The sequence below is a fragment of the Malania oleifera genome, chromosome 13 (assembly GCF_029873635.1).
Source record: "Malania oleifera isolate guangnan ecotype guangnan chromosome 13, ASM2987363v1, whole genome shotgun sequence".
Lineage (NCBI taxonomy): Eukaryota > Viridiplantae > Streptophyta > Magnoliopsida > Santalales > Ximeniaceae > Malania > Malania oleifera.
This window is the reverse complement of record NC_080429.1, coordinates 8514659-8645719: the sequence shown is the minus strand read 5'-3', so window position 1 is coordinate 8645719 and position 131061 is coordinate 8514659. Positions and strand designations below refer to the sequence as shown.

The 131061-nt window shown below is 36.0% G+C and overlaps 4 protein-coding genes across 5 annotated transcripts in view; 3 read left to right on the top strand and 1 right to left on the bottom strand.

The window, feature by feature from the left end:
• Positions 1 to 25759: 25759 nt before the first annotated feature.
• Positions 25760 to 54723, bottom strand: LOC131146810 (uncharacterized). Of its 2 annotated transcripts, XM_058096604.1 has the most exons (5): positions 40356 to 40544; positions 28034 to 28124; positions 26547 to 26620; positions 26323 to 26449; positions 25760 to 26252 (listed from the first exon to the last, which is right to left on the bottom strand). In XM_058096604.1, exons 1-5 carry the CDS (start codon positions 40484 to 40486, stop codon positions 25947 to 25949), a joined length of 729 nt encoding a protein of 242 aa, XP_057952587.1. In that variant the 5' UTR covers positions 40487 to 40544; the 3' UTR covers positions 25760 to 25946. The 2 variants fall into 2 exon arrangements, with proteins under 2 accessions (XP_057952587.1, XP_057952588.1); XM_058096605.1 differs by lacking the exons at positions 28034 to 28124; positions 40356 to 40544 and adding an exon at positions 54185 to 54723.
• A 16849-nt stretch (positions 54724 to 71572) lies between these two features.
• On the top strand, positions 71573 to 74861 carry LOC131146809 (probable receptor-like protein kinase At5g24010). The gene has a single exon (XM_058096603.1). It carries the CDS (start codon positions 72019 to 72021, stop codon positions 74506 to 74508), a length of 2490 nt encoding a protein of 829 aa, XP_057952586.1. The 5' UTR covers positions 71573 to 72018; the 3' UTR covers positions 74509 to 74861.
• An 11869-nt stretch (positions 74862 to 86730) lies between these two features.
• LOC131145671 (zinc finger BED domain-containing protein RICESLEEPER 2-like) lies at positions 86731 to 100067 on the top strand. Its single transcript, XM_058094872.1, has 8 exons — positions 86731 to 86953; positions 87062 to 88142; positions 88248 to 88664; positions 91300 to 91522; positions 91897 to 91972; positions 92417 to 92535; positions 99802 to 99939; positions 100026 to 100067. The coding sequence occupies exons 1-8, from the start codon at positions 86731 to 86733 to the stop codon at positions 100065 to 100067; spliced, it is 2319 nt and encodes a 772-aa protein (XP_057950855.1).
• Positions 100068 to 119011: 18944 nt separating this feature from the next.
• LOC131146808 (deSI-like protein At4g17486) overlaps positions 119012 to 131061 on the top strand; it is a 15016-nt gene continuing 2966 nt past the window's right edge. The window contains exons 1-2 of the mRNA XM_058096602.1: positions 119012 to 119442; positions 129544 to 129805. Coding sequence (XP_057952585.1) covers positions 119308 to 119442; positions 129544 to 129805 — 397 coding nt within the window. The 5' untranslated portion in view covers positions 119012 to 119307. The remainder of the gene's footprint in view (positions 119443 to 129543; positions 129806 to 131061) is intronic.

Sequence of the window (131061 nt, the reverse complement as noted above, 5' to 3'; positions counted from 1 at the left end):
ATACCATCGATGATGGTACCCTTGACATATTGGAGTATCCTTTTTGTTGCATTCAGGTGGGACTGGTCAGGAGTCTTCATGTATGTGCTGACAAGTCCAACTCCATAGAGTATGTCTAGTCTGATGCACATCAAATACCTTAAACTTCCAACCAAACTCTTGAAATATGTGGGGTCAACATCTCCTTCCTCATTCTTTCTCAATTCCAATACCGTTTCAACCAGAGTTGTCACAGGGTTGCATTTGTCCATCCCAAACTTTTTCAGTACTTCTTTTGCATAGTGGCTCTAGGAGATGAAGATTCCCTTCTTGCTTTGCATAACTTCTAGGCCAAGGAAATGAGCCATCTGGCCAATATCTGTCATTTCAAATTCTTTGACCATGCTCCTCTTGAAAGCAACAAACATCTCTGGATTGTTGCCAGTGAAGATCAGATCATCAATATATAAGCATGCTTCCATCTGTCTCCATCTTCATGTATAGTGTATGCTCGTAGGGACACTTCTCAAATCCATTCTTCTGGAAGTAGTCAGCAATCCTCATGTTCCACGCACAAGGTGCCTACTTCAAGTCATTGAGTGCTTTCTTCAGCTTGTACACCCTATCTTTTTTTCCCTTCTTCACATATCCAGGTGGTTGATCGATATAGATCTCTTCTTCCAGAAAACCATTCAGAAATGCTAGTTTCACATCCATTTGATAAATCTTCCATCCATTTTGTGCTAATAGTGAAATTAGTAATCTGATGGTTTCAAACCTGGCAACCGGGGCAAAGATTTCTCCATAATCAATCCCTTCTTTCTACTTATAGCCTTTGGCGACAAGTCTTACTTTGTATCTCTGAACTTCTCCTTGAACGTTCTTCTTGGTCTTGTAGACCCATTTCACACCAATAGTTTTGCGGCCCTTCGGGAGATTTGTTAACTCCCAAGTCTTGTTCTTCTCGATGGATTAAATCTCCTCATCCATCACTTTTCTCCATTTGTCTTCTTCGTTAGCTTCCTCAAAGCTAACTGGGCCGCTGGTCAATAACAAACAGTATAGAGTAACATACTCTTCTATTGATTATGTAGTTTCATACAAGTCTGCTAAATTTCGAGCTCCTCTAGGTCTCATATCTGAGATTTCACACTCAATTGGTGATGGAGCTTCATTCCTCTGTGATGAACCATGTGGAGGTTTCTGCAGCTCGGGAATTTGTGACTTGATAGCCACTTCTCTTGTCTGTATAGGTTCTTCTCCTTCAAGTGTCAATTCTACATCTTTGGAAGATTCAGCCTGATCCCATTTCTAGGATTCATTTCCTTCAAAAATAACATCCCGACTATGAATGACTTTCTTATTAATGGGATTGTAGAGTCAATATCCCTTGGTGTTGTCATCATATCCAACAAGGATACACTTCTCTCCTTTATCATCCAACTTTGTCCTTTTTGCTTCTGGGATCTTGGCGTAGGCTATGGAGCCAAACACCCTAAGATGACTCACATTGGGCTTGTGAGTACTCTAGGCTTCATGTGGTGTCTTTGTATCAAGACTTTTCGTAGGATACTGATTGAGTAGATAGACTGCACATGACATTGCTTTTGCCCAAAAACTCTTGGGCACATTCTTATCCTTTAACATGCTCCCGGTCATGTTAAGGATTGTGTGGTTCTCCTTTCTAGCTACACCATTCAACTAGGGAGTGTAGGTCAATGTCAACTGTGTTTGAATCCCTTGTTGCTTAAGGAATTCCATGAACACTTCGTCCTTGTACTCGCCTCCTTGGTCTGACCGGAGTGACTTGATGCGATAGCCACTTTGTTTCTCCACAAAAGTTTCGAGCTCTTTGAACTTTTCGAACACCTTTAACTTTCTTTTCAGGAAGTAGACCTAAGTCTTCCTGATGTAGTCATCAATGAAGGTGAGGAAGTATCGATTCTGTCCATTTGAAAATGGTCTCAATGGACCACACACGTCTGTGTGTACTAGTTGGAGCGGCATGGTAGATCTCCAATCGGCTTGCTTTCCAAAGCTGTTTATGTGTTGTTTGCTCAGAACACAGCTTTCACATATCACATTTTAGTGGTGGATGTTAGGTAAGCCTTTCACCATCTTCTTGCTTCCCAACTATTTCAAACTTTCAAAATTCAGATGTCCATACCTTAGATGTCATAGCCAGTCTTTGTCTTTGATGATAGCGCTCAAACACCTTGGCGTATCATGTTGAATGGCGAGCGGAGTCGATTCTTTTCCATTTGTACTCGAGTAACGAGCTTACCTCGAGCGTCTGTTATCATCATCTACTTATCTTTAAGGCTGATTCGGTAGCCTTTCTCCATGAGCTGTCCGAGACTAAGTATATTAGTCTTCATGGCTAGCATATAGTACACATTGGAGATAAAAGCGTGGTCTCCATCCTTCCTCTTGATTAGGAAATTTCCCCTTCCTCAAACTGGGGCTTTAGAGAGATCACCAAATGATATCTCTCCCTGAACTTTTTCATCAAGTTCATTAAACAGATTCTTTCTTCCAGTTATGTGATTGCTGGCTCCAGAGTCAAGGTACCAAATATTTTAGTCCTGGTGGGTTGAGTTATGTGCCATCAGCATCAACGATTCTCCTTCGACTTTCTCTTTTTTTTGCAAAGTTATCATTTTCATTTATTTCATGATTTTGGGGATTACCTCTGCACTCATTGTTGTAGTGTCCATACTTGTGGTAGTTGTAGCATTGAACGTTTCTCTTGTCTACGTTTGGACGGTTATTGTATCCCCTTCTCCTTCCTTGTCCTCTGCCTTGTGGGACATAGTTCTGTTGATTTCGTCCTTCTCTAATGGGACCTCTTCCGCCTCTGCCACCTCCTCTAGAGTCAAATTTTCCATAATTTCTTCCACGAGATCCTCAGCCTCATCCTCTTCCTTGCTCTGACATCCCCCCTTTGTCGTTTTTATCGGTAGTGAGGGATAACTATGTTTGGAGGCCTTGCTCCAGTGCTTTATCATCACTCCTTTTGTTAACTTTCTGCTCATGGGCTTGGAGTGAGCCCACAAGTTCTTCTACGAACATGGTTTCCAAATCTTTTGTTTCTTCAATGGTCACAGCTAAATAATCATATTTTGGATCCATAAATCACAAAATTTTCTCACAAATTCTCTCATCATTGAGAATCTCTCCATTTCTTCTCAATTGATTTGATACTACCATAACTCGTGTATAGTAGTCAGCAATAGATTCAATAGATTTCACTTTTAGAAATTCGAAATCACCTCACAATGTTTGAAGATGAATCTTCTTTACTTTGTTTGCACCTTTGTGTGCTCACTGAAGAGAGTCCCAAACTTCTTTGGATGTCTTGGTGGAGGCGATGATTTCAAACGTGGTATCATCAAGGCCTTGGTAGATTATATACTTCACCTTGCAATCCTTCTTTCAATCGGCTCGCAAGGTCGTTCTTTGAGCATCGGACATAGCTGCTTCGGCTTCTTTTGATGGGCTTTCTCTGTACCCATCTTCAATGATATTAATGACATCTTGAGCACCTAAAAAGGCTCTCATTTGAAAATAACAGTTGCCATAATTCTCTCAGGTCAACTTTGGAATGACCGCTTGGGTAGCACCGTTCGCCATTAGATTTAATATATCAAAACGGAGTGATGGGGATAGATTTTGGAAAATCTAATGCCATCAACGTGTTCAAAAGGTCGAAAAACTTTAGGAATCGATTTTGGGTTGCAAAGAATCGGTCCAAAAATCACTAAACCGGCTACAGGAAGTTCTGGATGGTTTATATTGGGCCTATTTAACTTAACGACCGTTTAACGGCGTCAATACTTACCGGTAGGGCCACGTGGCAGCTTCTACGCATGCCGCGTGTCGGCGACTAGACATGAGTCAGCAAGCCGAGTCAGGTCATGTTTGGGTCACCGGTTCAGGTTGTGCATGCGGGTCTGGAAAACGGGTTGCTGGGCCGGGTAGCTGGATGCGGGTTTCTAAGCTAGGTCTCAAATTAGGTGGTCAGGTCGGATCTCACTAGCCGGGCGAGGAAGACGTGTGCGGGGCACGTGGAGCCCGTGAAGCCAGCGGTCGGAATCCTCGTCGGTGCGTGCGGCGCGTGTGAAGAACGCTGACTTCACTAGAGGCGTGTGTGAGCGCGTGTGGAGTCTTTCGAAGTCCATTTGAGACGCGGTTTTCACCATTGGAATATTCTCGACGCAAATTTCACAATGGTAGGTGTTGACCCTATGGGTCATACCCTGTTTTGATGATAACAAACACTCAGGTATTTAATGGTTGTCAAGTTTGTGTGCAGGTTCTCATAATGGCATGCGGCAACCTGAAGAGAAATGAAGACCCTGGAGACTTTAATTTGTATTGTCAAATCAATGATTGTAATATGGGTCTGTAATAGTAACTAGGAATACGGTCTGTAATAATCTCTGCATGTCATGCATGTAAGTATGTGTAAGCTCTCAAAGTGAACGTAAAATGACCATAGGGACAGAATGGCTGGTCGACCGACGCCGGATTTTTGAGACTATCTCAAAGCGGCCTCGATAAAGACCCTTGTATGACCTTAGTCCCAACACTCATACACATATCATATAAAATATAGGAGTGTTTAAAATATGCTTAACTTGAATATTTATAAGGAATTTAAGAGAGCTCGGGCAACCGAACCCTAGATGAACAAATCACCTCGGGCGCCCGAACTGTTGAGAAGTCAACAATTTGACCAGGTTTCGGGCGACCGAACCTATTTTGTGCACTTAGTCCTCAGGCGCCCGAACCCATTGAAAATGACATTTCACCAACTCGGGCACCTAAACCTTTTAGTTCAAATATACCCCCGAGCGACCGAACACCTGTGTTCGGGCCACCAAACATTTGATCAAGCACCCGAAGTCACGAAGCTTGGCTACTGACTTTGATTCGGGCTACCGAACCTTTATCCGGGCGACCGAACTTAATTGAAAAATTTTTTAAACTGTCTGTTCGGGCGATCAAACCATAGTTCAGCCACCCGAACCTCAGCGGGTTAAAAATATTTTAACCGTAGTAAATTTGGGTTATGTTGGGTTAATTGTGTTTAAACTATTTGAAACTTTTCTAAGAATACCCAAGAGGTTCCAAACGGTTATATTTTTAACCTTGTCTATAAATATGGGTTCATTTGTGTGGATTAGCAAGAGATTAAGAAAATTCATTAGCCAAAAATCTTCTCTCTTGAAAATACCCCCTTTGCCCAAATACTCTCAAATTTCCATTCCCTTGATATATTTTAGGTTTGTGAGAGTATATTGGTTGTGCTAGTGTATAGTAGTATTGCTCATACTCCCATTGCTTTGCTTGAGTGTTTGATATTATTTTTGGGGAGTCAAGCAAAAGTTTTCCCACAGATTTTTATTTGATAAATCTAGTATTGGGAAAAACTCATTAGCTTAAGAATCTTTGCATTGTCATTGCAAAGATTCCTACATCTTGGATTTTTGTTGTACAAATATTTTTGAACAAGTAAACTATTTTCAAACTAGTATTGTGCTTATTTCATTGAGGAAAATCTTTTTGAACTAGTTTGATTATTTGATTTGTATACTTGGAATATTAATGTGCTATTGAAATTGTTTTAATTCCAAGATACTGCTTGTTGTGAACACTCTTGAGCATATTAGCGATCATATCTTATTTAGTGTAGCTTGCACAAAAATACATATCACTGAACTTACATTTACCTACATTGTTGATGTACATTTGATTGATTAAGTATACTACACGTATCTGGGTACACATCTGCTTTACATGAAAGCATAATCACTGTACCATATTCGTTGTATTTCAAATACTATTGTATTTCTAGACACGGGCCTGAAGAGGGAGACTAGCCCTTTGAAATAGTACCGGACTGGCTTAAACCCGATTAGAAAAGTTAGGTGCGACATCCTGGTAAGGCGTGTAGGTTGAGGTCAGCCCCGCTAATTGACTTGGTTAAGGTTGAGATCAGCCCTGTGGTAATTGACATGGTCGTAATCGGTGCTGCTTCACCCGTTAAGTGAGTCATTAGTGGAATCCTCGAGCTTGCGAGCTAGAGGCGGGGACGTAGGCACAGTTGGCTGAACTCCAATAACATATCGTGTGTCTATTTATATTTCCGCACTTTATATTTACCGCACATGTATGTTATAGTGTGAATGATGTGCATGATTTAAATTTCCGCATATTATCTGCACATTTGGAACTGCATAGACAGACCCTAGGTTCTGAATGTACTGCTATTGAACTAGTTAAACCTAGGATTAAATTTTAAATTCCAATTCACCCCCCCCCCCCTTCTTGGGAATACACCAAAGCTAACAGTAGGCTCAATTTTAAAGTTTGAGCAACTCCAAATCTAGGAAAAAATTGAATTTCTCCTCTGTTCGACTCAATTTGGCGAATTCCAGCATACCTGGACGCTCTGATACCACTGATGGGTGGAGGGGACACTCAGTCACTGGTTGTGACTGAAATTCAATGAGAATTAATTGCACACGAATACAAAACGTTTGATTTCAATCTGAAAAATTATATAGAGGAAAATTTTCAAAACTTCTCGCTCACACTGGTTATTCACCCTCTTAACACCACATACTACATTGCACACACACACATCTATTTATAGCTCATTTTAAATCAAAATAATCAAAGATTGTGGTTGGTTGGTGCGATAGCCATCGTCAAATTTTGCTGCCACCATCAAGTTTACTCTTCAACAGTTATGGGCTATACAATAATAAAGAGCAAGGCAATACCCCTCAAAAGAATGATAGAAGATCATTCTTTATAAAATAATGATTACAATGTGACACTTTCTTGGTCAGGGATGTCCTTCTCTCTCTTTTTGGAAAGGTGGTCAGTCATCAACCTTAATGTTATAACCAACAAAGAATTGCAATGCTTCATGACTAGTTATGGGCTTTACAACAATAAGGAGTAAGGCAATACCCCTCAAAAGAATGATTGAAGATCGTTCTTTATAAAATAATGATTAAAATGTTGCACTTTCCTTGTGAGACATCTCCCTTGTCTCTTTTTGGAAAGGTAGTCAATCATCAACCTTAATGTTTTTTTTTTTTTTATTTCTAATACTTCAAGGTTGTATTTGCGAAAATGTTTTGACACTCATTTAGATTTGTATGAGCTTGGACACAACTCAATATATATTATAATGTATTTTCTTCAAACTCGTTAAATCCAAATCTAAAACTCGAACTCTAAGCTATCAAACTCGTGATAAAGATACTCAATGATTGCGTGCAGCTTCCAAGCCCATGAAAAATTTGATGGAGGTGTTTTCATTATAGGAGTCTTTAATATTTATCCAACTTATTTTAATTACAAACTCTTAAAAGGTTACAAATGATTCTCATCAATTGTCCTCCATAGGTAAAAATTAGTTGATTAATTTGCCTTGGCAATCTTTCAAAGTTTTTATTTTAATTTCAGTTATGCTCTTTGAGTAATTTTTTTTTTAGCTTTTTAAATTCATAAACTTACTGTAACGACTTGCCTATTTTACCATTAAAAAAATATTGTTTTCCCTTCCATAATAATATCCAATATAATAACCCTGACAAATCATAGTCAACCTAGACCCATGGGTACCAGGAATATACCTAAAACACAACACGGACACCTAAGCAGCGAAAAACGTAAAAAGATATACATATCCAATCATCCAACCAACATAATACTAGAGTTTTACTACAACTATCATATACATATACATATCCCAAAATATCCAAAAATTGCCCTAGGGTCACCATCCAAAAATCTGTCAGACCCTAGTAAAATGACTTACCCTTCAGATAGGTAGAACAGTCGAATTCTAACGCTGCAGAGCTCTATCCGCTCTTCTATCTGGGGTTCATGAAATGTTTATATAGCTGGGTTGAGACACCTCTTAGTAAGAGAAATAAACTAATATTAGTGTGTGGTAACATGAGTAATTTCGTATTATACATATAATAGTACATAAATCATATTTGATAAAACTGTCTGTATCATATTTGGAAAAAACATAATTTATCATAACATGGTATAACATACTGAATTTCTATACATATAAATCATCTCATATAACTGTATATGAAAAATATCATGGATGGATAGCTAGCTAGTGTCATGTCTTACCCCCATATGACTGGGTTGTGTGGCCCGAAGGCGGGACCTAGTAATGGCTAGCCAACCACGCTAAATCAACATAAGTCTGTAAGTACGATGGGTCTGCCCCTCCTGGTATGGACACCAAAGGGACATCTGCACTACCATAAAACCACATCGACTGTCGATCTCTCACTGCCCCTTACGACAAGTGGTAGCACCATATACATGATCGTGATCATATAGCTACGATACCGAACTTCGTGAAAGCCTAAACCAAGACAACCGGGTTCTGATAACATATAGTATATTTCCAAATAATGATACATGGCTATTTCATAATAATATATGTCATGTTATTATTTTCATAAAACCTTGCATAACATATCATATAAAATTTACAGCCCTTACGCCAGCATAACATATCATAAAAACCCTCGACCCTTACGCCAGTATATCATATAAAATCTCGTCCCTTACGTCAGCATATCATATAAAATCATCGGCCCTTACGCCGACATATCATATAAAATCCTTAGTTTGAAAATCCTTGTATTATTTTAATATTTTCATGAAAATAGTAATAGCATGCTTATTTTATAAACATAATATTTCATCATCATAATTTCCATGGTAAATGTTCTCATGCGACACAAAATGGGTAATATTCAGATCGTAAAACTTGTTCTAAAATCATATTTCTAATATTATACATGAAACCCATATTTCTAATTAATAGCATAATTTCTAACATAATTTTACAATATACATATTTACCTTAAATCAAATGCTGTAAATAGTAAATACATTTTTATAAGAAACCTAACTTAGTTTATCCCCTTACCTGACTTATGAAAAAACCTACGAATTACTCCAAAATCACACCGATGTGGTCCCCAGCTCGATACCCTGAAATTGATATTTTTCCCAACAAAATTTCAGTATTATCTTACCTAACATATTAGTCTCAGTCCAGAAACATCAAAAATTTAATAAAATTAAAATTAACTAACTTACCCAAATTTTGGGATGATTCCCAAATTAGCCTAACTGACGATCTACTCCAGTAGATATGAAGAGATTCTTCCCAAGAGTAGTGTGGTAGCTTTGGATCGTCAAACTGGCGAAAACCTGAGCCAGAAAGTTAGAGAGAAGGTAGAGGGGACGAAAACCTAGAGAGAGAAAGAGGTGCATGCAAGTTTTCTGTACTGAAATTCGAATTTGGCATACTTATGCACTGGCTTTCGCTGACGAGACACGTCACTTCATCGACGAGATCAAGAAGGGAGTTCGTCAACGAACTCATACCCTTCGTCGATGAATTTCAAACCCAGAAATAGCCCTCTCGGTAATTCCTTATCGACGAGACATGTGTCCCCGTCGATGATCCCAATAAGCCACTTCTTGTGACCTCTTTTAAAAATTTCCTTTTTTTCTCTTTTATTATTTAAATACCATAATTTTTCGGGTTTCTACACTTACATTTATTATTCTTCTAATTGATATTAAGGAGAATAAATTTTATGTTGAGAAACTCTAAGAATGGCTTCTCAAGTATATAAATAACTTAAATAGTCTTGCAACGGAGGCATCTCACTCCAACATGATAAAAGGAAGCAAATTAATTGCTTGTAAACACTATTTTTTTTTTTTTTTTATGCAATTACACAAGGAGAATCATCATTTTTTTTTTTTTTTAAATCTAACTTTAAAATATTTTTAGGTCATCATATTAGGTATTAGATATATAATTTTTTTTCATTTAATTATTGCGACATATTTCATTTCCTTTTACATCTAGAATTATCATCCAAGTTGACAAGTTTCCCTCACGGTCTTTAATTTTTGAAAAATTTTATTTGTCCTTTGTATATTTTTAAAACTTTGAATCCATAACCTTCATTATTATTATTTTAATTTATACTAAATTGGATTATAAATTTCATAACATTAACTCCTAGATATCTTATCAAGTCTATTAACTTCAATTGTCATATAAAATGAGGAATGTTGAGAATTCCAATTTGACCCAAAAAAGAAAAAAAAAATTCATCCGTTGCTTATAAACACAAATTTTGTTATAATGGAATGTCAATATAAGAAAAATGTTCTTATTAAAAAATATATATTTTGACAATATGTTAGGCATGAAATTTATAGAATTTAGCATGCTGATGATTTTGTTAGCTCCAGGTTTCATTAACTTTATTTTGATGGTAACAAACTAATTTATAGAAATGTCCATGCTTTTAAGTTGTGATTCAATAAGTTTTAAATCAATAGAGTTGGAAACCTGAGAAAGCTTGAAGATATTTTATTTTTCTCTTTGTATTTATTTCTCAATTAATTGTAATTTTGTAAACTAAAACTCCATGTTTTTTTTTATTGTCTTATAGCACAAAGAAAACTTGTTTTAAACTTCCAATTTAGTGGGAAAATGTTTATATTTAAAAGGGATTTCAAATTACGTAAGAATGGGATGTCCCATGCATAATGTTGAACGATAGGTCGATCAGTTCTGAATGGAGTAACCGATCTACACGAGAGGTTGAACAATTGATCAATTCAGGTCCTAGATCGACCAATTTGAGTAAAATGTCTCAATATCTATTAACAAGTTGACCAAAGCATACATCACCCATTGAATTGTCTTAACATTTTAATGAATAAAAACAACTAGTTTGATTCCAAATATTATATATGAACTCTGAGACCAATGAAAGAATTAGAGACTTTTACCATCATATTTGCCCATCCAGCTACTCTTACTCTCTCTCAAGTCTCAAATTTTCTCATCTTCCCTCAAAGAGAAAAATACCAAAACTCTCGTGCCATGACTTTGTAGTTCTTTTTTTTTATTTTTCAAATTGATCCTTGAGTTGTTACTATACCTAAGTGTAGACACCCCAAATTGTCTCGAGTCTTACATAACAAAAACAAAAATAGAATTTTTATTATTCCATACAAAAAAAAAAACATAAATACAAAAAAAAGGAAAACAAATACATTTTACATTGGAAAATTAAAAAAATGGGAAAAAAAGAAAATGAATGGAAATGGGCCAAACCGTTTTTAATCAGCAAACTTGCAAAGAAATGAAAAAAAAAAAGTTAAAACATGTGATAAAATTCAAAAAATAAATGATAGTTTAAACTAAATTGTTGATTTATGAGATTAAAAGCTAATTGAGAAAATCATAACTAATCAAGTCAAACAAAATTTAGTTCAAATATTCCCCCAAAGACCTATAAATAGAGAAGTATTCGAAGAGAGAGATGGACAGATAGAAATTTGCATACAGCAAGTTACACACAGACACACAGAAACATTCAGAGATAAGGACAGACACAAAAATATTCATAGAGTGAGGCAAACAGAGGCATTCAAATAGGAAGATACATATTCACATAATGGGTCAATTTGAGGAGGTTATTCGAGTAGTTTTCAAACATAGCAAATTCCGATTGAAGAACTCAAAGAAAATTCAAAAGAGTTGCTATGAAAATTGTTGAGTTCAGAGACTCTAGGGTTCAGACTTTGGGATTTCAAATTGTAGAAAAGGGACTTAAAGATTGGTGGAGTTGAAGACTAGGGGTATGTGTCAACTTTAATCTTATTTTTTGTATTTAATTTGGTACTAGAAATATGTTGAAAAAGGGTCAACCCGAAAAACCAGATCCAATTGGTGGATCCGACCCATCAACTTGGGTTTATTCACCTAGTCTACTGAGCTGGGTTAAACCAACCCACTTGGTTTAAGGATCCCCAGACTCAAAACCCAAATCCAATTTGGATCTAGGTCCATCAATTTCAAAACTCAATGTCAAAGCCCAAAAGTGGATTCGACCCGCACTTTTAAGCTTGAGCCCAAGGCAAAATTTAAACCCCACAGTGGATTAAGCCCACATGTCCTATGCTTTAGCCCAACATTTGGGCTTGAACCAAAGCATTCAACCCAAAGCCCAAAACACACTTAGCCCACTAAGACCCAGTGGGTTGACTCACTAAATCACCAAAATACCCTTTTGGTGACAATTGGCACTCTGATACCAATTGTTGTAATTGATGCTCTAATACCAATTTTTGTGACCAAGTGCGTAGCGAAAAACCTCACACAAGCTCACGAAACAATCAATAGAATAAGAAAGTGAATCACTTAATAAAGAACAATACGAAAGAAGCAATCACTCAACAATGAGAATAAATGAAAGCAACAATTAAAGACACAAGCATGGTTCGGCTATTTGCCTATATCCATGCGAACAGCGGTTGTTTTTCATTATCACAATGAAGCTTACACCAAGCTTTGTGAAGCTTACATAAAGCTTACCCAAATAGGGTTACATAATATGATTAAATACTAATCCTATGCGTATAGAAGACTTCTACTATATCAAATACACTTTTGTAGTGATCCCCCGAAGGAAAATCCTCCAAAAGCTCCCAATCTACTGATCTACAATTCGAAATTCCATGATGTGTATGAGTGTAACCATCGATGGTTTCAACCAAACTGTTGACGATTTTAACCTAAGAGCAATTCCCTGCAGAATGTCCTAAAAATGTTGACGATTAGGCCAAACCGTCGACGATTTCGCTTCACAATGCTTTCCCTCGGTGCATGTGTTCCACTCAAAATATGAGTCATATACCCAACAATCTCCACCTTGGCGAATATACACTACCTAGGGGAAAATCGAAAGCATAACCCCGCTACACTTCCTGGGCTAATAGATTGGGAGCACCTCCCGTCTAACACCTGGAAACATAAGCCAAGTCTAAGCAACGCTTGAACTTGTTCGTTGTAATAGGAACTCTACCTAACTGAACACCCAGTTCCTTGAACGGTCCTTTAAACCACAATGCTACCTTGGCAGCCTCAGCCACTGCCAAGAACTCGGATCTAGTTGTAACTAGGGCAACCTGAGACTTTACCGTAGACTTCCAACAATTAGGCCTTCCCAGCACATACCCCATTGTAGGCCTTCTGTCATCTAAGTTCCTTGTGTAGTCTGCATCCACGAATCTCACAACTAACGAATCACTCTATTGCCCTCCGAAGTACCCCACTACACTGGTGCAAGAAACCTTTGACATGTCCCGAACATCTCCGTCCGTCCTTTAGTACTGAGTAGTAGACTGTTTACTTTGATTCGCCACCAGTGTACCACCCTGAGATAAGCACCATCTCCCTACGGTTATGACCACAAAGTCACTCTGAGATAATCTCAATCTCCCTGTAGCTTTATACTTCGTATATCCAACCCAATAATCCTCTTGGCTACACCCACAACCTCCATGTCAAATTCCTTTCTCAACTGAGTCTTCGACTGATTTACCTCAATCAGAACCTTCCCAGCAATTGGTGCCACTCACATAAAACAACAAAATAATTTTCAACTTGCATCCTATCTCCCTCTCTCCCTTTGGGAGCTCCACCAACCCCCATGTCCGATTCTTATACAGTAACTTCATCTCCTCTACTATGACACCGATCCACCTATCCTTCTCTTGGTCGTGCACTACCTCCTGAAATGTAATAGGATTCTTCCTGGTAGTAATAAATGTATAAGACATCAAATCATCAAATTTATACCTGGGCAGTGGCCTGATAATGCATCTAAGCCCATTGTGATCTTGCTGGTCTCCCGCACTTGAAATCCCTGCATTATAACCAATGTCATCTCTGCCCTGAGTCTGTAACTCCACCTACATCACAATCTCATTTCTGCATCACAATCTCATTTTTACTCTAGTTTATACTATGATACTACAAGTCTCCTGAGTTAGAACTCCCGCGCTTCTATCCTAAGTCTTCAACTCCACTTGCACAACATGTGCATTGCTACTGCAGCTTTTTGGCACCCGTTTCTCTTCATCTACCTGAGTACGCTGCACCATGGATTTAACACCAAAAACCATGTCTCCACGAATCACCACCCTACTTGTCATTGGATCACCCAGCTTGAACTCATCTTTCTTATATCCTACAAAAATGTACCATCCAAAAATTGCACCAAGCTTAAATCCCACCTCACTAGAAACGTGCATGGTTGAACTGACAAACTTTCTCAAACTAGAGAAGTCTACCACATGACCTTTCCAAGCCTCTCCTGTAACTCCCATCTAGTGATACCTTTGGTGATCGATTAATCGAGAAAACACGTCATACTGGCTAGCTTTACCAAGAAGTTCCTTCCAAGCCCTATATACACCATGTCATGCTCACAAAACTCCTTAAGCACTTGGGTACTCAGCTCCAATATCTGACCTGAGGAACTCTCTGCCTTAGCCACAAAGTAAAACTGGCAAACATATCCAACTTGTGCCGCATGAGATACCCCTAGACCTTTGTTGATAACTTCACAAAGTACCCATGTCCAACGCATGATGCTACCCTCACCGGTCCCCAAACATCCAAAACAATGTAGTTAAGAATACCCTCCATTTTGTGTGTGGTTGTGTTACATAAAATGATATTATCTGACTCAGAACTTTCAACTGCAACTCTACCTACAACTGTGTTACCTAGCAATGCATAAATATTCCATGCTAACATTTGTCTTTTCATCACCATCAAGAGGCCTTTGCACACCTTCATTGTCCCATTTTCAGACTTGTAACTATACCCATTACAATTCAAAGTGCCCAATAATATCACATTCTTCCATACTTCAAGTACATGTCTTACACCACATAACATCCTTACCACACCACCATACATCTTGATTCTAATATCTTCCATTCCAACAACTTTGCAGACCACATCGTTCCCCATCAAAACGAAACCAGAACTCACCCATCTGTAAGTGGTGAACCAGGCTTTGTTGGGCGTCATGTGAAAATAACATCCCGAGTCTAGGATCTAAGAATCTGTGAGGCATTCAGAACCTGATAAAATAGAAAACATCTCACAATCACTGCTCCCTAAGTCTCCTTCTTTCACTACATTAGCAAATTTTGACGAACCCTCTTAAGTTTTTGCTTTCCCCCTCTCCCACTCCGGACACTCTGATTTTATGTGCCCTATTTTCCCGCACTTAAAACAGCGAACATTCTTCCTCCTCTTAGATTGCAATTGAGTTTTATTACCACTTGATCCGCTCCAGGACTTGCCTCTTCCACAATCCTGATTACCCTTTACTACGAGCCCTTCACCATGTGAACCCTCATCACTGGTTTTCTTCCTCTGATGGAACCCTAGCAATGCACTCATGATGTCCTCCAACTCCAGGGTTTTTTTCCCCCAAGTCAATGTCATAATCAAATTCTCATCTATAGGCGACGTAGGTAGCAAATTCAACAACATCAACTCTTTGTCCTCCTCCTCGAATTTTACATCAACTCGCCTCAAATTACTAGTGATCTGATTGAATGTGTTGATGTGTTGAGTCAAGTCCAATCCCTCTGCCATCTTAAACCAATATAGTTTTTGCTTAAGATACAACTTGTTCGTCAATCACTTGGACATGTACCAACGCTCCAATTTTTGCCAAAACGCTACCAGCGATTCCTCATTAATGACATGATACAACACGTTATACCAAATATAACCTGATAATGGACACAGCTCTCACTTCCAACTCTTTTAAGCTCATGTCGTCTATGCCTTCCGACTTCTTCCTGTATAGACCCTTCACCATATCTTGTTGCACCAGCAAGTCCTTCACCCTCCTCTACCAAACTCTGAAGTTCCCCATTCCATCAAACTTACCAACATCAAACTTCGCAAAAGAAATCCCAGCCATTGCCAACCAATAGCTTTGATACCAATTATTGGTGACAATTAGCACTTTGATACCAATTGTTGGTGCACAATCGGCACTCTAATACCAATTAGTTGTGAATAATCAGCGCTCTGATACCAATTGTTATGACCAAGTGTGCAACGAAAGACCTCACACAAACCCACGAAATAATCAATGGAACAAGCAATGCAATCACTCAATGATGAACAATATGAAATAAGCAATCACTCAACAATGAGAATAAACGAAAGCAACAATCAAAGATATAAGATTTGTTGACCCTATGGGTCACACCCTTATTTTGATAATGACAAACACTCTGGTATTTAATGGTTGTCAAGTTTGTGTGCAGGTTCTTATTGGCAAGTTCATATGATGGCATGCGGCAACCTGAAGAGAAGCGAAGACCCGGCATATTTATTCTTGTATTTTTTATCATTGCGTCTGTAATAATTTCAATTTAAATGGGTCTATAATAATCTCTGCATGTCATGCTTGTAGGAAGTAAGCTCAGCAAATGATCACACACAGATCATAAAAAGACCTTTGGGATCACCCTTCGATTGACCGACGCCAGATTTTTGGGCTTTATTTAAATGCTAAAAAATGACCTTAGAAAGACCTTAAGTTCTAGCACTTAAACTTAGGAAAATTCCCATTATCACATATATTATCTAGGGCAATATTATGTTTTAAAATTGGACTTTAAATGCAAAATCATATGACTTCGGGTGACCGAACCTTGCAGTTCAAACTGCCTCAGTCGACTGAACCATGGACGGGTCAAAGTGTTGACCTGACTTTGGCAAACCGAACTATTTTGAACGCATCTTCCACAGGCGACCGACCTTTCCCAACTACTCGGCAGCCTGAACCTCAGCGTTCAAATTATGCTCAGGCGACCGAACTTTTGAGTTCGGCAAACTAAACTTCAGACCAGGCACCCGAACCATGGACTCTTTCAGGAATCGCCTCATTCATCTAACCGAGCCTATACTCAGGCACCATAACTTCAAAAAATAGCTTTTTTGTTGAGTCTGTTCAGGCGACTGAACTGTGGTTCAACCACTCGAAACTCGTGAGTTGGCCAAAATATTACCGTGGTTAATTAGGGTAAAACTGGGTTAAATGATTTAACCTCGTTTTAAAACAAATTTAATCATTACCCTTGTGTCCCAAACGGTTATTTTTTGAGTGTGCCTATATATATATATATATATATATATATATATATATATATATATATATGTTCATTTGCTCAAATTAAAGTGGGATTAGCAATTTGATTAGTGGAAAAATTCTCTGAATTTTGAGAGATCCTTTTGTTCTTTCAAGCCAAAAGTACTCTTCCATTTAGCATTCCTTTGAAAGATAATCTTGTGTGAGAGTGTCCTAGTTCATCCTACATTGATTCTACTCCCCTAAACTATCATTTGCTTAATTGATTGAATGATTTTTATTTGAGAGTTTTAGCACAAGTTTTCCCCCGGTTTAAATTGATAAATCTTTTGTGTGGGAAACTTGAAAGCTTGTGGGTCTTAGCATCTAGATTGCAAGACACCTTAGCTTATAATTTTTGTGTGTACAAAATTTTTTTTACAAATTAAGTTTTGAATATCTCTTGCACTTGAATATTGAGTAAATATTTGTTGAGATATTTTGATTTATCATGGTGCAAATCTTTGAACCCTAGGCTTTGATTGAGATGCACTTCCATATATATTTTCAAAGATTAGCTTGTTTATACACTCTTATGCTTGATTGAGTATAGACATTATCTTGAGTGTTGAGTGCACACATTTAGCACTGAGCTTATAATTCCTTTGTCATTGATGTGCATTGATTGATTCTAGTTGTTATACAAATCTGCTTGTATTAGAAGCACTTTTATTTGTACGAAAAGTTTATTGGTTGTAATTTCAGGCGTGGTTTGAGGGAGTTGTAATCCAGCCCAATTAGGATTGGTTGTAAAGGTTAGGGTCAGCCCTGTGAATTTGACCTAGGGTCTTCTCCACCCCGCAAGGAGAATTTGTAAAGGTTGAGGTCAATCTTGTGTTAATTTGACCTGGTTGTAACTAGTGTCGCTCCACCCATTGAGTGAGCATTAGTGGAATCCTCGGGCTTGCGATTTAGAGGCGGGGACGTAGGCACAGTTGGCCGAACCTTGAAAATATATCGTGTGTGCACTGTATAAATTTCCAAAATTTATATTTTCGCACATGTATGTTATATTGTGAATGGTGCACATGATTTAATTTTCGCACACTATATTTATCTGCGCATATTGGAACTACATAAACAAACCCTAGGTTTGTGTAAGGTTGTTGGATTAGTTGAACCTAAGAGGAAATTTTTAAAATTCCAATTCCCCCCCCCCTTCTTGGGAATACACCAAAGATAACAAGATTTATGTGGTTCGACAATTTTCCTACGTCCACGGGAGCAACGGCTGTTTTTCACTATCATAATAAAGCTTACACCAAGCTTTTTGAAACTGACATCAATCTTACCCCAAATATGGTCGAGGAGCAGCCGCTACCACTGGCGGTGCTTGACAGTTCTTCGCGATATGCCCAGGCTGATGGCACTAATAGCAAACAACCTTCCTCGCTCGACACTCTCCTAGGTGTCTCATCAAACATCTGGGACAAGGAGGGGGCATCTATCTGCCTTGTACTGCTCGATCTCCTCCTCCTCCCTGTCGTCATCCTCCTCTGCTATCATACCTCCTCCATGGCCCTCGACTGGACCCTACCTAAAAATCAGAAGGCACGGGCCTCTTCCTCTGGCTCTGTGCTGTTGTGCCTCTCTGTAAGCCACTCTCAATCTTTGCAGCCCTATCCACTATCTCTAAGAAGGTCTGAGCTTGGAAACTTACCACCTGCTCCTACAGGTTCTGCCTCAGGCCTTCCTTAAACTTCCTTGCCTTCCTCTCCTCATCTAACACCAAATATGGGGCGAACCGGGATAGCTCAACAAATCTCACTACGTACTGCTGCACCGTCAAAGACCGATGTGTCAGATATAGAAACTCTGATCCCTTTGCACTCCTGATCGTAGCGGAAAAATACCGCTTGAAGAAAATCTCCCTAAAGCGACTCCACGTCATCCCTATAAGGTCAAGCCTCTGCTCCTCCAATAATCTCACTGACCTCCACCAGCGTTTTGCTTCCCCGGTCAATTTAAATATGGCATATAACACCCTCTGCTCGTCTGTACATGAGAGAACTATCAGCATGTCCTCTATGTCTTGAACCCAGTTCTCTACTACCAGTGAGTCCACTCCTCCCGCAAAAGATGGGGATCGTATATGCGTGAACTGCTCGATCGTGTAGTTCCACTCCCCCAAGCTCCTGGCCATCTCAGCCATCACCTGCTGAGTGACGCTACGCAACACTGCGTCAGGGTCTCCACCACCCATACTAGAAGGTCCTACTCCATCACCTCCCGCACTTATGTTACTGTTCCCCAAATCTATCCTGCAAGGGAAGTAACTAATCTTAACATACAATTAGTACCACACAACCAATACACTGCTATAATTCATAAATTACCCTTCTACGACCATTTATCTTCACATCCTTAATCTCCATTTAAAATTTAGCCCTACACTCAGAAACAAGACCCAGCGATAGTATCCATGGTATTCCTGAAATCGTCACCCCAAGAAAAACACAGAAACAACCTCAGTACTCCTGTCTCTAGGCCGCAAGATAGAACCCTAAATTCTCACCTCATCCTCTAACAACCACTAACTCACATTTCAATCTACCCACCTCCTATTTTCCTCGAAATCCACTCCTATACTTTGGTATTGTATTCCGTTGTCTAATAAAATCTACAGAACCTAGCAACCTGGGCTCTAATACCAAACTGTGACGCCCCGATTTTCTTACCAATTTTTTTTTCAATAATAAATAAATATTCACTTGTCCTCAATAACATTCATAAGTATGACCACATCAACAACCCTATTACCATTCATATGACCCAACCCTCATTGGGTACTGGGTAAAAAGTTATTTCATTCATACAACCTAACAATGGAAGACGGTATATACATAACAGTCAAAATACGATACCCAGAGTATCAACATACATATGTATAAACATCACCACCCCATACTCAAAAACAACTTAACTCTAGGGGAATTACCCCTCCCCTATTCCAAAAACTCACCATGTATGTCAGGGTCCCAGCTCCCTATGGTCACAAAGCTCTATCACTTGACCTATCAATGTTCCCTAAAAATTTTAGATAATTTGGGTGAGACACATTTCAGTAAGAAGGAATAAATTATTTACTGTGTGTGGCCATATGAGTTCAGTTATAACACACTTTACTTTTCAAATCAACATTTCATCTGAGAAAAATATACTAATAAACATATTCTCATAATCATATAGATATACAACACAAGCTTTTATAAGCTTTAAAATCATTTCTTTATTCATTTCCAACACACATATTTACCCGCGAAATTCCTGAGAATAGGGAAGATTACCCACCCATACAGGTAGCTTCCCTCTGCCCTAACACGTTATGCTGCCAGGAATTGCCACATCTGATACCTATCAAGGCACTCACCTTACTCAGTAAGCCCTCGGGCGGAGAGTTTCACTTCGCCTCAATTATTTATTTTATAAAACACACACTCTTTCATTTATCATAATCATTTCTCATTCTAACTCATTACATATCTATATACACATAAATTCACATTTATGTACTTTACATAATATAATAGATCACATAATTCCAACTCTCAACACATTCACGATTTTCATACTGAGCATACCTTCCCAACGGCCTCAGTAGGAACCTCACAACACAATTTCTATACTGAGCATACCTCCTCAACAGCATTAGTAGGAACTTCACAACACAATTTTCATACTGAGCATACCTCCCAACGACATCAGTAGGAATCTCACAACACAATTTCCATACTGAGCAAACCTCCCCAACGGCATCAGTAGGAACTTCACCACACAATTTCCATACTGAACATACCTCTCCAACGGCATCAGTAGGAGCTTCACACACACAATCTCCCTACTGAGCATACCTCCCCAACGGCATCAATATGAACTTCACACACACAATCTCCATACTGAGCATATCTCCCCAATGGCATCAGTAGGAAAGGAATACCACCTACCCGCAATTATTATGCGGTATTGACATATCATTAATCATATATCAGTATATACGTCTCAGAATTCACGTTTTCATTTTCACATTTTAATATTTCCATATCAATATACATCATTAATCTCATATCAGTATATCTCAATTCATTTCAACATAAATGTTCTCATCATTTTCTGTGCACATTTCATCATCTCATAATAATATATATCGTATTTCACGTATTTCAATATTTCTCAAAATACCCATATCAGTAATTCACAAATTCTCATTTTTCATGCAAATCATTTCTACTCACATATAAATGTCATATTTCATTATTTTCCACTAATTATATCAATAATTCTCATTTCAATATTCTCTCAAAAATTACTCATCGTTATATTTCGCATCTTTCATCTAATATTCAGAATATATTAATTTCACACTCCAAAATATCACAATTTAATATTACTCAAATGCCACACAATTTATCTAATATTTATATCATAATAATTTTCAAACAAAATATTATATGCTCATTTTCACATATTAATTTAAACAATAATTCTAAAAATACTGGTATAATTTATTCCTCTTATCTGACTTACTGAGAGCCTTGTTAGAATCTCAAATCCTACGCCCTTGGCATCCGAAACTCAACTCCTGCAATTTGCATTTTTCCTCAAATTAATTAACTCATTTCCCCAAAATAATACCCAACTAACCTACCCTAGGCTCCATATACCCCAAATTAACATTTAAACTATTATTTAACACCCTCACTTAATTTTTTGAATCATATCTACGGGTCCCGAAATTACACCCGCAGCCTTCACTCGGGCCCTAAATTCCAAAAATCCTACTTCAACTTCAACTGCTCAATATTTTAGCATTTCTAAATTAATATTAATTAAATAATAATAAGCCACTTAATAACCCCCTTATCCCAAATTTGGGGTTATGCCTACAACGACCCCACAAGAATTCCGCTCCGGCAAACTTGTAGAGAATTATCCCTAAATTCTCATGGTGGTATCCGATCGTCGATTGGGCTTATAATTTGCAAGAAATTGAGAAAAAAGGGGAAATTAGCTTACTCCAAGAGATATGCATACACTGCTCCTACCACTAATTCGTTCCGGTAGAAATGACGGCAGCGAAGAATAGTATCAAAAAGTATCTTGTTTTATGTTATGTTTTCTAACACTCTGGGCCACGTGGTGGGTCAGGATGCTACATTACAGTGTGACTTGCATGTGTGATTCAACTTTCTTTTTTTTTTTCTTTTTTTGCCCTATAGATCATACCAATATTTTTTTTTTCCCTTAACCTTTTTTAATTTCTTTTGGCTACATTGTCCCGCAGCCTAGCTCAAGTATTCTTTCTAGTTATTAATATTAAAATTGATATTAAAAAAGTTAGAGGAAATATTCAAATTTCAAAGATCTTGGACAACTACAAGAAGGGAATTAATTATAATGGAGAAAATAAAGAAGGTAAGCACTTAATTTGTTTAAGGTCCCATTTGAAGCTTAGAAAATATTACAAAAAATGAAGGAAAATATCATGGAATCCTCATTTTCATATTTGATTATTAAGGAAAATAAGAAAGAAAATAAAAAATATACTAAATTTATAAATAAAAATTTGATCTTACACATCATTAATATTTAGCTTTTTTCTAATTTTTAGTCTTATTAAAACAAATTTTCATTTTTTATAATATTTAATAGAGAAAGAAAATATGACATTTTATATATGAATATGATGAATTGAAGATCCAACATAAATTTTAAAATAACTATATAATATTTTTTTTTTTCAAAAAAAAAAAGTGTCCTTTTTTAAAAAATAACTACAAGTTTTTCCAAAAAATAAAATAAAATAAATGCAAGTATTTTTGAAATTGTAGGAATAAAGATATGGTGTTTAAAAAGGGAAAAAAATGTCATGTATTTTTTTACAAACTAACAAATGGTCACGTGCATTGCACATGTAATAGGAAGAAGACCATAACTCCTAAGACACTTTTGTAATAGATACCTTTTAGAGAGTGAATAAGTATATCTCTAATAGGAAGGAGAGACAAAATAACTCTTAAAAGATTCTTGTAAGGAGTGAGAATAAAATTGTAAGAATAAAATCAAGATAATTTTAAGAAATATTAAAACTTTTCTAGAATAGAAGAAGAAGTGGAAGTGGATAACGAGAGGAGAAGATATTATTTTTGTATTGTTTTGTGTTACACATATAAACACTATCTCTCCGTATAAAGATAAAGACACCCTTTCATGAAAGGAAACATTTATTATGTCTCTTATGGAGAAGATAACCTTTAAAAGAAACCAATTGGAATATGTACCTTTTAGAAGGTGAATAGATATTTTTAATGAAATGAGGTAAAAATGCACTTATTGGAATAGGCGTCTTTTGAGAGCAATGATACATTTATAAGATAAGAAGGTTTGGAACTTCTCTAAAACATAGGAAAGAAGAAAGAGAGGAAATTGATTTAATGTTGTGCTCTTATATGCTAAACATATATATATTAGACTCTTTCATGAAAATAGATATTTAGAGGATATCTATTTAAATACCATTTTATCTAAAAGTTTTTGTTAAATTATGGGCTAATATTTATCATAACTGGGGTATTTCTTATGAAAGGAGATAACTCTTTTAAAACACTTACTAAAATACGTACCTTTTAGAGAGTAAACAGGTTTAAGAGCATATAACTTTCAAAAGACAACTATTACAATAAGTACCTTTTGAACAGCAAATAAAATATCTCTTATGAAAGCAAATAATTCTAAAAAGATACCTATTATAACAAATACCTTCTAGAGGATAAGAATATAATTCTAAGATTCAAATTAAGATACTTCTTAGAAGTTTTAAAATTTCTTTAAAATAAAGGATAAAGAGAGAGATGAGATGATGTTGGTGGTTTGTCGTACGTATTAAATCAATAAAAAAAGAAAAACAAAGACATCTTTTCATGAAAAGGAGACATTTTTAAGAAAGTACATTTATTATGAATTATGCATGTATATAACCCTTAGTTAATTAGAAGACATTTGGTGAGAAGTTCAGAAACTTCAGTAAACTATAGGAAGAAAGAAGAAAGAGAAAAGCCAATGTTATTATTGTACTTTTTTGTGTTAAACACATAAAGCATATTACCTTGTATAGATATAGGAACACTTAGAAAGAAAATTTTCCTAAAAGACACTATTATGATTAAAGTGTATCTTACATGTAGAAGACACAATAACAATGGGATAGCACTTTTTAGAAAATGAATGGGCATTTATGGAAGGAAATAAATCTTAAAAGACAATGTTTGAATAGATACCTCATACAATGTCCGGGTTAAATTGTAAGATTAAAATAAGGACAATTTTGAGAAGTTTTGAAACTTCATAAAATAGAGAGAAAAAAATAAGAGATGATATTATTGTTATGCTCTTATACGTTAAATGTATAAATATAATCTCTTTATATATAGATAGATACTCTTATGAAAGAAGACATGTCTTCGAAAACTATTATTAATTAGATAACATCTATAAAAATAAAAATCAAAAATCAAAAACACACCTATTGACATAGGTACATACTAAAAAGTTATAAGGCATCTCTTATAAAAAGAGAGACATCATTTGTTTATTTAGTTTTTTATATATGTTTAAGAAGACCCCTGAAAAAACAAGGTTATTCTTTTGTCTTCTTTTAAGTTATATATATAAATAAAGATAAGGTAGTGACCATATCTTTTAAAGAAAATATAACCATTTAAAAACTATAGGATAGTTTGATATCGTCTAAAATTATGAACAAAAACCAAAAACAAAACTAAAAATCATAAACCAACTTATTCAGTTAATATTTCTAGACGTCAAACAAATTAAACACCTGATTAAAGAAAATGCCCATTTTTGCTCCTAAATCAAATAACAATTAAAAATATGATTAAATAATAAATGAGCAAAATGATACAAATTAAAAACACTAATAAAAAAAATCATTATAATAATTTTACTTCATTATTATATTACAAAACCCACTTTACAAAAACAATCTTCTTGTTGAAAAATGTCAAAAATATTTCCTAAACAATTTTTATTCCTTTTAATTTTTTTCAAAAATTTATGAACATTTTTATTTTCATTACACTTTATATTCATATGACCATTTTATTTTAATTTAATTAAAAATTTCCCATAAAATGTATAATTTAATCTTAAAAAATTAATTCTAAATATTAAAATATTTTGACAAGAAAGTTGCCATAACTAAAAACTATAAAATCAAGCTTACATTTTTTCATGAACTATTGAAAAACGACAATTGAAACAGAAATCTAACAATATAAAAAATATATTTTTATAATTTGTTTCTTTGCCGTACAAAAACAAGAACAAAAAACAGGAACAATACCAAAACACCAAACAGGCACCAAAACAATTTAAGTAAAAGAAACAGTTTTAGATGTGAATTGCATGTCAAATTCACATCTTCAAAATCCAAAATTGAAATTTAAAAACAAAGGCTTTTTAAGAAACAAAATTTCTTACGTGTCATTCTCATACCTACTTGGGGATTGATTTACAAACATACTAGCTAATTTAGTCAAAGACTTGTCATTAATGTAAACTCAAGTCCCTGATATTCAATAACACTCACTTCCAAGTTTCAGGCATAAGTCAAGATGCTCAAGAAACAAAGCTTGATTAGCCAAAAGGTTCTAAAGTGCAACACAATCATCGGAGCTTCATAAGGTAAGGTTGTGTTTACGAACATGTAGTAAATTGAAGGGAAAAAGTAAATTGAATTTTTGTATATAGTAACAACAGCAAGCATCACATGATAACAGCAACCTTCCAATATGTAATTTTTTATAATTTTCTTCCGTAGTAACAGAATGGGGACTTACAATGTTATCTTTTGACAGATAAATGTTTGAGACTGCTGCTGCAAGAGATGGTGTCGGTTTGCTTCTGCTTCTTAATGCTAGGACTCTCTTCCTCCATAGCCTTTAATTTGTTCTTTATTGCAGCTATTTTTGCACTCCGACTCATTTGTCCCGAACTGCTACCAGTGAGGCCTAATCTGTTTGGCTCACCACCTGCTTTAGAACAATTTTCTGCTGTTTCCCCCAAGTATTTCTCACTAGCAAGGTGAACAACCAAGTGACGGCCACTGGCCAACTTTCCATTCATCTTCTCCTTGGCCAGTTTAGCTTCCTGCATGCTCACTTTAATGGTGGAAATCAGGAATAGCGACAGACGAAAGTATTAGATAAGAACAACTTACCTCTCTAGTGCTAAACTGGATAAAGGCAAATCCACGTGGCTCTCCGCGTTTAGGGCCACGAGTATGCCACAAGAAGTCCTCTGACACAATCTTCCCAAATGGGGAGAACATCTTAATCAAAGCAGCTCTATAAAACAAATAAAATTCGAATCAAGTAGCGAACAGTATAACTTTTCGTAAGCAGGGCTATGATATGTAAGTAAATCACCAAAAGTTTTCCTTACTCTGATATTCTCTGGTCAAGGTTACCAATGTAAAGTCTGCTTTCACATTTCTGATCGATGAGATCATTAGGGTCCTGCACTCGGTAATTATGCCCAAGTCTGAATTCTAGTAAACCATAATATTCACATGATAGATACAATGTCTAAGGAACCTACTCCTGCATTATATTTAGCTTGAATTATAATGCTGCTGCTCTAGTATAAGCTTATCAAATAACACCATTGACCAGAAAAGAGTGAAAGCTTTCCTTTGATTCAAACACACCAGTATGAAGTCTTAAAGCCTTGAATAATGCACTTATGTTCTGACTTCCTCAAACTAGTATGAGCCAAAAAAAAACAAGGGGGAACTATAAACTATGATGCCCTGAATGCTCTCAAAATGCATCTGACAGGCACATGGGTCAAGTGCAAAGTAGGGATGAACAATCAAAGAGTAACACATAAGAGAATCGTATTGCAAAAACTGGAGTAACATTTGATTTCACAAAATATCTACACCATGCAATAAGACGGAATACAATGAGAAATTTGGGAATAGAGGGAATAGCTATTCCTTGTATATTTCTTATTATTTCATCCAGCATGTAATAAGAAAAAAAAAAAACATTACCATGGTGAAATTTGCAATAGCTATTCCTTATCTATCCTTGTTATGGCTTCATAAGAAGTCAATAAGAAATAAAAAAAAAAACATTCCCATGGTGAAATTTGCAAATAGCTATTCCTTATCTATCCTTGTTATGGATTCATAAGAAGTTAATAAGAAATAAAAAAAACATTACCATGGTGAAATTTGCGAATAGCTATTCCTTATCTATCCTTGTTATGGATTCATAAGAAGTTTCACTTTATTATTGCTTTATCGTAACAATATAATTTTTTGTATAACTAATTGCAATTTGACTTGGTATAACTTACATCTATTTTTAGGAATAAGCATTCTGCAAACCAGGTGTAACCTAGGAATGATCAGATTGGGTTTCACAATCATTTTTTTTTTTCCAAAGATTATTTTCCAACAAGTTCCAAGAAGAACTCTTATAATTGGACAGCCCAGAATAATCAGCAGATAATAAGTTTAGAATAAATAATTCCCTATTAGGGCATCACTCGCTTTAGTCCATCAGTTACATACTTACATGGCATGCCTTTAGCCGTCTCCACTCAAACAAAAAGCAATCCAGTTAATGTCATTTCAGAAGCAACAAAGATATACTAGAGCAAATGTCACAAAAAGAAGCAAATTCAAGAATGGTTGGTGAATGTGCAGAACACCAGGCAGTGCAGCAGCTGCATAATGGCCATAGCCACCAGTCCTCAAGAGGCCAAACAAATTTAGCACGTCAACAAAATGCAACAGCATGTTTGGGTGAATTTAAATAGTCTAAAAATAAGAAACTAGAAAAAACCAAGAGCCTTATTGAAAGTCTAAGCAAGTTTCCCATGCATAGAGAATTAAAAGGTTTGATGATACTGCAAATTACCATGACACTTGCAAATGAACTCTGGTGATAATCGATGTTCCAACCAGCAATTGAAGATTGCTGGGGTTTAAAGCACCACAGTCGCATACACCTGCATTTAACAAATCTCTAGGGTTGTAAATGCTTTCCTCCAACACAAAAATGTATTGAAGGGAAAGAAATGTATATCAATTTCCCAGTATACCAATCAGCACTAGTTCCGGCATTATTTAGAGCATTTTCCTCTACTATATTAAGGGTTACTAAATCCTTCTTCACTACCTCATTCCAAGTTATTTTAAGTCTACCCTTATCCCTTTTCATGCCAAAAACAATAATTAACTCACTCATCCTCACTCATGCTCTAGTAGAGCATTTCAAATTTCTAAACCATCTAAGTCGCCCTTCTCTTATCTTGTCTTTGACCGGTTCTATGCCAAAACTATTGCATATATGCTCCTTTCTTAGTTTATCTTTTGATATTATACCACTCATTCATCTTAATATTCGCATTTTAACGAATTTTACTTTTTATACATATTTTTTAGTTGTCCAACATTCTGAACCATAAAACATAGTCGGTCTTATAGCGAGCTTATAAAACTTTCCTTTTAATTTTAAGGGTATTCTATAATCATAGAACACGAATGACGCACTCCTACATTTTACCCAACTTGCGTCAATTCTATGTATTACATCTTCAATTACCCCTTCTACTTGCATAATAAATCCAAGATATACAAATCTATTTAATACTAATAATTTCTTGATTATCAAGGATAATCTTCTGCCCACTACTTCTCCTTATGTTACTATAATTACATTTCATATATTCTGTCTTATTCATACTTATCCTAAAAACTTCCGACTCTAATGCAGTTCTCCAAAGTTCTAACTTAAATTCCACTCCTCACCTATTTTCATCAATCAGCACAATATCATCTACGAACGACATAGACCAAGGGATCTCATTCTGGATATTCCTAGTAAGTTCATCAACCACTAAAGTAAAAAGATAAGAACTCAAAGTAAAACCTTGATACACACCTATTGTGATTGGAAAATCTCTAGATTCCCTTCCTACAGTCCTAACACTAATCACTACTTTATCATTCATATCCTTAATGACCTCAACATATCTACCACAAACCCCCTTCTTTTTAAAGACCCACCAAAGAACTTCCCTAGGTACTCTATCATATGTTTTCTCTAGGTCAATAAAAATCATATGCAAGTCCCTCTTCTTTTCCCTAAACTTTTCCATTAATAAAAGATAAATATCTTCTGTTGTTGATCTCCCATGCATAAAACCAAATTGGTTCTCCGAAATCCTCATTTCTAGCCTTATTCTTTACTCAATTACCGTTTCCCATACTTTCATTGTATGGCTCATAATCTTAATTCCACAATAGTTATTACAATTTTGAATATCGACACTTTTTTTGCATAAAGGTATTAACGTGTTTCACCTTCATTCTTTCGGGATTTTCTTGATTTTTATAAGGTTGAAAAGATTAGTTAACCAAATATTTCCTTCATCCCCTAAACATTTCCAAACTACTTCAATTGGTGTGTTAGTTGGTCCTATGAAGTCCCACTTTTCGTTTTTTTTAATGTCATCTTAACTTCAAGGACTAGTTCAATCTTTCATTTTAGTTTTCATTAAACAACTTATCAAAGTATCTTCATCCCCTCTCTTTTATATCTTTTTCTCTAGTTAAGACATTATTATTCTCGTCCTTTATACAGTTTACATGGCCTAAATCTTTGCATTTTCTTTCTCTAACTCTAACATGCTTATAAACATCTCTTTCTAAACAACAACAAAACCAAGTCTTAAGTCCCATTAAGTGGGATCAGTTACATGAATCCTTTTCACTAATTTATGCGATCATGGACAATTTCTTTTGACAAATTCAAGGCGCTATTAAATCCTTCCTCACTATCTCATTCCAAGTTATTTTAAGTCTACCCCTACCGTTTCCGCTACCCTTCATAATAACTAATTCACTTTTTCTCATTGGCACACTGTGTAGCCTATGTTGCAAGTGCCCAAATCATATAAGTTATCCCTCTCTTATCTTATCTTCTAAAGGAACTACGCCTAACTTACCACAAATATGTTCATTTCTTAATTTATCTTTGTACGTTATATCGCTCATCCATTTAAGTATTCTCATCTCGACAACTTTTGCTTTTTGGTTATGTTGTTTCTTAGTCGCCCAACATTATGATCCATACAGCATAGCTAGTCTTACGGTCATCCTATAAAACTTCTCTTTAGTTTTAATGGTATTTTACGATCACAAACCACACTCGAAGCACTTCTCCATTCTTTAACTCTATGTATTACATTTTCTTCAATTTCTCCTTCAGCTTGCATAATAGATCCAAGGTATCGAAATCTAATAGTGCTATTAATTTCTTTATCATCAAGTTTAACTTTGTCTCTAATATTCCACCTACTATTACTGAACTTACATTACTATATATATTGTCTTATTTCTATTTATCCTAAAGTCTCTAGATTTTAAAGTTTCTCTCCATAATTTTAACTTAGATTCTACTCCACCCCTAGTTTCATCAATCAAGGCAATATCATCTGCAACCAACATACACCATGAAACCTCATTTTGGATACTCCTAATCAGTTCATCCATCACTAAAGCAAAAAGATAAAAGCTCAAAGCAAATCCTTGATGTACCCTTATTGTGATTAAAAACTTTCTAGTATCTGCACCTATAGTTCTAAAACTAGTCATTACTCCATCAAACATCACCCTTTTTTTTAAAACCACCATAGAACTTCCTTAGGTACCCTACCATATGCTTTCTCTAAGTCAATAAATACCATATGCAAGTTCCTCTTCTTTTTCCTAAACTTTTCCACTAAGCTTTATATTTAACTTCACTAATAGGAGTTTTTTTTTTTTTGTTTATTTTTTTTTTTTTTTTTTTTTTTTTTTTGCATTTTTACTTGCCTCCTTATACTTCTCAAGATTTTAGATATTTCTACAACTTTACCACATTTTCTACTAATTTCCTTTTATCTTAACGAATTTTTGGACTTCGTGATCCCACCCACCGCCAACTTTCTTTACTACCTGAGTATCTTTCTTTAGACTCACCTAAAATCTCTTTTGCTATCTCTATGATAAATTAGTCATTTCATTATAAACAGTATTTGCATCAACATTACACCCCATTATCCAATCATACTTCTAATAATTTTATCTTTGAATTTTACTATATTATCTCCCTTCAAGCTCCACCATCTAGTCCTCTTGTGTTGATTTATGTTATTTTTTATCTTCCATTTTTTAAGATGTATATCTAACATTAGGAGTTTATATTGTGTAACCAAACTTTCACAAGGGATAACTTTACAATCATTACAAGATATACGATCCCCGTTCCTTATTAAGAAGAAATCTATTTGGTCAAATTATTTTCTTAAGCTCTCCTTTCCATTTCTCTTACAAAATTTTTTATCCAAGCAATGGGCTTTTTTTATGAGCATTTTCGTTTTTGGATGCACGGGAAGCAGTAATCAAAGACAAGCAAAAACTACTTCAGGTTTATGAATGATGACGTACAGTGAGAGGTAGAGCATCCATACAACAAGCATCCAGTCATCAAATTGTCAAATATTGCAAAGAATTCACTCATATACAACTCAATTAAGCTAACATGATGCAGGACAGCATCAAGGATCTGCTGCCAAGAGAGAAATTAGAAGAAATTGAAGAGAGAAGGCAAGGGAAGGAAGAAGAGAGGAGGAGGAAGATGCACTTGTGGCGAAAAGATCACATTACTTCTCAATTCAAATTCAACAATAACCACCTCCCACATGGCATTCACACGCTATTATAAGCCAATAATACAAGAAAATACCCATTTACCCCTAAATTGCATGAGATTACAAAAAGAGACCCTAAAATACACATATAAAAACAAACCCCCAGAACACATAATCCTACAAGCAAACTAAACACACATAATAAACAACTAATTAACTGAGCACATTTAGGCTTAGGATCGAATAATCCATTGACCTATTCTTTTTTGACATAGGCCTCCAAATTGGGTCAAAATGATAATACCAGCTTCTCATCCTACATCAATTCCCTCCTTCCAAATAGTCAAGTTGGGGAATGTATTTCAAAAGAATTAGGACAAAAGGATTGTTGCTAGTAGTAATCAAAGTGATGATACAAACTCCTCAAAAATTAAAAAGAAAACAGAAACAAAGAAAGAGAATGTACAATCAAAGTGATGATACTAACACCTCTAAAATAAAAGAGAAAACAGAAACAAAGAAAAAAGAAAAAAGAATAAAATAGTAAAAAATATATATATTAAATCAAAAAATAAAAATAAAAAAAGTCAAACTTATCCAAGGAAGCCACTCTTTAATCCCTTCCCATCATAGTTCACTAAACACTTCAAAATAGATAATTCCTCTGACCCTTTTCCTCCTTAGATTTACCAACACCAAGCCTAACTTCACTTCCTCCACACGATTAGACAACACGAGTCCCAAGTGATCCAACAAATTTCGAGTTTGAATGTAATTCTCAACAAAATCTTGAACTAGATTAGGCAGAATTCCATATTTTACCTTCAGTTCCTCTTTATAAGCATCATCGACAAAAATGTTAATTCTAACTAAACCTTCTAGAGGAGGAGGCACATAAGATAAATCCCCGAGACAATCATTAAAGAATCATAAAAAATCCTTGCTGCTCTCGAATTTGATACAAAAGTAAACCCTTGTCACAATCAAATTCACTCGTACCTACACTATCGTCCTCTGAAACATTCCCCCCCCCCCCCCCCCCCCCCAATCTCTTACTATCCTTGTATGTTAATCCTCTCAACTCTTGGCTCCTCCACTATACTTAAAACACCTTTAGAATATCTCTTAAGAATTTTTTTCGTTTTGTAGCCAAATGAATCCCGATTAACTTCAAAATACTTCCTCCTTGCAAAACCCAACTACACTTCCTTACAGCAAGCGTAAACTTTCAACTCCTCAGATTATCCAAATTGATTCATTCATCTAACCACCCTTACGAACCAACAATAAAATCTTGATTTTCAACTCCACAAAGATCCCCCCAAACTCAATCCTAGAACCTTGCCTAGCATCATCCTTCTCCTGAATAGGAGATGCACCACTCTCCAGGAAATTAGTAGAAATTTTAGCAAGCCACCTATCTAATTCTGTCGCTTTTCTTTTTTGTTTTCAGAGCAATTGCTTCTCTCCTCTTGACCACCATAGATCCTGTTAGACGATGACTTGAGCGCTAAATCGCACACGTCTCCCTTCTATCCTAAGAAGAGATTAATTTCCACAACCTCACAAGTTTTCATGAAAATGCCTTTTTTTTAACTGGGAACCTCACTAAGCATTTGTGCCTGCCCTTTTGATTGGCCCGACTACGATTTATCCAGCTGAATTTTCTGCTCTCTAATCTAGCCAAATATGGAATCAAAAAAATTTCTGCTCTTAAGCCTCCTTAACCAACAAACCCATCAAAAATTTTGAAAGGCCTTTTATTGCTTTCAAAAAAGATGATCCAAGTGTCTAAACTAATCATCAAAGACCCAAGCCCAGCCAACCTGACGTTCATATTCTCATGCAAAACACCCTAACCGCCTCTAGACTAACCTCTTCCACCAGAACCTTATCCCTTAGTGACGTCGATTGATTGTGCAAAGTTGTTTGCAAGGTCTCCTCTTTCATCTTTCCCCCACACTGAACACACACCACCTTTGACACATCCTTAAGGTTTGAGCAAACTCGACCACTATGAGGCGAGCAACCACCAACTTTAGAAATCGAAAGAACTCAATTAGCATCAATTTTTTATACTATTTGACTCTAGGATCGATCCTCATTCTTCCTTTTACCATCAACTCTATCAATGTTTGACAAACAAGAGCTCACCAAAACATCGAACTCTTTCCCAAACTAAAACCACCGATCGCCTTTGGATCCTTTAGGGAAAAAGAAATAATATCTTTTGCCTCACCATCCATGCCCTAATTCCAAGAATTTCCTTGCCCTCATCACATGAATCACCATCCAATAATCAACAAAACCTACTTGAGATCTACGAACATCCTTGCTTAAATTTCTAACAAGAGATAAGAATCCTTGTGAGAACCATTTTGCCGCAGCTAAAGAAAATCGAACCCACCGATTGCATTGTCGATTCTTCTCTAGAACAAACACAGCTCCAGCCTTCCCTACTTTATCCAATCTCAGATCGAAGGATTTCCCTTAGATATGGACTAAACGAATCCCCATCATTGATAACTAATAGTATCTTGATCAAAAGAGTGAAAAGAGTGAGTTAAGGTTCTTCACAAGAGAGAGAAAATCTTCGTGCATCCTCAGACTAAACACATGATAAAGTTGAGGCTAGGAAGCATGAAGATCCTTTGAGATTCCTCCTTTCCCATTGTTATTAAGAGAAGAGATTACAACAGCAACCAATCTCGAAGATGAATGAATGATGAGAGATTCCAACAGCAGCCAAGCTCGAATATGAACGAAAAATGGGAAGCAACAAACCTGAGAGTGAGGGGGCTAAAGCTCCAAACCTTCAGGAAAGAAGAGGCTGCAAGCCTTCGACAAGTGTCCTAAGTTTTGCTAGGGCTCCTATGAATCGCTGCATGAATCAACAACAGGAGGATGGAAGGGAGGTCAAAGCTAAGATGTATGCAAATCGAGGCTAGGAGAGAGGTCGAAAGTTGAGAAAAAATGAAACAAAGGATGAGAAGCAACGAGCTTAAGAGAGAGAGAGGGCCTTGAACCTTTAGGAGAGAAAAGGTTGCGAGCCTTCAACAAGGGTCACAAAGGTCGCTAGGGCTTTAGTTTTTTATTATGCGTTTGGTTTAATTAGTATAGTACTATGGCATTGGGGGCTTGTTTGTAATATTTGTGTATTATAGGGGTATGTTTAAAATGTCATGTAGTTTTAGGGGTATATGAGCAATTTCATGAGAAGAGACTCTCTTATAAACAGTGTGTTGAAGCCATGTTGTAGGCAGTTGTTGAAGTTGAATTGAAGCCATGTTGTAGGCAGTTGTTGAAGTTGAATTGAAGTAAATGTGAGTTTCCCCCTTGCACCTCCTGTCTCCTCTTTCCTCTCTCCTCTCTTCCCTCTTCTTCTTCCCTTCTCCTCTCCTACATTTTTTCAAGGCTGCATACCCTTGATGCTACCCCTGCATCATTTGGTATCAAAGCCCAATATCAATCTCTATTCTTCCATTTAAAACCCCCAGTTTCACTTCTCTTCTCTTCATTTCTTCTTCCTATTCTTCTCCTTCTCTTCTTCTCTCCCATAATTTTCTCAAATTTCTCTTTGATTTCTAATTTCCTCCCTTTAGTTTCTTTCATTCTCCTTTAATCTATCTATCTAAAATCTGTTTCTGACTTCTTCTATTCTTTCTTCTTCTTTTTCTCTTCTCCTCCTCCTCCTCCCTTTTTCTTTCTTCTTCTTGCCTTCTTCTATCTCTATTTCTCTTCCTTCATTCTCTCTCCCTGATTCTTTCCTTGCTTGCAATTTCAGTTTTATAAAAAAACAAATAATAATAATAATAATAATAAAACAGTTATGAACTTTTTAGAAAATTCCAATTGTGTCCCTTTGATTTTGAACACCCCATTCCTACTATATTCTTGCAACACCTACCACACCACCAAAATTAGAACCCCACAAAACCCCTTCCCCTAAAATTTTGTCACCATCCAACCCCCAGAGCGCCCCCACACACGCTGGTGAAACCCTCTCCAGCCCTCGGCCTTCCAAAAACCCTAATTTCCTGTGATTTTTTCTTCACACTGCCACCATCATTGCAATCCCCACCCTATGATACCATCGCCTGAAATTTCATCACTTAGAGGAGCCCTACCAGCAGCCCACGCATGTGAGACAGTTACTAAGCTCCTCCTGTATTTGCTAGAATTGCAAGAAACAGCTGCAGCCACCATATTTTGGGTTTTCACCACAATATTTTGACCTACAACAAGACATTTTGATTGTGGACACAATAATTTGCTACAAAAAGCAATAAATTTCACTACCAGCATCAAATATCAAGTTTTATTACTGCAATTTAATAGTTTTGCAAGTGAATTTGTTTCATTTCTACGTGATACTCAAGATTAATGGTGACTTCAAGATGGTTCTTTAAAATTGAGAGTAAACTAGTGGTTTTACATGCATAGAATGAGAATTGTGGTCAAATTGTGTTAAGGACTTTTGGTATTACATAGTTGTAGTGGGTATATGTACAAAATCCAACAATATGGTGACAAATTATTGGACAAAGGAATGTCATTTATTATACTTTGGTCACAATGTCAAGCTTTTTCACACCTTTCTCGAGTGTGGAGGAAATGTTTGCAAAATCATCATTGACAAAAGATGCCCTATGAATGCCGTTTCTTGAAATGGAGTCATTCATATGGAATTTCACTTGGAACCTCACCCACAGCCCTCATGAGATATCTTGGATTGATAAGCATGTTTGTGAAAGATGTTTGGTTCCTATCCAAATGGGTGACCAGTTTGATACTGTTTGGTGTGATATCATACCATGAATATTAGCCATGTAATCCTTGGTTCTCCTTGGTTGTGGATGATTTGGGTGTGACTCAAAGGACATGAAAACACGTCTTCCACTAAAATGGTCAGATCATATCGAAGTCCACCCTACTAACCAAACAAGACAAAAAATCTATTAGAGTTACTCAACTTGAAGACACTACAAGCAAGGAAATGAATTTGTTTGAAGGCATTCAAAGTCTTTCAAACATTCATATTGTAGAGTTTGTCATCCCCAGTGAGCTCATTGATGCCAAATCTCAATTCAAGTTTATGGCGCTGCCAAAAAATCATGGTTTCTTGCATCACTCAAATGTTGGCTTTCGAGGAGTCCAAGTTTGCTTCTTATTTTCGATAATCCACCATTTCAAAATTTGAGACCAAACTTTTTCTAACTAGGGGATATTTGATGTAGGACAAGAAACAAGACCATGGATAGATCCTCGTTGGAGAATAATTCAAAAGAATTGAGATAAGGATCAGTCAATAGTTTATTGTGTGTTTAGTTTAATTAGTATAGTAGCATGTGTATTTGGGGCTTCTTTGTAAAAATTGTGTATTATAGGGGTATGTTTGTAATGCAATGTAGTTTTAGGGGTATATGTCTAATTTCATGTGAAAAACCTTTCCTATAAAAAGTGCGCCAAAGCCACATAGTAGGAAGTTGTTGAATTAGAATTTTAAGTGTAGGTGAGTTTCTCCCTTGTATGTCCTCTCTCATCTCTTCCTTCTTCTTCCCTTCTCCTCTCGTACATTCTTTCATGGCCGCAAATCCTCAATGCTGCACCTGCATCACCATCACCACAAATAGAATCATCTCCTTTATAAGAAAGGGGCCACCAATACCCTTCAATTGGGTGAGATGGCATCAACTTATAATGCCGAGTCAATGGAGAGTGAACAAGAATTTTCATACCTATCATGCTTAACCCTCCTATCAACTAACCATGGACAACCCAAAAGGATACAACAAATACTATGAGGAAATATAGCACACAGCACTGTCTCCACAATCGAACCAATCTTGAAGGTAAGCAAGCAACAGCCATGGACCTTCAAGTTGGTATTGTTCGCCCAAACAATTTTGTATGAATGGGGATGAGATTCAATTTCGAAGTTTAACTTCTTCACAGCTTCTTCAGAAACCACATTGGTACAACTATCAAGATCAACAATCAAACATGCAAAGCAGCTTTTGACAAATCACCTAAATGTGAAAGTTGCTAGTTCACCTCCAATCTTCTCTTTCTTCAACGTTGTGGGAAGAGAGCATATGTCAAAGTACAAAAAAGATCTTCAAATTGCCATCATCATCTAAGTCACTCAGGATTTTTATTTCAGCTTCAACTACTTGAATGACATCATTGTCATCATCTTCTTTTTCTGCAACAGCCATGACTTGGTTAGGATATTTGTGCAGCTCAATGCCTAAAACATTTGAGGCACTTGATTGATAGTCCCAAGAGTCTTCCAAGGGAAACTAGTTTCAACTCCTTTACCCAATTGCTCAACTTACTTCTCTCGCACAATACCATTAGTACTCTTCTCAAACCAAAGGGTCGATGTTTCTCTAGGAGGATTACGCTGCATATCCTCCTTAATCTAAGTGGCAATCTATACTGCATCCTCAACTATAATGAGACAACATGCTGCTAGCTTGGAGGCAACAGTTGGCTTTAACATTTTCCTATACAAAGCTATCATCACATCATCTTTTCATTATACTAGGAAACACGGACACTCCAAAAGGAGCAAGGTGTCAATATAAGACACATGTCCGACACCAACATGCCCGGATACAGTCTAACATGTGTCAAAAATTAATTTTGTTTCATCTTTTGGACAAAAAGAACCAAAAAGAAAAGGGTAAAACAGTAGCCAAAAAGTGATTTTAGATAAATGTGGAGGAAGATTCTCGGATGGTAAAGGAAGTTGGTGGTTGGATTAAGATGTCCAAGAAGTTGTAAGTACAAAAATGATTTGGTATAAAACATGGAAAAAAATATAGAAACATGGATAGCTTCAAAAAGCATAAAAAGGCAAGAAAAGATACCCAAAAAATAAGTCATTAGTTAAGCTAAGCATAGAGCATATAACTATTTATTAGCTAGATTAGATACAAAAGAAAGGGAAAGAGACATACTTAAACATGATATAGCTAGCGAAAGAAAGAATAAGGACTCTAGTAATGTAAAATGTATAAAAAAACAAGGATTATAGCGTCTTGGTTAAAGAAGAAGACATAAAATAAAAATGGTGAGGTTACTTTAATAAGCTATTTAATGAAAACCAAATAGAAGGCTTAAACTCAAAATCAACAAATGAGAAAAAATCTAAAATTTGAGATTAATTTGCAAAATTAGAGTTAATAAAGTTAAAATTGCATTAAAAAAAAAAAGAGGAAAATCTATAGGATCGAATGACATCCCAATTGAAGTTTGGAAATGCCTAGGTTATAACGAATTATATGGTTAACTAATTTATTAACACAATTATTAAAACTAAGAAAATGCCAGATGAATAGAAAAAAAAACACTTAAATATTTATATACAAAAATAAAGGAGATACCCAAAATTGAAATAACTATTTGGCGGGTTAAACTTATGAGTTATACAATGAAAAACTATGGGAAAGGATAATTGATTGTTACAAACAAAGGTATCAGAAAATTGATTTGGAGAGCAACTATAGAAATTATATATTTATTAAGAAGATTAATGGAAAAGTTTAGGGAAAAGAAAAAGGTTTTATCAACTTAAAGAAAGCTTATAATAGGGTACCTAGGGAAGTTCTATGGTGGGTTTTAAAGAGATAGAGAGAACATAGTAAGTATATTGATGCCATTAAAGATATATTAACTATGGCATCAAAGATATATTAACTAGCCTTAGGACTACATGTGGAGAGTCTACAAAATTTCCAATCACATATTAAGGAGATGATTTGAGCCCTCATCTTTTTGCACTAGCAATAGATGAGCTTACTAGGAGTATACAAAATGTAGTACCATGATGTATGTTGTTTACGGATGATATTATCTTGATTGATGAAACTAGGGGTGAAGTAGAATCTAAGTTAGAATTATGGAAAGAAACTTTAAAATCTAAGAGAGAATTAAGGAGAGAAACTTTAAAATCTATACTTGCAGGATGAGTAGAAATAAGACATAATACATGAAATGTAATTTCAGTAGTAAAAGGAATATTAAAAAAAAGATTAAACTTGATGGTTAAGAAATGAATAACACTACTAATTTTGATACTTTGGATCTATTATGCAAGCTAAAGGAGAAATCAAAGAAGATGTTATACATAGAAAAAAATGAAGTGATTTGGGCACGTTTTATGATCATTGAATACCCTTTGTTATAAAGAAAAAAAAAATGAACATAGAATACCTTTAAAATTAAAAGAAAATTTTTTGGGACAGCTATAAGACCAACTATGCTATACGGATCGGAATGTTGGACAACTAAGAAACAAGTTATCCTAAAAGTAAAAATTATCGAAATAAGAATGCTAAGGTAGATGAATGGTATAACATTAAAAGATCAATAAAAGAACGAACACATTTGCAGTAAGTTAGGCATAGAACCTGTCAAAGATAAGATAAGGGGAAGACAAGTTTGGGCAAGTTTTTAACAAAAATAAAGTTATGAAAAAAACAAAAAACACAAATAGTGCTTATAAATAACAATATACGAAAATAGGACTATTCGCACCTTGAAAATGTGAACAAGAGTGGGCCACACAAAATTATGGAGATATGTGTCCGCATTTTCAATTCTAGAACAAAAATGTGGGTCCCACATAGACGTCCGGACCCCATGAAAGAAAAAAAGTATGTCTGCATGCTTGAAATGCGGACAGAAAAAGGGAAAAAAAGTTGTCAACTAATCATCTGACAATCAAGCCCTGCAATAAAAGTTGTGTCGACATCAAACATGCGGACAAATAAAGGAAAAAAAAATTGGCAATTGAAAAGTGGTAATCAATGCAATATAAAATATTTTTTGATACAACTCATGCAAGGGTTGATATGACTTATGCATGAATGCTTTTAACTGCCCAATTTGATCCACCCACCCAAGATGCAAAGGAGTTGTCTTGGACGTCTTACTCCTACCACCATCCCAAAAGCCAAGTCACAACTCTTGACATTAAATTGATTATTAGCCACCTAACTACCAACCACCTAATTAATATATTATAAATAAAATTCTCTCACTTCCTCTATATAATCTGAAGCTTGCCACTCTCAAGTCACCCCAACAATTGAGTTACACAAACCCTTTATCTTCCTCCCAAATTTTCTTTCAGCCACTTTCTTATTTGAATCATTCAATTTTTTGTAAGATAATTTTTTAATTAGATGCTACTATTCATTAATTATTAGTAACATACTATATATTATATATAATTATAATATATATGTATTATATGTATTCATATTCATATTTACATCGTTATATATGAACAATTTATCATTATTGCTATATTTACATAATAATAATAATAATAATAACATTATTATTATTATTATTATACGTATACATTATTACTCACACTACTAACTCGCTAACCGCTGCTAACTATTGTTAGTAAGCACTAACCTTGTTAACCCACTAACTTGCTAACTTTCACAAACTTATTATTTCTTATTCTTATTGATGATACTAACTTGTTATCTATTACATGTGTTTGTATGTGTGAACAAATTTTGTGTGTGTGTGTGTGTGTGTATTATTATAGTGATATAATACATTATTACTATTATTATAATATACATGCATGCATGCATATATGTCCACATTATTTACTAACACTACTAACACTGCCAACCCATAACTTTCACTAACTTATTATTTTATTCTTATTCTTATTAATGATACTAACTCACTATATATTGCGTGTGTGTGTGTGTATTATTATAGTGATATAATATATTATGTTTTTGTATTATAGACATGTCTATTACATATTCACATGTCTATTAAAATGTGCACGTGTGTGTATAATATACTATTACGTTCATATTACATTTTCCGTTATAAGACTTGTTGTTGTTGTTGTTTTTATTACATACATAAGCATAACTAATTTATTGTCATTTTTTGAACTAGGTTATGACAATGACAGATAATAAAGTAAACATTTTATGTTACTTTAATGGAAAATGCCAATATGGAGTAAATGGACTAGAGTATGATCATTCACCAGCAAAAGTAATGTGAGTCTCTCAACGGATAAGATTTCAACAATTGAGTGCAAAATTACATCATTCATTATCAATAGATCCATCTCAATATATGTTGAAGATAATTGCTAGGTATCTACAATTGACACCTTCAGCAATAACTTTCATACTAGTGGAAGTTTGAGGCGATGATGATTTTGAGGCCATGATGGGTTTATTGCTACAACTGACCAAGATGACATCAATCGAGCTCTATGTAGAAGCTTTACCAATCAAGCAACCAAATTCGTTAACTCCAAACTCCCAAGCCATGGATACCAACATAGGTGATGATTTTTCTACACTTCCATACATAAGACATGCATCTACAGATGTCATGGATAGCATCCGCAGTCATTTAAATACGACTTGTGGCATGTCCGATACAGCATCGTGCATTCCCCCACGAACAAATTATTTTACACAACAAGAGGACGGATACAATTCAGGATTTCATAGTGAGCATGCTAGTCCAATCAATGTCATGAATGTTACTAATGATGATGTATTTGCCACAAATATTGACCTTAATGTAATTAAGAATATGGTTCAAAGAAAAAATGTAAAATTACACTATCAAGGGTAAAATTTCTAGAAGTGTGGAGGAATTGTGTCATGATATAAATGATGATGACTATGAAGGCCCTAATCTAGATGAAAATTATCTTGAAGGGCCACAATCCGAAGGCCCTAGTGAATCACAAATGCCCAAAGATTTCATGATGTCATCTTCTACTTTCTCACATACTGGTTCAGATGCTCTCAGTCTACAATGTCAATAGGCGCGTGAAACAAATGCAATATTGTAGGATCCATCTAAGGATTTACACAAAGGACTACAATTCACTGACAAAATGGAGTTGGAACTTTCTATTCAACAGTGGCACATAAACATCGAGAGTACACAGTTGTGGAGTCTAAATCAAATAAATGGACTATGCAATGTAAAAGGCGAGTGGAAAGCAATTGCCCATGGAGACTTCAATGCTCGAATACTCAAGATACATGGTGACTTTGAGATTACACGATATGTGGGTCCAGACACATGCATGCATCCAATGATGTCACAAGATCATGCACAATTCGTCCCATACGATGATTGCAAGGGTAATTGAACAAGTGATGCAGGAACAACTACACATCACCATCGCAGCATTAACTGTTGCGGTCAAAGAATGTTTTAATTACTGTCCTTCATATAGGAAGATGTGGTTAGGTAAACAGAAGGTTGTCGAAAATGTGTTCAGGAATTGGAAGAAGTCATACGAGTTGTTCCCAAAGTGGATGCCAATTGTCACTGATTCCAATCCAAAGTCGTGGATCCTATGGTCGTATGATGCAGTTGATACTAGATTAGCACATTTGATCATGTCTTCTGGGCTTTTTGCCCATCTATTGAGGTTTTGAACATTGTAGGCCCGTCATTACTATCAATGCAACACATTTATATGGGAAGTACAAGGGTAAAAATGGCAAATATATCAAATTTTCACCATATTGTATGATTTATCTGTTAGTAGGCAACCACCTATCGACTACAAAATATATGCTCAAACCCATCGAGTCAAATAAATATCATCATCATTGTCTTCCATTGCTCTAAATTGCCTAGCCAATCAACCAAGATTAAATCGGCAACGACGTAACATACGATGTGGACGCAAATCAATCCCAAGAAACTCAACACATAAGCTTCCCCAATCAAGGTCTATCCTACCAACTAGAGGACGTCCATCTATTGGAAGGCCAAATTGCAAATTCACATCTTGCAATGTAATCGTTGCCTCCCCAACAGGTAGATGAAACGTGTTTGTCTAGTCTCCAATGCTCAACAAATGCAGTGATAAGGTGTCAGTCTAACTAATAAAACCCCACCTCTACCATTCCATAAAAACCTGATTGTTGTAGGAGTGGAACGACACGTTGGTGTAAGGGCATTTCACATTGGAACACAGCATCTCTTCTATGACATGTAAGTGGAGATCCATCCTACGACTGCCAAACATCTGTAGACCGATGCATGCATTTGTCCATGAAGTACCCTATGATCATAAGGTCCTAAGTCCATGATTGTAATGTTCAGTTATTATGTTACATGATAATAAAAAGTATAAATAAATTATTATCATCAAAAATAATAAAAATAAGGATAAAAAGGTAGTGAAAGTTAGCGGTTTACTGAGTTAGCGATGTTAGTGATTCATAACAGTAGTCAACAACAATTAGTAATGGTAATAGTGTGAGTAAATAATGTGCACATATATGTATGTATGCATGTATATAATAACTATAATATATTATATCACTATAATAATATACACACACATATATAAATTGTTCACAAATACAAACACATGTAATATATAACAAGTTAGTATCATTAATAAGAATAAGAACAAGAATAATAGGTTAGTGAAAGTTAGCGAGTTAGTGGGCTAACAGTGTTACCCCACTAAGAACAAGAATAAGAATGGTTAGTGAAACTTAGCAAGTTAGTGGGCCAACAGCGTTAGTGCTTACTAACAATAGTTAGCAGTGGTTCGCAAGTTAGTAGTGTGAGTAATAATGTATACGTATATGTATGTATGTATGTATGTATGTACAATAATCAAGGTTGTTAGAATCAAGATTCTAAGTGGGTTCGTTGGAGGGATCTGTAGGATCGAATCGTAGAATCGGATAGAGAATCGTAAGATTCTACTTCCAATGTAAAATAAATATTAAAAATTTATATATGTGGAACTTTATGACAAGTATTAAGACTAAAAACTTCGTTAGTAACTTAGTAGGCATAAGAAGTTAAAAATACAATAAAAAATTCAAACAATAAAAGAAGAAAAATAAGAAGAGCAAGAAAAAGGAGAAGGAGAAAAACAGTGCTCACTATTAAGTCTTTTCAAGAAGCAAAAAATTTGTTTCAAAGTATACATCTACAGCTTTCCTACACCAGCTGGCTTGGCTCTTTTCTTGGCTGCTGCTGATCAAACAAGAACTCTGCGTTGAAGAGGACTGATGTGTTCTTGTCGAACACCAAAGAAGGACGAGGACTGAGGACTAGGTTTTTGTCAACCCCCAGGAACTCTGGTTGTTGAACACCAAAGAATTGTTGATCAAACAGCCAGACTGCTGCTAGCTACTGCTGATCAAACACCAGTCACCAGATGGAGGGCTCTCTGGTTGTCGAACAGGAGAGAGATTCTGGTGCAGGGTTGCTGAATTTCAATGAGGAGCAGAGGACTGAGGTGTCGAACTCCAGGGAAATTAGGTGCAGATTCTGCTGAATCTGTTCACTGATGGGAGGCTGGGAGCCATTTTGCCCCAATTTTAGAAGACTTTGGACCAAACATAAACCTTTTGGGACCTTTGGGCGGATAAAAACATGTATTGGGCCACATTATTGAAGCCCAAAAAGGAAAAAAATAATCCCAATCCAGGTAACAGAGTAGGATCTGTACAATTCTACTTACGATCCTATGATTCCGATTAATTCTTTTACGATTCTACCATGATTCTACTTGATTCCGATTTTTGTTGCGACTTGTATCTTTTGGGTGAATCTAGATCGTAGAATCGTGCGATCCTACGATCCAGATCTCGATTCTAATAACCAGGATAATTATATATAATATACAGTATGTTACTAATAATTATATCATAGTAATATCTAATTAAAAAATTACCTTAACTGGTACAAAAACTTGAATAATTTAAATAAGAAAGTGGCGAAAAGAAAATTTGGGAGAAAGATAAAGGGTTTGTGTAACTCAATTGTTGGGGTGAGTTGAGAGTGGCAAGCTTCATATTATATGGAGGAAGTGAAAGAAAATTTTATTTCTAATATATTAGGTGATTAATGGTTAAGTGGTTGATAATCAATTTAATGTCAAGAGTTGTGACTTGACTTGGGGAGAGGAGGGGAGGAGGGCGGGAGTAAGACACCCAAGACAAGCCCTTTGCATGTCTTGGGTGGGTGGATCAAATTGATCAATTAAAAGCATGCATGCATGAGTCATATCAACCCATGCATGAGTCATATCAAGAAATATAATATTGCATTGATTACCACTTTTCAATTGACAACCCTCTTCTTTTTCCTTTGTCCGCATGTCAAACATGTAGACACAACTTTTATTCAAGGCCCAATTTGTCAAATGATCAATTGAAAACCTTTTTCCCTTTTCTCTGTCTGCATGTCAAACATGTGGACACTTTTTTTATCGTGAAGCCCGGCCAACAATGTGAGACAAACAATTTTGTCCAAGAATTGAAAATGCAAACGCATTATCTCCATAATTTTGTGGGGCCCACTCTTGTCAGCATCTTCAAGGTGCGAATAACCCTATTTTGGTATATTGTTATTTATAAGCTCTATTTGTGCGTTTTTATTTTTTCATAACCTTGTTTTTGTAAAAAACTCAAGTTTGGGCACCTATGATGTAGGCCAAATAATGCACCAGTGAGGAGGAGAGTAAACTAGTGTCAATGACAATAGAAGGGATACAAGTAGACCTAAAAGAAGTTGGAATGAGATAGCAAGGTTTTAATAGCCCTTAAATTGTTAGAGGAAATTGCCCACGATTGTGTAAATTGGCGAAAGAGGATTTATGTAGCTGACCCTACTGGAACTCAAGACTTAGTTTGTTGTTTTGTTGTTGTTGTTTTTTTCAATTTTTGGACACGTATGGACATGCTCGGACACATCAAGATACCGTATACAGTGTAGACACACCCATGACATGTTTTAATGTCAAGCATCGTGCTTTACATTCTTCCTTTGACCACTTTATAAAAAATTATAAATTTTTATTTATTTTATTTTAAGGAAAAAATTTATTTAAAAAAAAAAAAACTGAGGCTTAGCATGACTTGCGACCTCCTCCTCCCCCATCCTTGCGAACGAACCTCTCTCCTAGCCTTCCAATCTTCTTAGCCAATTTATCAGCTAGGAAGAACAAATACTTCAAAATATGGGAAGTGTCTGTATCAAATACTTATCGAATACAGATACAAACACAACACTAATACGGTCGGATACCTATCTGACATGTATCCGTAATTTTTTTATGTTTTTTATCTTTCAAACATGTTTGAATACGTCGGAACATGAGCATATACGTATGAATATGTGCAGGACATGTTTTGGTTGTAAAATGCAACAAACCAAAAAATCAAAAAACAAAAAATATCACATGTAGAAGGATCGAGAAGATGAACATGAACATGAACTTCTACTTAACCATAGCTCCCGCTTGCAACCTTCTAACCTCCCTCCCAGCCTTCGAACCTCCTCCTAGCCTTTGTTGCCAAACATCACAGCCCAAAAGGAGAAGATGAACACGAACAACTTCTAAACCAGCTAACCCTAACTCTCGCGACCTTGGAACCTCCTCTCAACCCCAATGACTAGCACATGCTTGACAATTTGAGAAAAGAGCAACCTGCCCACAGCAGCAAGTCCCTCTATCCTTATCATTCTCTCTTGCTTTGCCTATCAAAAGAGATGCCAAATGAGTTGGGGAAAATATCTAGGCCTTTGATTGACCAAAATATTTGTACTGCATTTAAATACTTTGATCACTATTGACCAAAATACCCTTAACTTAGCCATATGGGCATGGACCCAAGTGTTATTTGGCCACATGGGCCTCCACAAAAGACCAACCCAATGCATGAAATTTCATGGATCTAACCCTTTGGCTCTTTAAATGCAGGAATAATTCTCTATATACATAAATATATATAAGTACTTATGTATGTATATACATGTTATTACCATACATGCATATTATTACCATTGGCAATATTTTTCACTTGAAAGGAAAAGCATGTCTGAAAATATGTCTATTTTTAATATTAATTAACTAACGTATCTTGACCATATCGTAACTCTACCTATTATGCATTTAATGTCCAAATCTTTTCACACACAGTCATACCCAAGCCCGTGTAAAGGAAGAGGGTTGCGTTAGGTAGCTGGCAACCAGCATAAAATTTGTTAGATCACTATGGCATGAACCCTTACCAAATATTTGTTGGGGCATCCCCTACAAGGGACGTGTTGCACTTGTACCACCCAAGTGTGGCGAAAAGTAGGTGAGGGTGGGCTAGGTCGTCGCCCCGAGGTGACACGCCATGTCGACAACTGAGTACGATGACAAATATGCGAGGGTTCACGCATCATTTTGGACGTGAGCGGGTAAAGAATTAGTTCGAGAGACTAGGATTAGATTAGCAACTTGGAATATAGGCAAACCTTATGGGTAAAAGCATGGAGATTGTGGACACAATGATTAGAAGAAAAATTAATATAATTTGCCTTCAAGAAACTTATTGGGTGGGGGAGAAAGTAGAAAAATTAATAAATCAAAATTTAAACTTTGGTACAATGGAAAAGAAAAACATAAGAATAGAATAGGAATTATTATAGACAAAAACTTAAAAGATTGCGTTGTAGATGTAAATAGAGTAGGGGATAGAATAATAAAAATCAAGATGATCTTAGGCCAAGAGATGATAAATATCATTGGTTCTTATGCTCCTCAAGTAGGCTTAGCAAAAAATCTTAAGAGGCGATTTTGGGAAGATATGGATAGTATTATATAAGGCATGTCAGGGACTGAAAATATTCAAAGAAGCATATCTGAATGGACACGTTGAAAAGTACAATAAAGGTTAAGAAAGGATACATGGAGGATATGGGTATGGAAATAAAAATAAGTCTGAGAAGATGATCTTAGACTAAACTATGTCATATGGTCTTATTACAATGAATACTCGCTATAAGAAGAGAGAAGAACACTTAATAACCTTTAAAAGTGGACAAAATAAAAGTCAAATAGATTTTTTCTATAAATAGGAGGGTAGATCGTTCATCATGCAAGGATTATAAAGTTATCCTAGGTGAAAGCTTAACCACAGAACATAAAGTCTTAGTGTTAGATATATGTATTAAAAAATGAAAAAGAAATGATAAGATAAACCAATGTAAGAGAACTAAGTGGTGGAACCTAAAGAAAGAAAATAAAATAAAATTTAAAGATAAAATGATCAAAGATGGTGATTGGCTTACACTTTAATCAATATCTTTAATATCTATATACAAAAAATAAAGGAGATATTCAAAATTGTAATAACTATCATGGAATTAAATTTATGAGTTATACGATGAAACTGACGGAAAGAGTAGTTGAACAAAGATCAAGGATAGAAGTGAAGGTCTCAGAAAATCAATTTGGTTTTATGCCTGGGAGATTTACTATAGAAGCTATATATCTTTTAAGAAGATTAATGGAAAAGTCTAGGGAAAAAGAAGAGGGACTTGTATATGGTATTTATCGACTTGGAGAAAGCGTATGATAGGGTACCTAGGGAAGTTTTATGGTGGGTTTTAGGAAAAAATGGTGTGTGTAATAAGTATACTGATGTCATTTAGGATATGTACGATGGATAATGAATAGTGTAAGGACTATAGATGGAGAAAGTAGAAAATTTTCAATCATAATAGGTGTACATCAAGGATCTGCTTTGAGCCCTTATCTTTTTGTTTTAGTGATGAATCAAATGACTAAGAGTATCCAAGATGAGGTTCCATGGTGTATGTTGTTTGCAGATGATATTGTATTGATTGATAAACTAAAAACGGAGTAGAGGTTAAATTAGAATTATAGAGAGAAGCTTTGGAATCTAGAAGCTTTAGGATAAGTAGAAATAAGATAAAATAACTGAAAACTTTAGTAATAATAGGAAGAATATTGGAGACAAAGTTAAACTTGATGATGAATAAATAAATAGCACTTGTAGATTTCGATACATTGGATCTATTTTGCAAGCTAAAGTAGAAACTAAAGAGGATGTAATGCATCGAGTTAAAGCAGGTTGGGTAAAATGGACAAGTGCTTTAAGTATGTTTTGTGATCGTAGAATATCCTTAAAATTAAAAGGAAAGTTTTAAAGGACGACTATAAGACCAGCTATACTATATGGATCAAAATATTAGGTGACGAAGAAACAAAATATCCAAAAAGTAAAAGTTGTCGAGATGAGAATGCTTAGAGTGATGAGAGGTAGAAAACTAAAAAATAAATTAAAAAATGAACAAATTCCCAGTAAGTTAGGTGTAGCTCCTATAGAAGAAAAGGAATGGACGACTTAGATGGTTTGGGCACTTGCAATGTGGGTCACATAGTGCCACAATGAGGAAGAGTGAGTTAGTTACTATGAGGAGTAGTAGACGGGGGATAAGAGTAGACCTAAAATAACTTGAAATGAGATGGTAAGTAAGGATTTAATAGCCTTTAATCTGACAAAATAAATGGTTCATGATCGCATAAATTAGCAAAAAAGAATTCATGTAGCCGACCCGAGCTAGTGGGGACTCAAGGTTTGGTTTGGTTTTTTTGTTGTTGTTATCCTAGTGGTATCATATCCTTGTTTTACAAAATTGTCATATCATTGTATCCATATTGTGTTGAATTTGTGTCCCTTACCAGTATCGGTGCTTCCTAGTTCAGCAGACATCTCATCCTTCACTCCTTTGCTCGATGATGACCTTGGCTTATGTCGAAGGCTCGAAGCCTCTTCTCTATCGAATGCTTGAAGCGCATTCTCTCTCAAAGGCTCAAAGCCTCTTCTTTGCTCAAATGAGTCACTCACTCTCCCTCCCTCTATTTGAAATTTTCAATTTGCTTCCTCAACCAAAAAACAAAAAAAGAATATATATACACACACATAAATATACATATATACATATATATATTAGTGGTGAATTTCATTCAGACATGCTCTCTATAAGACATATATTCTCTTGATATAAGAGGAAAAAAATGCATCTTCAAGACGAGAAGGTTAATGACATGAGTCAGTTTTATTAATCACATGGATGGTTTTATTAGTCACATGGATGTTTTCTTGTGTTAATTAGATTTATACTTGGATAAATATTTTTGTATTTTTCTTGGAAGCTTTGGATGATTTTTTGGTTTTTCATGAATAATGAATGTTTCTTGAGTTCTATAAAATGAGTGTTAATGATTATGCAATTCACAATTGCTCATGAATGATGCCTATTTCATTTCAAATCCTCATTATTTTCCATTTAAAAAGGAAAAATGCCCAAATATATACATTTTTATATTAATTAACATATCTTGAAAAAAGTGTCATTTCACTGCGTCAATATTGCATCTATCTATACTCCTGTCAATATCAGTGTTTCCTAGCCATTCTATGTCAACATGACTAACCAAATGATAGTGCACTTTGTCATTATCCTTTCCTTTTGCTTCAAATCAAAGAGTTGCAAATGAACACACTGCTGGTAATTAAGAGGTACAAATTGCTTTTGCATGGCTCGCAACATCTCGTCCCACGTAATCACACCAAATCTCCTTCTAAAGATCTCGTGTTGTTTTAATCCACCAAATTCAAGGAGTTTCCTTCAATTTGGATTCAACCAAATAAAACTTTGAAGCCTCATTCATGTCATATAATCGTAAATAGTACTCCAAAAAATACACCCAATCATCGAATTCATTGAGCCATCATCATTGGAATTCGAAACTTCTAGGTTAATTCCTTTACTCAAATTATCATTTCAGCCTTCATGCAACTCAAAAGTACGAAAAACAGCAGCTATACCACTTTCCTATTTCGTAAGAAAATCCATTGGCCTCTTACCTAAGGCTCCAACTTCGATTGGTAGCATATTCAAAGCCTTAGTAAAAGACTCCAAGATACTCTCCATGTCTTGTACCCTATGGACAATAGTTCTACTTTTACAGACAGCTCAATGTGTGTCACCATGCTGCCTTGTGTGTGTATTTACTGCAATTATATATCACCAAGGATCCTTATGACTATTTGCTAAGAATCCTTAATCTATTCGGGCAAACCACAACTTCACTCTCAGTTTCTCAAAAACAAACTTCAAGTAAAACAAACCCTCATAAACAACTTAAAAATGGCAGCAATCTGATTCTGATGTTAGCAGCACTTGTAGATCCTTCAAAATGTGTACAAAACTCAGGTAATCAATCTTTCCACCAAGTAACTTCACCAAATTGCAGGTTTTTGTAGGAAAAAATTCACATTACAATGGCTGGAAGCAATTCTTTTTCGGGTTTGGAAGTTGCAGTACAGGGAAAGAAAATTCCACATGTGCTTCACTGGCGCATGGGGTGCATGAGTCTCTAGTGACAAGTTTCCAGCAATGAAACTTCAAACGAAGGTAGATCAGGAAGTGATGATTGCAATAATGGAGGTGGTGGTGGTGTGACCAAAAAAATGCGCAAGAAACTAGGGATTTAAGGAGGGACAACGCCGAGTGGTGCGTGGGACCACACAGCTCGTCAAAAGGTGATGAAATTTCGTGGAAGGGCCTTTCAAAAGTGTCTATTTCGAATGGTACTGATGCTGTTGCAAAACAACTCTTGGGAAGTAGTGTCGAAATTTGAGGTCATGATTGTGATTTGGATGGAAGTTGCAGGTTTTTTTCCTTTCCCCGAAATCTAGGACTAGTAATTGATGTAGACAAGCATAGAAAGTCAGAAATTGAGGGAAAGATACAAAGAATTAAGAAAGAGATAAAGAATGAAGAGAGAAGAAGAAAAATAAGATAGAAGATGGAAGAAGAGAAGAAAACAGCAAAAGATTTGTAGACAGATCAGAGGAAGAAAGAGAATAAAGAGAGAAAATCAGAAATCATAGATAGAATATCATAAATCAGAGAGAGAGAGAGAGATTTATGGAAGAGGAGAAGAAATTAGAGAATATTGGCAAGAGAATATAGAAATCAGAGAAAGAGAGAAAGATATGCAAGAGAATTAGAAATAATAGAAGAAAGAATAGAAGAAAAAGAGGAACAGAGAAGAAGAAAGAGGAAAGGATGCTGCTGGGCAGCAAAGAACAGAGAACTGAAGAGAAAGGAGGGAGAAGAGAGGAGGGAGGAGGAATAATAATGATTGGAAGGAAAATGGGGGGCTGAAAATGGAAGAATGGAGATCATGACTGGGCTCTAATACCAAATGATACAGGACAGTGTCAAGGATCTGCTGTCAAGAGAGAAATTAAAAGAAATTGAAGAGAAGGGAAGGGGAAGTAGGAAAAGAAGGAAGAAGAAGATAAATTTGGGGGGAAAAGATCACACATTACTATTCAGTCAAATTCAACAATAACCACCTCCTATATGGCCTTCACACACTATTTATAAGGAAGCCAATAACACAAGTAATAACACCTATACCCCTAAACATATACGAGACTCACACACCCCAAAAATACACAAATATTGTCAACAAGCCCCCAAAGAACATAATCCTACAACAAGCAACCTAAATACACATAATAAACAACTAATTAACTAAGCACATATGGGTTCAGGACACAATAATCCATTGAACTATTATTTGACATAGGCCTCAAAATTAGGTCAAAATGATCAATCCAAAAACCTGCTTCTCATTCTACATCGAAACATTAACACATTCTTGGCTTTAATATCGTTATTCTTTTATGTAAATGTGTTCCACCAAATCAAAAAGATTTTGATTTATATGTGCAATCTAAGTCACCCAGCTGCAGAACTATGACCAGTTGATGTGTTCCATACACCACTCAGTTCCAGTTTAAGTCAATGCTGAATGGGGTTGTTATTTCATGCTGAAGACAATTTTTTTAAGCTTAGCAGTTTCATTTCCTAGGAAAGCCTTTTGAAGCTTTGCTTTTTATTCTGCATGGCATGACGCATCTATTTTAATTGGCAGAAAAGGAATTGGAGACTGCATGCTGATCATGACAAGTCTTAAGATAACATATATGATGATACTTAAATGTAGTTTGAAATGGGATAAAAATGGAATAGAATGAAAAAAATGTGATGAACTTCATTCCATTCCAAATTCCAATCCCCCCCCCCCCCACCTTGAAGGCGCATCAAACGTATAGTTAGTGGCTTACTGTTTTGTTTGATGTTCTAAATTCTAGAGAAAATAGGAAGCAAAGTAAAAATTGGTTCTAGAAGGTAAGGCTGTGCAATCACCGAAGAACCCGATTTCTTACAAAACCAAACTGCAGAAACCGAGTTCCCCAGAAAAATGAACTTCATAAACCAAATTTCCCAAAGAAAAATTTAACTTCCTAATGCCATTTTCTGCTCATCCACCCCATTTCCTTGAAGAACAATCATACACGCCTATTGAATCGAAGAACAATCAAAGAAAAACATTCAGCTTCCACCAAACAATATTTCATAGCAAATAGGAGAGAGAGAGAGAGAGAGAGAGAGAGAGAGAAGAAGAAGAAGAAGAAGAAGAAGGAGACCTTCGGTTCAGCCCTTCGATTCATACGAACACGAACTGGTTGAAGGCTCACAAGTTGACCAATTCAAGCTTTATAATGCACTGCGAACCCTCGTCCCTGCTCTCTCTTCGATTGTCCGTCACGAACACGAATCACCTGCTCACTGCTTAGCTGCTCTCTCTGATGAACACGATTCCACAAAACCCTCGGCCTTGCTCTCTCTAACGAACACGATTACACGAACATAATTAGAACAAGAATCACCTGCACCGCTTCATTAATCACGCCTGAGTAGTGAGTTTTGAACGCCCGAATCTGAAAGTTGAAACTTGAATTTTCTAAGTTTCTAACCCTAAGAAACTGAGAACCAGAAGCGACATGGGATTTGGGATTTGGGGATCGGAAGTTGGGATTTTGAATTTAGGAATTGGGAATGGCCGAACGGGATGGACAGTGGGCTGGGCTTGGGGCGTTGGACTTGGACAGTTGGACATGGACTACATGCAAGCAAATTTCGTTTTCTCCGGTCCCGAAGCGAACAAGCATTATGAAACCAAAAACCGAACCATCGAACTGAACTTATTTAAAATGGGAACCGAACCGACTGGACCGAATCGGTTTAATTCGGTCGATTTTTACACCACTCCGAGAAGGTGCTCACGGTTTGTTTCTAGTTGATTTTGCTGTATAGGCTGAACCAAGACAAAGAAGCGGGTAAAGTACTACTATCATGCCCTAACAAAAACAGATCAATACAAAGCTAATAGGTTAATGATCAAAAAATTTCAAATTTGACACCACTCGATTCTGATTCACAAGGAAAAGGCATGAAACCAAACTTTTGAATCTTATGCTTTCCCAAATTTTACCTTTCAGAAGTTTTTTTTTTTTTTCAAATTCTAAAATAAACAGCTTGAGTGTAAATTTCCTTCTTAATTTTTTAGACCTTAGGTTTAGATAACCGATCAACTCATCTTTGTTTTTATCAAAATTAGATTAAATCTATTTTTTAAAAATAAGAAACAAACAAAATCCTAAAAAATTTACAAAAAACATTGAAAGTTATAAAAATTGTTAAGTAAATAAATAACAACAACTCACAATCTCAACAACGAACAAAGTGATTTGATGTTGTAGTGGCTTTAATGGATGCTAGGAAAGAAAGAAGAGCAAAGAAGAATTTTTCTTCCCGACAACTTGGCTGAAAAATGGTAGTATGGTTGAAATTTTTTTATTCTTTTCCTTCTTTTTTTTTTCTCTCACTCTTTGTTAAAGTGAGAGGGAGAAATGAGAACCAAAACTAAAGGGGGACCAATAAGTAGATAGAATGACTAAGAAAACTTAAATAGGAATTTGAAAGAAGAAAAATCTTTCAACTTGTAATTTTTTACTCTATGAACAAAAAAAAAAAATTAGACCATATATTTGAAATCAATCACTTTAAAAAATAATAAGATTTCATTATTGCAAATATTGATTATTGAAGAAAATATCTAAATAAGACATGTGTTTATATGTTTCACTTATCCATTTTATTTCAATAATTATTTTCTTGTCATGCGAGTCTATAATGGTCATAGGCCCAAGTAGAATAGTACTATTTCATACTCTTGCAAGCATTATATCACATCACAATTTAACATGAAAACATAAAAATAAAAATTGGTTTTTTAGCTTGAAGTTTAAAACCAATTAACTATAAAATAATATGTTAGAATATATTTGTTACACAAAAATAAAATAGAATTGACCTTTATTGTTTTACTTATTTGCAATATAAGTTTTCATTCTAATGTTTCAAAAAATGAGTTAGAATTTAGACCCATAAGACTAAGAGATATACTTAACATAGATTCTAAAAAAATTATTGAATTTAAATAACATCGTTGAAAGTTTTTCTAAAAATATTCAATTCGCTAATTATTTTGTGTCAAACTTTGTGATTTTTTTAAAAAGCGTGAAATTATTTGAAATAAAAAATTAATTGAAGTAGGCATGATAGTAAAAAGGGAGAATTATTTCATCACTCCTATAGTATGGCACCTTAGAGCTTTCTATTTGACTAGTTAAAAAACCCAACGAATTGAAATTTCTCTAGTAAGAAAGTTCATTTCAAGGCAAACTGTTCATTTATGATGAAGAGAATGAGTCTCAAGATAATGATTTGGAATTCAAACCATATACTTTGTTTTTGGCTATTAGAATACCACATTGAGTTAGGTTCTATAATGGAAGATAATCTATTCTATATTAGTCAAATCTCATATCCATTTTTGCCCCCTTTCAAAACTCATACATAACACTTTAATCTATTAGTTCTATGTTTTATCTATTATATGACTCCTAAGAAACTCAGAAGCACCATTACTAATAGAAGTCACGAGTTGTCCAAAAAAATATAGTCATTGCTTATTTTGTCTATAAACATATTATTTATAGGTTTTCTTTTATAAATAATAATATATTTAAACATATTATTTTATTTTATTTTTTACCACAAGCTTACATATATATAGGTATCTTATTCTTTATTATTAGAGATATCTATACTTTCCATTTTAACACAATATTTATTTTTTATTTTTTCCATTTCTCTTATCTATATATATACCCTTATAATCTATGTGAAAAGATCAATACAGAAAAAATTTTCTCTCAATTTAACATGGTATCAGAGCCCTAGATCTTAACCTCTTTTTTCTTTTCTTTTCTTTTCTTTTCTTTTCTCCTTCGCCGCCGCCGTCAGTCTTCTTCCGCTCTGCTAGTCTCTATTGCAGCTCCGGCGTACGCTTTGCTCCAGTTTCCACTCGGCTCGTCTTCCACTTCCGCTCGGCTCGTTTGAGCCCAATCGCGGCTCGTCTCTGTTCGTGCTCTGGTTTTTTTTTGGCGGTCTAGCCATCACAATTCGGTGTTACTTGTCTTCGTTGTTGGCGTCTCTCCCTCACTCTCCGACAGCTCTCGAGTTCTCGGTTTTCCGTTTTGGCTCACCGGTTCTTAGTTTCGACGCTCTGCTCGTTTTTGCTCTCTATTTTCCGGCAGAAACTCTGCCCCTTTCTCGTCTTTTCTCAGCCTCTGGCGTTCGCTCGGGCTCGTTCATCGTTCGCTCAACCTCTCCGGCAGTCTCTCGTCAACTTTCAATCGTCATCTTCGTCGCCGGCGAAAGCAGCAGCAGCAGCAGCAGTCTCTCGTTTGTTCTCAGTTCTTGGCGTCTTCCATCTTCTCCGGCCATCCCGAAGTGCGCCGTTCATCTTCTCCGACAGTTCTCCAACGTCTCCATTTTTTTTTGGCGATCTGTCTGCTCTTTGTTTTTTTTCGAGTTGCCTTTCAGTTTCTCACCATCTCAATTCGTCTTCACATCTCTCTATTCGTTTCTCCTGCCTTCTTCGTCAGTAGTCTTTGGCTGGTGTATCTCTAGTGTTCGCATTCGGTTCAGTGTCAGTTCTCAGTCCCGGCTGGTGCATCTCCGATGCTCCCTCAGTTTTTTTTCCGTCATCTCGACTAGTTTTCTCCAGTATCACTAATGCTCTCAACAGCTTCTCCAGAGCTCTATTATCCTTTCCGGCGTTTTTCAGACTTGCATGCACGTGGTCCTCTCTCAGCTGCATCTCTGCTTTTGGCATCTTTCCACAATTCTCTCTCAGTTCTCTCACGCAGTAGTCACTGGCGTCATTGCTCCGATCATCTCCTCTAGGCATCTCAGTTCATTTTAGTCTCCGGTGACTTTTGGGTAGTCTCCGGCCAGACCTGCCTTCTCCGACCTCATCTCAATGCACCGTTCTTTCTTCGGTGTCATATCTATTCTTCGGCATACTCAGATTAAGCAATCGCTGAATTTGCTTTTCAGTTCTTACGGTGAGGTTATCAAATCGAAGGTTTATATATTTTTTTGCCGTCACGGAGATCGAATCTGGCTCAATTTGGCGGTTTGATTCATCTGAACTGATCTGACATTATGTCCAACGTCACATCTGGTTCTTCAATAGCTACAAATATTGTCACGGGTTATTCAACTTCTTTTGAAATTGCTATCCCTAGTCTCACTAGTGAACAATGTCGTCGACTCTTTGATCTTTTATCACCCTTGCACACCAACTTTGCCAATTTTGTTGGTAACCTCGCCTCTTGTCATTCTGTTTCTCTTTCTAATACTGAATGGATTGTTGATTCAGGTGCCTCCGATCACATGACTTTCAATTTGTCTTCTCTTGATAGTATTCAGCTTCTCAATCATCCATGCCCCATTAAGCTTCCCAATGGTAACATTGTTTCTATAACTCATACCGACACTATGTGGTTTTCTCCTACTTTCTCTCTTTCTAATGTTCTTTATGTGTCTTCATTTAAATTTAACTTATTATCCATTAACAAACTTACCAAGGATCTCAATTGTGTTGTTATATTTTTTCCAACCTTTTGTGTCTTTCAGGACCTATCAACGAGGAGGCTGATTGGAACGTGTGAAGTACGAGATGGACTTTACCACTATACACCTCCCTCCGCCTCAGTTTTTCACTCTCAGGTGTTTCTAACACTACTCTTTGGCACTAACGTCTTGGTCACCCTTCTATTTCATGTATTCCAAAAACCTTCAATATTGCTTCTTCTCATTTGCCTTGTGATGTTTGTGCTAGAGCGAAACACACTCGTTTACCTTTTTCTTTGAACACAAATAAGAACATATTTTGTTTTAATTGGATTTATTGTGATATATGGGGTGGTTATTCTACAACTTCACTTTCTGGTGCACATTATTTTTTAACAATCGTGGATGATTACTCGCGTGTTACATGGATCTACCTTATGCGCATGAAATCTGATACTTTCGCTTGCCTTAAGAATTTTTGCGCCATGGTTCAAAATCAGTTCAATTGCACTGTTAAGCCCGTGCGCACTGATAATGGTTGAGAATTTCTATTCACTCCACTTCAAACCTTTTTCCATGATCACGACATTTTTCATGAGCGCACATATGTGGATACATCTCAACAGAATGGTGTTGCCGTGCGTAAACATTGTCATCTTCTTAATATGATCGATGTTTACATTTTCAAGCTAATATTCCTATCTCCTTTTGGGGTGAATGCATTCTTACCTCTACTTATTTAATTAACCGCACTCCTTCGCCCAATCTCAATCATCAGTCCCCTTATGAACTTCTTTTTCAGAAACCACCGTCATATACACACCTACACGTGTTTGGATGCTTGTGCTGTCAAACCCTGAACCCGTAGGTGGGTCTCAGGTGTGAATTTAGTAACCTAACCTGTCTTTGTATCAATTTAAAACGTACATGATATAACACAAAAAGAGGGTCTGACCCCGTGGGGTGAACGGATGCCCCATATACATACACATAAAAATTCATACTCATTAAAATACGCAGCGGAATACGGTTTTTTATACATATACAATATCATACCAGAATCTATACAAGCTAGGATATACATTCCCATAATACCAAGCATACCCCAGGTGTCTACAAAACCATCCCGACAACCTGGATATCAAAACTTGTACCTAATAGGTACTAAAAGTAGCTAACGACACTCCGCTTTCAGATATTAGGATGCTAATTACGGCTACCCGAAGGACTTGAAAAACATTGTACGTACATTCGGGATAAGACACCTCTCAGTAAGGAAGAAAACAGGTTATATCAGTGTGTGGCATACAGTGTTATTTTACATACTTCATAACACTATAAAATACGATACAGTTCGAAACATTTCCATACAGTTTCATTCAGTTATATACAGTTCCAGTATTTTCACAAAACCATTCCAGTATATACGATACCCAAAACATAGGGTCAGTGTCGTCATACTAGTATGCAATTACACAAGGTCACCTAAGTCTCACAGCGATTACATTGCTACATACGCAACTACGCTGCGACGACCGAGGCCCACAATGATTACATTGCTTCATACACAACTACACAAGGTCACCTAAGTCTCACAACGATTACATGGCTACATACGCAACTATGCTACGACGACCGAGGCCCACAGTGATTACATTGCTCCATACGCAACTACACAAGGTCACCTAAGTCTCACAACGATTACATTGCTACATACGCAACTACGCTCTAACAACTGAGGCCTACAGTGATTACATTGCTTCATACGCAACTACACAAGGTCACCTAAGTCTCACAACGATTACATTGCTACATACGCAACTACGCTACGACGACTGAGGCCCACAATGATTACATTGCTCCATACGCAACTACACAAGGTCACCTAAGTCTCACAACGATTACATTGCTACATACGCAACTACGCTGTGACGACCGAGGCCTATAGTGATTACATTGCTCCATACGGTGTAGAACACGTCCATCAGTGACCAGCCGGAACATATTGGTGATATTTCACACCCTGGATATAGAGCCAGCCACTCTTACCCATGGTAATTAACCGGTACATGGCACAGCGTACGGTAATTAGCCGCCACATAGTTGTTTTGGTATACAGTAATTAGTCGCTCGTAGCCGATTTCACAAAACTTGTAATCATTTTGGAACTCACATTCCTATACATTTCAGCGTACGATAATTAGCCGCCACATAACTGTTTTACAAATACTTGGAACAATTACATACGACCATACATACCACACTTATTTGGTTTAGGGTAAATCATATCGTTTTCCATTTCAAGTATATAGTTTATGCAAATATGGATAATAGTCATCTCAATAATACAGTTTAAACAAAACGAACGGTTTTCCAAACAAAGTAGAGATGATACCCAAAATCCCCAATTTTTTTCGAAAACTGTAACTCGAAAATCCCGTATTTACCCGACAGATTTCTCCAAATAAGTTATCAAAACATATATACGATCGAAACCTACAAGCTTATCGATCCTGATTTTGAAAATAAACTGATATAAACAGAATCCCCTTACCTTAACCCGAATTCCAACTACGAACTCGACGATCCCCAAAACTACGAACTGAGACTTCAAAACCTATAAACCACAATACAACACATACTTACAATTCGTACTACAACACATATACTGAATCAGAAACGAAAATCGAGGTAAGCCCGAAACCCAAAATCGCTCAAAACAAGATTCCGATCTGCTAGAAACGTAGAGAATCATTCCCTGATCCTCGCAGTAACATTGGATTTACGAATTAGGCGAAGAACGACGAAGAAATCGAGGAGAGAGAGAGAGCTTCGAGTTCTAAAGAAAGAGGGAGAGGATTTCTAAATCTTAGCCAAGAGGCAACCCCAAAATATCCTTTAAAGGCCTTTGACTCGGGTGGATTCGTCGACGAATTGGCGTCCTCGTCGACGAGTCCGCCATTACCTTCATTGACGAAGAGGTGGCCTTGTCGACGAGCCAGATATTTCCAATTTCTCCGAACCTCTCGGCATTCCCTCGTCGACAAGCCTTTGAATTTCGCCGACAAGGAGCCTTCAACCTTCGTCGACGAATGATGGCCTCGTCGATGAAGTCTGTACAATTTACCTTTTTACCCTTTTTTCAATATTAAACCCACATACTACGATTCGGGTTCTTACATGTGCTATGCCCACACTACTCGTCAACACCGCGATAAATTCTCTCCCCGTGCTCTTCGCCGTGTTTTCTTAGGATATCCTACTCATCATAAAGCTTATTGTGTTTACGATCTTGAAAACAAAAAAAATTTCATCTCTCGTGATGTCACTTTTGAAAAAAATATTTTTCTCTATCATCTCATCTCTCCAACTTCTACATCTTCTCCAGTCCTTCCTCTTCCTATTCCTGATATACATCCTTCCAACACTTTACCTCCTCCTCCAACCACACCTAACCCTAGCTCCTTATCTCTCTCTCCTTCTCCCTTGGTCTCCTCCCCGACACCCCCACCCTCACCCACCTCCATCCCCTCCACCACCCCCTCCACCAACCTTTTCACGGCCCAAACGAGTTGTCACACATCCCTCTCACTTGGCTGATTATATCTGCCCTACTTTACTAAAGTCCTCCATGGCTTCACAAGTTTCAAGATGTCCTTCAAGTACGGTTCATTGTCTCTCCTCTTTTTTATCTTATCACCGTTTCTTTACTCAACATTTGGCTTTTCTTTTTGTTATGTCCCAACATCCCGAACCCACCTCATATTCTTAGGTTGTGCTACACTCCCATTGGCGTGATGCCATGACTTCTGAAATCCAAGCCTTAGAAACCAATAATACATGGGTTCTTCAATACCTTCCACTTGGAAAAAAACCAATTGGCTGTAAATGGGTGTTCAAAACAAAACTCCAGGCTGATGAACCCATAGAGCGATACAAAGCTCGCTTGGTGGCCAAGGGTTACACTCAGGTAGAAGGTTTGGATTATCATGATATTTTTGCTCATGTTGCTAAACTCGTTACTGTCATGTGTGTTCTTGTAGTGGCGGTCGCTCAGAATTGGCATCTCCTTTAATTGGACGTCAACAACGTTTTTCTCCATAGTGACCTCGATGAGGAGGTTTATATGATCCCTCCCTCGAGTTATTTCAAATAGGGGGAGACTCGTGTTTGTCATCTTCAAAAATCTCTCTATGGCCTCGAGCAAGCTTCTCGCAATTGGTTCTCTAAATTATCTTCTGTTTTACTTGCTGCGGATTTCACTCAATCTCAGACCGATCACTCTCTTTTCACCCGCTTTCGGGGTCAATCTTTTACTCTTATACTTGTTTATGTTGATAACATTCTCATGGCAGACAATGATCTCTCCGATATTAGCACTTTCAAGTCATGCTTGCTCAGAAATTCAAACTCAAGGATCTTGGCAAATTGAAGTATTTCCTTCGCCTTGAAGTAGCTCGCTCTCCCACTGGCATTTTTCTGAACCAACGCAAATATGCTCTTAACATCCTCACTGATAGTGGTCATCTGAGTGCTCGTCCTGCCCACTTTCCCATGGAACAAAATCTGAAGCTTAATAATACTGATGGTGATCTTCCCTCTGATCCCAGCTCGTTTCGGTGACTCGTTGGACGTTTGATCTATCTCACCATCACTCGTCCCGACATTGTATTTTCAGTCAATATTCTCAGTCAATTTATACACCAGCCCAAACAACCGCATTATGATGCTGCTATACGTGTTCTTTGATACATTAAGGCATCTCCAGGTCAAGGCTTATTTTTTCCTACTTGCAACACTCTTCAAGTCTCCGCTTATTCTGATTCAGATTGGGCTAGTTGTTCACTCACTCGTCGCTCCACCACTGGGTTTTTCATTTAGTTGGGCACTAGTCCAATTTCCTGGCGCACTAAGAAACAAACTACATTCTCTCGCTTCTCCGCTGAAGCTGAGTACCGGGCACTTGCTTCCACTACTTATGTTACATGGCTTAAAACTCTTTTAACTGATCTTGGCATACCGCATTCTCAGTCTATGCTTTTATATTGTGACAACCAAGCGACTCTTCACATTGCTTAGAATCCTATTTTCCACAAACGTACCAAACATATTGAAATCGATTGTCATATTGTTCGTAAAAAGTTACGGGTTGACCTCTTCTTCATTAAGCATATTCCTACCCATAGTCAGCTTACCGATATATTCACCAAAGCTTTGGGTCGTGATCATTTCCAAAACTTATCACGCAAGTTGAGCATTACGGATCTCCATGCTCAAACTTGAGAGGGAGTATTATAGATATCTACAATTTTCATTTTAGCACAATATTTACTTTCCATTTTTTCATATTCTCTTATATATACCCTTGTAATCTATGTGAAAAGATCAATACAGAAAAACTTTTCTCCCAATTTAACATCTATTTTTCTTTTCCAATACAAGACAACTCACAAATTACTTTTTCAAGTTTTAAGTAAATAATTGAACTGTTCCACAACTCAATTGTATTTGTTACTTTAAGATGGGAAATACAATCCTATACTACTCAAATCTCGTCTTAGGATGCAAACGAGTCAAGTAATCAATGAGCTACTCAATATTCACTCAATTCGACAATGACTCATTTTAATCTCATTTGTCGAGATAAATGATTCAATTTCAAATTTATATATGAAACTTAAAACTAAATAAGTTAATCTTTACATATACCATATTTGACTCATTGAACTCATGATGTAACTTATTTAGCTCACAAGTCAAGTTATTTATGGACTCAACGATAAATTTATTTAATATACTCACAAGTTAACTCATTAACTTTATTAACTTTTTTTTGTACTTAAGCTCAAAGTTTGACTCATCCATCCATAAATTTGATTTAGAATTAATTGTAAATTAATTTCATTTCTATGTATTTATTTATTTTTAAAGATAAATTTATATATATATATTTATTAAAAATATTTTCTCCCAAGTCACACCAATCACATATTTTTATATATCTTCTAGCTTAGTTTTTTTTTTTTTTCACATAACAATGGACAATAAAATACAACGAAATAACCAATTTTGGTTGCAAATGAAGTGAATCATTTGTCTATTTATATTAACGAATATTTTCATGCTTTGCAAAATAGGGAACATGAATTTTGAATTTTTGATTTAGAAGGTTACAAGTTCAAAACCAAAAGCGTCCAAATGCAGTCATATTTGTCGGTTGCAGGGCAGGGCTTATGTGCTTTTGTGGTGGCTACCTAATGAAAATGACACAGCCAACCAAGAGCGTTCCAAATTCAAGGGATTTCAACAAGTTTTCCCACCATTCCAAGAGATTTCTTCACATGCATGCACACTATTTTTAAAGGGCAAAATATACTTTTTTTATTTATTAATAAAATGATGTAAATGTTTTTTTTTGAGGTTTTAAAAATTATATGGACTTAAAAAAATTTTCCAAAATTTTAAAATTTTCACAAATCTTTTTTGTAGTTTCAAAAATTGTATGAGCTTCTCATAAAAATTCATTTTTAAGATATTTGTGTCCACTTCCTCCCTTTTTTTTAAAAAAAAAAAGAAGAAGAAGAACGGAATCTCCATTTATTTATTGATATACCCTCACTTTTGACGGAGGAATACCGTGGTTACAAGACAAGTAATGAGAACTTACATATAAAAATAAAATAAAATTAAAAGTCTCCTAAAAATAACACCAACATCCAACCAAAACAGGACTATAAGTCCAAACAAATCTAAACAAGTGTTAGGACCCTGTGAGCAACCAGAAAAATATAACACCAGAAATTTCACGTGATTCGGTCAAGATCGACCTACGTCCATGGAGCACACCACTAATTCACTATTCGCCGAAAAAATACAACTCTCTCTTGCTCTCACTCCCTTCCTCCTCTCTTTCTTCTCTCTGCTCTCTGAGCTTTTCTTCTGTTTCTTTTGTATTCCTCAGCTTTCTATTTATAGGGCTGATATTTAAAACACAATTAAATACATTAAATTACAAACTTGGGAGGTTTATAATCATGAGATAAATGGAGATGAATGGTGGATAAATGTCCAGCTTACAACGCGTCATTTATCTCCTCACGCGTGTCTCTAGCTCAGCAGCTTTATCTCCTCACGCGTGTCTCCAGCTCAGCGTCTCTTGGCTCCAGCACAACAATCTCCCACTTGGAGACGGAAACACCTCCTCAACCAGTATCATGAATAAGTGATGTGCTCAAAATATGTTTTCAGGCATGAAGACTAACTGAAGTTGAACTAAACTTCAGTTTCTCTGTAGTCACCACCTTCTGTTTGCTCGATTCCTGCGGACTAATCTTATGGCTGTCAGCTTCACAACTGGTACAAAGATGCTGGTGTAGTCAATCCCTTCCTTCTGTTCGAAGCCTTTGACTACCAACCGAGGCTTGTACCTTTTGGAGCCGTCATGCTCCTCTTTGATTCCGTACACCCACTTGTTGTGAAGGTCTTTGGGCAACTCAGCTAGTTCTCACATTCTGTTGGAGGTGAGGGATTTCATCTCATCCTTCATCGCAAGCTCCCACTTGCTCGTATCTGCCACCTGACATGCTTCATCATAGCATTCAGGCTCTCCTCCATCTATAGGAAGTAAGTAATCAATATACCTTATGTTTGGTACATGGGACCGAGTAGATCTTCTAAGCTCTGGAGCTGGAGTAGGAGGCGGGGGTGCGACGATCTGCTCCACTGGTTCCTCCACCTGAGGATTCTCGTCATTCTACTGTTGTGTCCCAACACATTTTAAGTGGACTAGTTCTAGTCTCTTCTTCTTTGGGGCACGGGTGTTTATCTGGAAACTAACCCTCTTATTTTTCTTGACTATATAATCCTCATACATGTCAATTTGTACTGATTGTAGACCACTAAATTTTCCCTTTGAGTGCATCACCCTGAGTCCCTTCTCACTCATGTGACCGAGTCGTTGGTGCCAGATGTTACTGTCATCAATTTTTGCAGCCACTGAAATAGACATGGAGGCATTGGAAGTTAGAAAAAGTGTTTTGCTTTTCTTACCTCGCACAATATTTAGTACACCCTTTGAAACTTTCCATTCATCGCCAATGAATTTCGTCGTGTATCCCTTATCTGCCAACTGACCAACTGAGATCAAATTCTTTCTTAGGTCAGGAATATATTTGACATCCTTCAGCTTCCATACTGACCCGTTTATATTGATCTTCACAACTATCTTACCGGTTATGTCGCAAGGTTGATCGTTGCCAAGGTACACCTTACCAAAATTATCTCGTGTGTAATCTCTGCAGCAAGTGGCATGAAATGAGGCTCCGGAGTCTAAGTCTCAAGAATCTTGCTTGCTCTCCAAAGAGCAGATCAACAACTCATCATTTTTGGAAGCAATATTTGCTTCTGTCTTTGTCCTCAGCTCGTATTCTTTCTTCTGACTTTTGCATTGGTTCTTGTAATGACCAGTTTTTCCACAATTCGAGCACTCAATAACTTTTGTGCTCTGGGAACCTGTGTCCTGAGAACCTCTGGGATTTTTGTATTTAAACCGCCTAGGCCTAGATCTGCCGCGGTTGTTTGATCGTCCATGCCTGTTTCCTCTACCTTGACTCTCCATGTTCAAGGCTGAACTCAAAGTGGAGCCATGGTTCAACTGCATTATGATTTTCTCCGTCAAAATCATGCTGATAACGTCATCATATACAAGCTTTGATTTTCTTGCGGAGCTACTGATGCCAGTAACAACACCATTCCAACTTTCAGGCAACTGACTGAGAATCAGTAGGGCATGAATCTCATTATTAAACGTTATCCCAACTAAGACGAGTTGATCCGACAACTCATTGAAATTATTCAAATGTCTGCTTAAACTTTCACCTATAGACATGCTCATCGTAAATAATATTTTCATGAGATGTACCTTGTTTGCTGCTGAAGGCTGCTCGTACATAGTAGAGAGCGCATCCATCAGAGACTTGGTGGATGATATATGCTTGATATTGAACTCTACAGACTTCGACTACGTCATTCTGATAGCTTCGAGAGCTTTTCGATTAAGCAACTCCCACTCGTCCTCGTTCATGGATGCTGGCTTACCCTTAAATGGTAAGTGCAATTCTTTCCCAAATAAATAATCTTCAATTTGCATCTTCCAGAAACCGAAATTATTTCCGTTGAACATTTCGATTTTTGAGCTCTTTTCATTTGATATCTCGATTCACTGATCTAAAGATATAATTAGCTCAAATAGATAGTACGATTGGATCCAAAATGGTCGAAAACCTTAGAAATGGTTCAATTCGCTCGAAGAACGGATCCAAAACGACTCTAAATAGCTTAGTCAAAGTTATGGCCAAATCTGGTAAAACTGGTCAATTATGTTGACGTGGGGCCTGACGTGGCACTGGATGATGTGGAAGTGCTGATGTGGCGGGTGCTGACATGGTAGTGGGGTCCACCTGCTGACGGGGCAGTGCGTCCACTTGTTGACGTGGCAGTGGGGTCCACCTATGCTGACGTGGCGGCTGACGTGTCACCCGACTGACGTGGCACAGATGACATGGTAGCGACGTGGCGCCCCGAGTCTGGATGGGTTCGAGTCGGATACGAATCCGCGGACCGGGTCGTGGGTTGATCCGATCTGAGAGAGGCTCAAGGTCGAGTTGAGGCGATCTGGATAAGGAAGACGCGTGGCAACGCGTGGGGCACGTGAGCAACAGTCACCATCGTGTAACCGGCGCGTGGCGAGGCATCCTACTCTGGCGTGGCGTGTGAGGGCGCGTGAAGCTTCGTTTGAGCTCCTTTCAAGCTCCGGTTTGCACGGTTCTCTTTGCCTCGGCAAGCTGAATGTGATGGTGGCCTCAAAACTCAGTTTCGAGCCTTTAGACAGAGCTCTGATTTTAGGATCACTTCTGATCTAGTTTTTCCTGCTCCAACCGGGCTTTAATACCACTTGTTATGATCCTATGAGCAACTAGAAAGATATGACACCAAAAATTTAACGTGGTTCGGTCAAGATCGACCTACTTCCACGAAGCACACCACTAATTCACTATTTGCTGGAAAATTACAACTCTATTTTCCTCTCACTCTCCTCCTCCTGTCTTTCTTCTCTTTGCTTTTTGAGCTTTTCTTCTGTTTCTTTTGTATTCCTCAGCTTTCTATTTATATGGCTGATATTTAAATCACAATTAAATACATTAAATTACAAATTTGGGAGGTTTACAATCATGAGATAAATGGAGATGAATGGTGGATAAATGTCCAGCTTGCAATGCATCATTTATTTCCTCACGCGTGTCTCCAGCTCAGCAGCTTTATCTCCTCACGCCTGTCTCCAGCTCAGCGTCTTTTGGCTCCAGCACAACAACAAGGACCTACTAACTAATAAAACACCACACACATCAAATCAAACAAAATAAAAAAACAAACATATACCAATACCAAAAGGAAACCAGCTAAACATATCTCATATAAGTCGTACCATCTTATCCAGTTTATATAAATCATTGATAACTCTAGGAAGTTGACTACTATTTATAAACAAACTATTCTTCCACATAAAACCTTGTCAAACCAAAGCATCTGCCACTTTATTCCCTTATCTATACCAATGATTTATAGAAAAGTCTACTCCCTTCAATAAATCAATAAACTACTCCCAAAAATCCTACAAATATCACAAGAAGCACTTACTGGATCTTATCAAATTTACTACAATATTCGAATCACATTCAATATCAATACTTTGTTTTCTATTAAATAATAGAAAATTGTTTGAGAAACTTTAGAAGAAGCTTGTCAAATTATTAAAATTTCAAGGAGACATGCATTTTTCTTTTCAAACAAAGAGAGTTCTTAAAATTTTTTAGACTTAAGGGTCTATTTTTTTGTGAAAAATAAATTTTATTTTTTATTTTAGTTTTAAAAAACTAATTTTTCATTTTTATGGCATTTGTATGAATCAAATGGACAAAAAAATAAACAATTTTGACTTTATTTGTTTGTGGAAATAGTTTTAATTTTTATTTATATTTTTAAAAAATAATACAAAAAATGCCGCATTATTTTTCAAAATTTCAATTTTATATAGAAAATTGAAAGCATTTTTTATTATTTTTCTAAATTTATAATTCTTATATTGCATTTGCGAACATGAAATTCAGATTTCGGACTTCAATTTGTATTAATTATGTATAGAATTTCTTCTAAATCCACACAAATCTAAATTCAAACTCTAAAACTTTAAATATTACTTTATATAATTTATGAAAAATTCAAAAATAATTTATCAATAAAAAATTATTTTGCACAGTTAAACAAACTCTTTTTTTATTTTTATTTTTTAAATTAAAAAAACTAAAAATTATTTATAATTTTATAATTTTTTAAAATAAAAAAATTATTCATAAAAACTCGAGGGAAATAATCATCTTTCGACCTAAATTAAAAGGGAAAAGTAGAATGGTGGACCAGTTAAGCATGAGTACAGCTTTTGAGCAATTTGGCATTAAAGATAATTGAACAAAAACGAAAGAATTCTTATGGGATGAGGCCAGGAGGGCCGTGCCATAGTTCACACCTTGAAGGTGGTTGATGCCAACCGAGAAGATTCTTTTTGAAATGGCGACGCTGGCATGCACTTCTGCACTGCAACTCAACATTTTCAAAAGTCTCTGCGAGTACCATACAGAAATTTCTCAATCTTTTCTTTGTTTTTTGGTTTTTTTGGTTAGCGTGACACTTAGACTAATTCATCGCCCACGCTGTCTGACCCTACTAAGAGGTAAATTCAGGTTTTTGTTCAGCAAAATAGAAATAAAACCCAGATTTTAGCGTGACACTCAGACTAATCCCTCGCCCACGCTGCTTGGCCCTATAGCCAACGCAAGAGGTAAATTCAGGTTTTTATTCAGCAAAACAGAAATTAAACCCAGATTTATACTGTCAATTCACAGGACAGGAGTAGGATGGGCAACTTTTAGGTTGGACCCATCATTGGATTTATCCACAGAAACTAATTTTACACTCTTTTTCCATTTATGAGTTTGAATTTCCGATTTTGAATTTGAATTTGTGTGAATTTAAACAAAATATAGTATAAAATTCATACAAATTTAAATTCAAAACACAAAATTCAAATTCATACTCGCAAACACTTTCTCTATATTCTTGTACAGCCTTCAAATTTGTTCACCATTTATTTTCTCGTGTCTTTTTGAATATGCTATTACACCTATGAAGGTTTTTTACGCCTATTAAAATACCTCACAAAGTAATTTGAAATTTTTAAAAAATATATATATAAATGGAGGATGGTTGTTTTTGTCAATAAAAAATATAAAAATTAATCTGTCATTAAGTGGATGCGGGTCTTCAAGAAATATTTTGACAATTGTTAGAAATTTAGACACTTAAGTGTCATATTAAAATTTACAATTTCTAAAATTTATTAAAAAGACACAACTTTTCTAAACTTTTAAAAATCTAATGGATTTTCCTTGAAATTTTCTTAAAAAATTAGATTTCTCTTAACATTTTATTTTTGGAACCCTTACACCTTTCAAAAGATTTATTTATTTTTTTTCAAAATATAAGATAGATTTGTATCTGTTCGAAGAAAAAACCTGAGAGAAGGTTTATGAAAATTTTGGAACCTCAAGATAAATGTTTAATCTAATATTTTTAAAATCATAAGGAAGGTCAATATTTTTTCCCTTAGCCATAGGGAGGTCAATATATCCATTATCTCAACTCTCCCATAACCTATTTAAAAATTTTAAAATCGTAGATCGCACACTTGTATAGCTCACCCTTAGTAAATATTTTTAATAATTTTTTAAAAATATGTAATTATACTTTTTGATCATACATACATCTTAGCACAGTGAATTCTTTTTAAAGCATGCATGCTTATTTATGAATGATCTCGTGACAGTTCATTTATTGAACTTAATTTTCACTTAATTTTGAGTAGTTGGTGGCATCATTAGGCGTTGGATGGTATTATAAAAGTCTCAACAGACAATTAAAAAGAAACTAAAAGTTGAAATAAATTGATTATGGGCCCATTTTCTTCTTTCTTGTTTTTTGGCTTTTGACATTGCAGTGTCCAATTGTTCATTTGCCTATTTTCCCAATCCTAAAAATAGTAGTATGACCAAAAGAAGAAGAGAAAAAAAAAAAACTCGTTAGTTCATTATTTTGTTCTTCTTTTTGGATCTGCTGACAGAAGATCAGTCTTCTAATGTCAACCATGAAGTGCTACACTGCTACAGATATTTTAAATTTTAAGAAACTCCAATGGCCGGACAAGGACAAATTCTGAGGCCTCAACTTTACTGAAATTCCAAAATGCTCTACTCTCTAAGCGAAATCCTCTGTTTCTTCTTCACGAGCTCACAAACGTGTAAAGTGCCATGAATTTCATGCCTTGAAGGTCAAGTTGAACGCCTCTTTAGATTCTTGAAGATTAACCCACAAATCTTCATCGATGAAGGCCTCAAAACATCACTTCTTCTCTCTAATTCTTCTTTCTGTCATCCGCTTCTCCGCCCCTTTCACTCCGGAAAACAACTATCTCATTAATTGCGGATCAAACACAAACGCCTCAGTCGATAACAGGTTCTTTCTTGGCGATTCTGCGAAACCCGGCTCGCTTTTTCTGTCCTCAGGTAAGTCCATTTCTCTCGCGAACCAAAACCCATCTGCAGATTCGCCACAACTTTACCATACTGCCAGGGTTTTCACATCCGTTTCTAGCTTTACGTTTCCTGTGAAGAAAACTGGTACCCACGTGGTACGCCTCCATTTCTCACCTTTCTCTTCTTCAAGTTACAATCTCACAGCTGCAAATTTTAGCGTTTCTGTTAATGGGTTGGGATTATTGAACGATTTTAGAACCCAAATTGCTGTATTAAAGGAGTACATATTAAGAATCGATAAGAATGTTGTTGAAATGGTGTTTTCGCCTAATGGGGAATCGAGTTTCGCATTTGTGAATGCAATTGAAGTCTTTTCGGCTCCCGGGGACCTCATTGTTGATGATGGGGCGAAGTTGATTGGTCCTAATGGGGTTCAGGAGTACAAGAATCTTTCATCACAGGTTTTAGAAACTGTACATAGGATCAATGTTGGTGGGTTGAAATTAACCCCTTATAATGACAGTCTCTGGAGGACATGGGTCCCCGATGAGAATTTTCTAGTCTTAAGATCAGCTGCGAAGCTTGCCGTCACCACTCATACGCCAAACTACCGGCCTGGAGGTTCGAGCAGAGAGATTGCCCCAGATAATGTTTACATGACTGCGCAGCAGATGAATAGAGATAATTTAACTACAGATTCGTGGTTCAACATAACGTGGGATTTTCCGGTGGGTTCATATGGTGCACGGCACTTGGTTCGATTGCATTTCTGCGATATAGTTAGCATTTCAATTAATGAGCTCTACTTTGATGTCTTTATCAATGGGCACTCTGCATATAAAGATATTGATTTATCTTCTCTTGCTTATCATGTTCTTGCATCGCCTTACTACATTGATTTTGTTGTGGATTCGAGTAATTCGGGGGTTATGAGGATTAGTGTTGGCCCCTCTAAACTAAGCAGTTCTTTGAGTAGGAATGCTATTTTAAATGGGGTGGAGATCATGAAGATGGTGAAGTTTGCAGGTTTTCAAACTGTGGCTAGTAAGAAGAAAAATGTTTGGGTTGTTGTGGGCTCCATAGTTGGAGGTACAGTATTTATATGTTTGGCAATACTGGCAGTTATTTTTGCACTGAAATGCAGGAAGAAGAAACCAAAACCAAGACCTGCAGAAAGTCTGGGTTGGACTCCCATAGCTGTATATGGAGGTAGTTCATACAGTAGAACATCTGAAGCAACAGCTCGTGCATCTCCTGGCCCAATTTTTTTAATGGGCTTGAAGATCCCTTTTGCTGATATACAATTGGCAACGAAAAATTTTGATAAGGGTCTGATCATTGGTTCTGGGGGGTTCGGCATGGTTTTTAAAGGGGTTCTTAGAGACAATACAAAAATTGCAGTCAAGCGAGGTATGCCAGGATCTAGGCAAGGCCTACCAGAATTTCAGACTGAAATAACAATTCTGTCAAGGATCCGCCACCGCCATCTTGTTTCACTTGTTGGATATTGTGAGGAAGAGTCAGAAATGATACTTGTTTATGAGTATGTGGAGAAAGGGCCCTTGAAGAAGCATCTGTACGGTTCAAAATTTCCTCCATTGTCTTGGAAGCAGAGGCTTGAGATATGCATTGGGGCTGCTAGAGGCCTTCACTACCTACATACAGGATCAGCTCAGGGAATTATCCATCGTGACATTAAATCCACTAATATCTTGCTCGATACAAATTATGTTGCTAAGGTTGCTGATTTTGGTCTTTCAAGGTCTGGCCCACATCTCGATGAGACTCATGTAAGCACAGGTGTAAAAGGTAGTTTTGGGTACCTTGATCCAGAGTATTTCCGGAGGCAACGGCTTACTGACAAATCAGATGTTTACTCATTTGGTGTTGTGCTTCTTGAAGTTCTTTGTGCTAGACCCGCTGTTGATCCATCGCTTGCTAGAGAGCAGGTGAATTTAGCTGAATGGGCAATGCAATGGCTGAAGAAGGGTCTTCTTGAGCAAATTATTGATCCCCATCTTGTGGGGCAGATAAAGCCAAACTCTTTGAAGAAATTTGCAGAGACAGCAGAGAAATGTTTGGCTGACTATGGTGTTGACAGGCCAACCATGGGTGATGTGTTATGGAATTTGGAATACGCACTTCAGCTCCAAGAAAATGGAAGAGGAAGAGAACTGCAGGAAGATTGTGATGTTAATGTACCAGAGCTCACAGAATCTACAGCTGTTCCTGAAGCTCCTTATAGCAAAAGTATTATTGAGGGCGACAATGAAAATGGGAGTTTAGACATAACAACAAGCAAGGTTTTTTCCCAGTTGATGACCAAGGAAGGCAGGTAATGTTTTCATGCTGCAGTGGAAGCAGCACTTGCTGCATGGATATTTTCAACATAACATCAATTCATGAAGAAGTTTGTCTCTGGGAGGTACCAGTCTCATACATTCAGTATTTTTTCCTTTCTTTTTTTTTTTTTTTTACGTCCAAAATGCATCTCTGATGAATTTCATCGCGATGTTCCTATAGAAATGCCAACTGCTTTCTCAGATGGTTTTGCTTGTTCATTTCTTTAGGGGCCTATACCAGTTTCTGTCACTCTTGTTGTACATGATGTATGATATGAATCAAATAGAAACTGCATCGACTTTGCGACTGAGCTTTGTAACTGTAAATAAATATATTCCTGTTTTTCTTTTGTATCTGTCTTCACCATTTTTAATGCTGTTTGGAATGCTAATCTAAATTCACAGAATGTTTTGGGTAACACATGGAGTTAGTCATTTTATTTTGCTCTCCAAGGCACTCAAAGCGCTCTCTTTTGTAGTGTGAGTTGTAACAAAAAAGTTCAACATTTGCCTCAAATTGTAGCAAAAACTGGTGCATTTTTAAAGTTCTTAAGTGTAATCTTTGAACATGCAAAATTGGCATATTTTTAAATTCATCCACTCTGCTTTACATAGCCTTCATGTTCTGCATTTATTAACAGGTATCATCCAAGTGGGCTTTCAATTACATAACCATAATAATGTATGGATGAGAATCCATATTCTTACCCTGTGTTGGAAGCTTAGATTTCGAGCCTTGGATTCTAATTCGTGTAGACTTGGATGAAATGCATTAGAAAATCGTATTGGGTTTTATCCATATCCATGCAAGTCTAAGTCCTAGGCCTGAAATTCATGCTCCCAGACACAACCTTACTGTCTTATAAAATACATGAGAATTTTATTTTCACCATTCTTAGTTTCATTGCTATTGACTTTGTCCACGACACAATTGTACTGACTGAAAGACTGTCTTTGTTAAAGCCAAAATGTGAATTTTCGTATGTAAAATTAGATAATATTTGTCAGAAAATACACTTGATAGACTTTTACAATTCCTAATTCTTATATCTTGATCACAGAGGCTTGTAGCAATAATCTGTCTTCACAGGTCATAACTTGCTGTGTCATCTAAGTTGGTGAAGTATGAAATCAAGGGATGCAATAACTGAATATAAATAGCTTCAACAATGGCTGATTCACTGTTATATATTATAGGTAAAATGCTAACTGGTTCCACTCAGCTGTTCTCATTTCTCTCTTTTGTGGGTGGGGGAAGGCTTGATCAAATACAAGGTATTTTCTGTCCCTCCACCCCAACCCCAACCCCCATCCCCACCCCCTGCGTGCGCTCGTGTACTGTGTCCATTTTATGGAATCCAACGGTCCATCTGCTTGCTCAATCCACACCGTTAACTCATTTGATAATGTGGCAGCATATGGGCCCTGGATCCCACCCAATGGGCACATCTCCTGCATCAGCGGGCAGAGCACTACCCACTTCCAAGCAATGTACTGTTTGAGATCCTTTTCTCTAAAAGAAGATACAATGCACCTTTGTTTTATTTTATTTTTATTTTTTATTTTTTATCTTTGGTTTCTGTGATGGGGGATGTTGATTATATTTTATCATCTCTATATATAAGAATTTTGACTAGACTCCTTTTGACATATACAGTAGAATCTAGATCATTGATATCTGTTCCAAGTTTGACATCCCAATTGTTTTGAGTTGCAGACCTCTATGTTGGAGGTTTCAAACCTTTGGAAAGAGTATGGGATGGAAGATGGGCTACCTCCCATGTTAACTCAGGCCTCTGATGGAACAAAGAAACAGACTATTGAGGTCTTAACATTTCTACCCTGGTCTAGGAATCGCTCATTGGAGCCAAAGTGTACATATTTTGCTCTCTTTTTTCCAACTCTAAAATAAAAATAATTTTGTAAATGTTTAGGCTATTCACTGACTAATGCCCTGAATATTTAGCACTCTATAATATTGTTTTCTGCTTCCCATTTTCCCAGTATTGATTGTGGGCAAAAACCCTCATTAACCACTTTCTGGGTTGGTAGAAATGCAAGGAGGTGCTTAGAAGCCAGGATGGTGTTCAAGAAAATTTGAACCAACTTACTAGCCACGCTTTGACACCTTTATAGATGCCCTTTTAACAAATCTGTTTGTTGTGGCTAGAAAATTTTAGCATGCAGGCTGTGGGAGTGGGTGAGAAAATTTTTAAAATTGAAAGAAAGAATAGTTCTGAAATTGACTATATTATGCAGATTTTGGGGGTGGGTGGGGAACATTGAAACCTGAAAGGGAAAAAAGTTGTTGGAAAGTTATTTTCTAAGTGACAATTTTGTGTGCTTGTGTGTGATATTAGGAACTACAGTTTTTGTAGGCTTGTGCTTTGTCTATGATTTCAAGCTTAACGGGCTCGAGTGTGAGAGGGTATGTAAGGTAGTAAAATTTATTTGTGTGAATTCGTAGGTCACGTTTAGTTTGTGGAATATATATTTCTTGAAATAAGATGAAATATGGTGAAAATTTTGGGAATAAATAGCTATTCCTTGAATATTTCTTACCATTTCATCTAATGTATAATAAGAAAAGAGTAGACATTCCTATAGTGAAATTTGAAATAGTTATTCTGTTGGGGTTGGATCTCGGAGTAACAATCGCACACGAGCAAAATACACAACAACAATACAACACCAGATTTACATGGTTCGATCCACTATGACCTACGTCCACGGGAGCACACACAATCCACTATAACCGGGAGAATTACAAGGCGGAGGAGGAGACTACTGCCCTCAACTCCACTCTCTCCCTCTCTCTCTCTCTCTCTCTCTCTCTCTCTCTCTCTCTCTCAACAAAGATTCACTCTGCCTCACACAACACTCTGTTCCTTGCACAACACACCACACAAGTTAGCACACCGCACCCCTCTCTACAACACACAACTCTTAGCCAACTACACAACACTGCAACCCACATATATTTATACATGGAAGTGGGGTAAGAAGTTAATAGTAGGTGGCTGAAATTCAACATGGTAGGCAGACTTTGGTGGTCGTCGGTTTCCAACTTCAATGATTGTGGCTGGGTGGTGCGGCTGCCGACTCCAATACGAGCCACACCCTAACAATTTCCACTTTGGCAAGTATCAACTCCCACTGAAATTCAACATGGCAGGCAGACTTTGGTGGTCGGCGGTTTCCAACGTCAACGATTGCGGATGGGTGGTGCGGCTGTCGACTCCAATACGAGCCACACCCTAACAATCTCCACCTTGGCGGGTATCAACTCTCAAGTTCATAGCTCCACCTTGATACGAACTCGATCAAGGCAAATATTCATAACTTGGTTCAAACGTCTGAACCATGCAAAGAACACCGCCTTCTTCATCGGCAAACCGAACTCGTCTGTTCGTTCCTAACGACGTGCAACTGTCATCATCTGAGGTCGAACTACCAACCACTGTGGTTCGCATCAATTGATACAATCCACGAGACTTCTTCCTAGTAAATATCATTGAGTCACGTTGGGTCACCTTCATAGCTTCACTTGCGACAAAGATTTGGCAACCCTTAGAATCCAACCAACTAAGGGAGATCAAATTTCTTCGCGTCCTTGGAACGAAGTTTACGTCATCCAAAATACGGATCGCTCCAACAGGTGTCTTCAACTTCACAGATCCAATCCCTCTGACATCGCATGAAGACCCATCATCGAGTGATGCTGTACCGTGAACTTCTTTGAAAGAATGTAAAAATTCTTTTTTAAAACAAACATGAACTGAACTCCTAGAGTCCAAAACTGATCAATTATCGTTTGAACTGCTACGAGCATTCATGTTCTTTCTCATCAATTTTCGACACTCCCTCTTCATATGACTGTATTTCTTGCAGTATCGACATTGCACATTATTTTGTTGATGTAAGCTGCTTGCCGTTACAAGGACCTCATCATTACCATGCCATGTGGCATGCTCTGATATTTTGTCACCATCCCGTGTCTTCTTTTTTTCTTCGTATTGTTTTCAATTTTCACAGTCCCTTTTGAAGTGCCCCTTTTTATCACACCATTGGCATACAACCTCGCTCGTATCTCGTCCTATTAATTTTAAACGCCATTGTTTACCTCCGAGCTTTCGATCTTTACTTATTCCTTGTCTCTCACTATTAGCCACCAAAGCTTGCTCATGAGAAGTCACAATCAGCTTTCTTAACGTCTCAGAATCTTGAAGTGATGCCATCACATCATTCAACTTCAAGGTATCCTTCCCCACGAACAATGCAGTTACCAGACCATCAAATGAAGCTGATAGAGACGACAAAAGTAGAAGTGTTTTATCCTCTTCATCAATTTTTACGTCGAGGCTCAACAACTGGGTCAAAATCTTGTTGTAATCATTTGTGTGATAAAAAATACTACTTCTCTTGTTCATTCAGAGTTGATAAAGTTTCTTCATCAGAAACAACTTATTGGAAAGCGACTTCGACATATACCTCTGCTCTAATTTCTTCCAGAGCTCCATTGATGATGTTTCGTCTAACACAGAATATTTGACTTCATTTGCTAGACACAATCGGATTGTTCTGATCATCTTCATCTCCAATTCGTTCCAATCATCATCTTTGATATCATTGGACTTCTTCCCGATCAACGGCTTGATCAAGCCTTGTTGAACCAAAATATCCTTCACTGTGCTCTGTCACAAGCTGAAGTTGTTCTACCCATCAAACTTCTCCACCTCAAATTTTGAAGTGCCAACACTTGCCATTCTGCTCCGAATCTCACAAAACGGACACTGCCAATGGCTCCGAAACAGCCAAAAACCTTAGAAACGGTTCAATTCGTTCGAAAAAGGGACCCGAAATGGCCTCGAAAAGCCCGGTCAAAGTTCCTGGTTAAATGGTCAATTCTAGTCAAACTTAACGGAATATTCCTTCGTCTAACGAAATATTCTTGACGTAGTTAACAATCACTAATGTCGTTACTTAATGTCGTCTACTGACATTGCACTATAGGGCCCACCTTCCTATGGGGTCCACCTGCTGACGTGGCACGTGGGCCCACCTACTGACGTGGCATTGACCCACCTCCTATAGGGTCCACCTACTGACGTGGCATTGGTGTCCCGGTTGTTGACGTGGCGTGGGTTTCCGTTGACATAGCTGTTGACTGTGTAGTTGACTCAGCGTTGATGTAGCTCAATGACGTGGCGCTACGTGGCCGTAAACCTGCTGACGTGGCCTGACTCCTTGCTGATGCGGATGCTGACTTAGCGCTTACGCGGTGCTGATGTCACTCTGACGTCAGCCTTCTTCGACCTTCAGACGTCGCCATGTTCTGACCGGTGTGTGGCCGCGCGTGAGCCCACCTGTCTATCACTGGTGGGTGCGTCGAGGCGCGTGGCAGCACGGTCTTTCCATCAGGGGCGCGTGTGGCGTCCTCTAAGCTCTTTTCGAGCTATGGTTACCACAGTTGGCTTCGTCTCAACGAGAGGAACATTTTGGTGGCTTCAAAACTGAGCTTTTAGCTACTAGGCAGAGGCTCCAATCCGACAATTTTGCTCCGATCTGGTGATTTTGCTCCAACCTCGCTTTGATACCAATTGTTGGGGGTGGATTTAGTAGCAAAAATCGCACACGAGCAAAATACACAACAACAATACAATACTAGATTTATGTGGTTTGGTCCACTATGACCTACGTCCACGGGAGCACACACAATCCACTATAACCAGGAGAATTACAAGGAGGAGGAGGCTACTGCCCTCAACTCCACTCTCTCTCTCTTTCTCTCAACAAAGATTCACTTTGCCTTACACAACACTCTGTTCCTCGCACAACACACCACACAACCCAGCACACCTCTCTACAACAAAACAACTCTCAGCTCACTACACAACATTGCAACCCACATATATTTATACATGGATGAGGGGTAAGAAGTCAATAGTAGGTGGCTAAAATTCAACATGGTAGACAGACTTTGGTGGTCGTCGATTTCCAACGTCAATGATTGCGGTTGGGTGGTGCGGCTGCTGACTCCAATATGAGCCACACCCTAACATATTCCTTGTTTATTCCTTGTTATAGATTCATAAAAAAAATTCATATTACTATTTACTTTATTATAAAAATATTTTTTTCATATAAATATATAACTAATTATTAACCAATTATAATAAATCTATTCTTAGGAATAGATATTCTGCCGACCAAACATAACCTCGATACTTAAGCTTTTAGATTGAGTGATTCTTCAATGGGTTCATCTTTTTTCGCTTAGTTGTCTCTTTTTGGTGAGTTGTTTCTCATATTCAAAGAGTGATCCACTTGAACCTTGTAAAGGAAAGGTTTTACGTGGAGGGTGATGCAAAACATTTCTTGATAATGAAAGACCCAACAACACATTACGGTGGGACGGGAAAAACAGTGCGAGATATGGTATTTCAAGTCAAGTTGTAGTATTGTTAGTGTTGTATGAGAATTTTTTGAGTTAGGATATAGTGTTTAGTTTTATGTGAGCATATTTTAGGATTTCACATAAGAGCTATTTATGTAATGCCCCAACCCTCTACTCGGGCTCGAAGTGCTTCTAAAACATAGCATACTCGTCTCTCTGATACCATACATATACAACTCGCCCAAATAAGGGGAAACGAGTGTTCCATCCTATTCATCATATATATACACAGCGGAAAAATTTCTAATACATCAAACAATTACCAGAGTTTCTAATTTTTCCCTACTACATACCAAATCCATATCATAATATTACAAACCCCAAAAGCATAAAAACTTATATCTATGTCTCACCAGTTCTGACAATATCTAACAACTGTCTAACACCAGTCCGACAGTACGCTAGAGTTGATACCTCAAAGAACCTGAAACATGATTTGTATGATAGAGTGAGACACCTCTCAGTAAGACAAATTATATTATTATCAATGTGACTAGCATGGGATTTCGTATAAACATATTATTGATAACATTTAAATACATTTAACTAGAATTTTAAAACTGTACTGAACTGTATATCTGAAAATACATAATTTATGAGTAATATACTACTGGTTAAATATAGCCCATTCTATAGTAAATATGCCCATATATGCCTAAAAGATACAATCTGGACTGCTGAATTAGCGCCATCACGCATTCACATACTACTACGACATGATTTCCCCCATGACGGGTTGTGCAGCCCGTAGGCTAGACCTAGCATATAGCCGTCTAACTATACCTAAGTCAAACTAAGTAGTAAGTACGATTGTGCCTACTCTATACCCAGAATTCTGCATCGGGAGGGTCACCTGGAATTCTGCATCGGATGGGGCCTTAGAATTCTGCATCGGAGAGTACTATACCCAGGTCACCAATCGTCTATCAAATACTCACACTCTATCTAAGACATGTAGTTGCACTCACTCCCATATATAGTTATGGTACTGTGCTCATAACATAACATCATATTCACGGGGCTCTAGAATCATATATGACAATTTACATCATAAAACTGAAATCATAATTTATTTTCATAAAACTGTATAAAACATAAACTGTTCGTAATTTTGTGGAATATCTGTCATATACTGTTTACTATCGTCGGCCCCTGGCCGTCAATCATAACCCGACCCCAGTCGTCATATCTAATTTCGGCTCATAGCCGTTATAGTTCAGTATTACACAAAATCTGTTCATTTATGCCAATTAAAACTATATTCATGCCACACAATATTTCACTTGGTAAATCATAAATAAAACAACTGCTTGAGAAAATAAACATTGTGCTAAATATAGGGGTATGAGTATCCGCAAGTTGTTATTTTACTAAAATATAGATACATAGTTAAGTATAGGAAAAACGGAGATAATCAACCCTACCGCTTTTGGTTCGTATTAAAACACGCATACGATTTGAAATCACAATTCCAACCGGTGAAAACGTTCAGAAAGCCCAGTACTTTAATCCAAAAATATTATATTCGAATTTAATCGGTTGGTTTTGAAAATAACATCGGTTAACCGAACTCTAGGCTCAGAAACCCTAGAAAAGCAGTAACTATATACATATAAACATATCCTGTATTTTCAATTGGTTAAAACTTGTAAAAGTAACTGACATAATATAATCTCCTTACCCAATTCTCGAAAAACGACCCAGAACTCCCGAAAAACGAAACCCTAACCTTTGGAGCAGGTCCTGAAAACGAGATCCCACGTGCCAAGAGGAGGGAGAGAGAATCAAGGAGCACTTGTGAGTGATCCGTGGGACTTAGAGAGAGACTAAGACGTGAGAGAGAGAGAGAGAGAGAGAGAGAGAGAGAGAGAGAGAGAGAGAGAGTAAATGAGAGTTATAAAATAAAAACATAACTTAACCCTTTAGTAACTTAACCCTTAAGTAACTTAAAATATCTCCTCCAAGATATTTATATATAAATATCTAAAAATATCTCCTCCAAGATATTTATATATATGAATATCTATAAATATCTAAAAATATCTCTTCCAAGATATTTATTATTTTATTTATTTATTTATTTATTTATTATTTTATTTTTATTTTTTTTCTGTTCGAGTTACTAGAATTTATATTTGTAACTAAGAATTTAAAATAGTTTTCATTAACATAGTAGGGGAGATTTTGCAAGATTTTTTGGCAAGTATGCACACTACCAAACCTATAAATTTGTTGTGCTCTTTTTCCTTCTTCCCTATTATATTTTCTTTCATTTTTTTTTTTTGTGTGTATTTGAGCACATAATCTTAGGTTGGAAAATACTTCCCCCTTTCCATTTAAGACTTATACATATTGATGAAGGTGATCGATCCACCTAAAATTGTTGTGGTCATTTTCTTTTCTATCATATTTTTCATTTGATTTTTTTTGTGCTTGTGCACATAATATTAGGCCGTATTCTCTTTTTTGTTTATGTTAAAAAGACTTTTGTGCCTTCCTTTCACCTTTTTCAGTAGTTGAGTTTATGCAAGAGGAGGGTAACACATCTCTTTTTCCATATTTCTTCACGTCCTTTCAAGATTTGAACTTGAGACAATATGTAGAGACCCGAAGAATAATAGTAATTAAATAATAAGAGAAAGGAGGAAAAAGGTTTGTCGTCGAACAGGCTTATTGGGATCGTTGACATAGACATATGTGTTGCCAATGAGAAAATGCCGAGAGGGCTTATTTCAGGATCTGAAATTCGTCAACAAAGGGTAAGCGCTCGTCGACGAACTACCTTCTTAGCCTCGTTGACGAAGTAACGTTTCTCGTTGATGAAGTCAAGTGTATAAATAAGATCGAACTCGGTTTCCAGCAAAATTCTCATGCAGCAATCCTCTCTCTCTCTCTTTAAAATCGTCTCCCTCACCTTCTTTCTTCATTTCTAGCCCCGATTCTCGCTAGTTTGACGATCGGAAGCCGCCACGCTACTCCTGGGAAGATTTTCTTCAAATCTGTTGGAGTAGATTGTTGGTAAGGCCAACTTGAGCACCATCCCAAAATCAGGATAAGTAGATTATTCAGGTTTTTTCAGTATTAGTAGGTTTATTTGAGTTCAGATTTAGTATTATAGAAGAATCTACTGGAGTTTTGTGGAATTAAATTAGGGTATTATATTTTCAGGGTTAGGGTGTTTTTGAGACCCTACAGGCATGGGTTGAGGATCCCAGCGAATATTTTACAAGAGCTTTGGTATATTATAATTTAGGAAATTGTGAATATGCAGGTTCAGGAAATATGAGTGAGATAATTTTCTGGGAAAATTCAGTGATTTACTAAGGAATTTGTATAAATGTATTATTGTAGGATTTTGGGGATAGTACGCCATGAGCGTGAGAATAGAATTGGAGGTGAGCCTCCCAGTCAGTTAGGTAAGGGAAATATGCTATGCTAGCAAATTCAGGAATTTTTTTATTAGTATCAATTATAATATTTGAATATGAGTACAGGGTGTAATTTTGAATATGTCCGAATATAGATTTATACAGATTTTAATACATGAGTTTTATTTAGCGTGTGACATGAGTTTGTATTTATTCAGTACAAAATTTATACAGTTCTCAAAATATCATGATATATATATATATATATATATATGTGTGTGTGTGTGTGTGTGTGTGTGTCTGTGTCTGTGTCTGTGTCTGTGTTATTATGAATTCCCAGTATACATATAGATAGAGAATTTACAAAATATTCAGAAACATGATTTATAGCATTTTCAAGTTACCAAGACTTTAGAACCATGATATTTAGATATTCAGTTAGATATGCAGATATACAGATATTTAGATATTCAGTCAGTTATTCAAATATTCAGATTATTCAGACTAGTTTTACAGTATTATGTTTATTTCAAAATCATGGTAAAAACAGTAAGATAATTATAAATACCAGTATTATATAGTATCAGATCCTGATGAATTATTCAGTCAGATTCAGTTAGCAGAGCACGGTACTATTGCTATTTTAGTTCAGAGTGCAATCACATAACTCAAATAGTATGTGAATTTTTCAGTAGTCAATCGTGCCTATGTTGTGGACAGGCTCCCCGTTAGTTTGGGTTGAGTAGGGGTGAGCATAATTCGGGGAAAACTGAATTAATCGGCCAAAATTGGCCGGTTCGGTTCGGGTAAAAAACCCGATTCGGTCGGTTCGGTTGGAATTCTACAAAATTTTGATTAATCGGTTTCGGTTTGATCAAAGGTAAAAAATATCTCGGTTAACTGATTAACCGAATTATTAATTAATTATATTTTAAATATAAATTATGAATATAAATTTTATTTGTTATTTTGTTAGGGAATACCGGAATAGGGCTCGGGTCGGGCAGTCGGGCTTAGGCCTTGGGGGAAAAAGGGCGGAGGGGTCTCGTCTCTCACATCTCAGTAGCTCACTTCGTTCATACTTCACAGACTCAGTGGAGAAAAGGGATTTGGGGCTTAGAGTTAGGGCTAGGGTTTCATTTGTGTGAATTGTGAAGTTCCTCTGCGCTTTGCCGATCTGTGCCGCAGGCCCACAGCTCTCCATCGGACCACCTCTCGGAGTCGGCGAATCCCCTCTTCGAGTCTTCGGCAGCTCGGCTCTCCAAGCTCCAGCCTCTCGAGTCTCGGCCCTCTCCTTCGGACCTTCAGTCTCCTAGTTTCACGAATCCCTCCTCGTCGTCCTTGACTCTTCCCTCGCGTGGGCGTGGCGACGACTCTTCAGTCTTCACTCAGTGACTCAGCGTCTTAGCCACTCCACTCGGCACTCAGGTACCTTTGAGTCTTCGACAGTTCGACGACCTTCCCTAATCCCCTCTTTTGACTTCTCTGTCTTAGTTTTTTATGTTGTTTGTTTTTTAAATATTCAAGGAATTTTATGTATGTGCTTAATGCTTTCACACTGTATGGTTGTGTCTGCTGTAGTTGCAAGAAAGCAAGCCATGAGCTGCTTTGTTTCTCAAATGATAATATTTAGTTTAAATATTAGTTCTTAAAATTTAATAGATACTTAGGCTCCAATTGTTTTATTATAAAAATAAAATAAAATAAGAGTACCTGATCATCCAAGAAGTGCAAGATTGTAGTTACAGGTCAACCCATACTGATACTATTGCATTACAAGAGTAGCAGTAGTTGCTAAATTTCCAATTTGATCTCATAGATACACCAATGACAATGGGGCCTATCTGGTGCTTTGAGAATAATCACAACTCTTTTGGCCAATTCACAAATGAGTAAGATTTATGCAAATGCACATTCATGATTCATAAGGCTGCAGTAACATGTTTGTAGGCCAAAGATGAATGAAATAAAATAATACACAAATATGATGTAAATTCAGCTCCCTTTGTTGATTGCACGACAATAATGAGATTTTCCACCACTTAACATAAGAAAGGGCAATTTAGTGTCACAATCAAAAATTATGAAAAGGAAAACCATAAATGAAAACCAAAAACAAACTTAAAAATTGAAATCTAGCTACAGGTTTGATTATATTCCCAAAAATGAATTGAATGCATGCTCATTTTTGTCTTTGGATCAAATAACAAATCATTATCATACCATTCTTCAATCAACAATAAATTTTTCATCATAAATGAAATCTTAGATTATTATTGTAAATTTCATTATAAATTTTCAGAGTATTTTTTTTTAAAATTTTAAATTAGTACTCTTCTATGATGGACTTTACCCTTCTTTTTTATTTTTATTTTTTTAGATATTAAAGGAAAAATGAGCAATGACTTGCCTATAGAGGTGGAGGTGCCAAACTTGGAGGATGCAATAATGATGCAAGCTAATTCCCAACATCAGCCTTCAAATCCCAGCATGACAAGTGAGAGTGCTACTAATCCTCCTACTCAATCTAATCAAAAAATGAGGAAGAGAATGAGACCAAGATCTGAAGTGTGGGATCACTTCACTAAATTTGTGACGAAGTCTGGTGAAATTAAGGGTAAGTGTCATTATTGTCATATTGATTACTGTGCTAATCCTAAAAATAATGGTACGGGCACACTTAGATATCATATGGTTTGATGTGCACAAAATCCACATGTTGAAGAAACAAAAGAGACACAATTAAATTATCAACCAGCTTCAAAAAATATAGAGGGCTCAGAGGCAACTCTTACAAGTTGGAAATTTGACCAAGAGGCAATTCGAAAGGCATTATCTTACATGCTTACTGTTGATGAATTGCCTTTTAAATTTGTAGAGAATATGAGATTCAAACATCTTATGAAAGTTGTATGCCCTCGTTTTCGAATTCCATCAAGCTGGATAATTTCTAGGGATTGTTATGACCTTTACATGAAAGAGAGGTTAAAGTTGAAAAAGTTTTTGAAAACCTCATCTCAAAGGGTTAGTTTCACAACTGATACATGGACTTCTTTGCAAAAGGTCAATTATATGTGTTTGACTGCACACTTTATAAGTAATGATTGGACTTTGAACAAAAAGATCCTTAACTTTTGTCCAATTTATAGTCATAAAAGTGAAGTGATAGGTATGGCCATTGAGAGGTGTTTGCTTGACTGGGGAGTTGATAATGTGTTTACAATGACTGTAGATAATGCAAGTTCAAATGACGTTGCAATTGCCTACATAAAAAGAAAAGTTTCAAATTGGAGAAAAGACATTCTAGGGGGCAAATTCTTGCACATGAGATGCATTGCACATATAATTAACCTAGTTGTGCAAGATGGTTTGAAAGAAATGGGGGATTCAGTTGCTCATGTTAGAGACACAGTCAGATATGTTAGACATTCACCTGCTGGGTTGAAAAATTTCAAGCGTTGTGCAGAAGTAGAAAAAGTAGAATGCAAAAAGATGTTATGCCTAGATGTTAGCACTCGATGGAATTCTACTTATTTGATGCTAGACACAACTCAAAGATATGAAATGGCTTTTGATAGGTTTAGGGATAAAGATCCTTCATTTAGAATTGAGCTTGAGACTAGGGATGACATACCAAGTAGTTTTGATTGGGAAAAAGTCAGAAAATTTGTGATGTTTTTGGAGCACTTCTATGAACTCACTATACGAGTTTCAGGTTCTTTATATGTTACAAGTAATACATTTTTTGATGAAATTAGTGGGATTGATTGTCTTCTAAAAGAGTGGGAAAATAGTGATGACCTGGAGTTGAGTTTAATGAGCATGAAAATGAAGGATAAATACAACAAGTACTGGGGAAACATTGACAAAATGAATATGTTGATTTTTATTGCATCTGTTCTTGCCCCTAGATGTAAGTTGGGATTTGTGCAATATGATCTTTCTACTATGTATGAAGGTGACAGAGGTTTATTGGTGGGGAAAAAGGTTCAAGATACAACATTTGAATTGTTTGTTGAGTATAAAAAGTTGTCACAATCTAAAAATGAAGAATCAAACAAAAGTGAAACTTCAAGCTCCACTTGCTCCACTGGTCAAGGTGAAGCAGCAGAACGAAAGTTCAAAGTTTTGTATCAAAAGTACAAGACTCAAATTGGAGGTGGAGATAATAAATTAGAATTGGATAGGTATTTAGGGGAGGATTGTGAAAAGGACGTGAAGGGCTTTGATATTTTGGAGTGGTGGAAGTTAAATAGTCAAAGGTTTCTCGTCCTTTCACAGATGGTTCGTGATGTTTTAGCAGTACCCATCTTTACAGTTGCTTCAGAGTCTGCTTTTAGCATAGGGGGGGCGTGTTCTTGATGCCTTTAGGAGTTCTTTGACTCCTAAAACTGTTCAAGCTCTTATCTATACACAATATTGGATCCGGGGTTCATATACTCCAATTAAGGTTGAAGAAGACATAGATGACCTTGAAAATCTAGAAAAATGTAATATTATATTTATATATTGTCAAAAATTTTCATTTGTTCATTGAATGATTAATTATTACAACTTATAAGCGCTTCTATACAATTTTTTAGAGTTGTCAAGGGTTGCATTGGAGTCCACAATTGGTGAATAAGCCAAACAAAGAAAGACAAAGGGTTAGTTTCATATTGAGATTATGCTTTAGTGTTTTGTCATATAAATTACATGCTATCAATTATCATTATTTGGTTTGTTGTAGGTGAAATAAGCACAGGGTCAAGAAGCCATGAAAGTGGGAGTTTCTAATATAAGAAGCCATGAAATTGTAGCTGTCACTTGTCAGCTGATGTATGAAGCATTGAAGCCCTAGTTTTTATTTTAATTTTTCAGAAACAATTTATATTTCATGTTTGTTTTTTATTTTTATTTTGCACAAACTATTTACATTGGTCTGTAATATAATATTAGGGACTTTGAACTCTTGAACTCAAATCCAAGTAGACATTGCAGACCTTTAAATTTCATGTTTGGTCTGTGATTATATTTTTTTAAGAAGATTTTCTAGATTGTTTTAGGAAGAATTTTAGGATTATATTGATTAGAATTTCATGTTTGGTATGCAGATGATTTTATTTTTACATTGATTCGATTTTATGTAAGCAGGGTTCTATTTTTACATTGATTAGATTTTATCTAAGCAGGGATAAAACACCTAGCTGGCTAGTTGTGGGCCTCTGATGGTTTCATTATAGATTTTTTTTTTCTTTAGAATTAAGAGTTTCTTAATTAAGCTGACGATGGGTAACCCTACGGTCCTACTCCCAATTCACTCCACCCCACTTTTTTTTTTTTTTTTTCTATTAAACTCTGGGATTGCCTTTAGTAGAAACTAAACTTGTGCTTATACTCGTCATTTGGTTTGGCAATTTTATGAGCACTGGTTATGCTTCTTGTGGTCCAAAGCCTTTTTCTCTACTGGCCTTTGTTGCGCGAAGGCAGACATTGAGTGTAGAGCAATTAAAAAAAGGATGTGTCAACACCCGTGGCCAGGAGGCAGCCATTGTTGAGAAAATTGCCTACTACCCATTGAAAAGAGTTCAATAGTAAAATATCATTTTTATTAATAAAATTAATAGATAAGGTGTTTAATTAAGCTGAATTTGGTTAAAAAAATTTATAATTGTATTCTATTTATAGCAATTAATTTTAATTAATTTTGGTTAAAATCGGTTAAAATCGGGTAACCGAATTACCCGAATTGGTAATTTGGTCGGGTCGGTTTAGTGTCCTCCATCAGTTCGGTCGGTTCAATTAAAGGCCCTGTTTAACCGAATTTTTCGATTAATTCAGTTAATTACCCGAATTTGGCCGAATCGACCGTTTGCTCACCCCTAGGGTTGAGGAGGCCAATCTGAATTTCCGAGTTCAGCTGACTTATCCTGGTCGGCCAACCAGTGTTAAGTCCCGCTTACGGGCCGCACAACCCTGTCATGAGAGGTTAAATCATGACGTACAACTTTTTAGGATATTATCACAGTTATTTGTGTGTGTATATATATATATTTTCAGTAAACAACACATATATTATAGTATTAACAGTATAAATAGGTAGGAAGCTCAGTTAACAAAGTTGTATCTTAAACTATATAGGTGTGTGTTGCAATATAAAATTGTTTTATCAGTTAACTCAGTTTTAGAATTTTATCAATATAATATATATATATATATAACTCATCTGCCACACGCTGGTAATAGCATATTTCGTTTTACTGAGAGTTATCTCATCCTAGTAATTTATCACTTTTCAAGTGATCCAAGTAGGCGTACAAATCAGACACATAAATAGAGGGGACCTTGTACTGCCCTGTTTGAAGGGTAAGTATTTTGGGAGAGTCACTTTTTGAGTGGTCCCTAGGTGATCAGGTGGGGGTATTTTGGGAATGGTTATGTATGTATATTTTGAAAAAATACTGACACTCTGGTATTGTATATAAAATATGGTTATTTGCATTTTTGTTTTTCACTGCATAGGTAGTTTATGGATACACAGGTTCCACGGTTCCCACTTGAACTGTGATGATGATATGGATTATATTACCGGGTATCAGAGCAGTGTAATTTAACAATATATGTGGAAAAAAAATGGCATGAAAAATCAGGTCGTTATAGTTTGGTATCAGAGTTTAGGTTACTAGGTTCTATAAACTCTAAAGTGCAGCGAAAATAATGCTAGAGTATAGGAAAAAAGATTTAAGGTTTTGTTACGTGGTCTAGGTACAGGATTTCTATAGTAGTTTCTATATCTTTCCTGGGGTGACAATTTCAGGAAAGTCATAGTAAACTATTGTCAGGTTGTGTGTCTAGGTTGTAGGATTGAATTTCGAGTTAAGATCAGGGAGGGTAATTAATCATGAACATGAGATTTCAGTTAAATGAAATAGATTAGATTTGTATAGGAGATAGGGTCCTAAATTATATTCTTTGTCTTTTCAGGATAGACCTAGGGAGCAGTGGTACGAATGTTGGAGGTGACGGAGCAGGACCTTCCAGTATGGGGGGTAGAAATTCCGATGCGGTATTGCGTAGCGTCACCCAACAGGTGATGGATAAGATGGCCAGAAGCTCGGGAGAGCATATCTGCACGATCGAGCAGTTTACGCGAATGAGACCTTCGTCATTTTCTGGAGGAGCGGACCCTTTAGCAGCTGAGAACTGGGTCTAGGACATTGAGGATATGTTGACAGTGCTTCCATGTACAGACGAACAGAAGGTAGTATTTGCGACATTCAAACTAACTGGGAGGCAAAACGCTAGTGGAGATCGGCGAAGTTGATTGAGGAACAGAGGTCTGATCCAGTAGCGGTGACACGAAGTCGTTTCCAGGTGTTGTTCTTCGACTGATACTTCCCCGTCACCGTTAGGAGAGCGAAGGAGGCTGAATTCTTACACCTGACTTAGGAACAGTTGACAGTACAACAATATGCAACTCGCTTCATAGAGTTGTCTTGGTTTGCCCCACATTTGGCATCAGATGAGGAGAAGAAGGCGAGAAAGTTTGAGGAAGGTCTGAGGTAGAATTTTTTTGAGCAGGTTATTGGATTTCAGACTCAGACATTTGCGGAGGTTGTGGACAGAGCTGCGATTATTGAGAGTCACATGCAGAGAGGTACCGCAGCTTAAAGTCAGAGGAAGAGACCCACACCTCAGGGTTTCCAGGCTGGTTCCAGCCGAGGCCCATGGAGAGGAGACTATTATAGTGGAGGTCAGAGGCAGATGACGGGACCTCACGAGAATCAAGGTGTGCAGACCTACCCTATGTGTTAGATGTGCGGGAATAAATATCTGGGAGAGTGTCGAGCAAGAAGAGATGTCTGCTATCTTTGTGGGAGATCCGATCGTGTGGCACGAGCATGTCTAGGACTGCCAACCTAGGCCCCAGTTCCCAGACCATTACCGGGTGGTTATCAGGCCCCTCATGGAGGCCAGCGGATGAATGTAGCCTTGGTGAGGATTTATGCTCTGACGCCAGGAGACGCCGAGGCTTCCGGAGACGTTATTATAGGTACACTTATTGATTTACCATATAAAACTGTTGTTTTGTTTGATTCAGGTGCCACCCACTCATTTGTGTCATCAGGATATGTTAGATTGTCTGAATTTGAGACACAGTTTCTAGATATTGAGTTGTTTGTAACTACACCGTCTGGATCAGTGGTGAGATGTAGGAAGGTACTTAAAAATTATCTAGTGGGCATTTAGGAGAAAATTTTACCAACCGACCTTATGGTATTAGATATGTAGGGGTTGGATGTTATTTTGGGTATGGATTGGCTGACAGCTAATTACGTCAACATTGATTGCCATTAGAAAGAGGTGATCTTCAGACCCCTGGGAGAGCAGGAATTCAGATTTATGGGGTCGCGTGTGTGTGCCTCGCCACAGTTGGTGTCAGCGATTTAGGCGAGGAGGCTACTTCTGGGTGGTTGTCAAGGATATGTTGCTTACATAAAGGAGCTACCAAAAAAGGAAGTGAAACAAGCCGACCTTCTAGTGGTTAGAGAATTTTCAAATGTCTTTCCATAGGAGTTACCTGGCTTACCACTAAATCGAGAGATAGAATTTGCAATTAATCTACTTCTAAGCACAACACCGATATCTAAAGCATCGTACAGAATGGCTCCAGCTGAATTGAAAGACCAGCTACTATAGTTATTAGATAAAGGTTTTATTAGGCCCAACATGTTGCCTTGGGGGATACCAATCTTGTTCGTGAAAAAGAAAGATAAGACCATGAGGATATGCATTGATTACAGAGAGATAAATAAAGTAACGATAAAAAATAAATATCCTCTTCCCAAGATTGATGATCTATTTGATCAACTTTAGGGGACTCAAGTCTACTCCAAGATCGACCTCAGGTTAGGTTATCATAAGGTGAAAGTTAAAGTGGAGGATGTCTCGAAAACAACTATTAGAACTAGATATGAGCACTACAAGTTTTTCGTTATTCCGTTTGGTATGACGAATGCACCAGCAGTGGGGATTCAGCGCCCTATCCAGATGGACATGGAGAGGTTAGACGTGGAGCTGATAGAGGGTGATCACCAGGGATTTATTGCCAACCTGATGTTACAGCCTACATTGCAAGAAATGATTAAAGTCGCCTAGAAAACTGATCCAGAGCTAATAGAGTTGATAGAGAAAATGCAAGACTGGTAGGGAAAAAAGTTCAGTGTGTCAAATGACGAAACTCTGCGGTTTCGTACCAGATTATGTGTTCCTGCAGATGCTCAGATTAGGAGAGTTATCTTGGAGAAGGCACACTGATCCCTATATACTGTGCATCCAAGTAGTACATAAATGTATCGGGATCTACGAGAATCCTTCTGGTGGAGCGGCATGAAGAAGGAGATTGTCGAATTCGTAAAGCAGTGCTAGACGTGCCAGCAGATAAAGGCTAAGCACCAAAGACCTGCGGGGCAATTGCAGCCACTCTACATACCTGAATGGAAATGAGATCACGTCTTTATAAATTTCATTGCAAGGCTACCGCCAGCGTGATAGGGACAAAAAGCTATTTGGGTGGTGGTAGATCGACTGACGAAGACCGCTCACTTTATCCCTATTAAATTCAGCTATTCTATGGACAGGCTAGTAGAGCTGTACATTCAGGAGGTAGTTCGTGACCATGGTGTGCTGGTATCTATAGTCTTGGACCGAGATCCCCAATTTACTTCACGGTTTTGGAAGAACTTTCAGGTGACTATGGGAACATGAAAACAAAGGTGTAGTCCCAAGAGGTGGGGTGAATTGGGTTTTAAAATTCCTTTTAAATCTTTTTAATTAATTCTTGACTTCTTTGTTTGATTTAACAATCACACAAGAACTTAGTTCTATTTATACAATCCACAACACAATTAAACAATCAATCAACCACACCAAACTTTAAAACCAATCAATCAAATCCACAAAATATTCAATCAAAATATTTAGTTTGTATGCAGCCTTGTAGTGAATGAAATTTTGAATCAAGCCCTGTATTCATGAAATTTGTTTCTCAATTTGATATTCAACAAAACATCTACACTCTTTTCAAAATTTAGAATTCAAATAAACTCTTAGTTAATTTATCTTTGGGTGTTAACCAGTCAACGTACTCCCTTTGAGGTTTTCGCAAAGTATTGATCAACTAACGTACTCCCTTTCGATTTTCGCAACCCAAATAAAAAGTAAACTTTAAGTTTACTTAATTTCCAAATTTACGTAGTATATATGATTAAGAAATTAAATCATCCATGCAGTTTATATGTGCTGAAAATAAAGAGCAAGAGAAAGATAAAGTGAGACAACGATTTTTACGAGGTTCGGCTTATCCCTAGCCTACGTCCTCGCCTTTGGAAAACCACCAAAGGATTCCACTAAATCAGTTCCTTTGCAGGGCAGAACAACACCGTTACACACTCCTTTAGTAGGCTAGAGCCTGCCTCTCCAAGTGATATTCCCTCACTCGATCACTCCTTTAATTAGGCTAGAGCAGAACCTCTCTAAACGATCCCCAACGCTTAGTCAATGATCCAACAATCCTGGAATCGTTACAATCTACAAGAGATACAACAAATAGATGTATACAAAGAGTGCTCTCAGATAGAGCTGATTAGTATAATAATTCAGCACTATAATATACTTCAAAGTAAATAACAATATGGAATGAAAATTAAGCTCAATATAAATTTATCACCTGTATAATCTTTGTGTAAAGACCCAAAAAATTAAAATGATAAAAAAAATAGATAAAATAACAAATAAATAAATAAAAGGAATGGCGTGGGAAAAAGAAAAAGAAAATTAAAGTTTTAAAAAAATTAAATTAAATTAAGATAAATTAAATAATTAAATAATTAGTTATTAAATTAAACATTATTACATTGGATTTATAAAAAAAAAAAATTAATTGATGTATATAGGTAAGTTATTATAATATATAAATATATATATATAGTAAAAGTTAAAGTAAAAGAAGAAGAAGAAAGAAGAAGAAGAACAGAGGCGGCCAAACCCCCCCCCTGAATATTTCTCTTGCGCAGCCACCTTCGCCTCCTTCTCTCTTCTCTCAATTTCTCGACAAGTTTATGGCGGATAGAAAAACGGAAGGTTCCGTTAGATTTCTAGCTCCGCCACCGACATTTCTACTGGAGCAGATTTGTCGTGGGAACGACTTAGGTACTACTCTTGGGGAAAGGTAATTTTTCTCTATTTTTTCAATTTTGCTTTAAATCTGTTGTTAAAATGACGATCAGGCACCACCACCAGTCTTAGTCGTCGATATCGTCATTTTGGCGTAGGTAATTTTTCAATTATGATTTTCTAGGCCCAACTCCAAAGCGAAAGTGGAATTTGGAAAATTTGGTAATTTGGCTAAATTTAAGGGTATAATTATTTATTGAGTATTTAAGAGCCTAGGAAATATTTAAATAATATTTTATTCAGGAATAATTTATTGGAGTTAGGAATTTTTTATTTAGGGTCCGGGTGAGCGTCGCAGGTATTTTTCGGAGTCCCTGTTGGCGTAGTTCAAGAAACTAGGTAAGAGGAAAAATATATATTAAATCAGAATTTTTATGAATTTAATGGAAAAATAAATTATGTTATTTGTACGTGTATATATTTCGATATGGGTAAAATGTCAACTGTTTAAATTATATTTTTTTCGAGTTTAGGGCTATTTATTAGATATGTATATGTGAAAATGAATGGATGAAAGTGAAAAAATATTTTCAGTGTAATTATGTAAGGAATGAAAGGTATTTTCAGTATATAAACGTTAAATGTTGGTTGACTTATTTTTCAGGCAATGTATGATTTTTATTGCTAAATTGTGTGGTATGAGTAAATAGGAATGTTGAGTGGAAATATATGTTAAATGTACCAGATGCAGGTTAAGTAAGTAAAACAATGAGAATAAAATGTGATATGGACAATGTTGTTTGTGTATGTTAAATGCAACCATGTAAATGTAAGACAGCTGAAAGACAGCCACGTTAGCAGATCTAACTCATTTCTATGTGGACTAACTGATGACAGCTAAAAGGAGCTGTGTTAAATTCTAGCGCATTTCTATGTGGACTAACAAATGATGGCTAAAGAGCGGCTGTAGTACAAAGGAATGAAATGAAAATATTATGAAATGAAATGACAATGTAATGAAATGAAATGTGAAACGTGAATGATACGAATGGGGAAAAGTCACTTAAAGTGAAATGCAATGCAATGTTAAGCTATGAATATGAACATATGTGTATGATTGAATAATGATAGAAAGAATGAGGCATTATGATAATAGAAGTATGTATGTACTTAGAACATGTTCTGATTGGGTGAGGCGTACCTTTCGCCTGAGGGCTTACTGAGTAAGGCGAGTGCACTAGTAGTTACAGATGTGGCAGTAGCTGCATAACGTACTAGGGCAGAGGGCACCTACTTGTATGGGCAAGTAGATTTCCCTATCCTTAAGGCCTTCGCCGATAAACTTTTGTATGAACTGTGTGAGTACGAGATCAATTTATCACTTGAGAGCTTACTAAGTAAGGTGAGCGTCCTGGTATGCTTTAGCTACGACCTTTGAGTTGCCTAAATATCAGAGCAGAGAGGTGCTACTTGTATGGGCGGGTAATCACCCCTATCCTCAGGTAATCTCGTGGGTTAAACATTTGCATGTGTTTGCTTAGGTTTAGAAAATGACTTTCAGTATTATGTTAATGTTTTACAAATATTATAAAATGATATGTATAATCTCATGTTGGCCACACATTGTTTTAATATATTGTTTCTTCCTTACTGAGATGTGTCTCACCCGAATATGAAATTATCTTTTTCAGGATTTCCCCTAGATCGAGCTTAGAGAGCTCGAGATTTTATAACATTTTTAGTTGATAGAAAGAGAAAATGGTATATTTTAATGTTAATTTTGATATGTATATTTTATGTTTTATGAGTTATGTTTAAGTTTTATAAGATATGGATGGTTGTGAAACATACTGGTATTTGTGGAGAATGTTTTGGAGACATGTATATATTTGGATACGGGTGGATGATTAATTTATTATGGTTGGTAGTTAGAATTAGTAAACTCTGGTATTATGTTACATGGAGATTATGTTTATGTTTTTTGCTGCATATATATTGATTTATGGATTATTAGGATTTTATCAGGTATAACGTGCCGGACCCGGATTTAAGGGTTTGGGGTGTTACATTGTGGTATCAAAGTAATGTCCAGCCGGAAGTATGATTAGATTCACATCGCCTGGATAAGGAAATATTAGAGTATTAGGTCATGAATGATTTATACCAGCTGTCGCGGCGTCCCGGGAACGCGTGTGCCCCGGGCGGCAAAATTAAAAATCAATTTAATATTTTCATGGAAAAACACGGATATCGGAGTCGCCACTAACCTTTAGTGCGGTTAGAACACATGATTACTACCCCGTTAGGGGTAGAATCGGTCTACATTACCAGAGTTGGGGTCGGGAGTTCGGTTACGCGAGGGGAAGGTACGAGCACCCCCTACACGCCCGTTCTTACGAACGGTACCTAATTAATTTGAAATTATCCCTACGTTAATCTAATAATTCTTCAAATTACTCCTATTTTATGAATTTATAAATAAATGTGAAAAATAAATAGATAAATAAAGATAATATATACATATATAATCCCTCAGAGCTTAGGGTACGTGAAGCCCGAAGGCTCATACCCCCGCAATGAAATCATAGGAAAAAAAATCAAAAATATTTTAATAAAAATAAATATTCTAGTACATATAAGACCAAATAACAAAAAATAAATAAATAAATAAATAAATAAAAAATAAAAATATTAGTAATAGTAATAATACTAGTGCTGATAATAATGATAATATTAATAATAATAGTGATAACAATACTAATGTTAATAACAATAATAGTTAATACCATAATGATAACAATACTAAAAATGATAATAATAAAAATAATAATAACAAATACTAATAGTAATAATAATTATAATAGTAATATTAACAGTAATAGTAAGTAATACAATAATAATAACAATGGTAATAATAATAATAATAATAATATTAAAATAATGATAAAAATACTATGCATATTTTAACTAAAAGATATTTACCTTAACATGAACACGCAATCAGTGATACACTTAATACATATGGAAACAATATTACCTAAACTAAGGAAACAATCTACACATCGAATTATGGAAATCAATGTATGATAAGATGGGAACACTATGAATCAATAATGAGGAAACCCTAAAAAAAAATTAGTATGAAACCTAATACGGACACTAAATACAATAAACTTAAATATTAAAACATATTTTAACCATAACAATTTTGCGATACAACAATGATTATTAAATAACACGTATAGCCAAAACACAAATATGAATACCAACTAACAAATATTAAAAATCCTATTACAGTAAAAGTTTAACAAGAAAATTCTACAAATATAATCATAAATACTACAAAAGATAGAAACATGAATATCAGTTACCAAACATGGATATTAAATAAATAAGTACAACAATGAAATTAAATAAAAACTACCCTAAATGCACAAACATTGAACACACAACAGTATCAAAAATAAGCCCCAAACATGAAAACCGAATAGCTATAACAATAATAAAAGCCTACAACATGAATACAATAACCAAAACCTTAATCATGAATTCTTGTATATACAATAACAATGACTGTTTTAAATATGCACTTATATATGTTTACATACAACACCAATAAATACGAAAACTCAAAGTAGTTAAACTTGAACACACGTTAATAAAGAAAACTCTACAAAAAGATATGAGCCTAAATATTAACAAATATTATATAAAGATATTCCCAAGCAATATGATATGTCAAAAAATTTAAACTTTAAATATTGAGACAAGTTAATAAGATTTCTACAAATAATAACAAAAATAAAGTAAAAACATTAAAAATAAAATACGATAAAAATAAGAAAGATCCTGCACACATATGAACAACAATTGTTAAATACTATAAAAATAATAATAATAATAATAATATTCAGTATTTAAAATATATGGCAAATAAAAATCCAAACGAACCTATTTACATATACATATATACATATACATACTTGTATGCCTGCCAAAATAAACAACAATTTTAGTATACCAAAACAAATAAAGATGTAAAATAAATAAATAAAAAAATAAGTAAATAAAAATAACACAAAATGCATGTGTGTGACAGCACGTGTGTGCTCTGCCCATGTCCTGTGTGTGTGTGTGTGTGTGTGTGTGTGTGTGTGCAGGTATAGGGAGGCAAACGACTCACCGGGGACTTACCATGGGGGTACCGTCGGAGTTGCAGGGGGTCTCGGCCGCTGGGGGGGCTAATGCAGGCGGTGGAGTGGCGGCCGGAGGTAGCTGTGCTCGGGTCTGGGACTGGAGAAGGTTGTGCAGGAACAGAAAGCTGGCGCCCTGTCTGGACAGGAGGACCTTCACGGCGGCAGAAGTGATGCGTGGAATACTGGTGGTTGGCCGGAGATGAGGGTCTGGCAGGAAGAAGAAGAAGAAGCAGAAGCAGCCAGAGAATCAAAGGTATGCTTTTTTTTTATTTTTTTCCTTGGCTGTGCGCCCTGCTGTGCGTTGTTGCTGTGCGCCCCCCAGCCGTGCTGTGTGTGCAGCGGTGGCCGGCGTTCGGCTGGGTTGCTGGTCTGTTGCTGTGAGGTCGGGGCTTCTGGCTGCCGGAGAGCCACTGGGTGACCGTGAGGGTTGCGTGGGAAGGGCGAAGGTGATGGAGAGGGGAGCTGTCGGCTGTGGTTGTGCGTGCATAAGAGGGAGATAAGAGAGATGGAGATGAGGGAGGTGCAGCGGCTAGGGTTCGTGGGAGGCTGCAGGCTTCTTTTTTGTCTTTCTTTTTTTTTTTGGCCTCCCCTGTGTGCTGTGGCTTCCTTTGTTATATAAAAAAAATATCCCCGAAACCCTAAACAATTTTCCTTCTTTGGTTTTTGGTATTTTTCTTTTTTTGGAAATAATATATACTACTATAAGGAAATAATAACAATAATAATAATAATAATAATAATAATAATAATAATAATAATAAGGTAAATGATAATAATAAGATAATAATAATAGTAATAACAAAGATAAATAAATAAATAATAATAACAATAATAATAGTAATAATAAAGGTAAAAATACTAATATTAAAAATAATGTTAAATAATAAATAATAATAAACAATATAAATAGAAATAAAAATAAAAGTAATAATAATAATACTAATGAAAAATAATAATAATAATAATAATAATAAAATAATAGTAATAATAGTAATAAAAAAATACTAATAATAATGATTATAAAAATTAAAAATAATAATGAAAATAATAAATAATAATAATAAAATAGAAATAAAAATAAGTAATAATAATAATACTAATGAAAAATAATAATAATGATAATAATAATAATAATAAGCACTAATAATAATAATAATAAAGTATAAATAATAATATAGGAAAACAATAATAATAATAATAATAACAATATTAAATAATAATAATAAATAATAATAAACAAATAATAATAATAATAATAATAATAATATATTACAAACAATAAAATAAATGAAAAAATAAAAAAAAATAATTATAGTAAAGTAAAAAGAAAATAAAGATAATAAAGGTGCTAGTAATAATAATGAAAATGAAAAATAATGATAATAATGAAAATAAAAATACAAGAAAAATAATAGCAAAGTACTAATAATATTGGAAAATAATAATAATAACAATAATAAGAATAGATAAAATAATAATAATAGTAATAATAAAATAACAATAATAATAATAAGAGGGGACCTAGTGTTTTATTTGGCTAGGGCAAAAATAGGGTGTCTACACCAGAGTATAGGATTAAGTTGCGATAAGGATAGGAATTGATAGATTAAGATACCGTTAGGAATTCTGAGTCGTGTTTCATAAGCTTGGGGGCAGAAATCCTTTGATGGTCTTCTGTGTTTTTCTAAAGAAGTAGTTAGCTTTAGAAAATCATGGTAAATCCATCGATGGTGATGTTTTCGAGCAGAGAAATTCGAACTTAGGATTTGAACTTGATGGTGAGGTTAGTTGATTTTAGAGGTTATGGTATCGAGGGAAATCAGCAGATACCACTAGGTAGAGGTGGACGAGCACGTGGTTATACGATGGTCCTAGATGAGACAGATAAAGCCAAGAGGGCATGTATGAATTTATGTTGAAGATGATGATGATTTTATTTAATTATTGATGATGTAAAAATTTATTTGGGAGACATATTTATTGAATGGTATAAGGTTGGTTAGTTGGTTTCAAAGGTTATGACATTTGGATATAATGAGTTATGAATTCCTGAAATGAAAGATCGGATAACAAATTTCGAGGACGAAATTTCTTAAGGAGGGGAGAATGTAAACACCCGAAAAATTAAAATGATAAAAAAAATAGATAAAATAACAAATAAATAAATAAAAGGAATGACGTGGGAAAAAGAAAAAGAAAATTAAAATTTTAAAAAAATTAAATTAAATTAAGATAAATTAAATAATTAAATAATTAGTTATTAAATTAAACATTATTACATTGGATTTATAAAAAAAAAACTAATTGATGTATATAGGTAAGTTATTATAATATATATATAAAGTAAAAGTTAAAGTAAAAGAATAAGAAGAAAGAAGAAGAAGAATAGAGGCGGCCAAACCCCCCCTGAATATTTCTCCTGCGCAGCCACCTCCGCCTCCGTCTCTCTTCTCTCAATTTCTCGACAAGTTTATGGCGGATAGAAAAACGTAAGGTGCCGTTGGATTCCTAACTCCGCCACCGACATTTCTACTGGAGTAGATTTGTCGTGGGAACGACTTAGACACTGCTCCTAGGGAAAGGTAATTTTTCTCTATTTTCTCAATTTTGCTTTAAATCTGTTGTTAAATCGACGATCAGGCACCACCACCAGTCCTAGTCGTCGATATCATTATTTTGGCATAGGTAATTTTTCAATTATGATTTTCTAGGCCCCACTCCAAAGCGAAAGTGGGATTTGGAAAATTTGGTAATTTGACTAAATTTAAGGATATAATTATTTATTGGGTATTTAAGAGCCTAGGAAATATTTAAATAATATTTTATTCAGGAATAATTTATTGGAGTTAGGAATTTTTGATTCAGGGTCCGGGTGAGCGTCGCAAGTATTTTTTGGAGTCCCTGTTGGCGTAGTTCAAGAAACCAGGTAAGGGGAAAAATATATATTAAATCAGAATTTTTATGAATTTAATGAAAAAATAAATTGTGTTATTTGTACGTGTATATGTTTCAATATGGGTAAAATGTCAACTGTTTAAATTATATTTTTTTTCGAATTTAGGACTATTTATTAGATATGTATATGTGAAAATGAACGGATGAAAGTGAAAAAATATTTTTAGTGTAATTATGTAAGGAATGAAAGGTATTTTCAGTATATAAACGTTAAATGTTGGTTGACTTATTTTTCAGGCAATGTATGATTTTTATTGCTAAATTGTGTGGTATGAGTAAATAGGAATGTTGAGTGGAAATATATGTTAAATGTACGAGATGCAGGTTAAGTAAGTAAAACAATGAGAATAAAATGTGATATGGACAATGTTGTCTGTGTATGTTAAATGTAACCATATAAATGTAAGACAGCTGAAAGACAGCCATGTTAGCAGATCTAACTCATTTCTATGTGGACTAACTGATGACAGCTAAAAGGAATTGTGTTAGATTCTAGCGCATTTCTATGTGGACTAACAAATGATGGCTAAAGAGCAGCTGTAGTACAAAGGAATCAAATGAAAATGTTATGAAATGAAATGACAATGCAATGAAATGAAATGTGAAATGTGAATGATACGAATGGGAACGAGTCACTTAAAGTGAAATGCAATGCAATGTTAAGCTATGAATATGAACATATGTGTATGATTGAATAATGATAGAAAGAATGAGGTATTATGATATTAGAAGTTTGTATGTATGTAGAACATGTTCCGATTGGGCGAGGCGTACCTTTCACCAGAGGGCTTACTGAGTAAGGCGAGTGCACTAGTAGTTACAGATGTGGCAGTAGCCGCATAACGTACTATGGCAGAGGGAACCTACTTGTATGGGCAGGTAGATTTCCCTATCCTTAGGGCCTTCGCCAATAAAATTTTGTATGAACTGTGTGAGTACGAGATCAATTTATCACTTGAGGGCTTACTGAGTAAGGTGAGCGCCCTGGTATGCTTTAGCTGCGACCTTTGGGTTGCCTAAATATCAGAGCACTTACCTTACTCAGTAAGCCCTCAGGCAGAGAGTTTCACTTCGCCTCAATTATCTATGTCATTAACTTACACGGATCCATTTCTCAATTTTATCATTATTTATTTCTCTATGTTCACTATTTCTTTCATTTCTCATTTTAGCCCATTTTATCATTCTTTCACTTTCCATTTCTATTTCACTATCCGACTCATGAGTATCCTTAGTACCTAGTACCAACATCGCATCCGTAACTCATGGCTACCTTGAGGATCTTTCTTTCCACGCCATGTTTCCCCCCATGGTCAAGGTTGTGCGGCCCGAAGGTTGGATTTAACTACGGTTGGTCGACCCAGTTAGATCAAAATATCATATCACATATCTCACGTCTGAAGTACGACTGGCCAGCCTATAGCCCTAATCCAGACTTAGGGGGCACAACAACTCTACTAAACAACTCCATCGACTATCACGCCACACGCTCCAAGAGTCTGTGTGGTTGCACTACACCACTAGCAACGGTACCGTGCTCAATATCACAACTCATCATTAGGGTTTTCATAACTATCCATCAAGATTCACTACCACATACCCGCAATTATTATGCGGTATTGACATTTCATCAATCATATTTCAATATATACGTTTCAGAATTCACGTTCTCATTTTCACGTTTCAATATTTTTATATCAATGTACATCATTAATTTCATATCAGTATATCTCAATTCATCTCAATATAAACGTTTTCATCATTTTCTGTGCACATTTCATTATCTCATAATAGTATATATCGTATTTTACGTATTTCAACTTTCTCAAAATACCCATATCAGTAATTTGCAAAATCTCATTTTTCATGCAAATCATTTCTACTCACATATAAATACCATATTTCATTATTTTCCACTAATCACATTAATAATTCTCATTTCAATATTTTCTCAGAAATTACTCATCGTTATATTTCACATTTTTCAATTTACGTCATATGCCACACAGTTTTCATCTATTATTCATAATATATTAAGTTCACACTCCAAAATATCATAATTTAATATTACTCAAATGCCACACAATTTATCTTATATTTATATCATAATAATTTCCAGACAAAATACCATATGCTCATTTTCACATATTAATTCAAATAGTAGCTCCAAAAATACTGTTATAATTTATTCCCTTACCTGACTTACTGAGAGTCTCGTTAAAAGTTAGACCCTACGCCCTTGGCGCCCGAAACTCAAATCCTACAATTCACATCTTTCTCAGATTAATTAACTCATTTTCCCAAAATAATACCCATTTAACCTTCCCTAGGCCCCATATACCCAAAATTAACATTTAAACTAATATTTAATGCCCTCACATGATTTTTTGAACTATGCTTGCGGGGTTCCGAAATTACACCTGTGGCGGCGCTCACCCGGGCTCTAAGTTTTAAAAATCCTACTTCAACCTAAGATGCTCAATATTCTAGCATTTCTAAATAAACACTAATTAAATAATAATAAGCCCCTTAATAACCCCCTTATCCCAAATTTGGGGTTATACCTACAACGACGCCTCGAGAAATCCGCTCCGCTAGACTTGTAGAGAATTATCCCTAGATTCTCGTGGTGGTATCCGATCGTCAATTGTGCTTAAAATTTACAAGAAATTGAAGTAAAATGGGAGATTTAGCTTACCCTAGGAGATACGCCTATGCCGCTCCTACCACCGATCCGTTCCAATAGAAATGATAGCGACAGAAAACGGAGTCCAGCGGTATCTTCCGATTTCTGATCAGGCGAGTATCCGTCGAGAAAACGAGGAGAGAGGGAGAGAAAACGAGGAACAACTAAGCTTCAGGGCGGGCTCTCTACGGCTCTTCCTTTCTGCACCAAATCTTGAAGCTTCTGGTAAAGATGATATATAATAATAATAATAATAATAATAATAATAATAATAATAATAATAATAATAATAATAATATATTTTATTAATATTAATTAAATATGAATTTAATTATTATTTTTTATTTTTTATAAATTTAATTTAATTAATTAATTAATTATTATTATTATTATTATTATTGGGAATCACCCCACTAATATTGTATAGCCATTTTTGGGGTTATTATAGATAAGATCTTTAAGATGTCTTATTCTGATAAGATGAATCAATTTCTTGAATGTTGTAGTAGGCAAGTTTTGGTGAACAAATCTGCTAGATTATCTCTTAATCGGATCTGCTGAATATCTATATCACCATTCTTTTGAAATTCAAGTGTGTAGAAGAATTTTAGAGAGATGCTTTGTTTTGTCACCCTTTATGTATCATCTTCTTAATTGAGCTATACATGCAGCGTTGTCTTCATATAAAACTGTTGGAATATTCTTGATTGACTAAAGATCATAATTTTCTTGGATATGGGAGATCATTGATCTGAGCCACATGTATTCTCTATTAACTTCATAGACAGCTAGTATTTTAGAATGATTGGAGGATACTGTTGTAATCATTTGTTTTATTCTCAAATAACATTGAATGTATTTAATTTCATTCTAGTTTCATCGAGTAGGAGTAGAGTTATATTTTTCTAGTAGATTTACAGAAAATGTAATGTCAGGTCTTGTACACTTTGCCATATACATCAAAGAGCCGACAATACTTAAATATGGTACTCAAGACCAAGTAATTCTTTCCCCTCATCATGAGGCTTAAATATGATACTTCAGGACCAAGTAATTCCTCCCCCTCATCATGATGTCGAAATTGAACTTTCTTAACATAATCACACCATCAGTGAAGATCTCAAAGAATGAATTTTATCCATATGAAATTGCCTTAATACCTTTTCGGTATATTTAGATTGATAAACAAGAATTCCGCCATTTACATGTTCAATCTGTAGGACAAGACAATATTTTGTCTTTCCCAAATCTTTTATCTCAAATTCTGCCATTAACAATTTTAGCGAGCTCTTTAGGAGTCCCAACTAATTTCAAATTATCAACACAAATAACAATTATAGCAAATCTGGATTCTGATAAAAATGCATGGACAAATTGAATCTTTTATGAATCCTTCTTTCACAAGGTACTCAATTGATTGTACCATATGCGTCTAGATTGCTTTAATAAAAATAAGGAACGTTGGAGTTTAACTGAACATAAATTTCTAGATTTTGCTTCAGGCAATTCAAATTCTTTAGGGATTTTTTCATATAAATTTCACTATCCAACGATTCATGTTTGTACTACGTCCATATGACGCATGCTCAGTTGTTCAGCGACTACTAGCCCAATTAGAAATCTGAAAGTGAGTATGTAAAAACCCCAAAAATAGAGATATAAAAAAATTAGTGAATTTATTTCCAAAAAAAAAAAAAAAAAAAATTAATTAATTAATTAATTAATTAAATTTTTAATTAATTAATCGGATTTAAAAGAAAAAGAAAAAAAAATTAATTAAAATTTATTTTTATTTTTTTAAATAAAATATATTATTATTAATATTATTTAAATATATATTTATTATTATTATTATTATTATTATTATTATTATTACATCCTGAAGCTTCCAGCTTCAGGATTTCTTTTTCTTCTTCTTCTTCATCTTCTTCTTCTTTACTTTTCTTTTCTTTTCTTTTTGCTGCAACGCAGCTCCCTCTGAACACTCTCTCTCTCTCTCTCTCTCTCTCTCTCTCCTCACTTTCTCTCTCCCTCTCTCCTCGATTTCGCGACGGATTTTCGCCCGATCGAAAATCCGAAGATACCACTGGACTCCATTCGCTGCTGCCGTCATTTCTACTGGAGCGGATCGATGGTAGGAGCGGCGTAAGCGTATTCCCTGGGGTAAGCCATTTCCCCCTTTTTCTTTAATTTCTTGCAAAATATAAGCCCAATTGACGAACGGACACCACCACGAGAATCTAGGGATGATTCTCTACAAGTCTAGCGGGACGGAATTCTCGTGGGAGTGTTGGGCCAAAACTCCAAATTTGGGGTGCGGCGATTATTAAGGGGCTTATTTTTAATTAATTAGCATTAATTTAGAAATGCTAAAATATTAAGCATCTGCGACTGAAATAGGATTTCTGAAATTTAGGGCTCGGGTGAGCGCCGCGGGTGTAATTTTGGGACCCACAGGCAAAATTTGGAAAAATTAAGTAGGGATATTAAATAATAGTTTAGATATTAATTTGAGGTATATGGAGCCTAAGGAAGGCTAGATGAGTATTATTTTGGAGAAATAGATTAATTAATCTGGGGAAAAATGTAAATTGCAGGAATTAAATTTCGGGCGCTAAGGGCGTGAAATTTTGGGTCCTAAGGAATTTCTCAATAGTCAGGTAAGGGAATAAACTAAAGCAGTAATTTTTCATACAAATTATTATTGATTATGAGTAAATTTATTTTCAGAAAAGCATATGTTATATTGTGTATTACGCATGAAATGTACGATTGAGAAAAATACTGCTATGATGATTAAAATGTATATGTATGTATGAGATGTAAATAATTCACGTTTTTAGAATATGAAGTATGACTTTTAACAGCATATGTGTGGCATGAATATTATTTTATGTGAAATGTATTATGATGTGAAAGATTTTACGAACCAAGCATTTATGGAAATATGAGTTATGTTGTGATAAATGATGTATTTTCAGTATATATATACCTGAAACAATTTTGGCACGAGGCCATATATTTACGTTATCAGCACGAGGCCATATTTATGTTATTGGCGCGAGGCCATGTATTTATGTTATCGGCACGAGGCCGAATCTATGCTATCGGCACGAGGCCGTATTTATATTATTGGCGCGAGGCCATATTTACTATGATTTTGGCGCGAGGCCATATGTATGATTTCGGCACGAGGCCGTATCTATGTTTTCGGCACGAGGCCGTAATGATGCTACGTATGATCATGTATTATATGTTTTCACAACCAGGATGTTAGTTTAGTTCAGACCAGGAGCTCGGTACCGTAGCTATGGGTTCATTTTGGCACGAGGCCTTATTAGTGCTACCGTCCCACGAGGGGATGGGAGATGGATAGTCGATGTGGCTTTCAGTAGAGTGTGGACGTCCACCTGGCAGTCCGGACCAGGGTGTGGCGGGCTCATCGTACTTACAGACATATTTGATTCGGCAGTGGTCGGCCAGCCATTGTCGGGTCCCGCCTTCGGGCTGCACAACCCGTCATGGGGGGTAATACATGACACTAGCTAGCTATTCATCCTGTGTTTATTTTCAGTACTACAGTTATAACAAATGATTTTATGTATGATATGAATTATTAACAGATGTGAAAATATATGTTTACCCAGTACGATATGATGATGTTTATGGAGTTATGAAATGTACTATATACGTATAAATGCATTAAATATTCATGTTGCCACACAGCTGTATTTAGTTTATTTTCCCTTACTGAGAAGTGTCTCACCCCCAATATTATTACATTTTTCAGGAGTCCCTGAGAGACCGGCGGGTCAAGGCCGCCGTTGAGATTAGTGAGATTACCCCGTGAGGAGGGTAAGATTTTGTACTAGGGTTAGAATTATTTTGTGTTTGACCCTAGAGATATTTTGATGTATATGAGGATGTATAGTAGTACAGTATCATAATGTTATAGAAAGCTCTGGTATTATGTTTTATGATTGGATGTTTGAGATTTTATGTTTACTGCTGCTAGGTTTTCCGCTGTGTATGACAGGTGTCCCCGCTACCCACGGGTTCGGGTTGACCATTTTATTTATTATGTGATATTTTATGTTAAGAAATTAAGGGACGTTACAGAGTACATCCATTACGGGATAATATATCTCCTCATAATCAATTCCGAAATTCTGCGATAAACCTCGTGCCACAAGCCTTGCTTTATATCGAGTAATTTCATTATTTTCATTTCGCTTGCGCACAATTACCCATTTGTATCCAATGGGTTGGACATCTTCTGGTGTCTAGACTACAAGTCCGAAAACTTATCTTTTGATAGAGAGTTTATTTCTGATGTGATAGTCCATTTCCATTTTGGCCAATCACTTCTATATCAACATTTATTAACAAATTTGAGTTCAGAATCCTCATTACTTCTAGTAATATCATCACTTCTGGTATTGTCATTACTTTTGGTAATGTCATCATTACTTTTGGTAATGTCAATAGCTACTGCATATGCAAATGTGTTATTGACAACAATTTTATTCCTATTTCACATTTCTCCTGTATAATGAATTGAGATCTCTTTATTATTTCCATGTACCTATCCCTTTTCAAGGGGTGTCTCTTCAAGAGGTTCCTCTTTAGGAGGTTCCACAATAGAGATTTCATTTTCAGGAGAAATGAGTTTATAAATATCGAATGGATTATTCATCTTTGTAATCTCTTCTAGAGTGTTTACAAATTTCAATTTTCTCCTTCTGGAGTTTTATCTTTTGCACCAACAGGCCTTCCACACTTAACTTGTGGGTTAGGTTCATTAGCCGATCATTGTCATTCAGGGACATCAATACGTGGTGGAATATTTGTTGTAGGTATATGAAATTTTAGTATGACCTTGGTATTTGCAAAAGAATTTGGTAACTAACTTGCAATCCTTTGCAAATGCATAATCTTTTAAACTTCAAGTTCACTTTGATTTGTGCGAGAATCTAAATGAGTTAAACTCATGACATTCCATGTGATTTCATGGTTTGTTTCGGGCACTGATTTTGCTCTCCCTAATGTAGGGAATTTTGTTTCATTAAAATGACAATTAATTTCTTTAAGATCAATCAATACACATGAAATCATTTAATAAAAGAATCTTGTTCTTTTAGTGGATGACCATTTATTTTTTATGATTCTTTGTATCATTACATCTCTAGGATGTGCAAGATAATCATGTCAAAGTGTAAATAACTTTGAGTTATTGTACTTCTGGTGCAAGATATAATTTTACTATTGCTTTAATCTTTAGATAATACAGTCCAAAAGATAAAGTTGTCAATTTTCAAAAATCTATTTCTTCCCATAAACAATAGAAGTAATATAAAAAAATTATTTACTACCTTCATTTGTAGTTTTCATTGAGTTTTAAATCTTTAAAACTTAACATATTTCTTCTGGATCTGCTGAAATATAAAGATTCATTGATTTGTTATAAAGTGTCATTAGGTAACTTTATGTTAGCTCTTTCAGATCATTTAATCAAATTTGTAGAAACAAACATGTATTGATATTTATTGAAAATATATTCAAGTAATGAAAATATTTTTTATCTCAAAGATTTGTGTGTGTTGTAGTTCTGTCAATTAAACAAACTTTCTCCTTAGAATTGATCAAAGCAATGATAAATCCAAACATAATATTGCTTACTTTGCATCATTGTTTGATTTAAAAGAAAATCAACAACATTTATTTTTACTTCTTTACTATTTTCTTTTTCATTTATAGAGGCTTGGTATAGATCTATTAAGTGCTTGGGTGTATGGTAGGTACGCAACCAGTGACCATTTTACTTCGCATCTGTAGCATTCATTTTCAGGATGCGTATCATTGATTATTCCGCTTATAGGGGTCATCCCTCTTCTGGGGGTTTTTCTGGAGGATCATAACCTCACGTCTTGATGCCAGTGAGTATTTTAATCACGGTCATAACCATGCCCAAGACCATACCTTTGTCCTCGTCCTTGACCACCAAATGTGTTCATATTCACTTTAGGGAATAGGGTTGAACTAGTTGGACGAATTTGGTAATATTTTATCAAAAGTTCGTAATTTTACTCAACAACAAGACATGATATGAATTTAGAAAATTTACTAAATTTCATATCCCTAAATTGTTGCTGCAGGAGCATATTAGTGGGATGGAAAGTAGTAAAAATATTTTCAAGCATGTCTTCGTCAATAATATTTTCACCACATAATTTTAGTTTCGAGCTAATTTTATGTAGAATTGAATTATATTTACTGATTAAAATCTTGCAACTTTAGGTGCAACCATCCATATTGAGTTTTTGGTAAAATCACAGTTTTTTTTTTTTTTATTATGGTCAAATCTATCATTTAAAATTTTTCATAAGATAATAGAGTCTTTAACAGTGAGGTATTCAGTCTTTAATTCTTCCTCTATAAATACAATGATAATAAAAATGACAATAATAATAAAAATATATATGAGGGAAAGCAATTAGGGAGAGATAACAATTATGAGAGAGAGAGGAATTATTAATTAGATGGGGATCTGAATATAAATTAAAAGAGACAAATACATTTGAGCCTATGCATGATTATATATATATATATATATATATATATATATAATATTTTTTTAATAAGCCACCCACTCCATGCACCTTCTACACATCATTTGTAGAGACCCGGTAAGTTATAGCAATTAAAAAATAAAAGAAAGGAGAGGAAAATGAAATTTTAAAGGGGGTCACAATTCGCGTTCGTTGACGAAACGACTTATTGGGATCGTCGATGAGAACACGTGTCTCGTCGACGAGGAATTATCGAGAGGGCTATTTAAGGGTCTAAAATTTGTCGACAAAGGTTATGAGTTCGTTGACGAACTCCCTTCTTGGCCTTATCAACGAAATGACATGTCTCGTTGATGAAGTCAGTGGTATAAATGACTTAAACTCGGATTTTCAGTGAGAAAACCTGCATGCAAACCCTCCTCCTCTCTCTCTCTCTCTTCGTCCCCCACCCATTTTCTCTAAGTTTTTGGGCTGGTTTTTCGTCGGTTCGGCGACTCGAAGCTGCCACGCTACTCTTGGGAAGATTCTCTCTATATTTTCTAGAGTGGATCGTTGATTAGGTCTACTTGGGAACCATCCCAAAATTTGAGTAAGTTAGTTAATTTCAGTTTTGTTGAGGTATTTGGTATTTCTGAGCCGAGGAAAGGTATTAGATGAATTTATACTGAAATTTTGTTGGGGGAAATATTAATTTCAGGGTGTTGTGCTAGGAACACTGCAGGTGTAGGGTTGGGTGCTTTAAGGGCTTCTCAGTAAGTTAGGTAAGGGGATAAACTAAGTCAGTTTTTTTATGAAAATATATTTATTATTTTATAGCATTTAATTTCAAGTAAATATGTATATTGTAGAATTATATTGGAAATAATGTTGTTGATCAGTAATATAGTTTTCATGTATAATATCATAAACATGATTTTAGAACAGATTTTATGTTCAGAATATTACCCCTTTTTGTGTGGCATGAGTAACATTTACCATGGAAATTATGATGATGAAATATTATGTTTACAAAATAAGCATATTATTACCGCTTTCGGAAAAATATTAAAATGATACAGGAATTTTCAAATTAAGGATTTTATATGATTTGCCGGCGTAAGTGCCGTGGATTTTATATGATATGTCGGCATAAGGGCTGAGGATTTTATATGATATGCCAGCATAAGGGCCATGATTTTACATGATATGCTATATCAGCTTAAGGGTCGTGGTTTTACACGATATGCTATGTCGGCTTAAGGGTCGTGAATTTTATATGATATGTTATGCAAGATTTTATGAAAATATTAACATGATAGATATTATTATGAAATAATCATATATCATTATTTAGAAATATACTATATGTTATTAGAACCTAGTTGGCTTGGTTTAGGCTTTCACGAAGCACGGTATCGTAGCTATATGATCACGATCATGTATATGTTAGTGCTACCACTTGTCGTAAGGGGCAGTGGGAGAACGATAGTCGATGTGGTTTTATGGTAGTGCAGGCGTTCCTCTAGTGTCTGGACCATGAGGGGCAGACTCATCGTACTTACAGACTTATGTTGATCTAACGTGGTAGGCAGTCATTGCTAGGTCCCGCTTTCGGGCCGCACAACCCAGTCATGTGGGGGTAAGACATGACACCAGCCAGCTATCCATCTAGGGTGTTTTACATGTACAGTTATATGTGATGATTTGTATGTGTAGAATTTCAGTATGTTATACCATGTTATATTAAATTATGTTTTTCCCAGATATGATACAAACAAATTTATCAAATATGATTTATGTACTGTTATACGTATAACACGAAAATACTCATGTTGTCACACACTAATATTAGTTTATTTCCCTTACTGAAAGGTGTCTCACCCCAGCTATATAAACATTTCAGGAGCTCCAAACAGGAGAGCGGATAGAGCTCCACAACGTTAGAGTTCAATTGTTCTACCCTGTCTAAAGGGTAAGTCATTTTGGTAGGGTCTGACGAATTTTTGGGTGGTGACCTTAGGGCACTTTTTGGATATTTTGGGGTGTGTGTGTATGTTTATGATAGTTGTAATAAAACTCTGGTATTGTGTTGGATGGATGAATTGATATGCATATGATTTTACGTTTCCCATTGCTTAGGTATCAGTGTTGTATTTTAGGTATACCCCTGGTACCCATGGGTTCACATTGATTATGTTATTCGGTGGTACATAATTATTATATTGTATGATATTATAAAAAAAATGGTAAAATAGGCAATTCGTTACATCATCATTCATACATATATGCGTGAGGAAGATCATAGATGTGATATTTCCATCTAAAATATATTTTTCAAATTCATTGCATTTGTGACGCCCAGAACCTGCCAAGTGGGGCCCGGGTGCCACGTATTCCAATCATCTGTATATGATACCATATTTAACATGCACGCAATGGAATATAAATAAATAACCTCAAATAAATACCAGAGTTCTATATAACAACCCAAAAACGAATACTACAACATCCAAATATCCGTATCCACAACCAGCATTTAAAACATAACTTAGTACAAATATATATATCAATATCTCACAATACCCCAAAAAGAAACCAGCAAAAACAGTCCCAAGCTAGGCTTTCAAACCCGATCTCCAAAAGAACCTGAAAAGTTGTTAATTCACTAAGGTGAGACACTTCTCAGTAAGGATGAAATAAATTATAACAGTGTGTGACAAATGAGTTTTAATATTTATATAACAAAATAAACTTCTTCTCATACAATATCAATAATAACTGAGAAAACATATCATTAATAATATCACTGACATCTGATATCATATACACATTCAATATGCACAAGTACATAATTTTTAGGTAGGCGAAAGTTCCCGAAGATAGGGAAGATTACCCGCCCATACAAGTAGCTTTCCTCCGCTCTGATACTAAAAAGCTACCTACTAGAGCTGTAACGCCCCAACCTGGGTCTGCGAGGGAGCATTGCGTCTCTCCTCCTCCACCTGAACCAGACAACAAGGGGCGGGCCTTATCAGACTAATGACTGACCTCACAAACCAACACGTGTCATTTTCAATGTGTTTTGTCCTCACTCACACACTTCCAGAAAAAACTTCCCATGTGGTCACCCATCCCAAGATTGCTACAAGCCAAGCACGCTTAACTATGGAATTCTTATGGGAAAGCTCCCGAAAAGAAAGGTGCACCTTGTTGACATGGGTAGTAACATCTAATCCTTTTTAAGTCTTTCATCCATAGGGTATCACATTCTCCCCCACTTATAGAACGCAACGTCCTCATTGCGAGCCAACATTTCCAAACCCAAGCGACGTGAATCTCATCAAAGTTCCAGCTGGGTGTTGGTTCTGATACCATTTGTAACGCCCCAACCTGGCTCTGCTAGGGAGCACTGCGTCTCTTCTCCTCCACCTGGACCAGACAACAGGGGGCGGACCTTATCAGACTAATGACTGGCCCCACAAACCAACACGTGTCCTTTTCAGTGTGTCTTGTCCTCACTTACACACTTCCTAAGAAAACTTCTTAGGTGGTCACCCATCCCAAGATTGCTCCAAGCCAAGCACGCTTAACTATGGAGTTCTTATGGTAAAGCTCCCGAAAATAAAGGTGCACCTTGTTGATATGGGTAGTAACATCTAATCCTTTTTAAGTCTTTTATTCATGGGGTATCACAAGAGCACTCACCTTACTCAGTAAGCCCTCAGGTGAAGATTTACCTCGCCGCCAGTATACACATCTTTATTATTTTAAAGGCAAAGGTATTCAAGGATCGGGATGTCTACCCGCACATACAAGTAGCATCTTTTTGCACTGATACTAAGAAACTACCTAACAGAGTACTCGCCTTTCTCAGCAAGCTCCCAGTGGTATGTTTACCTCGCCGCATGCACACACATGCATTCACAATATGCTATATCATTATTATTATGCTATAATTAAATTCACATGCACATAACACATCCACATAGGAATCATGCATCTCATACTTTGTCTTCCAATGTCCTCAGTACGTGGCCCACATAGAGCAACTATGTACATATCAGTATGTGGCCCATACAGGCACCTACGTACTTCCTATCTACACGTGGCCCACACAGGCACCACTACCTACATAGGGTACATAACATGGCTCAAACATGTGCCATCATCCACACAGGATACATAACATGGCCCACAAATGTGTCATCATCCACACATGATATAACATGGCCCACACAGGCACCACTCCAGCTTCCGCAACACGTGACCCACACAGGCACCACTATTCACCAGTATTCAATCCCTATGACCTACCCGTCGTATATCAGTAGAATAAGCTCCTCGACCTGCCAATGTCCTACCCCATATAAATGACAATATGACAAGCTCCTCGACTTGCCAATGTCATATCATGATTTATATATAGGCAATATAATAACCTCCTCATGTCAATGTTATATTGAGATGCATACGAATAACCACACCAGTTAGTTCACACAGACGCATGAATGCATTACCACACAGGTATCTAACAGATCAAGACATCCCCACACAGTAGTCCAACAGATCGATACATTTCCACATGCAAATCCAAATACTGCAGTAATTCATATTCAATTTATTAGGAAAAATTGTTCCCATGTCACACGAATTTAGTATCATATGCAATTATCCCAAATATAAATCTTAAACAAAATCATCATTTTCCAGTACTCAAAATGTTCTAAAAAAATCATATCAATAAATAATAAATTTCGTATGCTCGTAAATAACCAGTTCACTTTAATAAAATACTGATATGATTTTATTTTCTCTTACCTGATTCCTTGAATCATGCTTGCAGGGCTCTCAAAATTATACCCGTGACACTCACCCGAACTCTGATTCAATCAAATCAACTCTAATAAAATATTATTTTAACCTTTCCTAATTTATAATAATTAAATAATAATTAATTTCTAAATAACTCATTTATCCTAATTTTGAGGCTATTTCTACAACGACCCCACGAGAAATCTGTACTACTAGACTTGTAGAGAATCATTTCTAGATTCTCGTAGTCGTGTCCGATCGCCCATTTGACTTAAAATTTAAGAAAAATTGAGGTAAGAATGAGAATTTGCCTTACCCCAAGAGGTATGTCTACGTTGTTCCTATGACAAATCCACTTCAGTAGATATGTTAGTGACGGAGAATGAAGGCCAGTGGTATTTTCGAATTTTTCAATCGGCCGAATATTTACCGAGAAATTGAGGAGAAAGAGAAGGAGAAACGGAGAAGAGAGAGAGCGTACGTAAGAGAGCCTGAGAGATGCGCCCCTCTCTGTTCAATTGAAGTTGCCAACTTCAAAAGCTTCTTAGGTGAGCTTTAAGCTTTCCTTATCTTTCCTTTTCTTTTTTTTTTTCTTTCCTTTATCCTTACCTTTCCTTTTTTTTTTTTCTTTTACCTTATTATATAATAACTTTATATATTTATATATATATATATATATATATACACATATATAACTTAATATATATTATTATTTCAATTTTTTTCCACACTATTCCTTTTATTTGTTTATTCCTTTAATTATTTTTTTTAATAATAATTAATTAATTAATAATTAATATTTATTTATTTATTTATTCGATTTTTTTTTTGGGTTACTACAACATTTAAGATGTATTTTGACATCAAGAATATATGATATACAATTATTCTCTTTTGATGTCAAGCAAAACTAATTTAATTTTACTTCTATTTGACATGTAGATAAATTAACAATAAGGCAATTTGTAAAAATAGAATGTAAAACCTGAAATAAAATTATGATAATAATATTATTTTCACCATTCTGGGGAGCACTTAAGTATGTTTATTCAGGAATTTTATTTTATTTTTCTCAATTTGTACTCTTCAGGAGTATGATCAAAATTTATAATATTAAATTGGGTAATAATTTAATACCTCTTCCTGAGGTTAAATAGACTATTTCATATGGAGAATAAATGTTTCACCTCTTTAGGATGTTGATTTGAACATCTCTTCGGGTGATTAAAAATATACCCTCTTTAGGAGGTAAATATTTAATATTTCTTCTAGAGATTAAATATATAGATGAGAAATTTAAATATATAACATCTCTTTTGGAGATTAAATATATAGCCTCTTCAAAAGGACTATCTTTTCGAAATATTTTATATATATATATATATATATATATAGGTCGTACATAAATAAAACCGACCATTAAGACGTTATAAACAGAAATAAAATCATCCGTTAAGGCGGTATAAATATATAGAAATATGTCAGTTGGTTAGAGTCTCGTATTGATAACATGTTATAAAAAATATAAAAATAAATAGAAAAATTAAATACGACGAGATAGAGATTTTACGTGATTTGGATATACCTACTCCACAAACGGATTGGATCAAAGTTTTACTATTTCGGAAGGAATTATAATATGACCTTATACAAAGTATCTATAGCTTTCACAAGCTAGCAAATATTAACTTTATTAGTATAAATATATGAAGGGGGTTCATAGGGATATGAATTAGCGCAAACATATATGATAGGTTCATAGGAGTAGAAAAAAATATGGATGAATAACAGTCACACTCATCTATTTATAATACTTATCCATTCATAACACTTTTCAAATTTTAAAATGAGTTCTTAAAATTTAATTATAATGTTAATTCCTAATAATATTGCTCAAAATGTAAGAAACCACAAGAGGCAATTTGTGAAATTGATTATATTTATGACTTGATTTCGTTGTTATTTATTGCTTGGAGTTAATTATAAATTATAAAAGACAAAAAAAATTAACAAGAATATATATTAATAAAGTAACACTATAATTATTTTAAAATAAAAAAGTAATAATTTTGGCAGGGATTTGACAGCGTTCTAATCCCAATGCAGGGGCGCAGTGGTCAATTCACACTACAAGCCATATGCTGGCTGTCGGTGCCTAACGGTTAAAATGATGGCGGCGTGCGTGCCTTGGTGGGTCCCTTTATCCGAATCATTGCAAAATTTCCCCGGCATTTCCGTAATTTTCCCCTCTTCCAGGGTCCATTCGCCAACAGGCCGTTATTTTCCCCAAAAATGATTTTAACAATTAAAAAAATAAATAACCATTGCCACCCCCACCCCCAATCCTTGCATTCCCTTTCTGCCATGATTGTGAAGAAACCCTAGGATTCCCAAGAGAACAATGCGAAGAAAACAAAATCCAGAAATTTGCGCATTTTGAGAGCGCAATTTGAAGTTTGGATAGTGTTTTCTGTGTTTAGGTTGTTGCGAGCGTTTTCGGTTTTTGAGTTGGGTTCCTCCGGCGAGAGAAGGGGAGGGAGGAGAGAGGGGTTAGGGTTTTTGGATCGATTGTGAGAGTGGGTGGGTGGGTGGGGGTGGGGGAGAGGGTCGGGATTGGAAGATGATGGATGTGATACTGCACATTTATGATGTGACGAACAGTGGGTCGGATAAGACGAACAACACCATTCTTCAGATCAACAAGATCTTCAAGGATGGTATTGGCTTGGGCGGTATCTTCCACAGCGCCGTTCAGGTATCTCTCTCTCTGTATGTGCATACAACTCATTCTTTATCAATCTGCTTGTATATATTTCGTTCTTTATGGTTAATGCGGGACTGTGGAGGGAATCTCAGGTTTAGTTTTTGTGTTGGGTGCTCTGGTATGATTAAAATGAAGAAATTGTGAGTGCTCGCGTGCGCCTTTTTTTTTTTTTTAATCTTTGTTGTTTTTGTTGTTTGTTTTTTGTTTTGTTTGTTTTTTTTTTTTGGGGCTCGGCCTGATTGTGTTTGGCTTGTGTTTTTTTTTTCTCTCTCTGGATTGCTTTTTTAATTTGAAAAGTAGTGATTTGGATCTGGAGTACATGGCCTGTGATGTTCATTGCCAGTGTTCATGGTACGCTGACGCTTGTGATTTGTGAATATAAAGTTAGATATTTTGATCCAGTTTAAATTGGAAGAATTCTTTCTTATTGGGCTGCTTCTCACGTCTTTTTGATTGAATTTTTGTATCATTTTTTTTTTCTGTTTGGAAAATTAGCAGGCTGTGTTATGTTGTCCTTGATCAGTTTGGGGCCTTTCGATTGGAGATGTACTTCTTTTTTGAAATGGGATGTATAACCCACTGGGCACTTCTTCCAGCTGCTTTTATCTTGTGGGCATGTCGTTTATCAATTCTCCTAATCCCAACCAGACCTGTCATCCTTTTGTGACCCAAGGGATTAAAGAATGGTTTATTGATGTGTCTCTTATTTGAACTCCAAGCCCTATTTGTTTGCAAATAAATGCATCTCTGGCTGCTGGCCAGAGAAAAGTGAAGTTTGGTTATTGTCAACTCATCCTTTCAATCAAGCTTAAAACCATTAATCTATCCCATCCCTTGCTTTACTCTTCTAGGACACGGTTATTGTTTCCATGGACCTTGCTCTGTCTCCTGGCATTGATAGCAATTGATGAATTCCAGCTGTTATAAATGCTGCACTTTATGTGTTTGGTCTTTGATTGGAAAATCCAACCATCTAGTCAACTGGTTCTGTTTGTGCTGAAAATGGTTTATTAACATCATTCATAGGAGGAAGGATTTTGATTTTTGGTTGGTCTAGGCAATTTGATAGGATTTTGATTTTTAGTAGGTCTAGGAAATTTGATAAGTAATCCTACCAGTTGAATGCTTGCACTAAACTATCTGATCAACCAGTTCAATGGACAGTTTCTGTTCCATAGATCATGGTTCTCTCCATGCATAAGCTGAATTTTAAGGATTTTTCCCTGGGCTGTGGCCCCACTACATTTATCACTACTTAAGCATGACTCGTGAAATCCCATTATACTCACCTTTTGATATCATCTCCTATAATCTTTGCTGGAACCACAACATATGTTTAAGCTGCTTGAACCACAACATATGGTCCCCACACAGTTATCTTTGCTGGAACCATAACATATATTATATATCTTAGTTAACCTGCCAAAAGTAGTTTCTCATTCATTCTGTTAATTTGGGGCTGACTTGGATTTAGATTTTGAAACTTGAAGTTAAAATAAAGTATGGATTTAGTGGAAATAATGTTTAGAAGGAAAATTAATTTAGTTTGCCTTCAAGAGACGAAATGGATAGGAGAAAAAGCTAGGGAAATTTAAAAAATCAGGATTTAAACTTTGGTACACTAGCAAAGAGAAACATAAAAATGGAGTAGGTATTATTATAGAAAGAGACCTAAAAGATAATGTAGTAGATGTTAAAAGAATAGGGGATAGGATCATTACAATCAAGTTAGTTTTGGGCCTAGAGATAGTGAATGCCATTAGTGCATATGCTCCCCAAAATAGTCTTAGCAGAAAATCTGAAAAAACAGTTTTGGGAAGATATGGATAGTATTTTACAAGAGATTCCGATGTTTGAAAAGACAGTCATAGGAGTTGATTTGAATGGTCACATTGGGATAGATAATATAGGCTGTGAGAGGATACATGGAGGCTATGGATATGGAGATAAAAATGAGTCCAGTGATACAATCTTAGATTTTGCCATGTCTTACGATTTGGTTATATTGAATACTTGCTTTATAAAAAGAGATGAATATTTAATAACTTTTAAGAGTGCGTATAATAGAAGGCAAATAGATTTCTTTTAAACTAAGAACAGGACTGTATATCTTGTAAGGATTGTAAAGTTATCTCAGGTGAAAGTTTGGCTACACAATATGGAGTCTTAGTATTAGATATACATATTAAAGAATGGAAGAGGAGTAGCATAAATCGACGCAAGATGACTAGATGGTGGAACTTGAAAGGAGATAATATAGTAAAATTCAAAGATAAAATGAACAAAGAATGTGATTGGACAATAGGAGATAAGGTTGACGCAAATACTATTTGGAATAAAATGGTGAATTCTATCGTAAGGATAGCAAAATAGGTTTTAGGTGAGTCCAAAGGAAGATACTTGGATAGTAAAGCAAGTTGGTGGTGTGATTAAGAAGTCTAAAAAACCGTTAAGACAAAAAGAATTTGGTATAAGATATGATATAATTGTAGAAATACAAAAAATCTTGAAAAATATAAAGAAGTGAGAAAAAATGCAAAAAAAAAAAAAATATCGATGAAGCTAAACATAGAGCTTATGATACATATATACTAGGCTAGACACAAAAGAAGGAGAAAAAAACATTTATAGACTTGCCAGAGTTAGAGAAAGAAAATGCAAAGGTTTAGGTTTTCTAAAATGTATAAAGGACGACAATGATAATTTCTTAATTAGAGAAGAAGACATAAACGAATAGTGGCGGAGATACTTTGATAAGTTGTTTAATGAAAACCAAAATGAAAGATTGAACTTAGAAATAACAAAGAAGAGAAGATTAAAAATAGGAGATTTATTCGTAAAATTAGAGTCCTTGAAGTTAAGATGACGTTAAAAAAATGAAAAGTGGGAAATTTATAGGACCAGATAAAATACCAATTGAAGTTTTGAAATGTTTAGGGGATAAAGGAATTATTTGGTTTGCTAATCTATTCAATAATATTATAAAAGCCAAAAAAATGGCAGAAGAATGGAGGAAAAGTACATTAGTACCTCTGTATAAAAACAAATGCGACATTCAAAACTGTAATAACTATTGTGAAATTAAGATTATGAGCCATACAATGAGATTATGGGAAAGGGTAATTGAACATAAAATAAGATTGGAAATGAAGATTCCAGAAAATTAATTTGGTTTATGCGTGGGAGATCAACAATAGAAGCTATTTATCTTTTAAAAAGTTTAATGGAAAAGTTTAGGGAAAAGAAGAAGGACTTGCATATGGTTTTTATTGATCTAGAGAAAGCTTATGATAGAGTACCTAGGGAAGTGCTTTAGTGGGAATTAGAAAAGAAGGGAGTTTGCAGTAGATATACAGAGGTCATTAAGGATATGTATGATAGAGTAGTGACTAGCGTCAGAACTGTAGGAGGAGAGTCTAGAGAGTTCCTAATCTCAATAGGTGTTCATCAAGATTTTACTTGAGTCCTTATCTTTTTACTTTAGTAATTGATGATATTACGAGGAATATCCAAGATGAGATCCCTCGGTGTATGTTGTTTATAGATGATATTGTGTTGATTGGTGACAGTAAAAGCGGAGTGGAATCTAAGCTAGAACTTTGGAAAGCCATGTTAGAGTCTAAAGAGTTTAGGATAAGTAGGAATAAGACTGAATATATGAAATGCAATTTTAGTAATGTAAGGAGTAGCAACAGAGAAAAGATTAAACTGGATAATCAAGAGATTAATAACACTAATAGATTTAGATATCTTGGATCTTTTATGCAAGGTGAAGGGGAAATTGAAGAAGATGTAGTACATAGAATTAAGATAGGTTGGGTAAAATGGAGGAGTGTGTCAGGTGTGTTGTGTGATTGTAGAATACCCTTAAAATTAAAAGAAAAGTTTTATAAGACGACTATAAGGCTAGTTATGTTTTATGGTTCAGAATGCTGGGCAACTAAGAAACAACATATACAAAGAATGAAAGTTGTTAAGATGTGTATGCTAAGGTGGATGAGTGGTTTAACATTAAAAGATAAAGTAAGAAATGAACATATACGCAAAAATTTAGGCATAGCACTGGTTGAAAACAAGATAAGGGAGGGGCGACTTAGATGGTTTGGGCATTTAAAATGCAAGCCTAGTAGAGCACCCGTGAGGAGGAGTGAGTTAGTTATGATTTCTGGCATGAAAAGGGGTAGGGGTAGACCTAAAATTACTTGGAATGAGGTAGTGAGGAAGGATTTAATAGCCCTTAATCTAATAGAGGAAAATGCCTTGGATCGAGTGAATTGGTGGAAAAGGATTCATGTAGCCGACCCCACCTAGTGGGACTTCTTAAGGCTTCTTGTTGTTATTGTAGAGTTAAAAGAAAGTGGAGACCTAGTTCAAATATGAACACTGGAGAGTTTGTAATGTGCTTAAATATTTTTTGCATCTCATTTTTTAAGGTGATTGTTTAAGCTGCCAAGAGTCTAGATAACCAAGCTTGACAGGTTTAATGTTTGGGTTTATGTTGGCTATGGTAGCTGTTGAACGTGCTATGAAGTCATATTTTCTGCAGAATTCTTATGTTCTTTAGGTAGTTAATAAGTGCCTGAGCATGCATGCTTTACTAATTGGTTCTATTATATGTTTTGAATTTTTGTTGTTGTGGAGAAGTAATAACCATTCCAACCTTTTTTTTTTTTTTTTGATCAAAATGGGTAAATATATTGATCAAAGAATATAGCCACTGTACAAGGGGGGGAGAACCCCAATCATGAAAGAAAATACAAGGTAACCCGGGCATACCCAGGGGCCAAACTGGCCATCCAAAAGTAAACATCCAAAGTACAAGCTAATCCATACTCATAAGTTCTCTAGTTAACAGAATACAAGTCATATTTGTCAAAAACAATTCTAAAGACATGTCTTTGGATCACCCTGACCAAGTCCTCATGAGATATGTCAACCCCTTCAAACTTTTTCCTGTTCCTAAAATGCCACAAAAAATACACAGTAGTAGCAAGTCCAACTCTCCTTCCCACTGCCTGGTGTCCAGTTCCTTTAACTTCTTTGTGGAGCCATTTAACAGCAGGTTTTAAAGAAGTCATAGCTCTTTTCAGTCCCAGCCACTCTCTAATCTGATTCCATACCCTTAATGAAATTTACACAGAAAAAAAAGATGGTTGCCTGTATCAACTTCCTCACGGCAAAGCACACAGGCATGATCAACCTCATCACCAACAAGTTTGTCATTCGTGTACAGCTTCCCTTTTAATCCCAGCCAAAGAATGAATGCATATTTGGGCGTGCATCCACTCTTCCAGATTTCCTTCACTCAAAGAACCTTAATTCCTTTAGTTCTCCAAAAGTCATAACACTCTCGGGACCTATTAGCCAAGTCCCAGCGAGACAATAGTCTGATAGCCTCCTCAGTACCTCCATACTGTTGCAGCAGCAAGCACTTGATTGCCACCATCTTCTTAAAAAGTGGAGAGTCACCATGTTTTGATGTAATTCCCCAAATATCAGACTCTGAAAGGTAAATCTGGTGTATCCATTTTGTCCATAGCGAATCCTTCTTCGAATGAACATTCCAAAGAGCTTTCGTAAGAAGATTAAGGTTCCACGCATTCAAGTCAAACACTTCCAGCCCTCCTTCAGATTTAGGGAGGCAGACTTCCCTCCAAGCAGCCATGGGTTTCCTTTTCCCACCCCACAGGAACACCCTACGGAGTTTCACTATCTGCTCAAGAACATTCTTTGGAATAGGAAATATGGCAAGCCAGAAGCATTGCACACCCTGGATTACTGAATTAATTTACTCCAATCTTCCTGCATATGAAAGTGTCTGTCCAGGCCAACCTTTAAACAGGTTATCAATTCTACCGACCAATGGAGCATAATGAGCACAATTTAGTCTAGAAGCAGCTAATGGGATACCCAAATATCTGAAAGGAAAGGTCCTTTTACTCATCCCAGATAGCTGTAGCAGATCTTCCAAATCCTGCTCCTTCACTCCAGCATGGAACATATTTGATTTCAGCCAGTTTGTGGATAACCCAGAGCAGCAAGCAAACAGCTTCAGACATTTCATTAATAAGCCAACAGAAGAGCTATCCCCTCTTGAGAAGAGCATTAGATCATCTGCAAAAGCTAAATGAGTAATACTACTTTCACACTTCGGATGAAAGTGGAACTCTGGTTTCCTTTCCACAGCTTTCAGCAGTTTGGATAGGTACTCCAGACAAATGACAAACAGAAGTGGAGACAAAGGATCCCCTTGTCTGAGACCTTTTTTTCCTTTGAAGAAGCCATGGAGCCTGTCATTCAGGGAAATAGAATAGGCAGTGGTAGTGACACACTCCATTATACAACATATCATAACAGAGGGGAAATTCAGCTGCAGCAGCATATCATTCAAAAAAGACCAAGAAACAGAATCATAGGCTTTCTTGAGGTCAATTTTAAACATACATCTAGGGGAAACCCTCCTCCTTGCATATCCCCTAACAAGTTCTTGAACTAAATAAATATTTTCGACCATACTTCTTCCTTTAACAAAAGCAGCCTGCGCAGGATTTATAATTTCCTCCAAACCAGGCTTCAGTCTAGCAGCAATCACCTTCGATATCACCTTATATATCACATTGCAGCAAGAGATTGGCCTGTAATCATTAACCACAGAAGCATGGTTCGTCTTAGGAATAAGGGCAATACTGGTATGGTTGATCTGCTTAAGTAGCTTTCCACTTTCAAAGGATTCCTTCACAGCATTTGAGAAATCAACCCCAACAGTGTTCCACGATTTTTTAAAGAAACCTGCAGAGAAACCATGAGGTCCAGGAGATTTCTCATCTCCAATGTCGAACAAAGCCTCCTTGATTTCCTCATCAGTGATAGGAACAATCATTTGGGCACTCAGAGAATCACTCAGTAAAGGACCATTAGCAATAATCTGACCATCTACACCAGTGCAAGGCACCTCCTCACCTAGCAGCAGTCTATAGTGACACAAGAATTCCTCAATGACCTGGTCATAAGACTTAGTTAATTCCCCATTGGCCTTTGTGATGGCAGCAATATGATTTCTATTGGAATTTCTTCGCATCAGAGCATGAAAAAATGCAGAACCTCTATCACATTCCTTAAGGTATTTGCACTTTGATACCTGAGCACAGAACAATCTGTTTGCCTCCTCCATTCTAAGAGCTTTGCCTTCTTAATTACCAGTTCCTTCTGTAACTCAACATTACCAGGGTCATCATGCAACAGGTGCTGAGCCTCTATCAATTCTTTTACAGCCATATCAGTTCTCTCAGAGATATGGGAGAAGTGAAGGGAGTTCAGTTCTTTCAAGGGTTTCTTCAGAGCCTGGAGTTTCTTGACAAGGCAGAATTGCTTGCACCCCATCACATCAACCCTCCATCCTTCCAAGATGATTTCCTGAAAATTCACATGGTTAGACCACATGTTAAAAAATTTAAAAGGCAATTTAACCAGCTGTAGTTCCTCAAACAGGGAGACAAGGGATACTGAGTGGTCAGACAGAACTCCAGGGAACTGGAAATTTACATAAGCCTTCAAACCCTCCAAGTGCCAGGCCTGATTAGTCATCACCCGATCAAGCTTGCTTTACCACACCCTTCCATTCGACCAGGTAAGGAAACACCCTGAAGAGTTTATATCAGAAAGCCCTGCAACATTAAAGCATTCTCTCATATCTTTCATTTCATAATCTGATGGGGGAACCCCATTCCTCTTTTCTTCAGCATTCAGCACACAGTTAAAATCTCCCAACAAGAGCCAAGGTCCAGCAAAGGAGGATCTAGAATGAATAATATCAGACCAAAGCCCTCTTCTTGCCACCAGAGAGTTGAAACCATAAATGAAGCTGACAAAGAATCTTTTAGAAGTGACTAAACACTTCACAGAACAGTGAATAGCCTGAGCAGTCATATGACATACTTGCACCACAGCAGTACCAGGATTCCAAAATACCACAATTCTCCCAGCACCATGTAGCTCAAAGTTATTAACCTGTTCCCAGAGTCTAAACTTCTTCCACATCATGGCTTTCAACTTGACGTCAGACATTTTAGTTTCCAGAATGCCAAGGACATCCAGTTTATTTCTTCTAATGAGATCCGAGATCCCATTTTGCTTCAGGGGCTTGTTTAAGCCCCTAATGTTCCAAGATGCAATCTTCATTGGATGGGAAGGGGGTCAGACCCCCTCTTCCTAGACACCATTCCAACCTTTTGCCAAGATGGCAGTTTTACATGCGACTTGCAGTGATTGTGCAGTAATTTCTGCACATGTTGAAGAAGTTGATTTATTGATATTAACAATAATTTGCCAGAATATTTTGGATGCTTTTTTTTCCTGTGCCATGACTCAAACCATAGTTCATTTATAGAGTTAGTTTGTTTAATTGTTGTCTCAAACTTAGTCTTGGAGATTAGGTTCACTGGAAAAGGTTATTCTGGCTGGTGATTTGTAAGAGACATAAATAGTGATACTTAAATTATTTATTAGTTGGGGCTGTTTGTGTGGGGTCAGGGGTGTAACTGGGTGATTCTTTTGAACATGCATTAATCTTATTTACATTAAGCTTAAGTGTTGACACTAACGTTGACTGCATCAATTGATTGTTATCATCATTTTGTTTTATACAAATAATTTGTTTTCCTTCCACTTCCTTTAGGATTGCATTTAGTTTGCTACGTAAAAAATATTCTCACGGAATGAGATTCTCAGTAATCTCATTCTTGTGAATAGGATGATGCTTGCCTCATGGAAATACTTTTGTTTGGTTTATATTGTAACATTCGTAGTAATGTACACATGATGCCCATGTCTGTGTTTGGTTCAACATGAGAATCTGGCAAGCATTTTAATAAGATTTATCATTATACCTTTGACTTGTGTAGGAACAGAATATGAAGAATGATAGAGTTTTTTAGCATAAAAATCTATTATGAATATGTATAAAATTGAATCTATGTCCTTCAAATTTCAATCATTACAAAATAATAAACAAAAAAATTAAAAAAAATCCAACACATAATCATCATTAGTGAATATTTAACAAAAATCAAGATTGAGATGCCTAAGCAAGATAGGGTACACTTGCATCACTAAAGAAAATCAAGATAGGGTATACATCACTAAGACGCATGCTTCTGCAGCCAAGCTAAACCAGCAATGAAAGAATTTGTGAATATATAAAGTTTTAATCAATGGCTAGCAGAGATGAATGCTTTACAATTACATTTTACTAGTTATTAAAAAAACATATTCCATTTTCATCTAGAAAATCTACTGAGCAGCCATTCAAACACCCCCAAGCGCTCAAACAAAAAAAAACATGCATTTAAAAATGAACAACTACAGAGAGCCCTCAAAAAAGAAAAAAGGGAAGAAGATGCAGGGAAGAAGAAGACAGTGTATTGAATGGAATTGGACTGTGCTGTGTTGTTTAGTTATGCTTAAAGGGGACATATACATCAGATTAGTGAAAGTACAAGGGTAATTTGATCACAAAAAGGGATTCCCATGGAAATGGGATTTCGATGAAACTTATGGGGGAGGGTGGGCATGGGGTGTCCATGTTTTGTGGGAATCCTTCGTTCCTAGGAATGTTCCCCCCCCCCCCCTCCTTTGTTCCTAGGAATGTTCCCTCCCCCCCCCCCCCCCAACCCCAATGTCATATTTCGGTGCCAAACAAACGTGGGAATAAAATGCAATGGGCATCACATTCTTGGGAATGTTGAAAGATGTCGCAAACCACACACCCCCATAGTAACCATGTGAGACATATTTCTCAGGCATCTTTGAACTTTGTGCTGGGGAAATGCAATAGTGTCCTCACAATTTCCGAATTTAAATGCATTTCTCTCAACATCACTATGAAATATGAGAAACAAATTCTGCTTTATCTCTAGGCTATCTATAAATGGCCTTCATGGGCTTCCATGTAGTCCAAGGGAGTTCACATTTCTATTTATTTGTTTTTGCGCTTACCGTCAGATGCATATTTAGATGTTGCTATAATTCTATGTTATGCTTAGCGATATGCATGTAGAGTTTCAACTCATCTGATTGCCTTTGCATTTTCAATAGGTGTATGGAGATGAGGAATGGTCATTTGGGTTTTGTGAACAAGGAACTGGAGTTTTTAGTTGCCCGTCTGGGAAAAATCCAATGTATACATATCGTGAGTGTGTTGTCCTTGGGAAAACAAGCTGTTCAATTTTCAAGGTAAATCAAATCTTGAGAGAACTTAGCAGAGAATGGTCTGGAAGCTCATATGACTTGCTGTCAAAGAACTGTAATCACTTCTGTGATGAGTTATGTGAGAGGTTGGGCGTGCCAAAACTTCCAGGTAATTTTCACTTCACCTCTCTCTCTCTCACACTCACACACACACAGAGTGACACACATGCTCATATTGTAACTGAAACTTCATTTAAGATCATTTTTTTTTTTCCTTTCCGAACCTTTGTTTATTTTTTGCTAGTTAAAACTAGGGGCATATTCAAATCACGCGCATTGACATAGTGGATAATCGAACTTGACTTAAGTTGGAATTTTTAAGCTCAAAAATCAACTTAAACTCCATCAATCTTATAACTATTGAACTCGAAATGGGCTGGACTATGAGTACAACTCTATGTTAGCTCGATTAGACTCTATTGCATATAAAATACTGCTAGCCTCCATGCACCCATTTTGTCATTGGTTTTTTTTTTTTTTTTTGTGAATTCTTTTTTTGGAGGGGGTTGGGTAAGTGGGTAGCTTTTGTCTTTAGGTACTTCCAAGAAACAATGATGTAAGATGGGTATTTTCAGAAAAAGTAAGGGTCAAAAATAAGTTTGAAAAGAAATTTGGAGTAGTGATGTTGCTTTTAATTAAAATATTCCTCTCAATGAGTTTTCACAATTTTCAAAAATATTTTAGGTATAATACTGATAAAGGATATTCTTTAAAAAAATATAGAGGCCAAGGAATTTTTGGAATGAAAATTGGAGTTTCGGGTAATATTTTCGCTTAATAATAAAATATAGATTGAGTATATGTATAGAATATATAAATTCTAATATATATATATATATATATATATTCTTGTTGTATTAGCTTTTTTGTTTATGTTTTGTTTTCTGAGGATTTCTCATCGTCTTTGTACTTCCTTTTTACTTAATCTCTCTCAATCTCTATCTCTCTTTCATATATGTATAGACATAGACACACATATGTATGTCAGTATGTGTGGTATAATCTATTACAAGTTTACAACTAATTCAGCGAGTTGAAAGGTTTCATGTCCTCCCAAAACTAAAGTCAATGCAAAACTATTTTTATATTATTTACTCAAAGTTTTCTAGCAGCCTTAGTATTTTCAGTGTTTACATTTTTTTTTTTAAGTTTAAAATTTACAAAAAAATAAAATAAAAATGAAACACTATATGCCTTGAATGCTGTGGAGCATTTGTATCTCTCTCACGTGCTTAAATACATAAAAAAGGACAGTAACATAACTAAAGCTCAATTATGCCTGTAAGTAGTATTGTGCAAACTCGAGCTCAAACTCATCAAGCTACTTGATCTTGACTTGAATCGTAATAGAGTCAAGTCAAGCTG

Coding starts and splice junctions, on each gene's coding strand:
- LOC131145671 (XM_058094872.1), top strand. CDS start 86,731: ATGAGCAATGACTTGCCTATAGAGGTGGAGGTGCCAAACTTGGAGGAT. Junction 88,143..88,247: donor GAAAATAGTGATGACCTGGA/GTTGAGTTTAAT, acceptor TCTTGCCCCTAG/ATGTAAGTTGGGATTTGTGC. Junction 99,940..100,025: donor AAGCAGCCAGAGAATCAAAG/GTATGCTTTTTT, acceptor CTGTGTGTGCAG/CGGTGGCCGGCGTTCGGCTG.
- LOC131146810 (XM_058096604.1), bottom strand. CDS start 40,486: ATGCAGACATACTTTTTTTCTTTCATGGGGTCCGGACGTCTATGTGGG. Junction 26,621..28,033: donor GTTCATTTGCAAGTGTCATG/GTAATTTGCAGT, acceptor TACCGAGTGCAG/GACCCTAATGATCTCATCGA. Junction 26,253..26,322: donor TCCAGTTTAGCACTAGAGAG/GTAAGTTGTTCT, acceptor GTGAGCATGCAG/GAAGCTAAACTGGCCAAGGA.
- LOC131146809 (XM_058096603.1), top strand. CDS start 72,019: ATGAAGGCCTCAAAACATCACTTCTTCTCTCTAATTCTTCTTTCTGTC.